This window comes from Mastacembelus armatus, chromosome 17 (genome assembly GCF_900324485.2).
Source record: "Mastacembelus armatus chromosome 17, fMasArm1.2, whole genome shotgun sequence".
NCBI classification, from domain to species: domain Eukaryota; kingdom Metazoa; phylum Chordata; class Actinopteri; order Synbranchiformes; family Mastacembelidae; genus Mastacembelus; species Mastacembelus armatus.
The window spans coordinates 17,283,212-17,393,602 of record NC_046649.1 but is presented as its reverse complement, the minus strand read 5'-3'; the positions used below and the strand labels follow the sequence as shown (position 1 = coordinate 17,393,602).

At 39.3% G+C, this 110,391-nt stretch overlaps 10 protein-coding genes and 1 non-coding gene across 15 annotated transcripts; 5 read left to right on the top strand and 6 right to left on the bottom strand.

Annotated features, from left to right (window-relative positions):
- Positions 1-2,429: 2,429 nt before the first annotated feature.
- On the bottom strand, positions 2,430-20,290 carry myom1a (myomesin 1a (skelemin)). Of its 2 annotated transcripts, XM_026313089.1 has the most exons (37): positions 20,136-20,290; positions 18,865-19,079; positions 16,232-16,372; positions 15,906-16,092; positions 15,628-15,785; positions 15,336-15,428; positions 15,082-15,170; positions 14,760-14,804; positions 14,153-14,314; positions 13,831-13,992; positions 13,207-13,348; positions 12,762-12,961; positions 12,623-12,679; positions 12,227-12,351; positions 11,290-11,473; positions 10,893-11,067; positions 10,399-10,520; positions 9,434-9,630; positions 9,111-9,237; positions 8,602-8,786; positions 8,338-8,452; positions 7,950-8,103; positions 7,739-7,845; positions 7,352-7,396; positions 6,997-7,133; positions 6,706-6,850; positions 6,338-6,397; positions 6,192-6,259; positions 5,959-6,084; positions 4,868-4,955; positions 4,717-4,755; positions 4,395-4,500; positions 3,803-3,966; positions 3,672-3,708; positions 3,397-3,419; positions 2,909-2,964; positions 2,430-2,814 (listed from the first exon to the last, which is right to left on the bottom strand). In XM_026313089.1, exons 2-37 carry the CDS (start codon positions 19,023-19,025, stop codon positions 2,545-2,547), a joined length of 4,452 nt encoding a protein of 1,483 aa, XP_026168874.1. In that variant the 5' UTR covers positions 19,026-19,079; positions 20,136-20,290; the 3' UTR covers positions 2,430-2,544. The 2 variants fall into 2 exon arrangements, with proteins under 2 accessions (XP_026168874.1, XP_026168875.1); XM_026313090.2 differs by lacking the exon at positions 18,865-19,079.
- A 430-nt stretch (positions 20,291-20,720) lies between these two features.
- Positions 20,721-22,961, top strand: myl12.2 (myosin, light chain 12, genome duplicate 2). The gene is made up of 4 exons (XM_026313095.2): positions 20,721-21,038; positions 21,642-21,850; positions 22,085-22,246; positions 22,443-22,961. The coding sequence occupies exons 2-4, from the start codon at positions 21,667-21,669 to the stop codon at positions 22,613-22,615; spliced, it is 519 nt and encodes a 172-aa protein (XP_026168880.1). The 5' UTR covers positions 20,721-21,038; positions 21,642-21,666; the 3' UTR covers positions 22,616-22,961.
- Positions 22,088-25,719, bottom strand: bag1 (BCL2 associated athanogene 1). 3 transcript variants are annotated; one of them, XM_026313094.1, is made up of 8 exons: positions 25,599-25,719; positions 24,707-24,835; positions 24,539-24,621; positions 24,348-24,461; positions 24,146-24,253; positions 23,975-24,037; positions 22,463-22,535; positions 22,088-22,226 (listed from the first exon to the last, which is right to left on the bottom strand). In XM_026313094.1, the coding sequence occupies exons 1-7, from the start codon at positions 25,633-25,635 to the stop codon at positions 22,497-22,499; spliced, it is 573 nt and encodes a 190-aa protein (XP_026168879.1). In that variant the 5' UTR covers positions 25,636-25,719; the 3' UTR covers positions 22,088-22,226; positions 22,463-22,496. The 3 variants fall into 3 exon arrangements, with proteins under 3 accessions (XP_026168879.1, XP_026168877.1, XP_026168878.1); XM_026313092.1 differs by lacking the exons at positions 22,088-22,226; positions 22,463-22,535 and adding an exon at positions 22,969-23,885; XM_026313093.1 differs by lacking the exons at positions 22,088-22,226; positions 22,463-22,535 and adding an exon at positions 22,969-23,885 and having other exon boundaries at positions 24,713-24,835.
- Positions 25,720-26,036: 317 nt separating this feature from the next.
- Positions 26,037-26,128, top strand: trnar-ucu (transfer RNA arginine (anticodon UCU)). The gene is given in 2 exon segments: positions 26,037-26,073; positions 26,093-26,128. It is a non-coding gene; the product is annotated as a tRNA-Arg (tRNA).
- Positions 26,129-26,776: 648 nt separating this feature from the next.
- chmp5a (charged multivesicular body protein 5a) lies at positions 26,777-30,509 on the bottom strand. The gene is made up of 8 exons (XM_026313471.2): positions 30,316-30,509; positions 29,913-30,017; positions 29,777-29,823; positions 29,266-29,359; positions 28,703-28,774; positions 28,031-28,139; positions 27,775-27,890; positions 26,777-27,216 (listed from the first exon to the last, which is right to left on the bottom strand). Exons 1-8 carry the CDS (start codon positions 30,382-30,384, stop codon positions 27,166-27,168), a joined length of 663 nt encoding a protein of 220 aa, XP_026169256.1. The 5' UTR covers positions 30,385-30,509; the 3' UTR covers positions 26,777-27,165.
- Positions 30,510-35,689: 5,180 nt separating this feature from the next.
- On the bottom strand, positions 35,690-38,368 carry oprk1 (opioid receptor, kappa 1). Its single transcript, XM_026313520.1, has 3 exons — positions 38,124-38,368; positions 36,985-37,337; positions 35,690-36,228 (listed from the first exon to the last, which is right to left on the bottom strand). Exons 1-3 carry the CDS (start codon positions 38,366-38,368, stop codon positions 35,690-35,692), a joined length of 1,137 nt encoding a protein of 378 aa, XP_026169305.1.
- A 9,013-nt stretch (positions 38,369-47,381) lies between these two features.
- atp6v1h (ATPase H+ transporting V1 subunit H) lies at positions 47,382-67,379 on the bottom strand. Its single transcript, XM_026313553.1, has 14 exons — positions 67,325-67,379; positions 66,252-66,401; positions 65,693-65,792; positions 64,584-64,673; positions 64,373-64,486; positions 63,268-63,372; positions 62,089-62,148; positions 60,842-60,939; positions 59,168-59,360; positions 56,152-56,330; positions 55,693-55,818; positions 54,556-54,657; positions 53,229-53,342; positions 47,382-47,734 (listed from the first exon to the last, which is right to left on the bottom strand). Exons 2-14 carry the CDS (start codon positions 66,353-66,355, stop codon positions 47,665-47,667), a joined length of 1,455 nt encoding a protein of 484 aa, XP_026169338.1. The 5' UTR covers positions 66,356-66,401; positions 67,325-67,379; the 3' UTR covers positions 47,382-47,664.
- A 6,040-nt stretch (positions 67,380-73,419) lies between these two features.
- On the top strand, positions 73,420-78,272 carry rgs20 (regulator of G protein signaling 20). Its single transcript, XM_026314417.1, has 5 exons — positions 73,420-73,626; positions 75,163-75,329; positions 75,997-76,071; positions 76,167-76,401; positions 76,984-78,272. The coding sequence occupies exons 2-5, from the start codon at positions 75,166-75,168 to the stop codon at positions 77,170-77,172; spliced, it is 663 nt and encodes a 220-aa protein (XP_026170202.1). The 5' UTR covers positions 73,420-73,626; positions 75,163-75,165; the 3' UTR covers positions 77,173-78,272.
- A 1,914-nt stretch (positions 78,273-80,186) lies between these two features.
- tcea1 (transcription elongation factor A (SII), 1) lies at positions 80,187-86,973 on the bottom strand. Of its 2 annotated transcripts, none has more exons than XM_026314416.1 (10): positions 86,748-86,973; positions 85,713-85,775; positions 85,530-85,635; positions 82,720-82,819; positions 82,442-82,587; positions 82,244-82,300; positions 81,781-81,935; positions 81,444-81,590; positions 81,157-81,228; positions 80,187-80,583 (listed from the first exon to the last, which is right to left on the bottom strand). In XM_026314416.1, the coding sequence occupies exons 1-10, from the start codon at positions 86,820-86,822 to the stop codon at positions 80,575-80,577; spliced, it is 930 nt and encodes a 309-aa protein (XP_026170201.1). In that variant the 5' UTR covers positions 86,823-86,973; the 3' UTR covers positions 80,187-80,574. The 2 variants fall into 2 exon arrangements, with proteins under 2 accessions (XP_026170201.1, XP_026170200.1); XM_026314415.1 differs by having other exon boundaries at positions 82,442-82,590; positions 86,748-86,971.
- A 2,658-nt stretch (positions 86,974-89,631) lies between these two features.
- LOC113134783 (oxygen-regulated protein 1) lies at positions 89,632-98,008 on the top strand. Its single transcript, XM_026314304.1, has 5 exons — positions 89,632-90,294; positions 91,033-91,192; positions 92,136-93,970; positions 95,120-95,143; positions 95,693-98,008. Exons 1-5 carry the CDS (start codon positions 89,632-89,634, stop codon positions 98,006-98,008), a joined length of 4,998 nt encoding a protein of 1,665 aa, XP_026170089.1.
- A 5,896-nt stretch (positions 98,009-103,904) lies between these two features.
- On the top strand, positions 103,905-109,647 carry LOC113134064 (vimentin A2). The gene is made up of 9 exons (XM_026313272.1): positions 103,905-104,527; positions 104,816-104,876; positions 106,556-106,651; positions 106,955-107,116; positions 107,720-107,845; positions 108,042-108,262; positions 108,415-108,458; positions 108,559-108,644; positions 108,759-109,647. The coding sequence occupies exons 1-9, from the start codon at positions 103,995-103,997 to the stop codon at positions 108,798-108,800; spliced, it is 1,371 nt and encodes a 456-aa protein (XP_026169057.1). The 5' UTR covers positions 103,905-103,994; the 3' UTR covers positions 108,801-109,647.
- The last annotated feature ends 744 nt before the right edge of the window (positions 109,648-110,391 follow it).

The window sequence follows — 110,391 nt, the reverse complement described above, 5'->3', positions numbered from 1 at the left end:
TTCTTTTCATGGGCCAATTTGATGATGTATAGAGCAGAAAGAGTGAAATCACTACACTAATTTAGTAATGTGGGTTTGAGGCCAAACTCAAAGAAAACATGGACCTCAGGGCAAAATGCTTTTCATGTCTTTCATTGAGATTTCATTAAGACTCTTTGTAAATCGAGATGCACTGAGCTATAACAGCCCTGCAATAAATCTGTGTTTGTAGTGTTGAATCAGCCTTGAGGTATTTGAGTAAACTGTTATTTATGATGCAACTACAGTGTAATATTATATCTGATAAGTTTCTTACACAATGCCACTAAATCCTACAATACAAAGCGACTTAACACCTCTAATAAAACATTTAGTAACTACTGAACCCCTATGAAAACTGGATAAACCATCTGAATACAAATAAAGCAGGTGTTTTAATGTTAAAGTCAAGTTTTACAAGGTTACCTGACACAGCAGGTCAGAGACAGACTGTGGGATGAGAGCCACGTTAACTAACTACACGTTCAAATAAAATAAAACCATGAGTTAAAGCGAGACATAAGTTAGTTAGCTAGTTAGTTAGAACATAACTCTGAAGTTAGCCTTAGCTCTTCTGGCTAAAACTGCTCATGTCAGAGGTTAAAGTTGACATGATGGCAACAGTAACGTTACACAAAGGACTTAACATTACATGAAAGGAAACTGCGGAAATAAACATAGAACCGAAAGCTGCCACTGCATTTTAAAGTCCGCACAGGCAGAGATAGAAACCATAAACCGAGCAGCAGAAAACAGTAGTAAATAAATGAATGGAGACCGGACACCGCTAGCCGTATGCCAGTTAGTTAACCCTTAGCTTCATGTTGTCGTTGCCCGTTACCGTTAATAACAAACGGTGAACCGGTAACAGGCTCGAGTCTCTGCTAACACGAGGTCTCCGGTTTCAATTAAAGTCGGATACGTTCATTTGTTGTGTCATGAACTAATTTCCGTGGACATGTCTGCGGTTGATTATCCGCTGTAGCTAGACGACGTTAGCCAGCTCCAGGCTAGCTAACGTTAGCCGACGGTAGGGTCAGAAAAATGCGTTATCACCGACGGCCTCTGTGACTGAAATCATCCTGTCGGTGAGCATTTACCTGTCGGTTACTTCAGCTGGAGGCTGTCGGTGAAAATCGGTATGGTGTCTTCAGTTGATCTCCATGTCTTCGTCCGCGTAGCTTCTCAAAAGCCTCCTGACGTGGTGACTGTGGCTCCAAACAGCTGAAGTTAATGGGACAAGGAGCCGCACGGTGGCAGCGCAGTCACTCACAGTCACAGCTGCTGTGACAGACCTAAATTAGTTAGGGTCAATTACACTGCTGCTTCTTACACTATATAGCACCTTCACTGTTAAGACTTTGATCTGGGCACTTATCTCAGAGGCCATTGACACAAAATAATTAAAGTATGTCTCTGCAAAAAGTAACTTTATTGATGGAAGAAATGTTTTAGTACGCATTCAGACTCTTGGCACCTTTGGCCCCGCCTTGACGACCCTTTTTTGGGTCCAGAACCTCACTTTGGGAACTTCTGATTAAGTGAAAGCCAACAGGAATCAGAGGGCACTATTAAAAATGCTGTTTTCTAACAAACCATCATTAATGCTTCAGCTTTACTACTGGGAGATTGTGTAAAGAAAAGGGAAAAACCTTTGTAAAGTGGATGCAGCTTTATTACAATGTGTGCCTTAAAGAGAAAACAGACTAGAGCTGCAGACAAAACAGCCGACTGCATGGCTGTTTTTCTGTATGCTTTCTTTCTATTATGCCTATATTTATTTCCACCTTTAACACAATTTTCTGCTAAGTTTTTAAGACTTCTACAGAAATACCTCTTAAAGTTTGCCAGCTGTGCCTGTACTACTTTGCACCCGGCTGTGTGGGACACCTTGAATGAACCAGTTTGGACTTGTGTGTGTGTTGTCACATTCACACTGATCCACCTCTCCTAAAAACAGTTGCACTGGCTGATTCTCATAGCTCGCAAAAAAACATAAGCAACATACATGCACACAGTACAAATACATATAACAGCAGTTTAGAAACAGACACCAGGAGCTCTTATCAGTGGAGCCTGTGACATGCCCACTCACACTTTTTCCAATGTCTCTTAACAAAAAGCAAAAATTTGGTGAGATGTTCATGACATAATTCTTTCAATTTTTTACAGTACATAATTCTCAGACCGATGTGGTTTACGAGGTCAAGGGTTAACCACATCTAATACTGTAATATGAGAAAACTGTTTTGTTTCTACTGGTATTGTAAAAATGAACCCCCTCTCAAACATTATATTAACCTCTAATAGTGGCCAGAAGTGAGAGAAGACGTCATGACTACAAGCACACATTTATACACAACCAGCAATGCCCAAAGCTCTTAATCCCAGCACATGAAAGACGCAGGGGGTAGGAGCTGTATTCATTATTTATTTAAACTGCTTTGGTACACCTGCATGTGTCAGGGTAAAACGCTTTGCCCATTTGCTCCTTTCTGCTTTTTTTCCACCACACTGCACCATTCTTTAGTCTTTCTTCTCCTCCTTGGCCTCCTCATCATCTGGGTTGTAGACACTGACTGTGAACTCGCCCGCCTCTGTGCCGTACTTGTTCTTGACCAGGAGAGCGTATTTGCCAGAGTCGGTCGTGGTGACAGCGGCAATCGTGATGCTGGCAAACTTCCCTTGCTCGAACTTCAGTTTGTAGCGCTCGTCAGATACCAACAGCTTATCATTCTTTGTCCAGGACACCTCAGGTACAGGGTCACCCCAGACATTGCCAGTCAGGTTCAGGGACTAAAGAGAAGAAGATGATTGCAGGGATTTGTTTGTATAGGAGACAAAGAACTTATCACAGTGTATTAACAGAGCGCAAATCTGATTTATTTACCTTGCCCTCTTGGATTGCAACCACATCTGGCAAGCCTCCAATAACACGAGCACGATCTGAACAAGAAATACAAGAGTGAGCCAAGAAGCAAATGCCAACCATCAGTCAGCCACACTATGCAACATTTGTCTGGTTACAACATAATATTCAGCAGAAACTGATTTTTAAACTGGTAAGTGAGCCATCCGTCACAAAACATATTGCAAGATTTTTACTCCCCACCATGTATGAACGATGTTTTAAATTATTTTTCAATGGAAATTTCCTTTCTTCAATTCTGTCTTTCAGCAGTGTGGACATTTCATCTCCAGAAAAGCCCATTTCCATGAAAAAGATCTTAATATTATGACTAACAGTCTCATGCGTCTTAAATTTCACAGAATCCAAGTTAAGAAATTTTATTCCAACTGAAGTACCCTTCATATCAAGAAAAATGTTTCATATAGCGACATCTCCTGGGAGAAACCAAAGAATAAATAACCACTTACTTCTCTCTGCAATTGCTGCTGCCCTGAAAAGGGAAAAACACATTGTCAGATGAGTCTGAAAACAACATTGGAGGCAGAAGAGTTAACACATTTTTTTAAGCTATACAATGTCAGGAAATGTGTTTTGAGTGCCTCAGGAAGGGTTCACAGAATACATAGGCCTACAGCCTATTTTAATATTGTGGCAACTGTTGATGTTTATTTGTGTAAACATCCTGTTCAGACACAAATGCTGAATTACACAAGAAAAGGATCAGATGAGTTTGGTTACTTACTTGAGCCTTTTGAACTCTTCAAATGCCTCTTCCCATGCTGCACCAGAAAAAATATCAACTTATTGTTCTTCAGCCCCCTAATTATAAAAATTGCCACAATGTCTCCTTTTGACTTTAAAAGTTGTACTCACCCTGCCCAATCAAATCAACGAATCTCTTTACACTGCCCTTGCCATCAAAGATGTCCATGGTGTATCTGCCTTTGTCCTTCTCAGTGGGCTCATTGATCTTAAGCCAAAGTTGCTCTCCTGTGACCCCAGCCTTAACTCTCTCTGAGGCAGCAATCTTAGCTTCTCTGTTGAGGAAATGGATATCATGTAATGCCTTTTGTTTTGTTTTAATTACTAAACGTTTACAGTGAGAGGATGAAACACACTGAAAAGCAAGATTTAAATAGGAGACGGCAATTTCATATCCCTGTGTTATGGCAACATGAGAGACCTGTGTCATCATCATTTAAACAGTATTCTTCTGATGTTGGCTTTAACCTGCCTGGGGAATAAAGATGTTAATAAACCTTTTGGGTAACAACATTTTACTAATAACATCAATATGTTTTCATGTGTGCTATTTATAGTATTGGTCAAATTATTTCACTTAGTAAAATGAATGACACCTTTTATTATCTATCATATGAACGGCACTGGTTTGTTGCACCTGACAAGTGTATGGAATCAGAAAACCATGTAGAATACCATACAGGAGTAGGTTCATTTTACATACTTGTGGAGCCAAGCAACACGCAGGTCCTCATTGTAATATGTGACCGTAGAGTAGAGGATGATGCCGTGTTCAGTACTTATGACTTTGATTTCACTGGATGAGTTGGCTGGGATGAAAAGAACAGAAAGCGGCCATTTAAAAACGTTTCATGGTAACTCTAGCAAATAATAGCACACAATAAAGAAATCAATTGTTCCATTTGTGGCTGCTAATAGTTTATGCTGAAAATTATTAGCATGCTTCTTTCTGTGGTTTTCTGTAAGGGGTGACCTGTGTTTGGTGCTTCATCAATACTTGGTAAGGGTGACATTTAAAGACTCACCAATAACCCTGAATAACTCATTCAACACAGCTTGGTATCCTGTGAAAAAATAAGAGAATAACAATTAATGTCATATTCATTGATGACTTTATTTTTTATTTATTTATAAAATTCATTTCCACTTTTTCATTAACTGAAAATAAGACGTTACCTGCATCTGTCAGATTGAAGGTGCTCTTATCTCTGCCTCTGTCATCCTTTAGGAAGACTTCATAAACACCTGCATCCTTCTTGGAGAGCTAGAGTTTGAAGTAAAAGCATCATTAGTATCCTTGAGGCAACAATAAATTCACTGTTACTGCTAAAAGAAGGAACTACACTATAATCCTTAGGACAGAGAACAGACAGGAGAGCCAGACAGAGACCAATTAAACTGAAAAGGCAAGCTTTTTTGCCTCCCATGAGGCTGCAGGTGTTAAAAGGAAAACATGACAACGGCAAGACGAGGAGGACACAGGAAGAAATTATAGGCATCAACTTATGGCAGCAAAGATTATGTCCAGACTTTGGGTCTTGCAGGCATGGGGATGTTGTCTGTGGGTGGCTTTTTTCCTTCTTTTTCATTCTCTTTCTGCTGCTTAATAACCCACTGTGAATCAGACAGATAAGCCAGTTAATGCAAATGCGAGTAACAGGAGTGGCAATGAACAGGCCGCCTGCTCCTGAGCTGATGCAGTGACACCAGCCCTCTCATTATGAGTAATGCTTGTACAGTTTCAGTGTAAGGGTACTCTAAACGTCAGCAGAGCTTGGAAAGGACAGCTTTCCAAGTATCTGGGTAAGATGGGCAGAGAGTTAAACTGACATTACATTCTGAGAAATGAAGTGAATGAATTAATCACACAGACGAGCTACACGATGCATTTACACTACATGGTCATAAATGCTGAAATGGCCATGAAATTTAATGACCACTAAGTCTATGATATAAAAATATACAATGGCAGAATAAGAATTAAAAGTGAAGCCTTCAAAAGATAGTCGGCCGTGCTAAATATGTCTGTTCTGATTCCCAAGGATGACATGCAGACGTGCTACCTCCAGCAAAACTCCAGCAGGAGGAGGAATATTTTTAAAAGTGTTTAATCATTTATGAATCTGTGTGTCAGAGAGGGATGGTTGGAAGCATAACATCATGTCTAGCTCTACGATGGAAGCACAGCTGCATCACAAGCATGGCTTTTAGCTCTTTCATAAGCTCACAACTTTTTACAAAGTATGGCTGCTGTCTAACGGGCTGACCTTTCCGATATTAAAGGTCAGCTCGTTGTCCTTTTTCCCAATTTTCTTAGCATCCTCATCACCCTCTGCAATCTCGATGCTGTTCTTAGACCAGGTGATCTCCGTCTCTGGTCTGACATTTCCTACCTGTTGGCAGAATGAAGAAAGGTGGAAATAAGATGTGCCACATGAATTGCAACCATTTGTGTTGCCCCTTCTTTACAAAATTTAAAGCGGCACAAATAATTTCTTACTTTGCATTTCAACAGCACATCACATTCCGACGTAACAACAAAGTCAAGGTACTCAACAAAGTGAGGACCTGCAAAAAATCAGGGGAAAACAATTAGAGAAACATATTTGTGTTAAACATTTGTTGTACAATAGTGAGATCTCTTACCTTGTTTCCTGACCCACTCTGCCCTCTCAAACTGTGATTTCTTTTGCAGCTCCATGAATTCTGGAGAACAGCAAAGAAAATGTCAATGTTAAATCCCAGATTCCCTGCATTAAAATCACTTCTATCACTGAAAAGTGCATCAGAAAACCATATACAAGCATAAAGAAGGCACGGCAGTAAAGAAAAGATTGTCTTCTTCTGCCCCTCAGTGGGCATATAATTTAACTGCAGCAAGTACAACACCATTGGCAGAGCACAGCTCGTAGTGGAAAGGTCTGCAGGTGTGTATTCATATTTACCATCAATATTCTGACCAATCTGTGTGTGCAACATTAATCAGGAAGTAAAGATTGAATTTGATGTCTCACCTTCTCCAATGAGGACCAGACTGGTTGTACCCTTAGCTTTGCCATCCACCAGATTAAAGGTATAAGTTCCCTCGTCAGTGACCTCCAGAGAGTCCATAAACATTTCAATGATGCCGGTGTTCTTGTCAAAGTTCATGGTGTATTTCTGGAAGCGATAAGTAAACACACAAACCACAATTCATCAGTTGTAATCCTGTGATTAGGTCATAGAAAATGACCTACATTAAGACTGAGTCTATGGGACATCATGACTAAAACACATGAGTACTGAGATTTCAGTAGGTTTCATACCTGTCCATGAGAAATGATGAGGTCATTAAAGACATACTCCACTTGGCAGGCAGAAGTGCACTTCTCCACCTGAGTCCAGAACCGCACACGACCCTTCTCGAGCAACTCCATGGCCATTTCAGTTTTAAAGGGAATAACTGGAGAAAACCAAATTTTGTTAAACCAACTACATATTTTCTGTGTAGCTAGGTACATGGTGCATGAAGTAAACATGGTTTGGTAACTACTGTATAATAGCCTAAACAAATGCACTATATAAAATATATGCATTAGAAACCAAATAAAAGAGACTATCTTGGTAAAGTACAAAGAGAATGTGGTATTCACAGTATCTATGCTGTGAAGGAATACTCACCAGGGAACTTGTGGTCATGACTGATCTCCAGCAGACGCTTGAGACCTGTCAAACAACAACAGCAACAGTGGCAAAATAATGAACTGTGTGACCTCTGCAAACCCTTTAAGCATGACTCTTCCTAATAACTTTACTGTTTTTTATTTAACAGTATTTTAGAAAAGTCTACCATTAATGGTGTCCAGAATGCTACATATCACGTACAACTCTGACAGAAAAACAGCACTGAACAATTTGAGACAACATATATATACCCCAGGGTGTAACAGAGGTCAGTTGGATGCAACTGTTGAAAAAGGAAGGCGCCCCTCTCACAGGTTTAACACCCAAACAAATAAGAAGCAAATCAGGTTTCAGGCGCAGAGGAGCAGAGAAGCAAAGACTCACCCTCCTCGGTGAGTGTGAAGCTGGACGAGATGCCATCAGTGTTAGTAACCACACAGGAGAAGGTGCCCAGGTCCTCCAGGGAAGGACTGTTGAATATCGCCCTGGACCTGGAGACAAGGACATACAGGGACAACAGGTGAGGAAAGAGGAATCAGATGAGCAGAGTCATTCAGGTCCCTGAAAGTTGTGTGACAACACATGTGATACTTACTTGCCCTGTTCACTGACGATAGTCAGACGAGAGGCGTCGATGGCCTGGTAATTCTTGGACCAAACAAACTCAGAGCCTGGTTTCATCTCAGGGAATTCAAAGATCATAGAGATGACACCGTCATCATCAACATCCACATAAATCTCTTTGGTGCCTGAGGAAGACATAGTAAATGGTTACTGGACATGTTCATCACTGGCATTTCAGCTCTTAAACTTCAGCAGACTTCAGCAGCAAGTAATAAAATATATCACAGTCCATATAAAACATCGAGTCATGTATCAGTAATGAAAAAAAAAAGCAATTTTCCCTACTTTTCCAGATTTTCCAGACCCCCGTTGGAACACTGTGTAACTGAAGTTGTGAGTTACATAACAATTGAACTCACCAGGGAGAGTCTTGGCCAGGACTGGACCTACGAGTTCAGAGGGCTTTCCGACTCCAGCAAGATTTTGAGCACGCACACGAAAGACGTAGGATGTACCACTTTTAAGCCCAGTCACCTGGACGGAAACATAATGAGAGAAAGAGAGATACTTAAAAACACTAAATTCATCATTTATATATATCTTTCCTCATAGATATATGCAGAAGGAACATGTTATCAAAACCAGAATTTATATCCTTAATATACAACAGTCATCACCCTCACCTTCATATATTTCATCTTGTTGACCTTTTCATGGGCAGCCTTCCAGCACTCCTCTCCAGCAGAAGCCTCCTTGAAATCCAAATAGTATCCATTGACAGGGGTGCGGCCATCAAAAGTAGGTGTCTCCCACAGGACCACAACAGAGGTGTCACGAATCTCCAGGACATGAAGACCAACAGGAACACCTTGGGGGGACCAAAGGAAGGAAACATAATCAGTGCTTCAGTGTGCTTCTGAAAATTTGTGGGATACTTCAAAAAACATTGAATTTAAGATTCTCAAATATTAAATACATTTGACATACATAGTATTTACTGTATTTAATATTTATTTTTCAAATACTATTGTAAACCATCATCATTTTTTACTGTTTTTCGTTCAGGCTGTCAGTACTTCAGTTGGCTTCATTGTCTTTTGTAAGATGTGTTGTGACACTTTCATTAAATAACCCACTTGAAATTAATCTTACCATGACTTGACCTGTGAGTCTGTCTAAAGTTGTCCTATACCTGGCACAGTGAGGGTCCACTCCTTGCACTCCAGAGACGCACTGGGCAGAGAAGCTTTGCTCACACCTGCCATATTCATGGCCCGCACCTGGAACTCGTAGAAGACGTTCTCCTTCAGGTTCTCAGCCTAAAGAAAGACAAATACACATGATGAGAAACAATTAACAAATTGTTTTGGGCTGGCAAACAAAAAAATCATGTAACTTTGAAGAACAGTTTTCAATGACAATACATATTTAGTAGCTAAATGAATTTGTGCTTTGTCATTTGTAAACAAAATTACATTTCATGGAAAAACTAAAGTTGCTTATGAAGGAACTTACTTTATAGGAGGTTGTAGTCAATGCCTTGTGGTTCAATTCATGCCATTTTCCAACAGCGTTTCCCTTCACAGTCCTATAGTCCAGAAAGTATCCCCTGATATCAGCGCCTCCATTGTTAGCAGGCGGGCTCCAGCCCAGCACCATGTAGTCCTTGACGGCCTCCAGCAAGGTCACGCCAGTGGACTTCCCAGGGACAGCTATGAAAAGAGTAGATAAGCTGGTCAGCATTTAGTGAAAGAGAATTGGAGGAGATTGGAAGAGAAACTGAAAAAAGTCCATTTCTCTTAATGAAACATTCAGTCCAATATATCACATCATACACATGGCCTGAAATTGCCCAAATATTAGTGGTCATTAGTGTTAAGATTTCACAGCAATTAAATAAGTGCACGCAAGCAATACATATTTTAAGGGTCACTACACTGGGTACTTACACTCAGTGCCAGAAGCAGGGCAGCCTTGAAGCTATGAAAATCTCAGATGCTCGCTGAGATTCTCATTAGGCTCAAAATCAAATGTTGGTGATGAGAATGTCATGCAGGTGCATCCACAAGCCGTCACATATAAAAATACAGTAGGATTTATCTACCAAAGAGGAGATATTTGAGAAGCCTTCTCTATTATGACAAAATCATAGACAAATACAAACAAAGCTTTAAATAATTACATATTTTGGTTAGGAAGAGGAAAAGTAGTGTGGAAAGTTAATGAGGTTCATTAACAAAGATGAGTTAAGAGGCTCCCACAGCTCACTGGCAAAGAACAAAGGGTGGAAGGTCTTGTGTGAATGTGCAGAACTATATGAATTTCTTAAAGGTCTTTTTGGAAAAAAAAGTGCATTCAATCATTCCCAGGATAAATAAATGTTTTAAAATAGTTCAGAGGTTGGAGGAGAGGGAGGGAGAATGGCTTGCACACTAGAAGCAAAGTGAATAATGGAGATGAGTTATGATGAAGACACTCACATATGGCAGGTAGTACAACAAGTGCATCCGAATTAGGGGAGCTCTGGCTGTATCCAGCAGGGTTGACTGCCTTCACTCTAAACACGTAGTTTGCCCCAGTGGTCAGGCCATGGCATACAAACCTGAATATAGTTAATACAAACAGAAGATGGAAGTTACAAAAACATTTCTGCCAGTTTGCTGGACCAAATTTATTACCATTATACTATGTTTTACCATTTTTTATTATCATTATATTATTATTATTATTATTACTTTCATTATTTAGCAAAGGTCTCAAAGACTTGTTTTTAACTTTGGTACAGCTAATCATATAGGCTAATGGATAATGACAATAAAACTAAGAAAAATCAAAGTAATTCACATGTATTTATTGGACCAGCATTGTGTACAGTGTTTGCATGCTTTTTGCTATTATCCAATCTAAAAAAACACATTTCAACCCCTTAAGCAGCAGCAAGACAAGCATTTTAATTGGCTGTAACTGTGCCTACCTGGTCTGCTTGACAGGTTTGTTGTTGCAAGGCATCCAGACATCAGTGCCCACCACACTACATTCAATATAATAACCGACCAGATGTTTGACATCCTTACAGGCCTTCCAGAACACTACCACTGATGTGGCAGTGTTCCTTGTGGCCACTGGGATGCTTGGAACAGAGGGCAAGTCTGTTAAGAAAGAAGGATGCAAGAAAATAAGAAAGTAGCAGAGAGGGGATACAATCAGTTGGGATGAGGCAGAACATGGTGTGATGCAGAAAGGTGCAGCAGTGTTTAATGAAAGAATAGGGCTGTGCAATAAACAAATTATATCATGATTTCAGCTGATGTAGTCCAGAGTCTCTGTATGTAGCGCCTGGCTTGATATAAGCGTAGGCCCTGATGGCTCACCCAGTTTATCTCCGACTGTGATTTCTCCTGTGGATACAGAGGGCTCGCTGACACCAGCAGAGTTGCAGCAGCGCACACGGAAGCTGTAGGATTTACCCTCTGCCAGGTCAAACAGGGCAAAGCGGGGAGACTTGACTGGTGCACTAGTGTTCACCCTCTGCCAGGTGTCTGTTCCTGAAATACACTGAGGTTGACAGAGGACCAGTGACATGTGAAGACACAGAAAATAACATGACAGCAATTAATGATATCTGACAACTGGAATTTATAACATGTCCATATAAACAGTGATGTTTGTCATGGCTTAAAGCAACGTGTACTTTCATAGGTTGAATTCAAATGTCTGAAAAATTAAAAAAAATAAAAAATTTGGAGCAGCAAATTTTCTCTGTTCTCCTTCCTTGGTAAAAATCCTGAACTCTAGACTAAGAATTGCTGACTTGACCGGAATTATTTATTAGGGTATATGCAGCAATGCAAAACAACATTGTTTTATTGTAGTGTATTGTATGAAGAATGAAAGCCATTACTGTTAACAATAAATTAAACCAGATAACAAATAACACATGATGATTCATTCTTTCCTAAAGTAAACAGGCATTAAATATAGTTGATAAAACAAAAATAGTGGTGCATAAGTAATTTAACAGTGCCTTCAGAATCAAGCCTTATATGTATGTAATGCTACTTACAAGAGATTGACTATTGATTATTGTCATTATTAGTTATTATTTCTCTATTAATGGCTTGATTGATTCATAAAACACAAAAAAGCCCATGTTTAAGTAACATACTTAAATTGGTTGTTTTGTATGGTCAACATTCAAAAACCCAAACATTTTTATTTTAATGTCACAGAAAAAAATCAAATATTCCTGTTTGAGAATCAACCAGTTGATTGACTGTTTCCACATCAGACAGTTTGTTTTCTCCTCACCTTCTCAATGTAATACATGACTCCCTCGTGACCTCTCTGGACCGGAGGCTTCCAGGCGAGCACCACGTAGCTCTTGGTTGCCTCGGTAACCACAACATCAGTTGGTTCTCCAGGGACCACGCCCACTGGGAAGACAAGAGGATGCTCACATTATTTGGAGGATGTCACCAGGTGACTTTGGAGGAAAACAAAACAACTTCTACTTTTAACAGACACTGTATACCAATCTTATCCATCCTGCTTTTCATGTCATCACATCACAAGAGGCCAGTTTAAAATGCCACGTCACTATCAACTGCTGACCCATTTGGAAGTTCAGTGTCTAACATGATGATTCATGAATGTACAGTATTTCATTTCTTCTATTGTTGAAGTAACAGTTTGATGCTGTCATACCAGTGGGATCCTCCTCTGTGAACTTAATCATTCCAGTCCAGGGAGCTAAAGGTCCAGCTGTTGGGAAAAAAGTTGAGTAAATACATTATCAGTGTTGGCATGTTTCAGCATGTCAGCAGGAATCTGGTGTGTCTCGTGCCTCTGAGACGAGCTCTGTCAGAGGGATCCATGGCAACCACGGCCTCGGAGACACGGGATGGACGGCTGATTCCTGCTTTGTTCACAGCCCGCACCCTAAAGATGTACGAACGCCCCTCCACCAGCCCTGTGACAGGGAAACGGGCGTACTTCACTGGGACATCATTACACAAAGCCCAGTGGTGGCAGCCCACCTCACACCTAACAACACAAAACACATCAATTAGATGTACAAATAACACTGTAACATGAATTATCTGGTACAAATCTTTCCACTGCACCATCTTAAATGCTGGTTTGAGGAATTTACCATCCTACCTGCCCACAGAGTTACAGACAGGTATGAATGATATACTAATAGACAAAGTAAGCAATTTAAACTGAATCATAATTTCATATAATACACTGACAAACCTGAAAAACCATGAAAGGCTGAGCTGACCAACCTGTCGATGTAATATCCCTGGATGGAGCTGCTGCCCTCCACTGCTGGCTGCTTCCAGGTCACCACCACATAGTCTTTGTTGACGTCATGACAGCGAACATCCAGGGGGGCTACAGGAACCCCCTCCACCTCTACATCAGCATCTGACAAAGCAAGACACACACACACACACACTTGTGAGTAGTGCTGTTTCTAAATCAGGCCGATCTCCACTGCATATTCAGTTTCCATTTTCTGACCTACTTACACTTTTACAGTACAGTATATGTGGCAGCACTGTAGCTGGCTATGCTATCTAGTCATCTATTGTCTATATCGTGATAATACTAAACAGGAATTCTGGGGATGTTTAGTTTAAACAGAGCACACACTTTTCTGACTTGCAGACAGATACAAGAAACAGTCAAACACCACAGACTGCACTTAACGACACAGCAGAACTGCACAGCTCCCCACTGGGTGGTCTTTTACTTTACCTTGCACATAACACTGTTGTTGAAATCTATGCAATTTAAAGCACTTGATAATCAGAGGATTCAAAAACTAACTCAAACTCAAAAGTTAAATTTCCTCTATTTGTAAAGAAATTACCAGCTGCAGCTGAAATATCCATCAGGCACTTTACCTTGGACAAACACGTAGGCTGAGTAGGTGTCAAAGCCAGATTTGGTGTTGACACGCAGGGTGTACAAGCCCTCATCTTCCTTGTTGAGGTGGATTAGAGTGAGTGTGGCACGTTCCCCAGACCAGTGGGTGTGTACCCATTTAGAGGGCTTCAAGGGCACAGCTGATTGGACAAATGAACAACCGAACAGGTGTGATTGGCTGCGTATAATAGATTTATAATGGTAGAATGAACCATTTATTTAAGAAGATCCATCCACACATATATCTATTAGCTATAGCACTTATCCTGTGTGTAACTTCCATTTTATGTGTCTACTTACAGTTTCTGTACCACACGACTTCAGGCTGGTATTTCTTCACAGTTGGATAAACAATGACAGTACAGCCCAGACTCAGTGTCTCGCCCTCACGGCCAAAGGCCACTTCAAATTTGTCAATGATGGTGGTCTCAAAGGTGACACCATGCTCATGGCAGAAACCATCTGAGGAAACAAAAGCACAGAATTAAAAATATTCCCATTAAAGCAAATAGGACCTTATGAAATCAGGACAACAGAGTCCCTGCCCAGCTTTCACAGAAGGCTAAAAACCTTCTTTGCCGACTACAACTCAAACCTTTGCATCATGTTAAAAAAATGAAGCACTTGTATCGCAGCACTGTACAGGCTTTCAGTCGTTTGTTTGAAAGGGACACACTCCCAGTTTTCGATTATATCTATCTCTTGTACTTATTGTAAGTCACTTTAGACAAAAGCATCAGCCAAATAACTCAATGTAAAGAAAGTTAATATGATATACAGCTGTCAATTTAAACAGTCCCACTTTAATTTTAAGCCTTTTAAATTTTCCTGAGAAATAACATTTGGTACAAAAATAACATCTCCTTAATTTAGATAAACACTAAATTAAATTTTTAAAGTGACTTACGTGGTTTAGGATCAAGTGGGCCTGGCTCCTCTCCTGTTTGGAAGCCTGGAGGGAAATATATTAGTGAGTAACTTTGTTTTACTCATAACAGGAGTGTGACAGTAGTAATACATAATACAGCGTGGGCACAACAACAGTCTTTCATTTACAGTAAGTACCTCCTTTAGGACTTCCCTGCACTCTATTAGATACAACTGGACTGCTTTGTCTTTACAATAGAACTATTTTAAAGCACTTCTAAAAACTTTGACTTCTAACTCAAGAAACAAGAGCAGTTTGAGAGAGAAGAAACAATAATCTGAAAGAGAACGGAGTTACTTACGTTTGACAACAACAGTAGCCACACTAGAAGCTTCTCCTTTCACATTGAGGGCAGAGATGTAATACTGAGCAGTATCAAAGAAATCACAGCTGAAAAATAAAAGGTGCAGACATGATGAATCACTGGCACCTCATCATTTAACACTCTGCAGAATATTTTCTACATTAAGCACTGGGTTTGGAGTAATGTGCTTTTTAGGTAGATCTCATTATTTCTAGCCGAGGCCATGCAGTATGAGCTGAATGATTACCTACTTCTTGATCTCCAGGGAGTGCATGTTGTAATTGCTCTCGACTGTGTACTTCTCAGGGTGGGCCTTGACATCAATGAGCACATTGTTTTTGTACCTTGGGGACAGCAGAAAAACAGCTAGTTTATTTTTACCATTGTCTTCAGAGCCTGTTTGCAGAGGAATGTGTGTGTGCGGCAAATAGATTTGACTGATGTTGAGAGCTTTGAATAAAAACTTCTCTAAGATTGCCTGCTTCAATTTTTTGCTTGTGAGTCAAAGAAGGTGGGAACCAGTGAACTTAAAACATATCTCACCAGGCAACTTTGGGCCTGGGCCACCCGGCCACAGTACAGTGCAGCTTGACAGTCTTGCCCTCCCAGACAGTCTGCCCGCGGGGCTTGACAGTAAACTCGGGAGGGTGTGTCAGGTTGTCAGGGTTCATTTTCCTACGGAACTGTGTCCACTCATCCAGCTACACAGCATAATAATGAAGCCAGTATGTGAGTTATAGGATTTAGATGAGAAATTAGCTCATTTCAAATGGACATGATCATGTCACTGCAAATCCACAAAGTCCTAAAAAGAATTTTACCGTCCTGCTCAGTTCCATGCGTTCAACAGACTCTTTGATTTGTGTTGATCTGGTTTTCTTCACCACTTTAACATCCAGAGCCTCCCTGGCCTCCCTGACAAACAGGTTTCTCATTGCGACATAGTTAATCCCCTCCTCTGTAGCTTCCTCCTTCTGGGCATCCATCAGTTCTCGCACTGTATCATGACTGGGACACACACAAAAAAAGCCAACATGTGGAAATGCCAGCAGGAAAATACACTTCAAAACTTGTTCTTTAATAAAAATGTTCATAATCAATGCATACCATTAATAATATAAATAGATATTGCATCTTCTTCCCTCACCTGGCTCTAAATACAGGAATAACGTAGCCGATAACTTCTTTGTCTGTGTCCATCGCCAGGTAGGTGCGTTTGGCTCTCTTGGGTAGCGTGCTCAGTTTAACCACCTCCTGCCCCTTCTCTGTCTTCACAGAGGTTTTTAGGCTTAGACAGAACAGACAACAGTCACATCACTTGCACTAAAATTGTCCACAGAGTTCAACAGGACATTTCTAATTGACATGATATAAAAACACACTGCAACTCACATACACAAGACAAGGTGAGAGATAATTCACGTTTTTTCATTTGGTCAACAAGTCAATAAAAAGATCAGTCATATGAACTGTAGCATCATTTTGAAGGCTGTAGTTTGTGGGTCTGATAATCTAAACCATATTTTGTCTACCTATTAATATCACTCAGGGTGAAAGGAAACTCTGTACACTGTAGGAAGCATAATTCTTAGCAATGAGAGAATAATCAAATAAAAGTTATCTGAAAGACAGAACAAAAATTTTATCTAAAAATAATGAAAACAAAACCCTTTGGTTACAAAAGCCACATTCATCGTACACCATCAGCCTGGTACTTAGAAAGGAAAGATATATTTCTGTCCATCGTTTAAGAGCCTGACCTACATTACACTGACTCATTTACTCATCAGCCTCTCAGGACTCTTTATTGTTAGCTGGGTTTATATGGAGTTGGAGCTGGTGGATAAGCAGCATGATGGAAAGGTTCATTTTAAAGCACTGCTTTCACTTATAATCTCTGCCAAGTCTGCCCTAGTCTAACCATTTGGCCCAGAGGAGTGCAGCATAGCACAGCTTTGATAAAGTCTATTCTATACTGGCAAGGCAGGATCAAGTCGACGACAGGACTTGAGACTAAAGATTTCTGCAGTGCAAAGAAGTTGTTTCTCCTGCTGACTCACCAAGTGTGTTGAAAGGACGTCTTTGGTTCAGAAAGTCAAAACTATAAAAAGTTTTAGTTGCTGATAAAAACATTTTATTCATTCCAGTCTGAGAAGCTTCAGTATGTATCAAGATATACATAAAAAACATACCGATTGGAAGCTTGTTATGTAATCAGTCCTTGCTAGAAGAAACAAGGTGTGAGAGTAGTTACAGACCTACTAGGAGACCTGTATTAGCTCATCTGACTGGGAAATGGGGACACTGAACCAAGGTCATTAACTATTTAATGCTAGTAAAAGCCAGTGTGCAACTGTTTACAATTTCATGACTTCCATACAGTGTCTTTACAGTTGGCCCAATGGCAACGTCTCTTGTCACATCTACAGAAATAGCTTTGCTGTCCAAGAATAAATCTGGCAGTCATTGACTACAGCTGAAATTCCTTCCCTGACCGCTTTTAGAAAGCAGTGGTTCCAACATGTACACTGGACCCTGCAGCTTGAAGGACACAAATCTGTGACCATATTATATGTTGACCAGTGTTAGTGACACAATGGAACATATATACATATTCAATCTGGCTTTTGCTATCATGATAGAGCCTTAGCATAGTTTGAGGAAGCCTTGGATTTCACATACAAATGAATTTTTAAAAAATCAGCATAGAAATCAGGTAGGATGAACAATACACCCGCATGTTTAATTAGAAATCACAAGTTTTGGATTTTGCAACACTGATCCCTGCAGCATATGTGTTGGAACTTATAGATATTCTCACTATTTATGTCGTTTTCTTCCATCAAATGACAGTAAAAATGTGTTTTACTGTTTGCTAGAAGGCAAGGTGAAGTCTTATATTTGCTTATTTTCAATGATCAACTGTCCAAAAGTTCAACAAAAAAATAACAAAAACAAAAACCAGTAAATCTTCACACAGAAACTTAAACCATGCTTTAGCATATCTAATTAAAGTTTTTCTGGTCATCAACTAATCAGGTATTTGAGTTAACTGTTTCACCTTTGTCTGATTTTGTAATTATCTTTGTACTATTGTATTAACTGGGCTTTGACAGTATTGTAATGATTTAATAGTTTTAGAAACTAATTACTCCTTTCTATCATACATATGCACAATATCTTGTATATGTAATTACAAACAGCACAGGACTTAAGAATTGGATTAGATTCAGGTCAACGTATCAAAATTTAAGACTTGAGGTGAGATTAACAACCTGACTGGACCTGAGATTTGAAAGAAAAAGATTTGGGGTCTTGGTTTGCGACCTAGTAAAAATGTGGACCAGTAAGGTTTTGATTAACCTGACAGCTTGAATATCCAGTTCTAGGTCTATGTAATGAAAGAACCCACTTTCAGCTTTGTAAAAGAAACAACACATATATGAAAGGAACATATTCAAATGCTGGTGCTGGTCGCCACGTGTTTTTATAAAAATACAAAATCCTGACATCATAAATGTTGAGCGTCTATAGGTGGGTGCCAACTAGCAGAGAGGCAGCATCTCCTCTCTCTGAAAACTCTTTGAACTGCAGGCTTTTTCTCTCCTACTGATGAACACACCTCACACCAGACACAAAGTACAGTGCTGAACATCTGAAAGATGTCTGCTTGAATCAAGCAGTTAAAGAAGTGGCAGGTTACATCAAGAGACCCTCATTTTTATTTGACAGTTTTTCAAATATCAACCATCAGCATCTCCATCACTCCCACCCTCTTACCGATGGCTGGTGGTCTTGTGAGTCGAGAACGACTGCTTGCTAACAGATGACTTGGCGCTCAGGTAATAGCTGCTCTCATAGTGATGCTGATGCTTCTCTTGCTGTTGACGCTGATGCTGCTGATGCTGCTGCTTCAGCTCCACTTGTAATGATTTTGACATGCTGAGGGCCACTCCTCCAATTTATAATGACAACTGTCCGCTACTTTACCAGCTCTGTAATTCAATCTCACTGTTATTATTAATGACTGGTTTCTGAACTCGGGGTTAGTTTTGGGTAGGAGGTGGTAATTGGGTAGCAGGAACGGCAACCAGCAAAAGTTAAAAATATGTTTAAGAAAAGTTAAGATGGCTTTAGAGATTTCATTTTTGTGTGAGCAGGTAAAGCATTAGCTCTGGTTAAAATCTAATTCTACTGTGTTAAATAGAGAAGCAGCAGGTAGTAAGTCAACTATGGCAGCATCTATCTCAGTAATCTACATCCTCATATTGATTAATATACATTTTTAATATATAATGACTTGGGAAGATCCAGTGGAACAACGGAGAAATGTTATAACTTTTTAATTTATTTGTAGGCTCTGGTTGAATTAAGGTTAGTAGTATAAAGTACGGTACAAGTAGGTACCAAGACTGCAACAAAAGATCATTGCTAATGCTCATTATTGATTAACTTGTTGATTATTTTCTTGATTATTCATTAAACGTACATAAAAAAAGCTATAAACTGTGAAAATTTCTCATCATAGTTTCCAAAGGACAGTGCTGACCTATTCAAAATGCTTGTTTTGTCCAAATGACAGTCCAAATCCCAAAGTAACAGACATCCTACACATCCAAACTACTGAATCTTTGGCATTTTTGCTTATAAAAGACAAACAATTAAAAGGTAATCAAGATTATTTTGTTTTTGCTTGTTTTTCTTTACATTCAGTAATCGATTGATCAACAAACAACTTCTTTCTAATAGGTAGGGTTCAGGTTAGAGACCTACATTGCTTTAAAACACAAACAGTCCAGTGTCCATAGGCCAATAGGCTCATAGATATTTCACTACAATGACACATGCGGTCTAATTTATAAGGGCATAGCAACTAAAGTGAACAAAACCTTGTTATGGGGCAAGAAAAATACATAAATTAAAACATGTTAGGAAAAAAAATCAATGCAATGTTTCAAAGTATGTTTCAAAGTCCAATACCAGTTCCACAATATTAGAGACAGACCTAATAAGAATAATAAAGAATGAATTAAAATGTGTACACCACTCACCACAAGTAAAAATCCACCAATCCACAACAGCTGAAAATAAGAAGAAGAGTCTATTATTCCAAAAGTATCTAAAGCAAGTCCGGAACCAGGCAAAGAAGCAGGGTGAGGGCCAGTGGACAGGAGGGCAGTCCACAGAACAAAAATAATGCTGCCACTCCGCAGAATGCACAAGACGCCGTCAGGACCTTTTAAGGCTGGGGCCGTTTTAAATTTAGACCATGAAACCATGAGAAGGGCCCGGCGAGCTGAGGAGCCTCTTTGCGCCCAGCTGTGTACACTACTTAAGGGGGAAAGGTAGAGTCATAGCTCTGCTGAATTAGTGGAAGTAGAGGAGCTGCAGTAAACCTCACGGGATGACATGATTTTCTCCACAGCAAAACATTTGTATTCTCCAATCATGGGACCAGCCCACAATGTGACCCCCAAAGCGCTTTTCTCTAAAAACTTCCCCCCAGTTAATTATTAGTGGCCGATCTACTGTAGTTCTGTTGTACAAAATCATGCAAAAGTTGACCTGCACCACTGAAACACAATCCACCCACAGTCTCACTTTGTTTGTCGAGTAATTGCTGCCCCCTGGTGGTGAAGAAAATAAGGTCAATCACAGCGTTTGTGGTCTGGACCACAAATGGTCAGAAGAACAGCTGTAACCTTATACTTGCGTTAGTGCAGAAAATAAAGGAGCATCAGCCAGTGCTCTAAACAATCATTACACCCAATGTAAACAACAACAAAACCAACATCCCGAAGAAAAAAACATGGATCATCCCAGAAAGTTGGTTCCGTCCAGCTCGGCTGTGATTGGTCAGTTTTGGGAAGGCGGAACTAAAGGCTCTCCCTGTGGTCGTGTCCCTGGTAGCGGTACGCTAAGCTTTTCAGCAACAACTCCTGTATTTCCCTGAGGTGCGTGGTTTGTTATTTATCCGCTGCTCATCAAGGCCTCATCATTTAACGACACAGATTTCTCCTATGAGCTGATCTCGGCTATCTCGTTAGCATAGCCGCTTAGTTATTTAGGTCAACACTGGGCTAACTGGCTAATGAATGAACGTTATTTGGGGGTTGATGTTCGTGTTATAGCAGAGATGTTACAGTACAAATACAGATCAATGCTATTTTATCACATCAGTTGTTTCATTATTTATTAGCTAATGTGTAGCAAGATAACGTTGGCATAGTTTAGTGTAATACTAATAAGTTTTCTCGTGATGCTGAAATTAGATTCCAGTGAAAAGGTTTCACAGGGGGTCTGGTGGTTGATCAGATCCAGGTTTAGCCAGTGTAAGTGTGTATTTTTTTTAAATCTAGACTCGATCTAAGAAATAAGGAGATGTTTTTTTTTCTAAATACACTTCTTCATGCTGTGGTTAAGCCTGACAAACCAGCATGAGAATAGAGATGTGGTAAAATAATAACTTATTGTGACAGATCCTATTATGAAGAGAAAATTCTTTTTTTTTCATAATATTGTCAGTCTCCTAAGCTTTTATTTATTTTGTCCTGCAGGAGGGGAGACCTACCAGCTGCCAACATGTCGAGCAAAAGGGCCAAGGGGAAGAACACTAAGAAGCGTCCTCAGCGCGCCACCTCCAATGTGTTTGCTATGTTCGATCAGTCCCAAATCCAGGAGTTCAAAGAGGCTTTCAACATGATTGATCAAAACAGGGATGGTTTTATTGACAAAGAGGATCTTCATGACATGTTGGCATCATTAGGTAGTCTAAACAATATAATTACTTATACACATTTACACAGTGATGTAAAGAAAAAGATGCCAATAAGAGTAAAAACTCTTGCCCTGAAATGAAATGGTACTGAAAATGTGTTGCGCTGCTTAGATTAATAGAGCAGCTAATTGTAAAAAGTTGAAATAAACACTCTCTTAAAAAGTAACAGCAGGTAGGAACCAGTACATTCAGCTTGTATTACTCTGACCTTTTTTTCCCCAGGTAAAAACCCCACAGATGAGTACTTGGAGGCCATGATGAATGAAGCACCAGGTCCAATCAACTTCACTATGTTCCTGACCATGTTTGGGGAGAAGCTGAATGGCACAGATCCCGAAGATGTGATCCGTAATGCTTTTGCCTGCTTTGATGAGGAAGGCACAGGTGAGGTTCAGTGCAAAGTTATAGAGGACTAAATTTCTCTCTACATTTCGAATGTGCACTGTTCTAGGCAAGCCCATATTCATGTTCTTTAAACCGTTGGCAACTATATTTTTGTTGAATAAAAGAAGAATCAACAAATTAAGCACTGTGCGTGATGATCCAGGTCTGCTAGAGTTAAAAATATCTCCCCTCACAGGTATGATCCAGGAGGAGTACCTGCGGGAGCTGCTCACTACGATGGGTGACAGATTCACAGATGAAGAAGTGGACGAACTCTTCCGTGAGGCTCCTATTGATAAGAAAGGCAACTTCAACTATGTAGCATTCACACGTATTTTAAAACACGGTGCAAAGGACAAAGATGATTAGCGACAGAAGCAGCGTTGGGCAAGGTTTTCTCTTTACCTCCTGTGTATTGTTAATAGGTTTCCACTCAAATTAGAGAAGCTACATGAAAAAGCTTTACTGTGGCAAAACCTTAGACCATTTGTTTAAGCTTCTTGTTGGACATACATCTGGATCGCCCTCCACTTCTCGTCCTGACTCTTAAAGCTCACTACTGAAGGTCTCAGCTAGTAAATATGTGCAGTATGTAAAGACTCCATGGATAAAGCTGGAAATAAACTAAAACAAGGTGTGTATTGTTTTACTGAATCATTTGTATTTTGTAGGAAATTAAAGTGTTATTAAATTGTGTTCTGAGATGAACCACCAATGCTCTATTTGTTTTTTCAAAATATTTTTATTTTTGAAACAAAGCAAAATAGATAAGATGCATCACTTTTCATGATGGTTTAAAGCAATTACAGTAAAGTTTACACAAAATTTTAAAGATACATACTGGATCAGTCACTGGCTTTGACAAAAGGTGCTGGTTTGGTGCACCCTCTTAATGTTAATTGAATAATATATACATATGCTGTATAACCAAAACTATCTGGACAGTTAAAGTTTTTTCCCTATTTTGTGTGGAAGAATTTGGCCAGTCCAGCATCAGTGCTTGACCTCACAAACACATCTGTAACTGAATGGCAGCAAATCCTTGTGGCCAAATTCAAAAACTGTGTGGAAAGTCTTCCTTAGAAGACTGGAGGCTATTAGCATAGCATATTAAGGGTCATTTGGATTTGAAAAAATTCACATGGTATATTGTGTTGTCCACATATTGTATTTTGACCATGCATGTACAGATTGACATATGAACACTGGTAATGGTAATGCTAGTTCTATTGATTAAAAGTTTTGGATGCTTTAAAGGGTTGTACTTAATTTGCCATAATTCAATACCTGTCTGATCCTTTCAGAGTCTGTGGTTACAATATATCAGAAAGCACCTCATACGTGTCTTAAAACCAGCAAACGTATGCCATATGTATATCCATGTGGTCAACTGGCCTCCACCTGGTCACAGGATTCTCTAATGAGGGATCTCTCATACATATCATGCCAACAATAAATAGACAAGGACCTGCTCCACACCTGAAGCTTTCCGTACACTTTGCACTTGCTCACAGAGCAATGTATAGGACATGATATCTGACATGGAGCTCTAATCCGCCAAGGCAAGATTTTTTGACTGGATCTTTGATAGGTGGTCTGATATGCAAGCCTCAATCTTGTCACACTTAGCCAGGAAATCCTATTCACAAAAAAAGATTACACTTAAAATTATGGAGTATTCTCAGTGATTTTCAATCAAATATGTTGGTAATACAAAATAGGGCTTACTTGCACCATCTTTACCAGTCCTCTTTTCTTCATTCTGCAGTCACTGAAACCTTCTGGGACACTCTGTTAGAAGAGGAGCAACTTAGGGTTTGCTATATGTGACATCTGGAAAAAAAACATGCACTCAAAAAAAAAAAAAAAAAAAAAAAATCTTTGACCAAAATAGACTACCATAGAATCTATCTGCTCCAGAAGCTTCATGAACTGCTCAGCTGCTATTTTCACTCTGTGGTCTAGTTTACTTAATGCCTCTGCCTGGAGGTTCTTGGCCAGGAAGCCCTGAAAAATTGCAACAGATGTGTGTCAATCACATTCTTTAAAACAAAACAATTAAGAAAAATATATGGCATATAAACTACCAATGAATGCTTACATTCTTAAGTCCAGTCAACTCCCCATCTACTTTTTCTAGCTTTTTAGCCATCTGTTCCACAGATTTCTCAATGTCTTTCAGCTTCTTCAGTTCGGCTTCTTCCTCAGGACTGTTCTGTTGGAAGATTACTGTCAGTATTTGATTATATATGCAGTCATAAATCAGGGCCAACATACATATAAATGCCTTACCCGCTTTCCAATCATCATGAGCTTGCAGCCTTCTTTTATTCCATATGTGGATAGACTCTCCTCCATTTCCTTCAGCGATTTCCCTGCCAGGATGAACAAGGCAAGGTCAGAGTTGGTTGAGTAAGATAATATTCAAATCTACTTGGCTGTGAAAAGGAAGGGGCCTGCCTTTACAGATGAGTTTCTGTGAGGCTGATGGAACTCCTGTGGCTTTAGTAAGAGCATTTGACAGGTCTTTGACAGTCAGAGCCGTGCCGTCATCATGACCCGTTAAAGTGATGCTGTGCTTAGTAGATCCTGAAATAAGTGGAAAAAAATTTACCTCAAACTGCAAACAATTGATGCTGTTATGAGTCATCTCTTCATTCTTAGTCTATAAATGTTAAAAATCATCACCATCATAATTTCAACCAATCGGTTAATCAGCTAATGATTTTAAAACATAAAGCCACGAATAAAGCTTTGTCCAAAAGTTAAGGCAACTCTGATTTTTCATCCATCACTCAGTACTATTATGGAGACATCTGACTGGTCCCCAGTTTGTTCTACAGCATGACAAATACCCCAACCGTTCAACCATGGTCATAAAGACCTGTCTGCACGGATAGTAAAAACAAGACGTCTTAAATGACATGGTTTAGCCTCCATGCAGCCCTGACCTCATGCATCATTGGAAGGTGGTCTGGGATAACATGAAACAGCCTAAATACGCAGGAACTGTGGCAAGTTTTTGGTGCGAGAAAAAATATCTAAAAAGATTTATCAAAAGGGTGATTTGGTTTATTTGAACTTGTATAGGAATATTAAAGAACTGAAGTTTAGAGTAATGTAGTCGCTGCAGCCATTCCAATATTTTAAAGTGTATTTAATAATACAATTTAATGTTATTTTCACCGGAACTGGGCTAAATGCAACTCGACGCAACTAACTAGCTAATGTTAACGTTACTTTAGCTAACCTTCTCCAAGCAACTCGAGATTGTCGACAGCTAGTCGACTTAATTTTCATTTCTGCTCACCCTCTGATAATTATCGTGTAATATCATGCCAAATATTATTACCGTAAGTTACTGTCACTGTTATGGTTTGTCCCGACATTTTCGTTTTTAGCGTCCTTTATTCACATCAACATGCTAACCGCTAACTGTTGCTGATTGCTAACTACTTCCGTTGAGACACAGGAAGTGATTCGTCTAGTGCTTGTATTTATTTATTTATTTATTATTTTTATTTATTGTTGTTGTTGTTGTTTTGATTCCAGAATATTGCATTAAAGACATGTGTACTCCCGATTGGTTATAACGGAGATAAAAAGAAATAATCAGAAATATTTTGTATAATACACAACCTTCTTGTTTTTAGCCCTTAGCTATGATGTTATATTCAGTAACTGTCTGACGAGCTATCGGCAAAAGTATCCAAAGATAGATACAGAAACAAGCATTTTAACGTAGGACAATAAGATCGTTCGTGAATCCGTGAAATACATATTTGTACCTGGCTCTGTGGCGCAATGGATAGCGCATTGGACTTCTAGTCAAGCACTTGAGAGGTGATTCAAAGGTTGTGGGTTCGAGTCCCACCAGAGTCGGACTTTTAAGGCTACAATGTCTTCAGGAAACTGCACATAAAACGTTGGCGTTTGTATACATATATACAAAGTGATTCTTACTGAACTTTGTCATATTTGAAGGGTTCATTGGAATATGTTGCAAAACCTTTAAGTATTTGTGAAAAAAGTGATTTTCTGAATATTTTTGGAAAAATAAAGGGAGGATTTTAACTTTAAAAGTGGATCTTACTTTTAAAAAGATGAAGAGCTACTGGTCTACAGCCATGATCTGTGAGCTGTAGCAGATTTCATTCATTCAGCTTTTCATTCTATAGTTCACCAGTCAATGTAGGTTATAGTTGCCTGGCACTTTTCCTTTAGCAGCCCTACAGGAAATGACTGAGCAGTAAGTGATAGGGTTAATCTTGGATAGGAAAATATTACAGTGTATGAATATGTCTTGATTTGTGGGACTCTGGGGGAATGTGTATGGGTGATTGGCTCTGTATGTATACTATATATGCCTCAGGACCTCTTAGCCAGTTAATCTGGTCCAAATAATTAACCACAAAATGATGATATTAATCCACTACACATTGCTCCAATTGTTTTACATAAAGAACAAATAATCAAATCAAGACAAAGAAATAAAAAACTCAGAATAATAAATGAATTGATAATTAAAAGTTAAATTAAAATGCCATTTATTTTGCATGTTTAACATAACCTGCAGACATTTTGAACGGACTGAGTGGGAGTCATCTGAGCGGGAGTCATTTCCACTTTTGCAAACTCAAACAACACTTCCTAAAGATCACACAAACATATTAAATAACAATAAAGTAAACCTGGTGATGAACAAGACAGAATCATTAGTCAGAATGATGATGCGGAGAAAGGGGGAGTAACGTTTTCAAAAAGGTTCAGTATGTTACAAGGCCTCATGCTAGCACAGTAGTAGTAACAATACACAAACCTACACCAGCACAGCTCAAATGGTTTTTGCATGTATAAATGTTACTCTACATATAAAAGTGTTTTCAGTTGCAGTGCAGTTGTTTCAATCTGTTCCTTGTTTATGTGGCAGGGATCTGTGGGAGGCCAAACTCATCCACCAAAACACCATCCTGAAAACAAAAGAGGAAAACGTAAGCAACTGCAAACAGATAAAAAATAGACCTCTAAATAGACAATTATTTTTCAAGTGTTATTATTCTTCTGACTTTAATATTCATGGTGCTGACATTGAGTCAGAACATAGCAAAGCTGCTTGTAAACAGAGCAAACCAATAGTTTTACCTATTTAAGGACATCTACAGCAGCCACATACTCTACATTGATGGATATATAAGGTCAGTGGTCAAAAAAGTTTAGAATTGGTAGGGGAACACAGTTTTACTTACTGTTACATTAAAATGCAACTAAAAGAGCAGGTTAGAAACAGATTAATTCAAAAGGTTTTCTGTCATGGACTGATGTTGATAAGCTAAGTTGATAATCCTGAAATATGCCATGTGAATCAGCTGTATTGACTTGCTATATATTAGAGGTAAAACCACTGAGCATATAGAACCATTAAAAAGGGAATGAGTTTGGTAATTAAATTTAAGATGCTGTTGCTTTGGGTTTAATTTCTGATTTTACTTCAATAACCCAAGCCTCAAGTCAGTCCTGCAGACTGTCACCTTGTTTGTTTTGCTGTCACTGGGGATTCCCTCTGGAATAGATGGAGCAGCTGAGGCTTCATCCAGGTAAGAGCTGTCGTCATCCAGCAGCAGCTCATCACCCAGTGCGTCCAGCTCTGAAACCACATTTCCACTGTCATTGTAGCATCATGGACACTTTTCCACTTTAATACTCATCACTACTACTGTTGTTTTATATTTTGTGTCATTGTTCTTGCTACACTGCTGAACAAAGGTCAGAGACAGCCAGGAATACCTGCTTCAAGATCATCCTCATCTATCTCTGGAGTGCCATAGTTGCGACTCAGGGCCTCTTGTACCTCACTGGCTTCTTCCATCATGTCTTCCAGTTGGTCCTGTAAATCCTGGGAGTCCAAATACATATGATCACTTTAAGTATCTGATATCTCACAATTGGAATACAAATTTTTGCTTCGAATCAACATTACATTGTCGTTTAAGATGTTGGCTTGTTTTTAATTATTCCACATTAGAAGACTTTGACATTTGGTACCCACCATTATGAAAAAAAATGGAAATTACCAGTGGAGGACAGCATATGAAAAAACACTGGTCATTTTGCTCATGAGGACACATTTAAAACGTACATGTAAAAATCTGTTATGTAGTTGACATCAGACTACATTTAACTATTTCAATTAGCTGTTACACACTAGAAAATAGTAATAGTTTTAGAAATTCTAGAAAATGAAAAGTATTCATTACATCCAAAATATTTAGTGGCGGCTGGACATTGTGGCAAAGTTAAAAGTAAGTCAGTGCTCATACGTATAGAGAAAAAAATGACATGGTGGTTTGCCAGTACTACTGATGGCTGGTGTAGCTGTGAACCATCAATATGTCATTTCTGACTGATATCAGAAACAGTGTAATGGAAACTCTCCTGATAACGACATAACAAACATACATCAATCTGATCAAGTTTGACATCCTTGTAAGCCTTTTTCATTTCCTTTGCACCAATCTTCATGGCCTCCACCTGGAAACAGAAATAACAACAGTATATTTATTTACTCTGCAATGGAAATCTGACTTTTGACTTTACTGCTCTTTTCAGTTTTTGAATGTTGACTAAGTTTCAGACACGTATCAATTTCATTAACTGATATGACCACAATACAAACATTAGTTTACAAAATTACTTCTTATCTAGGAAGGTGGCTTGAAGTTGTTTCCAGTATATGAATGTTTTCTATCAGTTACTAATATGACTTACCTATATCGAGAAATATTAAGTAGTTAAAACAACATTCCCATCATTTTCTGAGAGCAGTTTTTGTTTTCAATGTATAAGCATTTTCAATTGCAGCATAGCGGTTCGCACTGTTGCCTCACAGCAACAACAGAACATGTCAACGCCTCACAGGAAGGCAAACTGGATTTGAACCCAAACAGTATTATTCTAAGGTAATGTGAACCTGACCCTAATCCAAACTACACAGTGTCCATACCAAGTTGTGTGATTCTTACCGTTGTTTTTGTGTCCTTTAGTGTCTGGATTGTGTAGTTCGCCTGCTCCATGTTAAAAGACTGCTGAGCCAGCTGCTCCCTTTGACCTTCATACCTGCATAAACACAATTTCACAATAATACATACTCTTATTTATTGGAACCTGACTGATACTGGACCTCTGATGATGATACCAGTAACAGGTAACTATTTTGATAATTAAATAAACATTTAAGTAATTCTTCATGTGAATGATAAATGGTCACTGGTTCCAGCCTCTCAAATTGTAAAACCTGCAGCTTTTTCTTCACTTCTTCAATGTTTTAATGACATCACTTTGGGGTTTGGAAATTGACAATAATTTTTCAGTATTCAGATGTTTAATAGTAAAATCAGTCAGTGGTCTCTGATTAACAATAACATCTGTAATTGTGGTTCTGCAGCATCTTAATACTTTTTGATTAATATTGTATATCTGCTGTGTTTACTGGTCAAACACACATTACATATAACTGCACAATGTAGGACTCACATTCTCTTCTGCTTCAGGACTCTCATCGCCTTCTGTTTCACCATGTTCTGCATTGAAAACATAATACATACAGATATTATTGCTAACATAATACCATGACCTTTAACATTTCTGGGGTTGAAGGGATGTGTCCCACCTTTGATGGCCCATCTCGCATCTTTTTCAGCTGATCCTTGTACTTCAGAAGTTCAGCATCTAGTCGTCCAATCTTCTTTTCTATGGACTCTGCCCTGGCATCCACCTGCAAGAGGAAATTAAGGAAGATCAATTAAGAGTTGCAATGATTTCCAGCATCCTGGCAGACCAAACCCAGAGCTAAAGTGCCCTGCCTATGCGTAACCTTACTGAAAGGGAGACAGAGCAGTAACAGCCTATGGAGAGTCGCTGTTTGTGCTGCACTCCTGGGGAAAATGCTTAAGTGTAGTTTGTAATCAGTCTAGCAGGGTGTTGTGGCCTTTGGTAAGCATGCTAGCTGAGCCACGGTGCCGCTGGGTCACATAATCCAGACATAAACAACAATACAGCCTGACAGGACTCACGTTGCCGATGCAGTCCGACAGATTCGGGGGGGGCGCCTTGGGCTTTCCGCGTCCGAATATCCTGTTCATTGTTTTTACACCTTTTGAAATAACACGCAGCTTCCAGCTTTTCTCACAATGTACAAAAAGCAGAAACTGCAAAAGGGATTTCTCCACTGAGGACACCCGGAAATAACGGTTCAGGCGTAAAAGCCTCCCATTGGTTGGCGTGAACAGCTGTGACCAATGGGCGCACGTCAGCCCCCGTGTGGCGAACAGAGGAACTGCAGCTTGAGTTAAAATCTGAAACCCTATTGTCCCCATGGTCCCTGCATCACCGGCCTTTGTTACAGCCCCTCTGCTGATATAATGGCATTGAATAATCATGGTGGACCCTAGATGAGAACACATTCTTGTTGCCACTCATGAAAAGGCACTAAACTAATGCAACTCATGGCTTAGTAGTTAATAAATCAAGCTTTACAGATCAGGTATCAGGTATAAAGTAGAACAATGTGAACATATTGTTTTATAAGTTTAAATTCAGCATTAAAAATTGCATTTAACCTCCATCCAGTCATCCATTACCCACTTATTCCTAACCAGGGTCACAGGGACCTGCTGGAGCCTATCGCAGCTCTCTTTGGGTGAAAGGCAGGGGTCCACCCTGGACAGGTCACCAGTCCATCACAGGGCCACATAGAGACAAACAACCTCACACACTCACACTCACTCCTATGGGCAATTTAGAGTCACCAATCAACCTGACATACATGTTTTTGGACTGTGGGAGGAAGAAACCTGGAGAAAACCAACACAAACACAGGGAGAACATGCAAACTCCACACAGAAAGGCCCCTGATGGGTCACAAACCTGGGACTTCTTGCTGTGAGTCAACGGAGCTAACCACTCATCCACCGGCACACTTAACCTAAATATCAAAATAAAAAGCACATGTCCTGCTGGTAAACTGCTGCTTTGACTCATGTATTATTACATATACCAGTATTATATTGTTACTAATATGTGTGTAGCAGTTTACTCTTGAAGCCCATCCAAGTGGGACTACTATATTTATACTTAGAGCTATAAAACCTTTGTTTTGTTAGACCAAAAATCTGAGATATTAATATTTGTTAGTTTACTTAAAAAACAAAATGAGTAATGTCAAATAGATGCAAAATGACTCTGTCCCAGATTGAAATGAAACCATCTGAGAGGCAGTCTGTTTCAGTGAAGCAGCTAAGGGACTCAAACTGGACACGGCTGTTTTATGGAGTGCTCAATTGGCTGGTTTAATCGTTAACAATTTATTGGGTTATCACATGATGTTTATGTCTTTTCTCAATCTGAAACGTAACTGGCAAATACACCTATTAAATAAATACTGAAGAAAGAAACGTACCATTTGCCTCTGCCTATTTGTGGAGTAGAGGTAGGATTAAATGAAAATACACACATTAATAATACAAGTTCCTCATAGTTGTGCTATAATACCTAAAGGCTTGATCAAAAGTTAATTAGTCAATCACCAATGCTTTACAGATCAGTTCTAAACAGTACCATAAATTCTGCTGCTGCAAATGCTGGTGTTTGTCCTCGTTCAGCATTTGCTTTGTCATTTTACTGCTTTAATTCATCAGGACGACCCCTGCAGTGGTCCATTAGACCTCTTATCTTCTGGGAAACTGTCAGCAGAGCATCTGGACAAAAGCCCATTTGTCAGCCGTTTATTAACATTCACAACTTGATGCCTTACTAGAACATAAGAAACCTGCCAGCTGCAGCCAGAGAGATTTTTACATCCTAGCAACCCCAAATTTGTTTTCATTAATCTTTAACAGAGCTATAAAGCAGTATACATTTATTTATTAACCACAATAATGTTTATTACTGAATAATAGCTAATGACAGTATATAACAGCACAGTCCCATCCCATATTTCCCCACTGTCATCCGTGCTGTGTTTTATGCAGCAAGTGATGAGTGACAGTTTTTCTTTGAACAATGAAGCCTATTAGAGCCTTATTAGAGCCTTATTACACAACAACCTATTACTAAACCTTGCTACAGTGTAGGTAATGACTGACTAACTTTGCCTTGAAAGCCAGTGACAGAGAGCAGAAAAGTGCAGCAATCTTGTTCGTAATGGCTGGCAGCATCATCAATGCTCACAAGGACCAATTAATTTAATTTGCCTCTCAAATCTCAGAGAATTCCGGTTCATTGCGCTTCATTAGCACTGTCAGTAACTGTGAGCTGCATCTTCAAGCCTTTGACAAATGGCATCTATAGGAAAAAACACTGTCATCTGTTTAAAAAGTAAAACACCACTGCACTACTGAGACTAGGATTCAGTTCCTCAAAGTGACACCTCTGTCTCAGCTGAGCATTCACAAACACAGTTGGCATCTGGTTGCATCTGGGAGGTCTGTCAGGGACCACGCTGCTGCCACTGCATCAGTGACTAATACTGCAGTTAACAAGTCCACCCTTAAGAGGTTTTGCTGTGATCCAGTCTTTGTAGAGTTAACATAAACATAGAGGAGCCTTTTAGCTTTTTTTTGTTAAAACAAATGAGACATGTTTCTTGTGAAACAGCCACTTAAACAGGAAATAAATTTGCAGCCATTGCAAATTCCTCATCAGGTCCTCACTGGTAGCACAACAGTCAGTATGCTGACCATGTCAACTTAGTAAACTAGAGTTAATGAGTATTGACAATCAGAATTATTGAAGCAGCAGGTTATAATCTCATGGCTGATTTCTGATGCTACTCCATATTTTTTTTTCTTGAGCTTACATTGATATCAAGGACTGACCTGATATCATGTTTCTTTTAAATCAATCAGTCTCACATTTTCCATCTTTATTGTGACTCTGAACATGTATGAAGCAGGTTTTGACATTTAAGGCTAAAAAACACAGCAAAACATCCAACAGATACAATGTGTTTCCAATGCAACAGCACATTACACACACACGAGGCTCACACCTGGGTCAAATTCAGCTAATCACTTTTATGGATATGCTTAGAATTTAAAGAAATCTTTTCTATTGTACAAGTTACAGTTTTAAACGAATAATTAAGAAGACATACTGTAACCGTACTGACAGTGGTATATCATCTGTAAAGTTGTCATTTTTCTAGATAATGCTACAATAACAATGCAGTAAGCTTATACTGGATTATACCTTCACACCCTTAGGGAAAAGAATGATGTGGCTAATTGCTGAGCTTTCAGAGCAAGCACAAGAGCTTAGGTCAGAGGGCAAAATACTGTAAGGCACACAAAACAAGGCACAAAAAACACATTTTCTGCATCATTGTCAGATTTAGACAAATAAAGATACTGATGGTTAGCTCTGTATTAAGAATTAATTGATTTGCTGAATGCAGGTGACCCAGTGTCTCCTATAACAACAACAATAATTAAGAAAACTAGTAACAGTTAATCAGTCACAATAATTACTGTCTTACATGAAGCGTCGATGTGGTATAGACCCAAAAAATAATGTCAAATTAAATGAAATTCATTTGCAATCTTTTTTACAATCAAAAATATTATTGGATACATTCACTGGTAGCATAATAACAGTGGTTCATTCACTGGAACATGGCAGCTGAAGTTAAACATATAAAACTCAAAAGCCCATGCACTGCTATTGAAAGTAACATGTTTTCATAACTTTTTTCTTCTGAAGTAATACCTAATTATATAAAGATAAACTCACAAATAAATGGTGATATTTACAGTATAAACATTAAATCGCACTAAATACTGAAAGCCGTGTTGTATAGATACAGTATGTTATTGTCAGCTGTTGCCGTGGGGGCATCTATTTTTTACATGTAGTCTCAGACGAGGTGAGAACATGCCCGGCTGAAAACACTATGTACAATCTTTGACATCTCCCTGATGAAACGCAACATCAGTTAAAAATGTGAGGAGCAGTTTCAGATTTAATAATACAGCACAAAGTTTGAGGTTAAAGAACAGTGGACATTGAAACCTCATCAAAGTCATCTTGTCAAGAAGAATATACTTTCATTGATTTATTTCGTGAATTCTTGAGTTGGGGGCTACAGGAATGATCCCTGAGAGGTTATTAAATGTTCTACACGCTGAAGTGAGACTTTTCAAATCCATAGGCTATTCACAGCTTTACAACACAACAAGGAACCAAACTACAATTCACAAAAACCACTCAGTCTGAAACTATGCTCATAAGGAAGGTTGTTCCTAAAATAAGCAGGTACAATTGCTTCTGTTCACTCTGTGCAGGAAACAGTTGATCTTTAATGCTTGTGAAAACTACAGGATATTATTCACTGCAATCTGAAAGCTTTTAGGGAAATTTAAATCAGGTGAAGAAAATACAAAGAGCTACACAACTAAATACTTTTGTTTAGTTAGCTTTCATATTCACCATGTTACTCACTTTTGACTTCACCATGCCTCACAGCAAGAAGGTTCTGGGTTTGAAGTCAGTTCCACCCTTGGGCCTTTCAGTCTGGGGTTTCCAGGTGCTCTGGCTTCTTCCACGGTCCAGAGACATGCAGGTTAGGTTGACCAGAAAATCTAAATTGCCCGTAGGTGATAATGTGTTTGTCTTCGTCTATGTGTTAACCTTGCCAGTGACTGGCCATCGGTCTTAAATAGGCTGGGATTGACTCCAGCCTATCTGCAACCCATGACAGGATAAGTGTTACACAGATCATACTCTTTTCATTGTTGATATCAATCATGTGAAAACTAACTTAAAGCATCATTTTAAGCAGATTTCATAATACATCAAGTTTCAAAATGGATGTCATAAATGATTAAGCACTACTCAATTTCTGGGGGTTCTAACTGGGCTGTGATGCCAGAGGGCATCTTTGAACTCCCATCATCACTGTCCCATAACCTTTTAATCTAAACGTCACTGTAAAGGATGAGCCTGGTGTTACTGTATAGTTTTTATTGTCAGCAAATCCTATGGAAAGCCCAAAACCAATACTGTATGTTGTTTTTATTCTCCCACACCTGAGCCCACTGGATCCTACTGAAGATTTAAATCATTAAAAACGGGCAATAGACAATGTAGGTAGGACGACAGTGTCCATGTTCATGGAAATGAAGCTCACTGATATATTGTTTTTGCTCGACTATAATGCTTTCTAGTAGAATCAGTTTGTTGTTGGTTTAGGTTCTTTTCATAGGATTTGTTGACATTAAGAAAATTGTGGACTATACAAGATTGTCATTTAAGTGTTTTTGGACTATCTGACCAATGTGCTAAATAAATAGAACTAGCCCTCTGTCAGATGGTAGTACTGATTTGAGTCAAGCCCAGGTCATTTGAGTCCTCCCAGCCTTGACAGGAAATGGAGGACATGTCCATGGCTAGTCATACTGCCCTAGCCTGCTTCATATCACCCCGGGCTTCTGTGGGGCACGAATGGTCCCGCAGTGTGCTCCTCACCCGGCTCACCCCCTGGCAGTCCCTTTGTCCTTTGGTGCCTGGGCAGCAAAAGTCCCTGAAGCACCTCTTGAAGTTCTCATCTAGGAAGGCATATAGGATAGGGTTGAGGCTGCTGTTGGTGTAGCCCAGTGCCACGCAGAAGAAGTAGGCGGCCATGACAGCTGTAGTCTCTGGTACATTGGCAGACAGCGCCTTCACCAGGATGAAGATGTGAATGGGCGTCCAGCACACCACAAAGACCGCAACCACCACCAGCACCAAGCGCGTGATCCGGCGGAGGTTGCGGTCCTTCTCTCGTGAGCCCGACAGCAGGCGCACACTTTTCAGCCGCATGACCATCAGTGTGTAGCAGACGGTGATGATGATGACGGGAGCCACAAAGGCGAAGATGAAGACACAGATCTTCATCAGGGTGTCCCAATAGATGTAGGGCTCTGGGAACTGTAGGGCACATTCTGTAGTCCCTGTTATGTGTAGAAGACAGAGTCAGAGAAACAGATTTAACCAACCAAAGTCTCAAACCACATTAGCAGCTTACTGAGGCTGTACTTAGGCGCTTTAAGCTAAATGCTAATTGCAGATCTATATTCAGCAGCTCAAACTCAGATTAATCATTTGGGAACCATGAATATTTAACTCATGAATATAAATTTCACTGCAATGTGTCAAATAGTTGTTGAGATATTTCAGTTTGAAGTCTGAGACCTACTGATGAAGAGTGCCATTCAGGAAGCCACATTACCCACATGGCTAAAAGCTGAGATTGTGATGTTTGTCACTACAGAACGGTAAAGGCCAGAATCTGATTCATCAGCCAGTTTAATAGCCCAGGGTAAAGTGCACTGTGCTTTATTGAATGGAGGCTCATTGTGAACATGGACAATTTATTAGACTGTCACTGAAAGAAAAAAAATCTTTCATGATCTATTTTCAGACAAGGAACATGGCTTCATCTTGTCAAGTAGCAGACACATGGACTCTCATCAAACCAATGAGACATTCATCATAAGAAATTTGATTAATTCTGGCCCAGGATGTTGGAATGCAGACGGGCTTCAAGTTCGAAATTACTGATAAAAGGTACTTGGTCTCTAAAGCAGACACAGAGATGAAAATAAATCAGTGAACTATGATCAGAAAGACTTGTGAGCTCCTGTTAAACATTAAAGGTAAAGTCATTCCAGCCTGTATCTGTGTGTATGCTTGCAAGGCCAAGTTACCGTTATTGGTCTTAGTGCTGCCAAGTACCATGGCAGGGATCCCGGCAGCAGACGACAGTACCCAGATGATCACATTGATGATCTTGGCCTTGACGGGCGTGCGGAAATCCAGGGCCTTAACAGGGTGGCACACAGCCACATAGCGGTCCACGCTCATCATGGTCAAGGTGAAGATGCTGGTGAACATGTTGTAGTAGTCGATGGAGATGAAGACCTTGCACGCCACCTCGCCAAATGGCCAGGAGCTGAGCAGGTAGTCGGTGCTCTGGAAGGGCATGGTTGTAGTGACCAGAGCATCTGCCACAGCCAAGTTAAAGATGTAGATATTGGTGGCTGTTTTCATTTTAGTGTATCTGTAGTGGGAAGAACAAGAAAACCTAAAGAGCTTCAGTGGAATGTAATTGTTAATGAAATCACATTTAGAGATGAGGATTAGTTGTCAGGGTGCTCTGCTGTTTTCCTGAATAGACACATTCATTTCATCATCCAAAAATACATAACAAACACAAACACATGGAGAAAAACAGTTCCTCCCTTTTCTGCTTCTGTCATCTCTCACCAAATTCAAGATGTAAATTCAGATGCAATATATCAAGGCTGATTTTATATTGGACAGTTAAAATGAAAAGACCTTTACGAGGCTTTTCTCAGAAACTGACATACAATTGAAGAGATAAGCTTTAAGGGGAAATATTGACATTACAATTAGTACACCTTCGAATCTGTAAAGCACCATGATCACTGCTGAAGAAAAAATAACTCCGGATGGAGCTGACCAATAAAAAAACACGTTTGAACAAAGCCACATGCAAACATCATGTGGGGAAACCTCAGAAACACACAGGTAAATAAATTCAATTACTTCTATTCAAGACTTTAATTATGGATTTCCATTTATATCCCAAAGGGACTTGGATGCACGTGGTTCCGAACTCAATACCTTCATGACAGCAGATGAACTATAGCAATGTCACAATTATTAACCGAGGTGGTTCAAGATAAAGCCAGTGCGCACTGATTTTCCTGTTGCTTTGAGCCGTATTCGTGCGTGTTGCACCGCTGTTACACACTTTGTAATATGAGTGGCAATGATTTGACATAATATAAAGAGCTTAAACATACCAAAGCTGAAAACTCACCTAATGATGACATACATCACCAAACAATTGCCCACCAAGCCCACCACAAACACCACGGAGTACACCGCGACTATGATGGGGATGATGGGCGACATGGGCTCGGGCTCAGGGTCCCAGGTGCCGTTGGATGTGTAGTTGAACATGTCCGATAAACCGGGTTGCCACGTGAAGTTTGGGATGCACTGCTCCGGCTGGCCCGAGGGACACCTGTCCTCTTTGTAAATGTGCACCACGCTGCTCTCCATGGCGCTTAACTCTCCCCGCACCGGCCGGACTGTTACTGGGCGTAAACTGATCGCTCAACTTACGCAGATCTCGGCCAAGACACCTGAATTTCCGGCGATCGCTACAGAAAACAAAGCAACAGTTTCTACAGTGATACAGATTATGGCTTCAGTAAATAAGAACGCAACAGCCCGCGCTCAAGGACATCATAACAAGTGTAACACCACCTTACCTGTTTTTCTGCCTACAAAAAGTTCATTCAAATAAATCAGGACAGCTGAAGAGTCTTTTACAGGATGCCCAGCCACAGGCGGAAACCCGGATTCTGGAAATTATGGCAGAAACAGAAGGTTTCTGGCTTCTTGTGTGGACGAGCGGGTAAATTCACTGCTGTGCCACCTCTGCGTCCCCGATGGTGCGCACTGGAAACCCGCACTGCTCATTCAATGACATCAGAGGCAGAGCCAACAAAGATTACAGTATCCATCCAGGAGAAAGTCTGTAGCCACATGCATCACAGTCGGGTGAAGATATAGGCTCTTTAATACATATATTTAAGGCTCTATTTATTGGTTTATGTGAGTTTGATTGTTTTGGCTTTTTTTCTGGAGAAATGCGTCACAAATGATCAGTCTCACTTGTAAAAATGTGATCATGCAAACATCTGATTGCTCATCCAGTCACAATAACATTATGAAAACCTTATTTTTTATACTTGAATTAGTTTACAAGATGCCCAGAGGAAAGGGAAAGGAAAGGAAACTGTGATAAAATATCATGCACACATGACTTATATATAAATATTGAAATTTTCATCAATGGTGCCATAAGATGTTCCCTAGCAACTCCAGTGAGAACTAATGCAAACACGTCAGAGTTCTATCAGATTCTAAAGAAGAACATATTCACCTTGAGATTCACCTTGATATAAACGCATCTTTACACATCAACTTATGAGGGGAACTCAGAAGTTTTCTATGTTGGGCTTCAAATAAGAACCACTCAACACCTTTTCCCTCCATTTTGGTCAGAATTAGTTTTGCTGAAAGAAAAGAAGAGTGTCATTTTCATTATTTCCTCTCAGCTCTGTTTTTCATGTGCATTTTCTCTTTTTATCAACTCACAATTTTCCCACTACCTTTCAGCACTAATCTACTAATCATCCCCACAGCACAAAACGTAGCAGCACCGAGGGCGCAAAATGAAACCGAAATGTAGCTCTAAATAAATAAAACGCCACTGTCGACACAAATAACAGGCTATTCCCGTGTAACCAGACTCCTCCAACAGATAGGAGACAGATTTCCACCAGTACGTAATTAAGCCTGTGCTGTTTCCTTTCTCTTGTTTCACGCGGTAACACTTGTTGCTTAGAGACCCATCATGGCCAGGTGTTGCTTGAGTGACAGAGTCTTTTTGTGGGCTTCTGTTGTTAAGGACCACGAAACCTTGACTTGTGAGAGGACCTGTGTTTGCCTCTACAATCAACTGATGGAACCTTACTGGGGCCCTTACTGGAGCCTTGAATTGGTGCAATAAGGAGAAATCAAATGAAAGTGGAGTTAAGCATCAAGCTTATTTTTTTTTAGTTTTAGTTTGTTGGTGATTAGACTTCATGGATGAGAACAGTGGGGTCATATGAAGCTAAAAGACAGGACCAGATCTCCTGGGAGTCTAGAGGCTGCTGGTGGTGGTCGAGTAGAAACAGCAGGTGATTAACAGAGGCCTTGAAAAATAGGTGTACTTGGACAAAGAGGTTATGCAGGTGACAGGGAAGAGGCTAGTTGTGCAATAGCAGGTCTGCAATAATTATACATTTGTATAACAACAGTTATCTGGAAGCTATTCCCCTGCAGAGTAATTGTATTTATATTTATATTTTAAATTCATTTCTTTTTTAAATGAAATTTGTATTGACTATAAAGGACATTGACAGCTGCTGTGCCACGGTCACATTCCTTGTATGTCCAATATACATGCCCATTAAAGCGGATTCTGATTCTGAAATACAAATGGGAACAATTGCATTTACATTGCATTAAAAGAACTGCAGACAGTGATTGATTGGCTGTAGGGAAGTAGGCATTACTGGTCAGATGTGGTGATGCCAAGATGGCAGGTGGAGGGAGATTTGACAGCGTGGGAAAGCAGAAGTGATGAAGAGAAAAAGATCAGGAGCCTACAATAACCAAAGAAAGAACAAGCACAGCGTGAGGAAAGAGATCTTCCTTACTGAACCTAAGCTTCCTTCAGAGGCTGAATCACACGAGAGCCGCAGTGGAGACAACAGACACTTACAATATTTACCCTTAATCTTACTAATGCGGTGCCAAAGGTCTGTTTGCACAGATACACTGGCACTTGAAACAGGTCATTTTATTGGGGTTCCAGAGGAGGAGAGGAAATGTTTGTTAAATAACCTGCTATAGATGACATTGAGAATAGATTCGTTTATACCTCCCTTTTAATAAAGTGCTTCAATTAATAGTTTCACGAAGAACACAGGTATTCAACAGTACGTAATACTAGAGCTTGCACATTTCATATTTCAAGGAAAAATGCGTTACCCTGAGAAAACAAGTCAGCTTTTTGTTGCACTTTTCCCAAAAGATTAAGCAAAAACCAAACAATTATACAGCTGTGCTTCACCGGCCAATTAATGTCTCATTTTGCTATGTTTAATTGAGCCTTCTCAATTGGAAAATTGTCACGGTCCTCGACATATATTATTTCCTGTGAAATCCACTGAACATTCATTGTAATACTGCATTAACGAGAAGTGCCACTTCAATTTCCAAGCAGCTTTGGTGGATAAAAATTCTCTCCTGCTGTAGCTAAATGTGGATTTCAACAAAAACCAAAACCCTTTCCCATCCAATGCAATACTCTTTGATTGTGCTATACTACTGATTAAACTTATAAAAATATAAGCATGTATTATAATTTATACTTATAACATCTGCCTTCCCTCCCTCTCTGCCAGACCTGTTTAACAAGGAGCACTTCTAAGCCTTAAGATCATTACATTGTTCGTGAAAGTCATTACAGAGAAGCTAATATTATAATATTATAGTGTGTCCATCCATATTTTTCACAATATAATATAGTAATGTCTATTTATGGCTGATGTTTGTCTAAATTCACATTTTGACTCACTAAATGATTTGTACCACCTGATTCTAGTCTGCCTTTGTAACACCAGTGATCCCCATTCACCAGTGAAAACTCAGTAATTCTGTCTTTTTACCAACAAAACCTTTGCCTGGTAAACCACCCGAGACAAGGCAGCCCCTTCACACCCTGTGCCTAGAGAATCTGAACTGAGGAGACTGACAGTGTGCAGGGGCTGATTTAAGTGGATTCTTTTCATTACTGAAGAAGTTGTTTCTAAACTTTTCAAGTTTAAAGCCTATCCCAATTTTTGTGTTTATTGATGGGATACTTCATAGGTCATTTATTCAACATAAAGCAGTATTTTTTTTTAGGCCTATACTGTTCCTTTCTGTTCCTTACACTGATGTTCAGGTTTAGAAATCTATTCCTATTGATGAGATGTGCTGTAATTTCTTCAGCAGATTACTCCCATCATGGTCAAGCCTGTAATAACGTCTCATTACCTCATGATTTGTACTAATCACAGCGCTTTGTTTGAAATCTCCTAAAAAGGTGAAAATGGAAGGAGGGTGAAATAGCTTTTGTTCAGCACTGTCCACTGAATACCACCTTTCTTCAAAATGTCAAGATTTCACGGGTTAAAAAAATCTTCTTTTAAGCTTTGTGACAAAGGATTTGTGAGATTATCCACTGTGGTTTTAAAAGTTTTATTTGCCTGAGAATTGGGAGAATCCATCAGAAATTATTTTCCAACATAATAACATGGAGGCACAAATATTTTTACAAAATCAGAAACTAGATATGATATTGTCCAGTGAATCCCTTGCCAACAAGAGACATTTTCTCACATACATTACCCAGAAAATTATAATATTCATGTTCAAACCCCTGTAAAACAAGTGGGTCATGGTGACACGCACAGTTTTCCCTCAAAAAGATCATCACCTTTATATGCAGGTATCGAGATGTGATCTCTGCAAGTTTGATTCTGGCCTGGATTATAGTGGTTTGTGAAAATGTGATGGGCATGTATTGTGTTAGTCTTCAAGAGTATTCAGCTGCAGTTTGGTACAGGTGTTGTATTTCTACTCTATGGACAACAATTTGGAACAAAATGTTCTTTGCTTTGGTAGTACTTGTCCAGATGTTAAAAACATTTGTTCTTAGTAGCATTACAGATATTTGAGACTGAACTGTTGAAATAGCAGTACACACTTGTGAGATACTCTTGTATGCCTTTTGACAACACCCAACTACTTGATGGAAAGTACTAAATTCATGGTAAACATGTTTTTCCTTTCACTACTTTTCTTAGTGTTTGAAAAATGTTTATCATTTATCTGCACCTGTCTTCATGTTTCTAAGTTTTCCAAGCACAAATAAGAGTAGAATTGTTAAAGGGGCAGAATAATTCCATATCATGTGTCTGTAACTATCTCTTGATACCAATGTAATTGCAGCAATTTTCAAATTTACCAGTCAGGTAGATTATTTGGATTACTGGTGAGGGAGGGGGGCGGAACTTCAAAGAAAGCATGTTGCATATATTTAGTGTGGCTGTTGCCTTATGAAGGTGACCATTTACACATCCAGCACCCACAGAGCAACATTATCATTCATTTGAAATTATGTTTCTGTCCACTGGATCAAATTTAAATCCAATGTTCACTCTCCTTTTAACTTTGTTTTGGTCTCTGCTGCTACAGAATATACTACACAAACTTCACCAGCTAGTCACAAACATCTTCTGCTGTCAGGTCTGCAAAACAGATATTTAAAACTACATTATATTAGATATTAAGGAATGAAATAGTGATCTGTTTTTTGATAAATAATGAATTTCAGGAATAGAACTCAGACTTTTTGGACCCCACTGTACATTACCACTTCTATTCAACTCCATTTCATTTACACAGCACCAAATCACAATAAAAATCACTTGGTGCCAATGGAGAGGAAAAACTCCCTTTAACAGTTTAATACCTCCAGCAGAATCAGCCATCTGCCTCAACCAGCTGGGGTGAGTGGGTAGAGAGGAGAGAAAAAAACAGCAACAACAATTAACAACAAATAAACACTGCATGATGGTGGGGCCACTAACTGCACATCAGCAATATCCAGCTCCAGGACCAGGGACACCTGCAGAAGGTACAGAGAGAGAGAGAGGACAGAGAGGGAGAAGGTACACACTACGGGAGAGAGGAGGAACAAAGTTAGTGACATTCAATGGTGGCATATACATGTGAGGGGGGAGGGGAGGAGAGAGAGGAGAGGAGAGGAGAGCGAGAGGAGAGGTGAGGGGAGAGAGAGTAAAGGAGAGAGGAGAGTTGAGGTGAGGTGAGGGGAGATAGAGTGGAGAGGAGAGGAGAGGAGAGGAGAGGAGAGGAGAGGAGAGGAGAGGAGAGGAGAGGAGAGGAGAGGAGAGGAGAGGAGAGGAGAGGAGAGGAGAGAGAATTTTGCAGGGAGCCAATGAAGAGAAGCTGTTAAAGGAGAAATATTAGCTGCATAAACCTTGTCAGTACTATTTCATCTCATGGGTGTAAGAATGTGTCCTATTTTATGACACCCTGACACACAAAGAAGATATACCCTAAGGCAGATTTTATTGATTGACTTTAAAATGGCAGGCCATTTAGGAGCAAATTAATTTACAAGGTTTGTTCAGTACAGCCTGAAAGGCCAAATTAGTGGGGCTGCACACAGCCCAACAGGAAAGTTATTACTGTGCATCTGCACTCGGTTATAAACGATGTAAAGTCGAGCTCTGAAAGCCTTTAGAATTGATGTAATTCCAGTGTCTATATACCACAGTTGTTTCACAGCATGACTTAACAGGTACGTAGCCCTACAGCTTAATGCTACAAACAGAATTTTATTTGTCAGGCTGAAGAGTGAGATGTAAACACTGTGGTATTGGTGATTCTCCTTAGATGCAGCCTTAAACCGAGCTTCATGCTGCGTGCCTCTCAGCAGAGCCATGTTTTGATTGTCACTATGGGAACGGACAGTCTCCGACCCATGGTTACAAGAACAGAGGGATTTGATCGATGAAGCAAGGCAACAGTGCTATTTTCTCAGTGAGCTCATATAACAGTCCACCAAACTGGGCAGATGAAGACATCAAACACAAAACAATTTGGAACCAGAAGCCAGAAACTTGGCTTTATTTGCTCTTTATATGTTAAATGAGCTGATATTCATGAAATTACCACACAAACACTGTTCTGAAAGAGAGGGAACAAAAGTGATGGGAAAAGTTAAGAGACAGGGTAAGAAATCCATTGCCTCGAGGTAGTCTAATCTATGAGCCAAGCCCCAGAGGCTGACTGTGCACACAAACACAATTCACCCTCTGCCTTGACCCTTAACAACCGTGGGTAGCATAATAAAAAAAAGGCAGTGGCGGAAGGAAAAACCATCTGGTTCAGGGTCCAGAGTTCAGTCAGATGTTGCAGGTGAACTTGCACAGGGACTATGGAGTGCCAGCCATGGTAAATAGGAATAGCCTCTACATAAATATTGACGCTTTGTACGTTGCAGCTCCCCAGGTCTTTTAGATGTCAAAGCTTGAAGGATGAGTGCATCAGAGTTTGCAAAGACAGAAACCTGATTTGAATGCTTCTCATGTTTAAAGCAAGTTACTTTTGCAAGTGACCGTAGCTATTAATGCTGCATAGGCCCTTCTTATCAGTCAAGGTTAAAAACTAATATTTGAAGAATATCAAGGCCCCTGTTAGAAAGTCTAAGCAGACTTGTGTTTAGTTTGGACATTTTCAGTCTGAGTGATTTCCACAGAGAGTTGAAAAACACATCTATTTTCCTCATGGAGTTTAACTTCAGCACTGAAGGCATCTGGAAGCAGATTACCCATGCGTATGCCTCTGCCATCCTGGGCCTTCTAGCTGCCTCGCATGTGTGCAACTGTGAGTAGAGCAGACAGCAGCTGTTGTAAATCCTAACGTCTCCAAATTAAATGTCTATTTAGCGCAGATCTGCGAACAGGAATGTGGTACATTTACGCTATTGTGGCACAACCAGTGTAGTAAATAAAAATATATGATGTTGAAATGCCATGGGTTATTTTTTTCATTACCAATATAATACTGTACTGCTTCATCATGAAGAAGTGCAAGATTCTCCTCTGATCTACAAGAAGGAAGATCTCTCTGTCACCTTATATCAACTTTTATATCTGTGGAGAACAATAGCAGTTCATCATAACAAAGTAAATCTGAAGGAAAAGAACTTGTAATATTCCCATTACAGTAACTTCTGACCTCTTCACTTTCAAGCATGAGAAGATCTGCTAGGGAGAATGTAATAAACTGTCCAAATCCAGGCGCATAAAGCTTACAGAGACTTGAGGATAACTCAAAGCTGTAATTGCTGCCAAAGGAGTTTTTTGAAAGTACAAACTGAAGGGTTTGAATGCCTCTCCAAGTTAGAAATTCCCATTTTGCAGTTTGATCCATTTATAATTACATCTGTGCTAGTATTCTTGAGCCCCAAGCAGTACACCACTGCCTATTAAACAGACTTTAATCTGTAAAATTTGTGGTGTTCTCCTTTAATACAGTTAAAAAATAGAAAGAATATAAAGTAGATGGTCAAAAGAAATACAGCAATTGAACTTGGCACAAAAAATAGGTTTTGGTGCTCATTCCATCATCCACCTCGTATCATAAAAGTGAAAATATGTTCAAATAAATGTCTCTTTCCTGTATGGTAACTCTGCCACTGTGTGAAGTCTAATGCTGATTGCTGCTGTCACCGAGTGTGTTGAATGAGCTGAAATACTGAAGGACAAGCTGTGAAAAACATGTCACAATATAAAACCAAAGTCAGACAAAAATAGGTCAAACACCTCAGCAAATTAAATTCTGATTAGAAAGCACCACAGTGGATCCACTAACTCATATTCACACCAGAAACCTGATTGTGTAATATAGTTACAAAATGGATTTCTTTAAAGACACACGCACATCCATTATGTTATCAACATGAAAAAACTCTTCATGTTTGTCAGTTTTGGATGAATATTCATTGTTTTACTGTCAATATCACAGGTGTACAATGCGTATTCTGTCAAAACAAGACTATAAGGTGATATCTGCTTTGCAGCAATTGGACCATAATGGCTAATTAGTCTCAGGATGTGAAACAAGCCTGGAGGGCATTGTATTCAGGACTGGATGACAGAGTTAGGACAAGCTACTGAATACTAAAGCTCTTTCAAGATATGTTTTAGGACTGAGGTCATATCTGGTGTTGTTGGACTGGACTCCAGTATATTCAGGATTTTCCACCATATATTTTACCATCACCAGTAAGTGAAGTTTATAAACTGAGTAGAAATAGATTTTATGGCAGAGCTGATTTTTGTTTAGATTATACAAGTTTAGCTAATATACTGACCACTATTTACGTCTTTTGTAAAAGTGAAAGAATGAATTACTGAGTTTACTCACACTTTCGCCTCCACATTTTGTTTCTGTGAAAGCCTATGGACTCCTCTTATGTTTAAAAAGGGAAATGGCAAAGCATGAAAAAATAAACAGCATTAACTTCACTTTTGCAGCCTTGAAATTATTATGCCTAAATTTGTTAACTGTAGTTTCACAAGCTTTTTTTGAGTCATATTACAAGAACAGTTTGAAGGATAAAGAGATTTTTTTTCTGAAGGTTACCTGCAATGTCAGCCTGAAGGCAGATGAGATCAAACGTGACCGGGAAAAAAAAACTATGTTCCTAAGCCTCTCTTGACATGTGCTGCTGTCGCTACTTAGGAGACAATCAAATATGTTGTGATAAGGAAACTCAATAATCTTATCAATCTCAGTAAATCTCCTTGTTCTTCAGCCCTCGTTATCCTCAGCAACGACCAAATCCTGGGCAGGAAATGCAGACATGACACAGGAACACCATAGATAAGCCTCTTTATTGGAATGCATACGATTTTTACAGGTAAGACTTAAATAACTTGCACAAAACTTACGCATCACTGCTGAAAGGGCACAACACAAAGCACAACAATCAACTCAAGAAACAGAGAGGGGTGTTGATGGAGGACGAAACCACACCGTTTGATTTTCTAGTCATTGCACAAAATCAACAGTTGATTGTTAAAATGGCAAAGACCATTGTACATATACACCACATTCATCCACACAGTAATGCACAATCTCACATGCACTGGAACAGTTTAGCTTCGAGCTGCCACAGCTGGTGCTTGCTGCTGATCACTGGACTGCAGTTGTCTTCCTAGGTACTCCCTGTGAAGGAAAGCAACAGATTACAATTTATAGTCCCAACATTCACAAAATGACCTTTAAGTTACAATATATAATATTTAGAGTGATTTATTATCAGAAATTGAATACAGCCCTCAGTTATATGCTGTCATTAGTGTGTAATCACCAGAAATGATCAATTGCATTACTTTAATCCTAGAATGGGCCTTTTAAATCTTCATAGCAAGCAGCCCAGAATGGGCAATGATTTTCTAGCAACTTACCCATGTCAACAAGACAAAGCACGCCTAGCTGTTTCTCCATTTCCAGTCCATATGCTAAGCTAAGCTCCTGCTGCCCAAGTTTAGCTTCATATTTACCATAAGACATCAAGTGCTGTCATCTCATCCAACTCTTTGCAAGAAATCCAATAAGTGCAATTCCAACTGGTGCAACTGGGTTTTCCACCATATTATAATATCAGGGTGAATTTTTAGTGAGTTTCTCATCTTCAAAATAATTGTCCTGGTTACTTTGACCCAGACAAGCATTGAAGCACAATATGCCATTATTTTTCAAAGGTCACACCTCTTCAGGATTTGTTCTTTCAGTAATATTTTCAGATGTTATCATGGCATTCAGCCTATTGCTGCAAGAAATATCAAATGGCTCTCCAAAACCTAAAAATGGAAGATGTTGGCAAATGGTGGTGGAAATGAAGAAAAACTGAACTCAGATGACTAAGGACTGACACACGTGAGGCATCAGGTACTTTTCTACCGATGAGCAAAAAAAAAATACAGGAGTGAAAAAAGGAAGCAAAATATCTGTGATTCATAGGAACTTTCTCTCCCCCCCTTAAAACACCACACATTGCTCCTCTCCAATTAAAGCATTTATGCCTGCACTATATTACTATATTATTATTACTCATCTTTTTGCTAACTCCTTTCACTATTTAGATGAAGTCAAGTATTTCCCTGAAATATGTGTTTCAGTGTACAAACGTCTGATCACCATACTGTTAAATAAAAACAGATTCAAGTTTTTATTTTCTGGTAGAAAACAAAACCGATCCCCTGAGAAAAAAGATCCTTTTATAGCAGCTCTAGGTTAATTTAAACACAGTATCAAACAAGTGGTTTTAAGCCTCTGATCTTTAGATCACGGTCCCCTTTTTCTGTCAAGTACTTACAGTGTTGTGGAAAATTTCAGCTTTTAACATCCTTCAACATCAGAAATCTCCACATGCAGTGATAACCTTTATCTGCTCTGCAAATAGAAGCTATATGTTGATTCAGAGTACTGCCAGAGTTAATAAAAGCAGATGGCAATAATTGGACACGTGAGCCAGAGTCAGGAAGTTAGTGTCCTGAAGTGAAGGTGCTTTGTGATGTACATATCTGCAGCTACTGTATAAAATGAATAGCTACACAACAAAAGTGAGTCCTGGAGGTGCATGCAGATTGGTATTAGTAACACTTCAGTCAGGTTAAAGAAAGGAAGTAACTAAGCATTTTACTGAATGAAAAATGTTCAAACTTTCAGTGCAGAATCATACCTACACACCAACAGTCTAGTTTCCAATACATCTAATATTTTTCTTCGTCATTTCAGAAGAAAACATTATTTTAAAAAAAGTGCAATTTTTATCTATCACATCACTGAAAGCAATACAACACATAGGAAGTGCAGTCTGTTAAAATGCAGCTCGCACAGTCCATTTTCTTGTTTTTGTCTGCAATAACATTAAATTATATCACATTCATCTGGCAGATGATTTGGTTCAAAGTGAAATACAAATACAAGCAAAGGTTCAGCCAATAACAATGAGTCCTATAACACATTGCAACCACTACATGGCAAAGTAAATCATGACCATTATATTGTTTACGTCTGGCAGCAGTTGGTGCCTTTTGATAAAAAAGAATCCACAATCAGTTACTGGCACATTCAAACCATTCTGGAGTAAACTCATGTCTTTATTTTTAGATGATTACACAACCACAAAAGCACACAGGTGCCAATATCAGTGCACACATAGCCTACAGTAGTTTGATTCCTTACATTTAAAAATCTCAAACAGATGTTTGTTTGCCACAGCCTCTGCCTGTGTGGATTTGATGACTGCAGACCAGAGCCTTCTGAAATCTGCATCCTGCGGATGTTTTTAATCACTTCTAATGTGGCAATTGTCACATTTGTTTGATGTTGTTACAGTGGTGGCCTTAATATTAAAACTGATTATTTCTCAGTGGGAATTTGGCTCCTGACCAAATGTTATATCCTTAATCAACTCTGCTGACATTCTCTGGATATTCAGCCTTTTCTTTCACATGAACTTAGTTTCTTTGGTATTTGTCTACTTAAGTGAGCATTAGATAGAATAAGATGAAACAACTGGACCAGCAAATTCATTAGGATTTAGGATTTCACAAAGTGAAAAGAACAGCTTTTTTATTGGACTAAGTAGATTAGATATTATTGCCTTAAAAAGACCTGAACAGTATTGCATTATAATTACATAGCTTTTTGTAATCAACATCGATCAACAGCAATCAATTGTACTGTCGGTTTTAGTAAAATGTGGACTGGAGAGAGGAATGAATTAAAGATCATTTGGTCACTTCAAATTCTTACCAAGGTCAACTTCCCACTCTCTTTTTTCCACTGCCTCCCTCTAGGTTTTTAAAAGGGTTCATATTCTTGCTCTTGGAAGGACATTTGGGGATTTTGCTGCCCCTAAAAGCCAGGCTAGTGTATGAAATGCAATCTAATAACATATCATAAAAACTACAGACTTCAGTAGAGAGGACTATGGTTCAGTCCAGACTCTGAGGCCAGCACAGCACAAGGGTAGAATGTCAATCAATAAGTTATGGGCTTAAACAGCAATCAATCAATATTGGGCTGGGTGACAAATACTACATTCATTCACAACTTATTCAAGATCTGGAATGACATTAAAGAAAATGACTTTTCAAAGAAGACCAAAGGGCACAAGGATAAATAACAGCAGTTTCTGAGTTCACACATTCATCTATGCCGTTGTCATGACAGCAACAGCCTTCAGTAAGTTGAATGAGAAGATCGTCTCATGGGAAAAAAACAAAGCAACCCACTCAAGGTGACAGTAGGTGTGGTGAGTAAATGAGACTGCTGCGAAACTTCTCCAAAAATACACAAATAAATAAATAAATAAATAGCACCAAGCTCAGTATTTTCCATTCTGCAGTAGCATTCACACATTTCTCTTTAAATGAAAGTGGTGGTGGTAGGCAGCATATAAATCAGTGTGTTGAAACAATCTCAAGCCTTAAATCTCCTTACTGGTCCTCTCAAAGTAAGCAAACTAGTGGAAAAGACTGAGAACTGATGAGAACAGCTGTGCTCAAATATGTTCTTCATTGCCTTTCAAACTGTCTATATTCTTTCAACACAGTAACAAATGAATTGCTGTGCTGCTGCAGCTTAAGTACAGCATGTGGTTAGCTGAGAAGTTCATTACAGGAGAAGGTGTGAGTGAGGAAGACTGTTCAGCAGCAGAAGGAAAAAAAAAGAATAGATGAATGTCTTCAGAAGGGATCTGGGTGCAAGGCTTTAAAAAAAAAATCTAGCTATGTGAGATGAAATATCTATTCTATATCTATATAAATATCTATTCCCATTCCCTTTCAAATTTGTCTTAAATATGAAGATGTGCTCAATTTTGTTTCCAACAGAATTTATGAAAGTTTAATCCCTTATTTTCTTTTAGTTTGTGGTGAGATCTTCGTATGCAACCCTCATGTTTGTCTCATCTTACCTACATACTTTTATTTTAGTATAATTTATTATCTTAATTTTAATTTATTGCCATTTTTAAATAACACTACTGTTCTTTATCATCTTTTCACCACAGAAAATGAACAATATAACATCCAATTTCTTGGTTTTAATCTATGTGCAAATACTACATACATTTTCTAAGTGGGTACCTAAATCACAAAGTATCTCTGGGTTTTAACAACCTTCTCAAAATGTATAAATCCTATAACTAAACTGACAAGATGTTCTTAAAGATGAAAAAAAGATCTGCTTTAAATCTCATAGGTACAGTATTCAGGTTGAGTGGGATATCTGTTAATGAGAATGTGTTTCTTTGTTTCCCTTGTTAGACAAATAAGACTAAAAACCCTTTGTGCTACAGTGAATAAATAAACTTCTGCCCACACTTCAGTGAACATACAGTTTACATGGAACATTAAGATCACTTAGATGGGAAAACAGCACTACACTGATATTAAACACAATACCTCCATCCAGAGTCACTCAGGGAGCCGAGTGTGTTTTAGATAGCAGCAGCAAAACAAATACATTTTCACTTGTTGCTTGTTGATTTTTAGTGTTTCCAAGCAATCCAGTACACAAAAATCACACACAAGAGATGATGTGTGAGTTGAGTGTTTGGATCAAGAGAAAACCAGGAGTGGTGCTTCGGCAAAATAGAGCATATATAGCGAGAGCTCTAAACATAGGGTTTTCAAGGCAGATACCAAGACCAAGGCAAGTATCCCAGTTGATATTTGAAGTTGAAGAAATGAACAACACACAGACACAGTTTCTAAATGACCACAAACACATCTTTAGCTTGTTGGATATTTGCATTGCTTCACGGACATTTCCAGTTACTCTAGTTATTTGCTGATTGTTACCCTGATACCAGTATGCCAGCCTTGAGTTGTTATGGGATGATAATTGTTGACTAATAAAAGATACGTGCAAGTTGATGCCCAAATCTATAAATCTGAAAACACTTTTGGTGTTTTGAAAATTTAAACATTTAAAAGTAAAAGAGAAAAATATTTTAAAAAGATCAATCAGAAAAAAATACTCAATTACTATTGTAGATAACAAATTAGCATCCATTCACTTACCTGCCATTTCACAAGTGCATAAGGGCACAATCTTTAAACTGTGGCCACACTGACAAAACAACTGAACAAGATAAACAATCATAAAAATATACCAGTAAGCAACAACAGCCTGCCTTCTACATTTTTCTGCATTTTTACATTTGGAAAATCATTAAATGCAGCTTCAAATACATTAACTTTTGAACACTAATGTAATAGACCTATATTTAAGTATTTCAGATCAACTTTAAAGGCCTTGCCATGGTCCACCCACAGGCGATTCCACTTATTTTGGCTGATTAGACCTTGTTACAATGAGCAGAGAATGCATTTAATTCACGTCACAGTGAATCTCCTGCTAGCTCTGTCACGCCATTATTATTCTTACCAGAACATCAAGCCCACAGACCTCACGCATTTCCCAGCATGTCACCACCCAACTTCAACCTAAACAGACCTCTAATCAGCAAAAAATAAATGACAATATGTGTGGGTGTAAAGACCCTTTAATCGTCAGTATTTAAATGTAGGGGATTGTTATTTCCATTTCAGAAAGTCTGGCTCCACTGAAAATTTAAGGGCTAGTTCCTGTGGGTGATGAGATGTTTATGAACAAAAAACATTAATAAATGTGTTCCTACCAGTTGTGGACCATGAGCTTCTGCACAGCCAAAAGGGCGTTGTAACGGACGAGCTGGTCCTCATGGTGCATATGATTCATCACCAGCTGTTTTCCACCCAGCTGCTCAATCACCCTGAAATGGAAGGAATGAAAAGGATTAATGGAAGGCAGCCTTTATCCACAAAGAAAAAAAAAAAGTACTATTTTCATTTTTGGGGTTATTCAGTGGTCCTGGTGAAATCCAGTCATTGGCATTTAAAAAAAGGAGTAATGGTTTGAAAAGGAAAAGAAACCTGTATAATGAATATGATACTATAGTAAGTTATATGACCAGAGAAAAGAAACGTAGGAAAAAATGCAGGAACTCTGCATTGGTATTGTTATGTATTGACACTGGGTAAACCAATTTTAGTGGGAATTAATTACCAGCTTAAGGCTAGAAATGGGGCACATCAACCCTGAAACTGTGACTACTGGATAACAGCATTGATTTAGGAGACAAGAAAATCCATTAGGAGAGTGCCAGTAACACAGTGTCCTTAGGGTAACCAAAGCTTAGGGTGGTTTAAACAATATATGGAGAGGATAAGGAGGTCTCCAGATAACAACGGGCAGCCTCAGAGGAATGGGGAAACATTGGTCAGTCATTGGTCAAAAGATTAATTCAGGTCTAGATCAAAAGACTCGAGTTTGCCTATTTGTTCGTTTCACATGATTTAATTTTCTGGTAGAAAATCTAATTATTGCTGATCAAATAGCTACAATATATAAAAAAAACAAAACAAAACAGCTAGCTGCACACTAAGGCTCAACACTAAACCAACCTAAAGGAATAGTTCCAGATTTTTCAAGTTTGTTGCGAATCACTATTGAGGTTGGTTTTTGTACATGAGAATAGGTCTTTGTCATTGTCACTTCTGTTCCCCATGCTGACCCTGAATGTTTCCACTTAGAACATCATTGTGCTGTAAAAATGAGGGAAATACTGCCCAACTTTCCTTCTGGGAAAAAACTCACCTTCTGAAAAGCTTCTGTTATCCAATCAAGCTATTGCGGGTCAGTACCTTCTTTGGTTGTGGTGTATTTAAGACACGCTGTACCTTTTTGTTCCCTGGGAATTACTTTCTTATCAACTGTTTCCGGGGAACAAAAAGGGACAAATCGTGCACCCTTACTGAAACAAGCTGTAGGGGAACTGCAAATATGAACTTAAAATCCCTATGTGTGTTTTGAGGAGTATTTCTAATAAAAAAAACAAAACAAAACAAAACAAGAAATCAAATGAAATGAAATTTGGTGCAGACAGTATATTCCATCTATTCATCTAAAAGGTAAAAATGTCTCACCTTTTGCCACGTGGATAGTGCCGCACGTACTCTCCGATGTCATGAGCTGCCACTGCTATAACTTGAGGATCATCAGACACCTCCAACAGCCTCGTCAAGATCCTGTTGAAGAAAGGCAGACAAAAGGAGATTCAAACAGTGACGTCTGTCTGCATCACGAGGTCCCATAATACCTTATTCACTCAGCTCAAATGTTTCTCAAATGTTTCTAGGCAAAGACTTTTCTGAGAAATGTTCATGTTCATAAAAAAATAGATCAACTGAGATAATTGTTTTCCCTAAAGAAGTGGTGCATGTAGAAACAAAGTTTCTCTCTCAGAAAGCCAAGGTTATCAGTTTATACAAAATGAAAGAAAAACCAAGGACATAAGGCATGCCCTGAAAAAAGTGAAACCTTGAGGTTCAACATTTGTCTGACGTTGAACCTCTAACTTTGGGTATGGTTAGGCAAAAGTAAAAAATAAAAAAGGAGAATAATTTAACCTGAGATGATGTCCGAGCTGATTACAGAGGGAGGACAGTAATTAGACAATGAGATGGGGAGATTGGGTAGATTTTTACTGAATACCAACAGGCCTAACAGTGTGTGACTGGAATACTAAAGAATGACATATTGGCCATACATATTGATGTTTTTATCTCTTGTGATCTCAGTCCTTAAATTGGACACACAGAAACACAAGGAAAAAAAAACAATGTTGAGAGTTTTTAAGTCTTGGAATAAGTCCTACCTTCTTGATAGTGTTCTGCTTTTCTGATAAAATGGCAAATGAAGACATGACACTGAAATTTATTAGAAATTTGAATGTAAATTTAGGAAAGAGTTTTGCTGTACTAGCACCTCTGTAAGGCCACAGTTGGATATATAGACAAGTGTTTAGAGCTGAAAGCTAATACCAGCATGCTAACATGTTCCCCATCTTAATTTAAAGCATAAGCATGCTAATATTAGCCTGAAGGCAAAGCACATCTGAGACTGATTGAAATGTCATCACAACACAACAAAGAAAACAATTTTGACCCAATGCTGACTAAAAACGTAAACTGACTGTGACTGAATGTCAAGGTAAGAAAAAAAAAAGTTTTCAGTGGCCATGGTGAAAATAAAATGTCTAACTACAGTATGTTTCTTCTTACTTGAGGAGCTCATAGTTCTTCTCATTCAGGCGGACAGCATTCTCACGCCAGAACTTCTCAGACTTGTGCACAGGACTCCATTCAAGACGGCCCGATTTGAGTTCAGAACTGTACTCATCAAATGAGCTGTAAAAAAAATTGTGAAATGAAAAGGTTCTTTCTACAAAATAAAGAGGACACTGCAAGTACCAGCTATTTGTCCATCTCAAACCATCTGATGGGCACAGCATATAGTCAAGTTAAAAACATCTCAAGTACAGAGAAAATCTAGATCAATCACACATATCTGTGATCAATGCACCAGTCAAAGTTATCAGAAATATGTCTTCAGGGCACAGCACCATAATTTCTCATTCTTTGAAATAGTGCTTCAGGAATTAATTTTTATAAAATATATGTGCTCTTTAGCAGAACTGCTTAGGACAATAAAACTGTTCATGTTTTTCCAGGAATGAATACCTGAGGTCCTGCACACTCTCTCCCAGCCTTTCCAGCAGGAACTTGATGTCCTCAGTAATGTCCTCATCATCGTACTTCTGCTGCTCGAGATTCTCAAGCTGCTTCAGCACCTTGCACTGAATCATGGCCAAAGCGTACTCCTGACGAGTCTCTCGCTCTGCAGACTTCTCCAGAAGATTCTGTCAAAGAGAACAACTGTGTGAAGGACAGATGCTTTATATTAATTACTTCACTGTGTGTGCAACTCATTTGAGAAATGAGAATAATGTGAAAGAACATATCATTTATAACACCAAAACAACTTTTACAGCTGTTTACAACATGTGTAAAGGAAGGATTTGTTTTTTATTATTGTAAATTATAAATCTTGGTGTGGGTTTGGACTCTCGCCCTGACAATCCAAAAAAATATGAAACCATGAGTGAAATTTTCAGGCAATTTATACTCTAACAGCGAATTAATCAAAAGCAATATATGAGAATGGTCTGCATCAAAATACGAAACAATCAAATATTTTGTGATAGAGAGCTTCATTCATTTCACCATCTCCTAAAGTCATGAACTTCCTCCAAGGCAGATGTTCCATTTCATTAAAGCCTACACCTCTTAAACAAGGACGCACTCTCAGGTGCTGTGAGTGTGGTGTGAAGGGGATGAATGCAGAGCTGCACTGCATCAAGAACACAATGTTCAGATCTTGTATAAGCTGTTTTTGAAGCAAGATCTCTAGATAGAGCTTCAAAAACTCTGTGCCAGCCTATAATTGACAGAAAATTCTGGTGGCTAAAATTTAGAGGGCATTAAAGGAAAAATGGCTTCTGTAGCAGGACTGAGCCAGAGGAAACACACTCCCTACTCTTTCTAAGTCAACACTGCAGCTAGATACAAATATCTGATTTTTTTTTTCTAACAAGAAACTGGGATGTGTTTACAACACTAGTTACAAACAGAGCAAATTGGACATGTCACAAAAAAATGTTTAACTACTAGTTGCCATTGAAACCTTAAGCCTAAAAGATTAAAATTTGATGATTTCTGGAGACTAATGGAACATGAAATAATTTTGCAAAAATAGAATTTCTGCTACAAGTATTATTAATTTCTACTTGGAGAAAACAATTCTCTATTTGTTAGTGAGTGACAGACAGTGTTTTTATGTCTCCCCTTACTGCACATCAAACACACACTGTAAGTTAAGTTAAATTACATTAGGGAACACACTTTTAATGTCAAGACATTTCCAGGGTCTTCTCTGACTGCCCACCATTGCTTTTAATCTGGCCAAATAAAAATCAAGCTCCTTTCTTTTATGGGTGCATTCACAAATACTTAATGTGACAGCTCTGCCTGCAGGAGAGGGGGTGATAACAGCTTTGGGAAGGAATTCAAAAGGGAACACATATATAGAGGCAAATGTTATACAACATATTTTCTAAAATTTAGTCTCAAATGAGTTTTTTCAGCAAAATATATGCTAGAAAATAAAGATCACAAATCACAAAATTATTCAAGTTTGAATGACTGAAAGGAAAAGTACAAGAAGCCATAAATGTCTCCCTTAAAGTTGGCTTTGAATATCACCTAACCTTACTCCACTGGTGTATGATCTCATGTTTCAATCATGCAATCAATGACATTTACTACACCATTGTGCTCAGGGTAAGGTTACGGAGTCTGTGCGAATTTGCCGGGTTGGACAAAAAAACAGAATATCAGTGAAGCTTTTGATTGATTCCATATTCAAAAAAAATCCATATTTCTTCTAGGCAACAATTAGGTGACTGAGGATATTTTGGGGATTTAACATAATGTGTGCTCGGGTGGCCAGATAACACAAGATGTTAACTAGACAAATGGATTGTGCAGTAGCAGAGGGTATTATAGAACCTTCTGTAAGTATAACATATATTAATTGAAAGAGCAGTGTTTATGTACATAAAATGCGTATTTATTTGGGACTAAGCAGTAATTTCTACACTCTTCCAAACACAATACACAGAAGACTTGCCAGAAACCTATAAGTCATTACATTGTTTTCAAAGCATTTCCCAGATGTTCCAGACTTCTGTTGGTGCCCTGTTAGACTCCCTAACTTCCCCTAGTTAAACAGCACCTCAGCAATGGGAGATAAATAGGATCATTAATTTAATTTTGTTAGGGCACAGTATGGGGAATTCATTATCTGGCACAAACACAAAACAACAAAGCAACTTTAGAACGCAGCTCTTAGGACAACATTAAATATTCAACAGATCTTTTGAGCAAGCACAACAAGGAGCTGAAAAGGCAGTGTAATCACAAAAGGTATTTATCTTTTATGGTCCTAGTTTTATAGGCTGCCTCATCTGTTGTTTAAGAGTTGTCATTTCAGTTTGCACTTGTTGTGGTAACGTATAGAGCCTAATTAATGTAAATGTTCAGAGTGCAGTGCAAAATTCTAATGAGTTTAGAAGTGCTGGCACTAAATTAGGACATGCAAACTTTTGCAAGCAGTTTTTAAAATATAAGATAACTCTATGCTATGATCCCAAACTTTATCAAATCACAGCACCCATTCATAGTGAGTACCTTTACATGGCACTCTTTCCTGTGCCCTTAATTACACTAGTATGAGATTCGACAAACCACTCTGCATAGAAAAAATTACATACTGTAGCTTTAATTTCTGTGTGACTAGGGGTTGCTCATTGTTTCTCTAGCATTGGGATTTCTATGGGGTCAGGTTGCTTTCCTAATACCCCACCCTCCTCCTTTTTCATCCAGGCTTAGGACCAGCAATTGTGGAGGCATGGAAAAGTTCTGAGTTGAATGGGTATAAAGTATAATTGATGTCACTTTTATTTGTTATGTGGTATAAAGGTTACTAGCAATTTAAAATAAAAATAAGAAAGGAAATAAACCTTTCAGCCCACCTTGGGAACTGCTGTTTTAAACAATATGTGGCAATAAGTGTGGTCAAAATATTTTTAGTGAAAATTCAGAGACACACGTAATGAGTGAGGAATTTTCCACATACCCTGAAGGCAGCAAGAATAATTCGAGTGACCTTCTCCTTGACAGACTCCTGGAGGATGTCGGACAGGGCTGGTACTATGTTGTAGCGTCTCAGCTGCTCACAGAGCTGAGGACTGAAGGCCAGAAGCCAAATACAGAAGATCATCTGATACTGGAGCTGGAAGCCACACTTGTTGCTCAGCACTGCTGTGATGCTTAAACAGAAAAAAATAATATAAATAACAGAAACCCAGAATGTAAAAAGCAAAGTGCTGGGAAGAGGGCCTGCATCTATATCTACTACCTGCTTGCTAATAGAGGAGCTTTCACAACTGTGTGCCCACATGCTGCTAATCCATTATCTCTGATGATGGCTGAGAATGAAATCTTTAGATAATGGTAGAGTTGTTCAAAATACAGAACATAGAACTAATGACTGGCTAGAGAGCGAGTCATACCCTTTCAGAAATAGCTGCAAGAGATGTAAATCTCATAGATGTTCAATAATGATCTGACCCAAATGAAGCAAGAGAAAGGAAGGGGACAAGGTCAAAGACTGTTTTGACCATTATTATTTTTACCACAAACCATTCTGACTACCAAGATCAGGAATTGGGTGGGATAGATTTTAGTCTTGTATATGATTTTTCTTCCCCCCCCCTCAGTGTCTCACACTGCTTCATCTAAAGTAAATTTTCAACATTGAAATGTATTGCCCAGATATACACAGCATGACTATAATCAATTATGTCAATTTTGTTTATTGATCATCAGATAGGAAAAAAAATAACTATGTTTCACATCCACTGGGGTATTTTCTAAATGAATTGTTAGGTCAATTTGATGGTTGATTTTTCTAGCAGTGGCAAAATATTTCCAAGTATACCAAGAATATGTAACATACAGAAACATCTTCATGAAGGTGGCACAAACAGGTGAAAGGTGTATTTTCTTCTATCAGCTTTCGGCTTTTTAAAACGACAGCAGCGACAGATTCAACACAGTGGTTCTCTTCTTACTGGCTTCTTTTTCGCTCTCTGGATGGTTTTAGTGACAAGTGACACTGAAACTATGTACTTGAGTACTTTAATGTGTTTTTGAAAGACTGCTTATACTTCTATTCCACTAAATGTCAAATGCTAAAGTTGCACTTTTTACTACTACTGTACAGTACTACTATACATGCACTATAATTAAGCATGACTTGAAATTTTTAATTGTATTCTTCAGTATACTAATACAACAACAGTGACAGGTATATATCTATCTATATCTATATCTATCTATCTATCTATCTACCTACCTATCTATCTATCTATATATATATATATATATATATATGTATATCTGTACCTTGTACGGTATTTACTAGTCATGATGCTTTTACATCAGTAAAAGACCTGAATACTATTTCTACTACCAAACTTTACCTGTGGCCCTGATGTTATATAAATGATGTGTGAAGTGTCCTATATAAGCATCATTCATTTGTGCTCATATTTATGAATTTTTCAGCCTAACACATTGTAAATACCATTCTTATTTGACACAAGCATGAATAAGGATACAACTCAGATCAAACAATTGTCATCATTGACCTGTTTGAACAACAATTTAGGATGTTTTTATGTTTTTGTTTTTTTTTCAGTCTGCAAGGGTAAAGTAACCATGTTTATATATAGGAGTCTTTACTTACCAGTTGACTCCATCTGCCTCCACCCAGGCAAATCTATATTCATTGACCCTCAGCATCAGCTGAAGGCAGCCAGCCACACACTGGACATATTGAGAGCTCTGCAAAGGACAGAGGCAAACATTTACCCAAACAGAAGCATGGCACTCAGCTGTGTAATCAGGAAAACAAACAAAATGTTAGAAGGTCAAGAATAATTAGTGCAATTCAGGAAAATGGAGTAGTTTACAAGCAGAGACAGCACAGAGAAAAAGACCATTCCAAAACTAGCATTACAGTCACCTATCAAACCTGAGGCATTGCACATGCAGTCTAGCGCGCACGCACGCACGCACGCACGCACGCACGCACGCACACACGCCACGCACACGCACGCACGCACGCACGCACGCACGCACACACACACGCACGCACGCACACACACACACACACACACACACACACACACACACACACACACACACACACACACACACACACACACACACACACACACACACACACACACACACACACACACACACACACACACACACACAGAAAATAGTTCAATACAGGGCAGTAGCAGAGAAAAGTGTCCCATTACACCTGAGCAGAATGATGTAAATTCAGATTAGGGAGAAGGAAGCTGAGAGGAAAAATTGATTGCATTAATCTGTTAAGAAGTCAATCAAAAGCAAAGATGTCCAGCAACAGCCAGCAGTGAAGACAGAAGAGTGGAAGAGTAGAGATTACCTGGCTGAAAATGCAAAGGAAAAGATGATGATCAGTAATTAGACAGCTCTCGTCTCTATATATTTCTGAGCACACTTCTCAAAATAATACTATTATGCCTAAGAAAATATAAGATAATAAATGGTATGATGTTGCTGCTGTGCAGATGCTATTCCTATTTTCTCTAGTTATCCTAATGTAGAAGAAAAGCTTTGTTTGTCATGCATTTTCAGAATTAAGGAGAAGTGGCTTATGTCATGCAATTTTGTCTGGTTTTAACCAATCAGTGATAGCAAACACCATGCTGCCCAAACGACAAATCCACCTAAAATTGCTCTAACAGACTCAGGTCTCCAACAGTCTCGAAGTATTAATGAAATATTGGAGTGCAAGAGCAAAATGGGAGAGTAAAAGAGGGGAAAGAAAAGATGTGAATATCCAGTGACAGCTGACAGACGCCAGCTTGCAAAAAATCCTGCCTTTTTTCTTTTTCAGAAGTGCCAGGGTGACTAAAGATGCACTGCACTCATACTCACTTCACTGGGGGAAATAGTTCCTGCTCCTGAGCCTGTTTCTGGACCTGTACCATATAGATTCTAATGAGAGATAAACAAAAAAAACATGTGCTAAATTGTTCACGGCCCAATTTACAATGAGTTCCAGTGGCAAAGGACCACAGAGTTCAGTATGTGCTGACCACAAATGCATTTAGTAGACGCTCACTGATCATTTGGCTGTTACGGAGAAAAACAGATATCAAATGCAATCTCAAGAAAGAGTTAATAGTTTAAGAACATACTGCAAATTTACAACGTTTAAGACAAAGAGAGAGTAGCAAAATCGAGTAAAGCCTTACTCAAATCTGGCTATATCTGATTTGAAGACAACCCCAGAATATTTCCAAATACTTTAGAAAAACTAATGTATAATATTGAAGCACAAAAGAAACTAGGAATCAGCAGCCCTCTGTTTTATCAGCCCACTCTTTGGTACAAGCATCTGACAAGCCAAAACCAGAACCTACAGTGCAGCTTTCATCGACCCATCTCAAGGTCTGAAAGGCCTGCTCAAACTCAGGTTAAATAAATAATAATTCAGACAAGGATTTTACCGTAAGCCAAAACAACAGAAAACAACGGACTTTAATTAGGGCAAAATAAACAGAGCAAATTTAGATATAACTGTGGTTGATTAGATAATTAGACTTTTTGGATAAAAGGAAACAAATTAAACTCCAAGAAGAATCCAGTGTTTATAGAAGCTAGTGCCCCATTATCTAAGAAATTAAAAACCCTTCACATTATCATAAAAAAAAAAAACAAACAAAAAAAAAAACCAAAAGTTAATTTATTTAAAAAATGCAACTATACAGTCCAATAATACACAAAATTTGATTTGCACATGCATACTGCCAATGGTTCACTCCCAGAAAATAGGACCTTTCATAACCACTACAACAAAGTTTCAGTTGTCAAATAAGTATAAACTTCAGCTTTGTTTATGAATGACTACACTTCTAATACTAATTACTCTGCCTTGCAGTAGCCTGTTAGTCACACCCAAGTAAATAAAAGCACTTGGGCACATTAAATGACAAAACAGATTAGACTGCAGATGTAGTTCTAAACATTCTATACACTTTGACCTTCTTATTTAAATCGAAATTACTTAGAAATCTTTACACATATTTTGCATCAAAATTCTCATTGATATACCTGTGAACTGAGCTGGCTTTTGATCCAGTTGAAGTAGTAGTTGAGATCACTTCCCTCCATCAGATCACGGCCCCAGGCAGCCAGCTTAGCAATGATCCTCGCCGCCTAACAGACAAAGGATATTTCATATATTCATATTGTTGTGCATGTTGTTTCCCACAGTAAAAATTACAGCAATGCCATCATTCCACTGCTCTTTTTGAGGAACACCACAGTAATAGTATTAATAAGCTTAATAGTTTTCCTGTTTTAGCTGACTGTATGATCAGGTTGTCTTTGATGCAATATAAATTCCAGGGGAAAAAAAGGCTGGGGACACAGAAATGGCAATTTACAATAACCCAAACAAAATACTGACTATATAAAAAAAAACATCATCTACAGTGCTATTCTAAGTGCAAAACTGACTGAGGCCACATCAACTATGTCATAAACAACAGCTTGTTCAGTGCCCCCTCTGATGAGACTGGAACAAATTCAGCTCTCCAATTTCCTCCTTGCCAGGAGACAACGTGTAGAAATATGGAGGCTGTAAATTAAAAGCACTAGTCAGCACGACAGTTCAACTGAGTTAAAATGCTGTGTCACAGACTTGGGGTCACGTTATGCCCTCCTGCTGCATGCCATCTGGCTCTGACTCTTAATTAAGCTGTCTGCACCCTATCACAGGACTCGTATTTGTCGTCGGGTGGTCATCCTTTATTTGAAAAAGAGTGGCAGGAAGAAATCATTACATTAATTGCTTGCTTTTGAGGAAAGGGGGGAAGGTTGCTTTGTGAGGAATTATTGATACCTTACTATGATTAGAGACAGAGTCACATTTGTAAAAAATTCATGGCTATGAAAAATTAAATGGTCTTTTTCTGTGAAAATAAGATCAGTGCACAATGATTGTGGTTAATTAGCTACTTAAGAAAAAAAAAAAAAGCACACACACTACTGTACTGCTGAATTCCCTGGTTCCCCTGCATAGCTCACATAGCCCACTCTGCACATATGTTGACCTTTTTTAATCAATAGACTGACAATGTCCCTCATGACAGACATTAAGTAGTTAAAATCCCACATTTGGATTTGTCTATACACTGAAAAAAACTTAACTCACCATGTGGACAGTAAAAAGGTCCTGGCGATTTAGCATGGGAAGGAAGTAGGACCAGGCAGTGTTCTTCGTCTTTTTGGCAAAGTCAAAGAAGATGTTGACTCTCTGATGGTTTTCCTGGGTGATGGTTCAAATTAAATTTTGGATGAGATTTTGAATTGAAAACTTAACATACATATTAAATTTTCTTAAGACAGTGAGACTGCCTGTTTACCTGAAGAGTGTCATCAATCAGAGTCAGGATGTACTGAACTGTCTGCTCCTTGGAGATATGGGCCATCAGGTTCAGAAAGGTCTTAGCACACTGCACAAAGACAAAAGAGAATCACAGGATCTCATACAAAAACATCACCCATGCCTCTTTTAACAAACTTGGGGACCAACACAGGTCAGCAAAATAGTGTGCCTTAAGTACAGTTTTCCAAGAATCAATTTGAGAGTGACCAATGATTTGCAAGCTCTCGGCATGGACGGTGACCTTTTTGAATGTTTGCATATTGTCCACAACAGTTAATGTGTACAGACTCGCACCAACTGTGCTCTCTTCCGTGCGGGAGCTGCCGTCGATCTTCAACATTGCTGACTAAACTATAAGCACAGAGGAAGGCTGCCACTGGAGAAGATAGAAGGAAAACCTGTAGAGTGTCTATATGTCACTGACACTGTGTATAGTTTCCATTTGCTGTCTTGTTCTTCCAGTTTATTTAAATATGGCAGTTGCTTGGTTTCTGGAAGGAGGCAAAAAATGAGTCAGCAGGGAGCTGCACACAGTTAACATGGTGGCAGACCACGACAAATCAATTTTCAACGGGTGCGAGTGCAGGTCCACAACATGGGTGCGCGTGTTTGTTTATGGAGCCTGTTCCATGAAGCATACAATAGGCCTAAGGTGATTTAACACCAACTGTCACACAACTAGGTGGAAGAAAAAAAATATATACGAGAAAGTCCACCATAAAAAACAATAAGGCAACACCTTAAACAGTAGATTCTTTGGAATTCAACTGATGTAGAATTATAATCGTTGTTATAAAAGTAACAAATGTTCTTGTCTGTCCCACTGCATCTAGGCTTAAATGTTGGGATCTGGATGTATGGAGTGAAAATAACATTAAGAATGAGGAAGTGTATGTTTTTAATTCTTATTATTGATGTATAAAGTTCCTGTTTTCATTTAACTGATTATTTGGTTTAGAAAACTGAGAATTAAAAATCAGGCAAAAAAAAAACAAAAACTGTGAAGACATCTAAAGGACAGCTGTCACAGGATTTGATAAATCCATTAGCTTAACACTTTTTAAAACATGTAAAGGACTCCTATACCTGATGTCCTTCATTGGTCAGAATGACCTGTTTCTCTTCAGAGGTAGCAACCTCAAACTTCTTGATGAACTCACAGTCTTCTGCCGAGATCATCTGACTCCTAGAAGAAAATTGACTTGTTACTAGCATCCCAGTTCTAACTGCAAGGGCAGTTTGCACAGTAATGCCACTTAATTTGAAAATACCACATCCACTTAAGACAAAACACATCTGGGACTGTAAAATGAAGATAGACAGATATAGTAAAAACATTTCTTTAGAAATGATCACTTCAGTCAGATCTGCTACATTGTAACATACAGTCTCAAAGAGGAAGTATCACTCCAGACAGTGAATCACAGCACAGGAACCAGAAGTACATTTAGACCAGCATACTACACTCTATAATATAAATGTGACAGGCAAAATCTTACAACTTCCTTACAATATGCTGCAGTCCAGTACAACACTACTACTCTCAGAGTTTCTGACAGTGTCAAAATATTGATATTGGTCAGGTGTAAAGTATGAAGTGTCCAGTGAGTGGATATTAACATACACTACTGTATTTTGTACTTACTGCAAGTAGGACTGCCAGTTGACCAGGTTGGCCCTCACCTCTGCTGCCTTGGCAGCAATGATGTTGGTGGGGACCGCAGCATCCACAGCCCCGCGGATATCCATCCTGTGATTTACCCACTACAGTTTATGTCAGGATAAAAACCCAGCACTGCAAGGATGGAAACACCAGCATTAACATTGGCATAGTTAGAGCCAGGGGCGATTTGAGACGCTCATCTCACTACCCCTAAAAATTATAACAATAATTAATCATTAGACTTATTAACTAGTGTCAGATTTTGCAAACTTGTTTTAAAATCTACCACGTACATAAAAGCAATGTAGAAGACGAAGGTAGCAGTGGATTTAATAGTGGAGATTAAACCACATTTAAATTGAAAAGCAAAAACAGATGCTGCCTGTTCTGACTGTGAACTTTGGGTCATTATTACTGTGACTGATTTTTATTTTATTATTTCAGTGCAAGTGGACATGAAATACCAATAACGTGTTGTATTATAGAACGCTGCAATTATTCATCATGAACAAATGAAAGAAAACTGTATGTTTACAATAGACATGAGACATAACTGTGCTCCACACGGCAAATTAACAAACCACTGCTAAGTTGCTTTTTTATGACGGAATAGCACATATTGGCTAAACAGAACAAGCCTGCAGGCTAACGAACAGCTGAACCGATAACTGTTAGCAGGTCATGCTAATAACGCGCTAACGTTAGCTTATCCCAATGTCACGACATGTCACGATAGGTCTTACTGAGAAGAAAAATAAAGCAACACAGTGCATACATTAAACTGTATTAAGGTTATAGACACAAATAACACACATATATAAAACCGTTAAAATATTTAAATACAAGGTAACACCGTTAGCTACGTGCCTGCTAGCAAAACAGGGAGAGGACGCTAACCTAAGCTAGCTGTGCTAAGACATCTTCTCATCTCTTCTGTCACCATGTGAAAATAATCACCACCCAGGCAACAACACTTAGTCCACCTGGACTCAACAAATACGTGTCTGACAAATTATAACCCATTTTATAAGGAGTAACGGAGGAGAATTGCTCACCTTGCTACTGTCCTGTGCAGCTGACAGGCTACAACACTGTCATGTGACAGTCAGTCACATGCTCTGCTCATGTGACCTCGGCAGAGGTTAAACAGCTCAGAATAATGTAAATGTGAACTAAAATTATAGAAATATGATGCCAGTGGTGTAATGTGACGTAATAGTAACATAGCAGTCACACTCATTTATCCAGCCACTATTATTGTACTTTCACACCACTACATTTATTAAATCCGTTTTAACTCATTACAGACTAGATTATTTAATAAATCAAACACATATTTTGAGAAAATCCATTTTCATATTTCAGATGCCTGTATGTTTTTGTTTGTTCCAACAAAAAGACTCAGGTTTATCAGGTGACCCTGTGGAGGAGACAAACCCCCAGGGAACAAATCACTAGCCCAGATTAGCTGACTATATCAAAAGTAGCTCCATTTCACACAGCTACAACCGTAAAATACTACATACATATTAATGCATCAGCACAAAAAATCCAGTAACATAACATACAATATTATAGTACAAGAATATGAGAATTTTCAGTAATTTAATAGCTGTGGTCCAAACATCAAATAAGTAAATGTGGGAGCTGCTAGAATGAATTTTGAACCTGACACAGCCAAAGATATTGCCTATGCCCCTACTGCCAAAGCACCGACAGGGCTGCAAATGGCCACTAAAAACTAGACAACTCTTGGAAAGAGAAGCAGGAGGGCAGACACAATTCATAGTGTGATTTCCTGTCTTTCAGTGATATTTCTGACTTCCTGATGGGCCAGAAAATGAGAATACTCCACTTGTGACTCTAGCCAATCAATTACAATCAGCTGTGTTACCAGCTGATCTACTTTAACTTTGTGCAGCACTAAAGTCAGTTGATTGCTCACGGTGAAGAGCTTTAATCTGTTTTTTTTCCCTGGCGAGTCTGTAATGAGAGAAGCAACCATACATGTACAACATGTTAGAAGCTCGTCAACAAGACAGTTGTTTTGCCAGGAGTAAAATATATGCCCGTGTTAAACTACAGCGTGTACATATGTTTACAGTCAATTTAGTAGTGTCCTTTCATCTGTTGTGTTACATGAGAATTCATCAGGGAGAATTTACTATTACACATGAATCCATGTCTGTCACTAGTCTTTCTCCCCATCCATCTCACTCAGACACTAAGACCTGCTGGCCTAATCTGGCCTAAGCTGTTGAGATGCAGTAAAGCACAGAGGAGTCAGGATTTCATCCAGTGGGAACACTGTCCTAATCCCCTTCTGCCCTCTCCATTGTAAACAGTCTTGTCTTTCATCAGGGTCACTGATGAGTTTGTTTGCTCCCTTCTTTCTCTCGCCCTATCACAATGTGCTACAGAAGAGACGCCGGGAAAACATAGAGGAAAGGAGCGAGGGTTCTGTGGATTTCTTAAGACCTCAAACAGACTTGATCCACATGTGGTGAGTTAGGCCTCATGGTTGGAGCATGCCATGTGCTAGATCGGTGAGGCAGTGGGAGATCAGGCCCACATCTGCTCTGCGGGGGATCAGGCGCACCAGGGCCCTGATGTGGCAGTGGACCCGGGGACTGGCCCGGGCCTGCCGGCATGGTGTCGGGTGCTCAGTGAACTATAATGACTCAGAACAAGAGGAACAGGAGATGGTGTGCCTTGAGGTATGAACCTGTTATAGTTTAACATTAAACATTATCATTGTTGAAAATAGCAACAATAGCATAAACCTGTCACTGATTTTAATTTGGAGCCCATTTTAATAAAGCAGATACAATCAAAAGTCATCAACCAGTGCATCTGCAGATAGCAGTTTATTTTGTTTTGCTCAGAGCACATATGTTTTTCTGAAACGTTTTGTCGTTGAACATTGAAACATCTTTGACAACCCAACGAACCCACTGAGGTTAGCTAGGTTAGTAGCAATATAGAGTAGTTCCAGAAGTCATGTTTTCACAAGCGGTAAATTTAGCATCAACTTAATGTTACTGCAACCAGATTGCTCTTGTTCGAAAGTCAGCAGCCGTTTTTGCCAAAAACTATTTAGGGAAGTGCTTCCTGTCTGAAGAAGGCTTAAGAAGATTAAAAGAAGATGGTGTTTCTTGAAATAGTGTGATAGCAGTCATTAGAAATCTAAACAAAGTTGTGCAGTAAGTCCCGCAAACAGTCAGTATTACACAAATATCAAAATGCAATATCTAAAGGGAGAAAAAAGGTGTTCTGAGTACACTGAGTTGTTTCCAAAAATAATTGGAATTTACTTGCAGCTTGGCAGCTGAATGAGTCTTGGTAAATGGATAAATAATGATTTCCGTTTGGCTCTCTGTAGGAAGGAGAACTATGTTACTATTCACAGAGTGGAAGGGATTGTAAGAGACACATGAGGACACAGGTGCTCCAGGATGACATAGCAGTCAGTTCAGGTCATTAACATATACATTATACAAAGTTGCTGCTTGGCTGAATACTTTATATCAGAGCTGAACTAGAGCTTGTTGACTTCTAATCAAATTGGAATTACCACTACTTTCATATTTCATATTTCTTATGAAAGTTGTACTGCTTTAACCTACATAAAACCTGATGAAAAATATGTTATATAAAAACATGTTATATAAAAACATACATTTGTAGGCATCAATGTCAGATAAATAAAATTAATCTTCCGTAAAAGGCCCTGCAACCCAGTCAATGTGATTTCACTTATTCTGTCTAATTAGACCTCTGGTTATACTACATTCAAATGTATTATTTAAATGATAATTATGATCAGTCAAGTGGGAGAAACTGTTCTCATGAGCCTTTACGTCTTGTAATTCTAATTTACAAGGAATGGGGAATTCCTGACACCAATGGTACATCCCACTTAATCAAAAGAACTAATGACATCTCAACAAACTGTTAGAAAAATGACTGCAAATGCACCGCTGATGGCCTTCAAAGTAAATTAATGCAGTATTAATTTTGGTTGAAACCGTGTTGGTTGTTACATAAGGTCATCAAACAGTGCAACTTTATAAAAATGTGTTTAATTAATTTTCTTTGTTGGCAGAAAGCCTTTAATTTGAAAGCTGATACTATACAGAGCCAAAAATAATATTATTTTACTGAACTGTTTTACTACATATTTTGCTGTTTTGATTGATGTTTGAGATTTATTCACAGCCATTATCAGACATGAAATGTGAATGCTTATACACTTAGCTTAGACTTTGACCAATTTATCCATCTATTACACCAGGAATTCGTGTATCTGTATTTAATATTTGCAAAGGTTTATGACATTTAGACAATGTAGAGTATTAAGAACAGTTATCTGTGCAATAAATGCCACACATTCACAAGTACCAAATTGAATGTGTAATGATGGAATATTTGCATTAATTATACATTCAGACATAATTAAAGAAATGATAACTATCCTGATATAGAGCATGTCTCATAACCTCATCTTCATGCCCTGGAACATTTTAAGATAAATATGCCCAAGAAATTATTCTTCAGTGCTTCTGGAGAAGGTTAAAGATAAGAGATCATGGGTAACTTAATATAATACAGCCTTTACTTATGTGCTCACCCCTGGAGTATGCATCTATTGGTTCCAGAAATAGAGATGGCATTTTGGTCTCAGCTATTTGCGCTGTTGTAAAACCATCAAATATTCATTGATAGATAGTTGATGTCATCATATGACTGCAAACTTAATCGCTATTAATGGGACAATAAAGAAATAAATATAACTTCAAAATAAAATGACAACCATAGCAATCACTTTCCAACATTTAAAAAAGGCAAATAGACTCTCAGAAATGTACAAAAATTTTTTCAGGTTCTGTAAAAGATCTCAATAGTGTTTACCCCTAAGTGACAGTGGCAATTTGGACAAACTGCATGTTACCTAATGAAATGCAGGTAATGTGATATCAATGTAAAAGTCAAAAGAACAGACGACAACAGATCAACACACCTGGGGGAAACAGAAAGATATTCATTTGAAGAAAAATCATTTCAGTAGGAAAGAAATTGATGTTTCCCATATAATGTTGTTGTATTTGTTGCTGCTATTGGACAACTCATCCTCACCTTCAAAATGTGCACAGATGCAGTGCATAAGCTCTTGAGGTGTTAAGTTGGCAACCAAACATCCTCTCCAGTGCCCATCTGCACATCGAGCTCCAGTGATTGAATCTGTGATTAATTCTATCTTCCACAAAGCTTCACAATGCTTTGAATCCCCTTAATCACATTTTGAAAAGACTTTATTCATCTTGTCACTCAGCTTTTTCATCCCACTTTCTGATGTGACCTTGCCTGCTTAGACTCCCTCCTCCACTTGGCATTGTGTCCTCTGAGGTAAAAATCTGCATGTTCATCAAACCACGACAGTGTAAAATCATTTGTGGCTTGTGTGTGTATGTATCAATTTCAAATGGCTATTTGTCGGTCAATATCTGAGAACATAAACACAAGGGAAGGTGTTAAATGGAGTGCTGTGGAAAATGTCCATATATCTGTGTTGGGGAATAAAAAATGTGTTGATATTTGGGGCACACCCCAGATCAGCAAAATAAAAAAAAAGGTAATCGATCTGGACAGGAAGGAAATGTATTCGTTGAGCTTTGTTTTTAAAAGATAACAGAACAGATGAATGCCTAATCCCCCAGTGTGTTGATTGGCAATGTCATATAATACATCTACCAGGTCTGTTAGACACTAAAAGAACAGTTCTCTGGTGAGTCTTGTATTACAGATGCTCACATTTTGCTGCGCTTCATATGAGAGTGTGGGACTGGTGAGATTGAATTTCATGGTATCAGAGCATCTTGACTGACAACCTGACCCAGGCAGGCAACAGCACAAATGTGTTGGAGTAAAGTAAGATAATTAGATAAAAAATATATACATACTTATATATACATGTGTGTATATATTTATATATTTATATTGTACTGTGCTTTTTCAGAATAGGCAGCTGTTGAGTGCAGAGTGCCACCTGGTGTTTTATATACAGCAAGGCATGATCTGCAACTAAAAGCAAATTATTAATATAAGAGATTGCATTGAAAGATATGTGTGAAAATGTATATCAGATTATATGTAGCCTGATTCTGTATCAAATTTACAGCACGTGAATGCAGTACAAGATGCATACAACCATGTTAAATATTAGGGGTCATGTTAAAAAGATCAAAATCTTGCAAATGTAGCCATGACTTCCAAAAATTGTACATAAGCATTGATTCAGAACAGTTTAATTGGTGTATCCTGTGTATGGAGAACATCATGTCAGTGCTGCAGTTCAGGCTACCTTCAGATGGCAGTGTTGGCTTCCACATCGCTACTGGTTGCAGGCCTGTATTATGGATGACAGGACACACAAGTGTCTGGAAACTATCTGTGAAGGAGTCAAGGCTCAAAGACAATGTTGTAGTGGACCAGATTACAGTGTAATGGGCCAAGATGTATCCTACAATGCCAGCAGGAAGCTGCAAATTAGGATCTGATTTAATAGTTAGATAAATATTGTTAGATGAGGAGAGGTAATGCAAAACAAATAACAAACAGAATTTAGGAGAAGATACTTTGCATTCACAATAGCTTATTTTTTTAACCATATTAAAAGGTTTGAACAAAGGGATACAAAAATTCAGAATAAAATCAATCAAATCAGGGCAGATGAAGAGATGGTTTGGATGTAAATGCATATATGTGACAAGTAGATTTAATAACAGTTTTAATGCCCTTGGTAGATCATCTAAGAATGTAAACGCACTTAACCCTCAGTACAAATGTAAGACGAAACTCCACGAATTATATAACCCTGTCAAAGTCATCCTGCAGCAGGTTTAGTTGAAAGTAGTGCTGCACTCTATGAGCTGTGGGCCATTTCAGCACCACAGACAGCGACTCCATGGAAAAGATTCATGAGCGCAGGTTTTTGACGAGTTTTTTAGTAAGTTTTCTACATATTCTTGAAATATTTGTTGCCATCATGGACTCAGATCCATGTTTCTGCTTTATCTTTAGTTCCTCTTCCTCTTTTTGATCATGAATTGACTCGGAGTCATTCTTGCTCAAATAGTCCGTTTCTAAAGCCTCTCACGGACGAGGTAGGAGCGGACCTGCACAGTAAACCTGTGCCAGACTGTCGGGGTTTACGCTCTTCACTGGGCTACTACGACTTGGAGAGAAGACGCATGCGTACTGATTTGAAGCAGCCGGTCGGGGGGAAAAGCCTTATGTGCCATCGGATGTAATCAAGGCAAAGAATTACCTCTTCTCGCTGTGCATACATGGTGAAATTGTAAGTACTGGTAGCAAACCGACGTATTATAGCACGGACATTTCGGGAACGGGGCGTTTGAGGCCGTTTCCCGGCGTTTTAAATGGCATGTCACTATTTTTCTGTACAAGGGGCTTTTAACAGATCTAGGCAGTGTCTTTTCGGTGGTTGTCCAGGGCGATGAAGCTCTATGGTTCTTCATGGTGGTACTTTCCATTGATGTGATGTGCGAGCTTCCAATGCAATGGTTTCTGCTGTTATATCGCAGCAAATCCCACCTCGTTCGTGTTTGTGCTGCTGTAAGATTGAAGAATCGTGGTGTATTTGGTGTTATCATGATTTATTCTTTGATTGGATACGACAACCCCCACCCCCATTTCACCATCTATAGCTGTTGAGTCAAGCCATAGCGTACTGCAATTGTGTCAGCTTTGAAGTACCCGACACCTAACGCGTAAAATGTGGCATTTGGCAAGACGCACGAAATCTGCAGCTGAAACCACGCGCGGATCCATTTTAGAAATGACCAAATGGTATTGTATTCACTGAAAGGCTGTGATAGAGCGATGCTGCGGTTATAGATTTGCAAGCTGCGCCTTCAACACCCCCCAACCCCCTGCAATGTGTCAAATCTTCTGGCATTTTTTTTTTTTTTTTTTTTTTTTTTTGGAGCGTCGTTTTCTTGTGTCAGGTAGTGGCCGGATGATGCCGTGCGTTGGAAGCGACAGCGTTGTTATATAAATGATCTGAGAGGATTTGGCAGTATCTGACCTGGTGATGACACATTTGTTAAAATCAGACAAGAAGTCATTCTGTGAACATAGCCTGTCTGTACTCTATAGGCTTACAAAGCTCCATGGGAATTCTGTTGAATACGCCAGAGAGCTATAGTCACAATTACAGTAATTTCTCATGAGCATGATAAATATAGCCTCAGGGTGTATGACAGACTGACACTTGACAAGTACAATTACTAAAAAGGCAGATATCTACATGTATTTCATTGAGGCCCAGTGAGGATTCCAACCCTTTTAATCTGCTGCCTTTCCACTTAAAAAAATTTAGTTATGGAAATTGAACCCATGCTGTAAAATGTAGTTAGTTTGAGATTAGAGGGGCTGTTCAATGCTTATGGGATGTAAAACTGGCAGCAGGAAAAACAAAATCAGCATATATTTTTTTCCATACTTTTTCTCTGATTAGAGCAACAGCATTCCTTTACAGTGTGAGCTCTGGGCATGTCAGCACATGCTCTAGACAGCAACCATTGATTCTTGTACATATGTAAACTGATAGGTGTCAGCTAGTGAGTTTACATTAAACCGATTTAACTAGTCTCTATCAATGTGATGCACAGTCAAGACTTCACACTGACATCACCTCTGTTCAGTTCTATAGGAATACACCCGGTGCTGTCCTTCCTCTCCTTGTGGTTGTATCCATCCAATGTATCTTAAGACAAGAGAATTTCTTATTATGAGTATACTTCCATGACAAAATTCCTAATACTATTCCTGATATCAAAACACTAAACATTCCCATCTCCTCTGCCTATAGCCCATGGGATCAGAGCGGATGGAGATGCGAAAGAGGCAGATGTCGGTGCAGCAGGAGTCGGCAGCGGGGGGAACTGCACCGGCCCAGCAGGGCCAGCCGGGCCAGGCCAACCCACGGGGCTCCAATGCATGTTGCTTCTGTTGGTGTTGCTGCTGTAGCTGTTCCTGGTAGGTATTCCCCACCCGTGAAAGTACTCATGGTGTCCCAGCAAGGTCGACATTATTACACACAGGACAGCACAGCCTGAGCTGCTGTGTCTCAACATAGGGCTCCAGCCTGAATTTTCTAGCTGATGATTTTCCAAAGGATCTTAGATGCTTGTCTTATAACCATGTAAAACATGTTTACAGGCAGTTAGTTGTCAACTGTGAATGTGAGAATTGTGAGCTCATGATATACCTGCAGTCTAGTAAGCCCATGGTGGATGAAACTAAACCAGAACAAAATCTGAATTTTGGCCTAGTAATTTGAACTCATTTTAAAAAAAGTTATATAGATATAGTACTACACAAAAGTAACAAATGCTACAACAAATAAATACAAGCAATTTTGAACATATAGCATGTAAAGGGTTGTGGGCAGTTGACATTGGGTGAGAGCTGGGGTACACCCTAGGCAGATTCCGAGTGTATATGACAGTGAAATGATATTATATTACAAAATGTTTATGTTATATTCGAATATGACATGATTAGTATGTATTAATGCTTAACTGTAGGAATTAAGACACATTTTAAAAATGAATCAAAATAACATTTCAGCCATAGTGATTGTGGTTGTTACATCTTTATTTTGCTTTTCTTTGGTTTGTTTACATGTTTCTTTTACCTTTAGGAATGAAGACCGGGATGACAGGAATCGTAAGGCATCTTATGATGTCAAGGAAGGGACCGCAGACTGTGAAGAGTGGTCAGTTAAATTCACTACAGATAAATGCATTTATTTACTTTTTTATTACTAAATGTTGAACACACTCGCTCCCATGTTGCCTGTGCTCTCTGCAGCCCTAAGCCCACACTGGAGGAAGTGCGCTCCTGGGGCCAGTCGTTCGACAAGCTGATGTGTTGCCCAGCAGGAAGAAACTCCTTCCGACAGTTTCTTCGCACTGAGTTCAGTGAGGAGAACATGCTCTTCTGGCTAGCCTGTGAGGAGTTCAGCAAAGAGACCAATAAGAGTGTGATAGAAGAGAAGGCTCGGGTCATCTATGAGGACTACATTTCCATTCTCTCGCCTAAAGAGGTCTGACAGCTCACTTTCCCTGTGTTATAAAATATGTCTTGAAAACTACAAGATGTCTGACACATATTCGCGTCAATGTCCCTAACTTCAAAAGAATATTTTGGGGACGTATGCAAATTTATTTAGTGAGAGTTAGTTGAAATGATGAATACCTCTCTCACATCTGTATAGTAAATATGAAACTACACTCAGATGAAGATTAGCTTAATAAATGTATTACATCCTGTTTGTATAATGCATTATACATTCACTGTGTAAAAATGACAAGTTGCCTGTTAACTCCATGTTAACTCCCAGCCAAAGAACAGGAAATTGTCATTTTTAGACTTTAAACAAATAAAATTTAACATGTTAGGCAGTGAACTTTATTTTGTAATTTTTAAATAGAGTAGGTTGTTTGCCCTGTTTCCAGACTTTTTGCTAAGCTAAGCTAATCACCTGCTTTATTTACATTACAGGCACAAGATCATGTTGTCTTAACTCTCAGTGAGAAAGCAAAATTGTAAAGTATTCTTTTAAGATAAAGTTTGTCACAGAGTGTGCATGCTGTTCTTTCTAATGTTTTATTCTGTTAACTGTCAGGTGAGCCTTGATTCCCGCGTGCGTGAGGCGATCAACAGGAACATGCTGGAACCCACCTCACACACGTTTGACGATGCCCAGCTGCAGATCTACACACTAATGCAAAGAGACTCGTATCCCCGCTATATGAACTCCCCAGCCTACAAAAACCTGCTCAACACTCTGTCAGAGCAGTCCCCTGAATCTTAGGGTGGTGATGACCTGTGATCTTTTAACTCTCTTTATGCCCCGTCCCCCCAGACCTTACCCCCTTTTTAAAAATGTTCTTTTTATGTTCAGTGTAGGATTACATGAACCGGGCCTTGGGCCTGGCCCCTCCCAGGGATCTCAGCGCTATTATGATCTGCACCTGACCGAAGACACTCAGGTCTCAAAATCTCCCGAGGGCTCGACATCACAAGTACTGCTACAGATCAACATAGCAAAACACTCCAAAGGAATATGAATACATTTTTTTCTTTTCTGAGTTCTGTTCCTTTCTTTTGATAGAAATACTCTATTTTATTTGTGTTCAGAGTTTTTTATGGTCTGTTGTTTTTTTTTTTTTGTATGATTGTTTGGGGGGGAAATGATTCCTACTGTAGACTATATATTTATGAGTTTGTAAATAGTAGAAATGGAATTGTGGATATTTTATGTGGAAACGCCTGGTTCTATTTAATGCGTATGAAAATCAAAGCTCAAGTCAAAGGCTACATGTTAGCTCTACTTGCAGGCAGCTTTGTGGGGTACTGTATGATTTTACCTTGGTTTCACCCTGTTTTGTTACCTAACCTCACACTTTGGTTCCTGTGACAGTGACTTGGCAACTCCAGTTCACGTAGAAACTGTGCATGATTGAAGTGTGGCTATAGAGGAAGTTACAGAAAGTGACAACAGCTTGTCATAGTGTGCAATTTGATTCCTTAAGAAACTCAAATCAGTGTTGGAAGGGTGTTTTAACTGTTTTTAGTCAATTTAACCATAGAGGTTTAGCTTATTCTAGTTTATTTTAATTCAAGTTTTCATTGCACGCCACATAAGTTTAATATAATTTTACCAATGTGATATAAGAAGTAATTCTATTTATCAGATAAAGTATTTTTTCTATTTTATTGATATCTATTGCCAATACAGAAAAACCAACAAGTACAAATTCTATTTAGGCCATATGCTAAAGTAAACTCTACTGTTGAGTCACTGTCAGAAGCTGTAGAAATATGGGCAACACTTTATTTTATGGGTCCATAATTTCCTAATAACTTTCTAGGAGGTTTCCTGAAAAGAGCTATTTAATTTGGTACTAAATACAGAGGACATAAGAAACATTTTGAATGAAAATGCAGGTGATTTTTTTTTTTTTTTTTTAATTATTAAAAACCAAAAGTTTAGATGAGAAGATTGACACTAATCAGATGAGTTTGGCACTGTAGATGCAAAATCACAGCCAGCAGCTGGTTAACAAACAACAAAACCTGTTGGCCTGTTGACATGTTTACCTGCTGCCAAGTGACTAAAATGCAGTAGGTAATGATAGCAACTGACTGGAATTAAGTCATAGAAGTGTAATAATTGAACGGTCTGTTTTAGCAATAACTACTACTAAATTACATAGTTCTTTCCAGACAATTTACTGCAGATTACTAAGGAAATTACCGTGACCTTGAAAATAAAATAAATAATATGAATAACCCATCGGTTATATGAAATTGACCATCAATTGACCTTGAGACCTGGGTCAGGCCAGGTTAGCAGCAACACCAAAGCTACCATATAAACTGTGTTTGTTTATGGAGAGTGTTTCCATTGACTAAAATTGGAGTTGCCAAGTGTTAAATACTTCAGTGTATTCTGATAGTTTTAGTTGAATTATTTTGTTGCCTCACAAACATGTCACTCAAAGACAAGATCCTCACATGGGGAAGTGCCTTGACATTCAATTTTATGACATCTTTCTCATGGGCAGTGGTTGTTTTCAGACTCTTGCCATGAGAGCGGTTTCTGGAGCATGACACCAGTTTACTGGAAATTGTCCCTCTCATTGGCCAAATTATCGCATGTGTTTAGTCTTGATCTTAGTCGTGACTACGTTGGTTCTGTTTGGTAGTGCGGAGGGCGATGACAACACATGCTTATTTGCGGAGGACAAAGATCAGTGGATAGGGCTGGTTGATCTAAACTTCTTGCCAACCTGTGTACTTCACAGTGGCACTCCTACTTGTCTTAGAGTTAACTTTAACTTACTATGTGCAATTTGAGTTGATGGATACACCGTGTAGATCAACCTCAAAACACAATCTAAGCCAACGGTTTGGAGCGATGCCTATAAATGTTGTTTCTTCTCCTGTTTACTATATGAAATGTGTTATTTTGCGCTGAGTTTACTGAAGAATACATTTTTAAAAAACAAATAATGTGAATGTTTACAGTATATGGTTTCATTTTTTTTTCTGCTATTCTCCAAGAAAAATAATGACTTGTGGGCATTTTGATTAAGATAAAATAAAGCACAATAATTTTAATGACTGGAATTGTTTGGTCACTAAACCACTCTCACACCCAAACTGAAAACCTTCAGAAAGTTATTGTGTACTATCCGCATGACACCCTACTCAAAGTTTTTGACTAAAGTTCCAGACTTCCCATCTGTTTTAGTGATTAGTGATCAGTGACAAGCAAATGTGACCCTGAACCATCCGCTAGTTTTGCTGCTACAGGCCTAAACTGCTGAGGTGCAGTGAAGCACTTGATGCTGAGAACATAATTGTAAACATGTTTCTCACTCAATCTCCATATTCTTAGTAGTTACTAAATAACACTGCCTATGTAGCCTTCCTACAATTCAATCATTAAACCAACTTTGCTCTTCTGTCACTGGTCTGGGTTCAGTTTGTGTTGAGATAAGGCAGCACAGCAGCTCACCACAGAGTGGTTGCACCTGGCAATTAAAAAAAAAAAAAAAAAACTCGAGGAAAGGGAAACAATTGTGAGTCTCCCCCGGTTCAGCCAATGACATTATCCTGTCCCCAGACAGATTAATATGCATACATCAGCATTCACTTTGAACTGATGAATATTCCACCAATGACAAATGTATACACCACAGCACAGACACACACACGTCCCTCAGATCCTTGATTGCATTAGTATAATTTTAAAGATTCACATAAACCAGAAGGGACTAAAGGTGCGTCACACCATAAGAGACCACTAATGAAAAGCACTTCTTTTTAATCAAATGGATTACACTTTATTGGGAAATTAAATAAAAGAATGCAATGTTGTGAGGGGAAAGCAAAACAACATTGTCCAAAGTGTTAAAACTACATATAAAAAAATGCAGATAAAAGAGAATGATAAAAGGTTGATCGTATATATCTGACAGTGAGAAACAACTAATTTTGAGATTTGGGGATAGGGCACAGGGGATCAGACAATGAGCTCAATCTATGAACAGGATATTTATTCAAACAGTAACCGCAGTGGCATCTTTCAATGGCTTGCTGTGTACCATGTACCACAATATACAAAGCTCCAATCTGTTGCAGATAGACAGAACCTGGTCCAGGAATTTTGCTACTTGTTGAAGTGCCGTGGATGATGTCTGCAGATTCAGCAGAACTAGGACACAAACACCAAATTAATACCTACACATACACTGGAAGTTTTACTTTAAAACACTGATGATTAAATCATAAACAGATAAAAAAGAAACAAATCAACAAAGACTAACTGTGCTCTGTGAAGAGTTATTTTCTCCCCTCTTCCACTCTGACAAAAACAATTTGATAATTATTACTAAGGCTTTCTATTGTAACTGCACTGGGTAGATTTTTGGTATAAACACACACAACAGCTTTTACCCTTGAGGAATCTGTCAGTTTGAGCACTCTAGTGAAATTACGTATAATACACAGCATATCAGGCTGTCAAACTTATCAATTCATTGACAAATGTGTATGCAATAATTCAACTAAAATCTTTTCAGTAATTCAATGAATAAATTCTACAAAATATCAAAATATAACAGAGGCAGCCATGTTGAGCCACCATGTTTCTACAGTAGCCAAGAAAGGACAAACCAAACACTAGCTCTAAATCTTTCACCTTTTACACACTGCACCTTCAATCAATTAAATGATAAATCGATTAACTGTTTCAGCATTGTGCACAATACTGACAAAACCAACGTACCTTCCATCTATTTCCACACTGATTGCAGAAGACAAACGTGGTCATTGGCTCATCAGCACTGCGAGTTTGAACCTGGTAATGATTCAAAAAAGCACAAATCCTTCACTACAGTGTCATAGTGACAACAGGGCTGCATACAAATGACAGAAAACTCACAGTATCAAAAAATACAGGCACCAACTTGAACACTAATTTACGAGCAGAAATGCTTATTTTATGACACTATATTATTTAACAAAGGCATTTTGTTATGTACATGAAGGTATCAACAAGGACATGGAATCTACCTGTGTGTAGGTGCAGCTCTTCCCCTTGCACTTGCCACAGGTGAACAGATCAGTCTGTGTGCCTCCGGTGGTGGCCATCTGGTGGTCCCTGACAGCCTCTTTGGTCAAATTCTTCCTCATTTCCTTTAGTTCATCACTGGCCATTTCCTACAGAAACAAATTAGACAGTGCTGCTCTTATATAAACTAAACCTTTCCATTTGATTCTGTTATAACAAAATATAAACAGGTTATAACAACGTAAAACAGCACAGAAGTAAATGTTAGAAAAATTGTGCCAACACAGCCATTCAGAGCACTGCTCGAATATGTACATTAAGCCATCAACAGAAACACACCTCTGCAGTCATCTTAGCCATGCGCTCAGGAGTTACACTCCCACACAGCACAGTCCTCCTCAGATTTGGGTTTTTCATATCCTTCAGATTTGAGATTCGGCTCCGCACACGGTTCTTGTATTTCATGTCTGTGTTCTTAAACTCTTGGAAGATACGTGATAACAGGTCAAGGAATTCACTTTCAGTTTCACACAACTGACCAGACAGAACAACTCAGAACTCTAAGAAACTGAAGACAGTGCTTGATGTTTCACCAGTGTTGACATTTTATAGACTATTAATTGATAAATTGGAAAACATAACAGATGGATGAATAATTGGAAATCAACATCTGGCGCAGCTATAATGTGTTTACTGACATCGTATCATTTTAAAGAAAATATTAGATGTCACTGAAAACATGGCAGCAATATCCAGAATCTGAATTAACACAAATACATTTTCCATTCACAAAAAAGGATATATTCCTCAATCTGTGCTCCAAGTTCCTCACAATCAGCACCAATAGCAATATAATCATCTAGAAAAAAACAAAGATGTCAGAGGGTGGGCAAACTAAATAGAACATATTCTGTAAATTAATTAGAATATGTCAAGTCAACTACAAAAACAGATATGATATGCTGATAATTTAGTGTGCATATCAAAATATCAGGATTACCTCCAGTTTGTAGAGCATTGGCCAGCATCTCTCGGCATTTGAGTCTGATAGAGTCAGAGGTGCTGGGGGCCCGAGGAAAGGTGTTGATTAATGTGTTAGACGCAACTTCTGCAGACTCACTCTTGCTGCTGGAATTACTGCTTGAGCTGCTATGAGAGAAAATGAAGTATAAGTTACTAAAGAAGTTAGCAAGGCAAAATACAGAAAAAGAAAAAAAAAGAACATATATACATATTAAAGTGTAGTATTCACAAATGTTTCAAGAAACATATAGTTACCTTTCTTCTTTTGCCTCTGGGCTTCCCTGTGAGGGAGAAACAGGTGTTGTTTGCTCTTTCCTTTTCTCGTCTGAAGGTTTGTCTCCACCTCCAGGCTCATCTGCAATACAAGTGATAGCAACCGTGTTAGAAAATCATACAAGTCAGAGTGATACAAGCAAAGGCCAACATTAAAGTTAGTAAAATCAATACTTTTATATGTCTGACTATCACACGGCTGACATACAGAAAGACAACCACCATGCCCATATTCACACATGTTGGCAATTTAGAGTCACATGTAACCTAACATACGTGTTTAGACTGAGATAAAACTGAAGTACCTGGAGGAAAACCACACAGAACCGGGGAGAACATGCAAACACCTCAGTATGCAGGTTCAAGCACAGAACCTTGTTGCCGTGAGGCAACAGCGCACCCCCTGCCCTCATGCTGCCCACACAGTTTGCAACACTACCAGTGTTGATGTCTTCACTGAAACTGAAGACTGCTGATTATTTGTTTGTGCTGCTGCACAGCTCAGTTACTCACAACACCAGAAGTTAAAGAGCAACTGTACATCATTTACAAACATGCTGAAGGAAATTTTCAACAGCTAGTGTACCCAGTTGGTAGTGTATCACAACAAGCAAAGGATCAATATTGGCTTGGGCTTCATACAGCTGTATCCAATCATTTATTTAAAAATATACCATGATTGGTGCAAAAACAATTACACAATATACAGTGGGTACGGAAAGTATTCAGACCCCTTTAAATTTTTCACTCTTTGTGTCATTGCAGCCATTTGCCAAAATCAAAAAAGTTCATTTTATTTCTCATTAATGTACACTCAGCACCCCATCTAGACAGAAAAAACCAGAAATGTAGAAATTTTTGCAAATTTATTAAAAAAGAAAAACTGAAATATCACATGGTCATAAGTATTCAGACCCTTTGCAGTGACACTCATATTTAACTCACATGCTGTCCATTTCTTCTGATCCTCCTTGAGATGGTTCTGCTCCTTCATTGGAGTCCAGCTGTGTTTAATTAAACTGATTGGACTTGATTAGGAAAGGCACACACCTGTCTATATAAGACCTTACAGCTCACAGTGCATGTCAAAGCAAATGAGAATCATGGGGTCGAAGGAACTGCCCAAGGAGCTCAGAGACAGAATTGTGGCAAGGCACAGATCTGGCCAAGGTTACAAAAGAATTTCTGCAGCACTCAAGGTTCCTAAGAGCACAGTGGCCTCCATAATCCTCAAATGGAAAAAGTTTGGGACGACCAGAACTCTTCCTAGACCTGGCCGTCCAGCCAAACTGAGCAATCATGGGAGAAGAGCCTTGGTGAGAGAGGTAAAGAAGAATCCAAAGATCACTGTGGCTGAGCTCCAGAGATGCAGTAGGGAGATGGGAGAAAGTTCCACAAAGTCAACTATCACTGCAGCCCTCCACCAGTCAGGGCTTTATGGCAAAGTGGCCCGACAGAAGCCTCTCCTCAGTGCAAGACACATGAAAGCCCATATAGACTTTGCCAAAAACCACATGAAGGACTCCCAGACTATGAGAAATAAGATTCTCTGGTCTGATGAGACCAAGACTGAACTTTTTGGCGTTAATTCTAAGCAGTATGTGTGAAGAAAACCAGGCACTGCTCATCACCTGCCCAATACAATCCCTACAGTGAAACATGGTGGTGGGAGCATCATGTTGTGGGGGTGTTTTTCAGCTGCAGGGACAGGACGACTGGTTGCAATTGAAGGAAAGATGAATGCGGCCAAATACAGAGATATCCTGGAAGAAAACCTCTTCCAGAGTGCTCAGGACCTCAGACTGGGCCGAAGGTTCACCTTTCAACAAGACAATGACCCTAAGCACACAGCTAAAATAACAAAGGAGTGGCTTCGGAACAACTCTGTGACCGTTCTTGACTGGCCCAGCCAGAGCCCTGACCTAAACCCAATTGAGCATCTCTGGAGAGACCTGAAAATGGCTGTCCACCAACGTTCACCATCCAACCTGACAGAACTGGAGAGGATCTGCAAGGAAGAATGGCAGAGGATCCCCAAATCCAGGTGTGAAAAACTTGTTGCATCATTCCCAAGAAGACTCATGGCTGTACTAGCTCAAAAGGGTGCTTCTACTCAATACTGAGCACAGGGTCTGAATACTTATGACCATGTGATATTTCAGTTTTTCTTTTTTAATAAATTTGCAAAAATTTCTACATTTCTGTTTTTTTCTGTCAAGATGGGGTGCTGAGTGTACATTAATGAGAAATAAAATGAACTTTTTTGATTTTGGCAAATGGCTGCAATGACACAAAGAGTGAAAAATTTAAAGGGGTCTGAATACTTTCCGTACCCACTGTACATGAAGTATATCCATCCATTCATCCATTATCTATATCTGCTTATTCCTATTTAGGGTCACAGAGATCTGCTGGAGCCTATCCCAGCTCTCTTTGGGTGAAAGGCAGGTCACCAGTCCATCACAGGGCCACATAGAGACAAACAACCACACACACTCACCCTCACTCCTATGGGCGATTTAGAGTCACCAATCAACCTGACATACATGTGTTTGGACTGTGGGAGGAAACTGGAGTACCTGGAGAAAACCCAAGCAAACACAGGGAGAACATGCAAACTCCACACAGAAACCCCTACTGAGTTTTGAACCAGGAACCTTTTTGCTGTGCGGCAACACTGCGAAACACTCATCCACTGTTCTGCCCATCAAGTATATCCTTTTCTCAAAAGAAAAAAAAAAAATCTAATTTACACACATTTAAGTAGAAGTAGGCCAGAAAGGAATACTTACCCAAAAGTTTCTTCCATGATTTGATCAAGGACTTGGCTAAGGATGTCACCTCCTCATCTGTGCTCTGCTTGCGTATGGCGTTAACAGACATCCCAATCCTGGTAGACTGTGGAAACATTAGGCATTAGGTCATGGTTTGAGCACTTCATGTGTGAGTGATGAGACGAAAACAAGCAAAGATACCTGAAGCAGCTCCAGGGTCATGGGGATATTGCGTAGCTCCTTTAATAGATCCAGAGCCCCAGCCTGCAGAGGACAGTGGAGGGATGGGGAGAAGGGAAGGGAGCTTGGTTACATTTTCACCCATTTCACACAACACACTTTACAGACATGGGTTAACATTCACTACTGCATCATTACCAGCTCACACAAAAACCTATTTTCTTATAATTTTTCACGCATATTGGCCAATTTTTGCAGACGTCCCTTTTGTTCATTAATAATTTCTCAAGTCTAAGTAAGTTAGAGAATATGAGTTAAATAGTTATTATTATACTGACAACATGATTAAAGTGAATTTTAAAGCAAAGCAAAGAGAACATATATTGCACTAATAATTAAACTCCACTGTTTGCTTATACTCATTGTGACAATGAGTTATACAATAGTAAACAAGGTTTTGAACTGTTATATTGTAATAGACATTTCATTGTGTCCGGACAGTTTAGGCACCAAATTATTCGTGGACACAGTAAAAGATTATTAATATATTCGTTGGCTGCAGTCCTTTATTACGATAGTTCAGCTTCACTGACATTAGCTAGGCAGTTAGCAGCTAAACGACCAAAACAGTTAGCCGACGTACGAGCTACTTCGTATGTCCTGCTTAGGAAAACAGCTTTATTGTTTATTTTAGCTGACACTAGCTGTTTCACTACAGTTGTTATAAAAAACTGTATGACCCAACATGTTATTACTCTGCGAGGTACAAAGCTAACAAGTACTATTGTGCTGCTATCTGGCTAACTGCTAGCAGCCCGTTAACATAGACAGACTTCCAAGTTAGCTAGTTAGCTGTTTGCAGCTAACCAGTTAGGTGGTCAAAACTACGGGTATTTCAAAAGTGGAGCTTATTGTTGGGAGTGAGGGTGAAGGTAAAGAGATGGGAAAATACTGTAGTGAAGTGTTGGCAATCACCGAACTGGCTAGATGCCACTTAGCGCCAATGGCAGCTACACATCAACACAGGTAAGCATTCATTCTTATCAGACGTCTCACCCCGTTTTTCTTCTGCGCCATTTTATCAATCTTCTTTGCAATCCTGATTATCTCCTCTTCCTCCTTTTTGCCCATGTTGACCCACTGATGGGATAAAAAAAATCAGACGCGAAATGGGAAAGAAAATTCGCGACAAAGACCACACCACCGAGGCGAAAGCGGCGGCGGCGTCTGCCAGACGGACCGGGACCGCACAGCAGCCTCCGTGTAACAGACCCGAATAGCTGATGCAAGATCAGTTCAAGGTGAGTTAATCGATCCGGAACCCATGATTCCTGTCAGCGAAGCCAGTGTACATTAATCAGTGCATTCATAATTTTTTATGTTTTCTTTGTATTTTGGCATTTTCTCCTCTCAAATAGCGCCAGACTGCTAGCTACCTGCCTGTTTACCTGGGTCAACAATAATAATGGACGGTGGCTGTTGAATGAAAAACATCTGGGTCATGTGACGTCACATAAATGTCACCATCTCTGTTTTTATAGGCTACCAATCAAGAAGATAATTAGCAGGTCAGGGTGATACAGTGATATGTGTATTTTCTCTTGTTGATTTGTTGCATTTGAATAATTAAGTTGTTTCTCATTTTGGGTTAGTTGATCTGACATTTTGTAAGTGAATAAAAATTGTAACATTCAGCATAATTAAGAGTCACTGAAGGTTGTTTTGTCTTGCTCAGGGAGCCTTTGGTTGAAATGGCTTTTAATGGCTGCTGTGCAGATCAAACCTGTGACCTTTGAGGAACAGGATATAGGCCATGATGGTGCCACTGTTGATCTTACTGCATTTATGTGACACTGATTGACTCACTAATTTGGATCTTGCTAATCCAAACAGACCAGCATGGGATATTACTACCTAGTGACTGAAGCTTGGCTGCAAATTATTTGAATTATTTAACTGTGCAAAAATGTTATCATAGTTAAATATACAGTATACAGTTCAGAAAGGTCAAATTATATGCCAACACCCATGTTTTTCACCTCTTTTTCAAAACTAGTGGCAAAGCATCAAGCTTTTATTTCATGCTTATTCACACTGAAATTAAATAGTATAAATAATGTAATAATGTTTCCCTTACAGTGGGCCCTGTGTGACCTACCCAGACCTTTCCTACAGTCCCCCCCCCCCCAACACCCAGTCATCATCTTCCCACACACTGCACGTGGTAAGGGGAGATTTTAGTAGCGTTTCACTCAGCCAAAGGCAGTTGGCAATCGGCACATGTCCCAGTCATTGCAGTGACACAGCTCTCACACCTGATGCAATTAAATCATTAGCCACTGTTAACAGATAAATATTCAAGTGAAAACGTACTACAAAATACCAGCTTTTTTTAACATACTGTATCAACTTTTGAAGTTTGAATACAATCCTGCAGAATTCCCAGTATCATTTTTATATTTCTAACTAATTATATGTAGCAGTAACCTCAACAAGTGCAAATACTGATGCACTGTGTGTTCCCAAGTATGCAGGTGGATTTCTAGTACCTGCTGTGTGGTAAAAGTGCTCTCTGAAGACCTTATTTTGCCTCATGCTGTCAACAAGTGCACAAAATCTTTAACCTAATCCCTATTAGGCAAAGACTTCTTAAATCTGATTATGCAGGGCTGCTTGCAAATTAGAAATAGTCCGAGCCACCTGTGATATCTATCTGAAGTGGTAAAGGTTTGCTAATATTGTTTGACTCGCAGAGTTCATTTGAATTTCACTACCACTTTCGTTATTTACTTACTTACACTGTTACTCACCAAACCTGTTAGATACTGATTCACTTATATCCATTAAACAAATAAAACTGTAGTGCCAATCCTTCAGGAAAACAAAATGTGAACAATTTTTTTGACCCTTATACTAATAGAAATAAACATTTTCAGTTTTCTGTGGTTTCTCTGAATTTCCTTTGTTTGTTACCTAATCTTGATATACTGATTAAGTGTGAGCAAAGATTAAGCAAATTGGCCATGATGATGCATGTCCTAAAATAGCCCTCAAACACTGCTGAGAGGCTTTCACCAGTGCTCTGAGGAATACTGACTGCACACTTTCTGTTATTTTAGCCGTCATAATTAAGGGGAAATGTGAGGTCTACGGTAAGCCATGCTCATTAAATTTCCACCGTGAAGTTTGTTTGCCAGTCAGTCATTTTGGCAGGGTATAATTTATCTGATTAGTTGATACGTTGCAGGTGTGCATGGCCTTTGTCTGTATCTACATCTAGCTAGACAGTAAAGGTAGGTTGTTCAAGGGTTATTATTGTTGCCATAATGAATTAGTTCATTCTGACATTGTTCTTCAGAATGACTAGATTTACTGTGTGGGCTATTATACAACTTATGAAACCTCTTGCACATGATAGATAACAGACACACTAAGCTTTAACACCATGTTTTATCTCTTAATGTACAACTCATACTGTTTTCTACTGTTCTGCATTTAAGCTTATTGATGTTATGCAACATTAATGTCACCTGTATTATCTATGAAAGCATTAATGTAAATATAAACAAGATATTAATATATACTCATTTGCCAGTGTTTTAAGTGCAACCGACTGAAATACTATTTAATACAGCAGCCTTCCCTTCATGAAGGCGATAACATGTAATTTTTATTAAAACTGTTTAAGTGAGGTATGATTATTTTGGAGGATGTTGTTTGCAGTGCTTTTGGACCATCGTGTGTTACTGATTTTATTTTGACAGGCACTATCCTGGTTTTTTGTAGATAGACATGCAACAATGTGGAGAAATGGATTGCACTCAGAAGGAGTAGCTTAGCAAGTTTTCACTTTTTTAGTATCACTTCTACAGCAGAATTTATATTGAACTACAATAATAACTGTTACTTATTACTTTCTTTCTAGTCTCCTCCACACAATATGAGTAACACAACCATCCAAGAGCCGCCTCTTCAGGCATTGTCCTCTGGCAGTGGGCAGACGTTACCCACCCGACCCTTACAGCCCAACTCTGATCCCACAGCTTCAAAAAGAGTATGTTTCTACAAAAGTGGTGACTATCAATTCAGTGGGCATCGCATGGTCATCAATGCTCGCACCTTCAAGACATTTGATGCTCTGCTGGATGCTCTTTCCAAGAAAGTGCCTCTGCCATTTGGTGTGAGAACCATCACCACACCACGTGGGACCCACCTTGTTAGGGGTTTAGACGACTTACAGGATGGTGGATGTTATGTGTGTTCTGATCAAAAACGGGTGAAGCCGTTAAACCTGGATGAAGTGAACCGGCGTCAGGTACCATGGAATACCACCAGACTCCTCAGTGCAGGAGGGCAACGGAGGCGCCAAGGACTCCAGTTTGGCAGAAGGAATGAAGTTTCCAGCAGGCCGGCAAAGGTTACTGAGAGGGTGGCAGTAAGGACGCCAAAGAGGCTTGTGGTCATCAAAAACAAGGATCCCACTGTTAAACGCACAATTGTTTTACAGAGGAGAACAGCACCAACATTTGATGCTTTGCTGGATTACCTTTCCCAAATCCTTCAGTTTCCAGTGCTGAAACTCTATTCTACAGATGGCAGAAGAGTAAGTGTTAACTAAATTAATAATGGGAATAATCACTGGGTGAAAACATCAGCTTTATCAGGGCTAAATAAAGTCTTGGAATAGTTTGACATGTAACTGTTAGAGAGTTAGAAGTGGAGCTTGATGTCATATCTGCCCATCCAACATAAAGTTGTTTTTTAGCTAAAAAAATATCAAAATTACTATGATGTAAATTACTTCGTGGTTGTATAGGACTTCTGCTGTCATGCACAATTTAGATTAAGTTTAGATTTTTTTTCTTTAGACAGTCTTTGTTTGGTACAGATGATATATCCTATAATTGCAGAGCTAACATAGATAAATATGTTGGGTTTATTTTCATTGTAAGTAAATATTTCTGGGATTAAGAATCAGGACCTTTACACTGTTTCCTTATATGCTGTATTCCAAGAAGTGCTAAGAGGTGTTCTACCCCCCAGTGAGTTATCACTCGGTAATCCTACATGTCCTTAAACAACAACAACAAGCTTCCTGCTAAAGGTCATGGATCTTGAGAACCTTTGAATGCACCATAAAGAAATTCATGCAACTTGGAAATGATGTTACAACCTGAAATGTTCTCGGAGTGCATAGAGGAATGTTCAACAGCAGTTGCATATACATAATGAGGTCTGCTCAGATTAAGTGCTGCAGTGTTTCATTATGCATCAATTAAATAAATTTGTTTCCATTGACTTTGACACTAACCTTTCAAACTTGTTTCTCCTCTTCTTTCAGGTTGATGGCCTTGCTGCACTTATCTTATGCTCTGGAGTCATTGTCGCAGCGGGCAACGAGCCATTCAGATTAGGAAACTACAGTTTTCACAGAACAGGCCAGATGGCACAGTCCATGTACATTGAAACTGTGGAGCCATCTACGTTGCAGCCCAATGCTCGTACGTGCTAATAAATTCTATGGGTAAATGGTAAAGTATGGCCCATGCCAATTTTCATAAACAGGTCCATCTGGTATTCTTAGGACAGCATAGTCAGCAATGATAAATGCTAGAATCTGTCATAGGACATAATTAAAACCTGATGGATAGATGGAAAATGAACCTGTTTAGGCTAGTTATTCCCCCTTGTTTAAAGAAATTAAATCAGCTGCTGGCTGAGGCATAATTTTTAGTATAAAAATAGGACAACGGTGTCCATATCTCATCTATAACAAATAAGGGTGTTTCGTAAATCTTCTATACCCGCTTATTCCTTAACCAGGGTCATGGGGATCTGCTGGAGCCTATCCCAGCTCTCTTTGGGTGAAAGGCAGGGGTACACCCTGGACAGGTCACCAGTCCACCACAGGACCACATAGAGACAAACAACCTCACACACTCATACTCACTCCTATGGGCAATTTAGAGTCACCAATCAACCTGACATACATGTTTTTGGACTGTGGGAGGAAACCAGAGCACCTGGAGAAAACCCACGCAAACACAGGGAGAACATGAAAACTCAACATAGAAACCCCTACTGAGTTTCGAACCAGGAACCTTTTTGCTGTGCGACAGCACTGCGAAACACTCTTCCACTGTGCTGCCCATCAAGTATATCATTTTCTCAAAAAAGAAAGAAAAAGAAAAATCGAATTTGCACACATTTAAGTAGAAGTAGGCCAGAAAGGAATAATTACCCAAAAGTTTCTTCCATGATTTGATCAAGGACTTGGCTAAGGATGTCACCTCCTCATCTGTGCTCTATAATATTAAATTCAATATTTCTAGCAAACTAATATGAAAATCATATGATGCTTTTTATGTCCTAACATATTTTTTCTCTCTCTGTTTCCCCTGTTTTTCACAAACACGTGTGTTTTCATCACACTTCTCCAACCAGAGAACAACAAATCTTTCTCAAGTGGAAGAGGTTCAAGAAACTTCTCTTTATCATCAGAGCGATATATTGTCAACCAGATAAACAAATCTCGAAATGGAAGCATCCATGCCCACCAGCATCAGCACAATGGATCCTTTGAAAAAGAAGTCAACCAGCATTACACATCCATGGAAACATGCGGTGAGGTAGATAATGAGCATCACACTTGCATTGTACCTCAGGACGATGACATTGAAAAGTCTTTCCGTGTAAATCAAGATGGCAGCATGACTGTAGAAATGAAAGTGCGTCTGACCATTAAAGAAGAGGAGTTGCTCCACTGGACTACCACACTCAGCCGCTCCAGCTTTAGCAAGAGGACAGCTCGTGCCTCGATTTCTGAGTCGGGCAATAGCTCACCCAACTTAAACAATGCCATTTCCCAAGAGTCCTCTAGCATCAGTGATGATGAAACTAAAGAGGAAAACCATCCATCTGGAAAAGGTGTTGGCTTTAACAGTGGAACAGTATTTGAGAGCTACACTTCCACGGCATTGGGAAAAACAACTTTTAAACGCACTCCTACGCCAGGTCCACGGTATGTTAAAAAGACAGCATCTGTTGAGAGTGTGAAAAAAGTGACAGAATCAGGTGTTCAGGAAAACATCTTGGGACATTATTCCTACATGGACAGGACTGTGGATGGTGAGTCATCTGAGGGATACTGCATTGTCAGCCACAACAGGAGCAGCAACCGGCCAATCCCAAAGCCTCGGAAAACGGCATCTGCAGGAGCGTCCAACAAAGACTCCCACTCCTCCATGAAATCATCAGGAGTAGCTGAGGTCCTTCAAATACAGAATAATGGGATGGAGATTACAGAAACTGTGATGCATATTTATGAGAGTCAAGGGTGCTATGACAACTATTTTGCAAATGAGGAATATAGTGCAGATGGCTTACTTTTGCATGATTCTACGGCACAAGACAGCAAACCCTCCACCGAGTCACGGTCACATTCATCCAGTAATGATTGTGATATAGATTGTAGCTGGCAGCCACCTGCTGCTAACTCACTAGAAAGACAGGAAGAGGAGATGTTATCATTGTCATCAGAGCCAGTATCCGCAACACATAAGATTACAAACAATCTATCTTTAGTAACTGATAGTGAGACTCAAACAGCAACAAATTCCCAAATTGATCTGACAGTAAACAAGGAGAAAAGTCCTAAAGGTAAAAAGAATAAAAAGATGACTTCTAAGAATAACAAGAGTTCAACGTCAACAAGCAGTTCAGATAAAAAACAAAAACAAAAGGAAAGCGTAGTGAGCCTTTCACAAAACAGCAAACAGTCATCGCCTGACAAACTCAGCAGCAGTGTCAGTTTGGGAAAAAAGAGTTTGAGCTCATCGGAAAGTGCTAAAAATGGTCAAAAGGATAAAGGACCAGAAAAGAAAGAGGAAAAGCACCAATCTAAAAAATTAAATGAATTTGAAAAAGCACCCAAAAAGGACTCAGCCTTATCAGTTAATGATGAAAATCTGAAAAACACCCCACCTAAGAGACAAGGCACAAATAAAGCAACACCTAGAGACAATGGTCATAATGTAAATACCCCAACTGTAAGGCCTCAAATGAAAAAGAACATGTCAGAAATTTTACAACCTAAAAAATCCCTTTTATCAAGCAAAAAGACAGTTAGCAAACCTAAATCCATGACTGAAAACATAATCTCATCACCGAAAAAAACATTAGAGCTAAGTGAGAGTGTCTCAATGCCTTCTCTCAACCCTACGCCCTCAGATATCCACCAGTACGTTGAGAACTGGTTGGAAAATGTCAGTCCAGATCAGGTACCCTACACAGACGAGTCAATGCAAGATGAATCAGTACCTCAGACAAAGGTTGTGTTTCAGATAGGTGGTGACTCTGAAATTGATGAAAAGGATGAATGTCACACTAATGTAGATGAATACTGTCTACCTCCTGGAGATGCTGTCAAGAAATCAGCTTCTTGTCTATCAGTACCTCTTTACCATGAAGGGCCAATGCCATATATGCTGCACACTGACCAGAAAACAAGAGGTTTATGTGTTTCAATGCCAAGTGTCAGAGTGGATCCTGTACCTCAAGAGAGCAGACTGAGGGCACATAAATCTGCAGAGGCCATTGGTCCAGCAGACAGTGAATCACCCTCACCCAACATTTTGAGCCCCAAGGCAAAGATGAAACCTGTCCTGCGACAACTTTGTTCATCGATTCAGTGCATCAGAAGGGCTTCTGATACCACCACAAAATCCAATCTTGAGAAATCCAGCAGCCTTCCTGATTTCTCAACACATGTAGCTTTAGTGTTTGGCTCATCATGTAAAGCCTTCTTGTCATTCTTGTCAGTGATGACTCTGAGAGATAGTATAACAAGCTCTGCCCGAGGAGACAGTAACCAATCTAGAAGCCCCTCAGAGGCAATGCTAATGATGGAATCCCTGCAGAAGATTTCTGCCATTGAGGATGAAGAAGAGCAGAGGGCAAGTCTGACAGATTTGCAAAGCCGAGCGTCTTCTGAATTTAGAGAACGCTGGAAGGATTTCCAGACTTTGAGGGAAAGGCTTGAAAGTGAACCATTTTCTCCTAAAGTTTCAGAAACAGAGTTTGCTCTGGATGTTGTCTCTGAAGGCGGCGACATATTTGAGGATCAGCATATGGATATCAATGAGTTGATGGAGGAGCTGAATATGCCACAAGATCTTAGAGAAGAGATTTCTTCAACAATCCAACAGGCCAAAAGTTTTTACCCTGTGGAGGAGAGCACTTTTGTAGAAACTGAAAGAAACCAGTCTGATTCAGAGGAAGATGTAGAACATTTTGTTGCTGATGAAACAAAACAATCCCCAGAGCTTGATAGCACTTGCATGGCTGATGAGAAAAAACAGGCTAGTGATGATGGAGAGATGGATGACTTAAATAAAATGCAATCTGTATATTCTGAACAGGCAAAGGAGATGACAGAGTATGAACCTGATGGAGTTCAGGAAGCGGGATGGGATGTGAAAGATTCAGAAGTATCACAGATAGAAAGAGATTTGCCTTTAAGCGACAAGGAAAATGAGACAGAAGCAAAGGAAGGCCAGGTAGAGGTAGAGGGGGATATGAAGGACAAGAACGTTGGAGGGGATGGATATATGAAAGAGATAAATGTCGATGATGGTGAGAATCTTGAAAATATAGAAAAGGAAATAGAGGAAGAAAGAGGAAAGGAGGCAGCAGGGGAAGATGATGAGGAACAGGATAAATGGGAAGCAGAGAATGCAAGTGGTGAGGAATCTGTCGAGAAAGTAGAGGAAAGTACAGAAGAAGAGATGACACTAGATGAGGAGGAGGAAACAGAAGAAGGAAAGAAAGAAGTGGTCACAGAGACAGAGGAGGGACTAACAGATGAGGAAGTCCAAGAAACAAGACAGAGCGACAGTGCTGAAGAGACAGATGAGAGAGAGGTTGTTGAGGAAACAGAGGAGGAAGCGAGGGGCATGGAATATGTTAATGAGGAAGATGAGGAGATTGAAGAAGAAGCAGAGGAGTTTTCTGAGGAAAGCCATGAAGCAGAGGATATAGAAAATATTGAGGAGCAGATTGAAAAAAAGGGGGAGGAAGAAGAAGAATCAGAAGTGGTTACTGAGAATGATGTAGAAGGATATGTTATTGAGGAGACAGATGAAGGAGAGGAAGTAGAAAATATTGTTGAAGAGCAGGAGGAAGAAGAGAAGGAAGAGGATGAGGAAGAGGAAGAAGAAGCAGGGGTGGTTACTGAGAACAATCCAGAGGAAAAAGTGGTAGAGGGTATAAAGGAGACAGAAGAGGAAGAGGAGGTACAAAATGCCATTGAAGAGGGGCAAGATGAAGAAGAAGGAGAAGTGGATGTGGTTACAGAGGGAGGTGTAGAAGAAGAAGAAGCAATGACAGCCAGTGAGGGCACAAATGAGGAAAAGGAAGTAGAAAATACAATTGAGGAGGTAGATGAGAAAGAAGGAGAAGAAGAAATTGATGTGGTTACTGAGGAAATGGATGAGGAAGAGGTCAAATCTGAGGTGGGTAGTGAGGAAATCAATGAGGAGGAGGAAGAGGAGGAGGAAGAAGATGAGGAGGAAGAGGAGAAGGAGGAAGAAGGAGAACAGGAAGAGGAACATTATGGTGAGGATGGGATTGAAAATACAACAGAAAAGAGAACTATGGTGGTCACAGATGAGGAGGAGGAGGAAGAAGAACCTGACAACGAAATAGATGAGGAAGAAATTAATGATGAGGTTGACGAGAGCAGGAAAGCTATTGAGAATATCAAAGATAGTCTAGAAGAATCAGTAGAAGAGAGTGATGTTGAAGAGGAGATGGAGACTCAGGAGAATATAAAAGAAAAGAGGGAAGATGATGAAGAAAAGGCATTAAATGAGGAATTAGTGCAGGAGGAAAAGCAAGAGGAAAAGCAGGACTTGAGCAACAAGGTAGAAGAGGTACATGTTACCAAAGATGTAGGGGGCTGGAAAAATGTATTAGAGGAGGCATCTTACTGGCAGCAGCAGAGTAGTAGCTATGAAGCAAATACAGAACAAAACACTGAATCACCAACCAAATATTCCTTGAATGGCCAGTGTGAGGATGACAAAGATGATGGGACGGAGGCTTTTAATGGACTTGACACAGACGAGGGAGAGGGGCATCATGAGGACAGAGGCAGCAACCTCTCACATCCTGTGGAAGTATCACAGGAGTTACTTGACTTTATTAATTCTGCCCTACAGTCTTCTTCGCTTATTTTCACATATGACGCACGGGGGAACATTAAGATAGAGCCAGATTATGCTCAAGTTGCACAAACTCTGCAAACTGTTGTTCCAAAAAATAGAAAAGATAGTTTGTATGGCCTAAACTGTCTCCCAAGCCCAAGCACCTCTGATTTGTCTGATTACAGACCAGAAACTACGGAAAGTGGTGGATACAATACACAGGACTCTTTAGATATTGTCACAGAAAGCAGTGAAGAAGCTTCAGACAGACCTTTTCCAGTCTACAGACATAAGACTCATATGCTTAATGGGAGAGCAGATGTGACGCAAGCTAAGTCCAAACTCTCTGTTGCAAGTAATTCAGAAATCTCACAAAGTTCAAGATTAAAAAGTGCAGAAACTTTCTCTTCCCACGATTCAGGAGCTAAAACCTCGAGGGAGGATCTGTCGTATTTTAGTGCTGAGAGCTCATTAAAGGCAGATGCTGAAGCTGCACCGGAGGCCACACAGTGTGTTTTTTTCACCTCGGGAAAGGACTCAACTGATGGAGTTTTGATTGATCAAGGAAGGTGGCTGCTGAAGGAGAACCACCTCATAAGAAAATCTCCTCCACTCTCTCTGGGAATGTATGGTCATTTGGATAGCACCTCCATTGACACATGCCAGGAAAACTCTAGCGAGGATACCCCACCTCATTATAAAACCATGCACAACCCTCTTGCCGCCATATCCTCATCAGAGCTCGAGGAAATGGCAAAGCCTCCAACTCCAAAGTGCACCTACTATAACATGCCACATGGAAGTGATTCTGACCCATTTTTGGACAACTGCAGTGTCAAAAGTGGTAAAAAAGACAGTAGTGTCAAAGGCAGAGGCTTCAGGGTGTCTCCTACTATTGATACTTCCAAAACTTGTGCAAATAAAAATGGCAGTCTGTCTTCATTTGCCTCAGTTGAGCTTAAAATGCCAGACAGGAAAGTTCATCCTGAGGGAGAGTCCTCAGCTGTGACACAGGCAAGAAGGACATCTAGTGGAGGAGGGCATGCACTGCAAGCACAAGACTCACTGGACACTATGCGTACGAGGTGTGGCCAATACTGTCCCATTCTATAAAAGCAGGACATTTCAGAAAAGTATTGACACATGTTGGTCCTGGGTGTTTAGTGATTCATTACATTTTTACAAAAACTTTCTTTATCTTCACAAATATGTCAGTTGTGCCTCTTATTTATCTTTGACTATAACAGAAAAATAGATTTGACTTTATGGTGGTGATTGGTGAGATATATCACAGAGGTAAAATAAGTGCAAAATCAAAAATGGAATAATGTAAAAAAAACAAAAATCTTTTTTCTACTGATACATTGCTTCTCACTGTACATAACTGATTTATCTGCGATTAAAATTACAAGTCAACTTCTTATTAAATATAATGCAATACATCTGAGAAATGACTATCAAAGGAAGCAGACTTTACTGCTTGTTTCAGTTGCTCCAGTATGTATTTGTATAGTAATTGCTATTTCCTAAGACAGCTGTAGATAGTATAATACCCACTTTGTTGCTTTTCACCTCCTCTCAGAGTTTTAACTAGACTATGTCACTTGAAAACCTATTATAAGAAGCCAGGAACTGTTAACTCCCTGTGTTAATTAAAGGGCAGCTTCTTACATTTTACTTATCTGTAAGAATATTTAATAAATCCGGTTTCATTTTTTATTTGACAATGTCTTATTAATAGATGGCATATTCAATCAACTAATTAACATACATCAGTGATTTAGTATTGCACTTAGCTGAGGGACTAAAGATTGTTTAAAAATACTTAACACTGTTCTGAGTCTTAACTATGTGCCTACATTCACCAGCCATGCTGGGTGTGTAGCTTGAGATTGCTGTTTACACAGCTGAAACTTCTATATGTGTGTGTGTGTGTTAAAGTCTATGGTTCATGGATAATTTGACTGCTGAAGTCGACAACTCAGTCTCTCAATTAGTTAGTGAGTCTGTCAGTTTAATTATGACACTGCAGAAAAAGAGCTAGGTCCCAAACTTGTTTGTGAGACTGCATTGTTTACTTGAATGGTACATTTATTAGTGAAGCCCATTTATAGGCAGGCACATGAGCTGTTAATGAGTCTTAGACTCCCAATACTTAGTTTGTTCTGTTGCAGTGTAAATTTCTGCCAAAAACCTGACTCAGAAAAGGTTTCTATTGTTTTAAAAACTTCATTTACTGAGTTGTTTTTCTGGTTTTTCAAACAAAGGCCTTATGAACAGGGAGAATAGGTGGTAATGGTAGAAAGGCAACAGTAGCTGTAAATAGCATTTTTGTTTGTTTTTCACACTTTTTTTGTCTCACTCAAGTCCACTTATCTTCACCCAAGAGAGAAGAGTGTCATCTGCAGCTGCCGGTCGATCTGGTTGATGCCTCCTGTTGCAGTCAGACATATGCAAGTGACACTTGTGATGTGATGGTCTCTGACAGACTGGCTTGTGTGATACATGAGACCAGAGGCTATTATCCTTAAAATAAATTTGAGCAAATGACAGTGGGTGTTGATTTAGATGAGGGGAATCCATTTGAGAAATTGATGCTGAATATTATCCACATTAACAATGAGGATGTTATTCTGGGGGCAGCATGGTGGCTGAGTGGTTAGCACTGTTGCCTCACAGCAAGAAGGTCGTGAGTTCGCATCCCGGCCTTTCTGTGTGGAGTTTGCATGTTCTCCCGGGTACTCCGGTTTCCTCCCACAGTCCAAAAACATGCATGTCAGGTTGATTGGTGACTCTAAAATTGCCCGTAGGAGTGAGTGTGAGTGTGTGAGGTTGTCTGTCTTTGTGTGTCTATATGTGGCCCTGCGACAGACTGGTGACCTGTCCAGGGTGTACCCCTGCCTTCCACCCGAGAGAGAGCTGGGATAGGCTCCAGCAGATCCCCGTGACCCTGAACAAAGAAAAAGCGGGTATAGAAGATGGATGGATGGATGGATGGATGTTATTCTGGGGAAAATGCTGGAAAGAAATTTAGAGTGTGTGGGGTGTTTCCCCTGACCCAGTCACTGCCTGCACACACACACACACACACACAGAGAAACAAAGAAAGAGGGAGACAAAGACAAAAAGAATGAGACATAGAGGGGTCTTTACCAAGGGATCATTTTGGATACTTTCCAAGGGTTTTGTCAGTCACTATGGAAAATAGCCCCATGCAGTTTAATTCCTCTGTTGTTACTATGGCAGAAAGGTATCCAGTGGAAGCTCTATTCCCAAAATGAACGCCTGTTTTTGCTTGGCTCATTTCACAGACCACTGACAGAAAAGCTGACTCCAGAATACTTGTCTGATTAGTAAAGTAAAAACAGGACAGGACATGGTGTTTCTGTGCTATATGACCCCCCCCCCCGTCAGATCTCACCAAAGGTTCATAAAATAAACCCAAGGGGTCCTGAGATAAGTGGTTGGACAGGAAAAAAAAAGTTCTTATACATACATGATTCTTTAGGCTTTATTGTTATTAAATATTTTGAGAGCCTTATCTCATCGAGCTTTGAAAGGATTAGTTAAGACATCAGAAATTTTTTCAAGGGGGAAATTCCCTTTAGTGAAGCTTCAAACATCCTCGTCTGAATATTGAATATATATATATATCATATTGAATATGATTACTAAATATTGTTTTCTGTACTGTTTCTCATGTCAAAGGATTGGGAGCCACTTGTTTATCATAAGGTAGCTAATAACTCCAGATGACAGATAAATGTAGTCGACTAAGAAATACAGTATTTCCCTCTGAAATCCAGTGGAGGAAAAGTTAAAGTAGCAGTACCAGTAAAGCGTTTGGACACACTCTCATTCAGTTGTTTTTCTTTGTTTCTATTATTTTAAGTAGGTTACTGGCCACACAGTACCTGGCAGGTATTTACAGCTTTTCTTTAGAATTTCTGTAGTCTGGTGTCCATGGACTCACTGGGGTGCAACAAACACAATGTGCAACAGCACTCCCTCCACTAAATCTGCCACATCAGATCCCACAAAGAAGCCAAACAATTTATCAGGTCAAAAGCTTGAAAGAGGAAAGCAAATAAAACTAACTTGATGTACAATAGAGACATATAACAATCTGGACAATACCAATGCTAATTTTTGCAACTTGAATAAAGTACAGCACTAATTTTTGTGTTCATCTCTATGAAACAGGGTAGCCCCTGAATCTGTCTCTATCTGGGTTTCAGCTCAAACACACAATGTTCAAGAAGATTGCCATGGCTACTGGGCATGCAGATCAGTGATTCACTATCATGGGTGGTGAAACAAAGCATGCCTTTTTGCTGCCTAGTGCCTGTGTTTTTAGAGTGATGGCACCAAGATATATGATTTAACTTATCCATTGCCTGGCTTCTGACTAATGTTGAACCTTATTTGATTCTTCTTCTTGTCCCATTGTACAATCTTTTTAATTAGCTCCCCTGCTGTGCCGTTGCTTTGGAGAAAACAGGCACCTTGGAAACAGAAAATAAAAGGATGAAATAATAAATTCCAAACATTGTCAAGAGTGGGAACTATTTGGCCCAAACTGTGGCACTGGCAAACACCAGGCTACAAACAATAATTACGGCCTACTGTCTGCATTCTGTTGCTGCAGTTAGGTGACAGATCAGCAGTACACAATCCCTGCTCTGTCTGTGACAATCCCAGCCTCTTCTGTCTGTGTCTGTGGCCAGCACTGGCAGAGGGGGCTCATAATGGCCCCAGGAGCAGGAATTTCTATGACACCCACCTCTGCCTATAACTAAGCACTGATCATGTGAATCTCTGTTGCTGGTTTTAGTAATAGGATTCCACTGTTAATTTACTGCAACTTCTGTGTGGGTACTGTACTTTTTACTCTATACTACATTATTTTCTTAGGTGTATAAAAAACATCTACATAGCTGTTGTAGATTGATAGTGCATTGTTGTAGATCACACTACCCAGCACTGATGAAATATATGCTTAGATTTGGTTTCAACACAGAGCCATGCAGAAAATCAGTTATTTGAAAGAAAGTTTTTGATGAAATTCTGTGTATACACAGTTTAACTTTTCACTATCACTATCACATTGAGTAATCTGGTAATAATGGTCTACTGACCTTATTCTTCTTCTTCTGATCATTGTTCTACTCCAAACTGGTCTCTAACACAGTAGATTTATATCCAAAATAACTTCAGAGCTGACACTACAATGCCATGTTTTTACACATTTCTGACTCTTTGCTGGGTTTCTTAATGTGACTAGGTAAAAAAAAAATAGTGCCCAGCACCCTCTTTACTTGCAGGCATTTTGCAGAATTATATCATACAGATATTTATGCTAGTACAATAATTACAATTTTGAGATACTTGTTTGTTCATTAACTATTTTCCATTTTATGCTATTTTATACTTACTGTACTTTTTAACTCTTGTTTTGCTTTTCTACATTCTGCATATTTGTAATGGGGTATGACAATTCTACTTTTATTCACGTGATCTTAACATGTTTTCCACCATTGCATATAAGAAAAAATTACTGAATGATATGTGGGTTAGAAAAATAATCTTTTTTTGATGTGAAAAATAGCTCACATAAGTTAAATTGATATCTACTATAGATAAGGACAGAAAAATACAGCCAAAAGCTTTAATTTGTCCTCCAGTTTGCTCAGACAAAGCCACATTTTTTGATATTTTAACACACACTCACACACACTGGCCCAGTTTACCCAGCTGAGTAGCTGGATTTATCTCTGCACAGTCACATCTCTGGGGCAACATGCCAACTTCAAATCACTGCAGCCACCAACGGCCGCAAGGCAACAATGTGAAAATCCTTGTGAAAGAAAGATTTATACATTCAGGCTATTACCAAGTCAACAAACACCTTTAAACTAAATCAGCTCTTTGTTACTGAGTTTTTTTTAAAATATGTTTTCTAAAGAGCACAACATACAGCAGCAGCACTGGTGCGGCATGTTTGAGAGGTGTAGAGTGTCACTGGCTCAGCGCTACTTCAGAATCACTGAATCTCAGCAAATCAGCAGCACTGCAGCACCGAAAGCAATGTCTGCATAGCAGAGAAGAAAAAACACTAAGACAGAACGTTAAAAAAAAAGATGTTTGGTCATTAAGGTTAACCTCTGCTGACATATGTGTGTTTATTATCTGCTGCAGGTCAATCTGAAGAAGGGTGACTAATGATAAAGTGCAAAAATAAGCACTAAGGCTGTAGTAAACCAGTCAGCACTGAATGACCTTGATATATACCCTACTCTAACATCTCAGTGTTGGTGTGTGATCATTGACTAAGTGCGTAATAGATTAGTGGGTATCCTAGATAGGTTTGCATATTCTCCCTCTTGGATGATGTTCTTTCACACAGAAAATTAACTGAAAACTTTGAAAAGCACAAACCCAGTCAGTGTAAATATTCATGTGGAGTGTGCATGCATTAGAGCAACTAAGATGAAAGAAATAAGTGTATTGAAGAACTGATCAAATATCAAGAAACAACTTCATTATGGCAAATCTGAATAGTGAGAATAAGATTTTGTTCTAAAGAAAGAAACGTCCCACTGAGTTTCCTCTTAGCCCCTACTGATGACTGATTTAACAAATATCAAGAGGAATTCTTTAAAGCACTGTCTAATAGCCCAGTGTAGATCTCCTGACACTCACATGCTTTTCTGCTTTTAGGAAACCAGTGCAATTACCCAATTACATGGCACAATAAGGTCTACTGGTGCAGGATCAGGATCAGGAATAGCAGCGTTGATGTGACAGAACACGCCAGGCTTCACTTGTCCTTACTTTATTTTGAGCAATAAGAGTTTGGCCTAAATATTGATCCTGGACCTGTTTTTATTGACTGAAAGCGACTCTGCGTGTCCCGATGGGTGATTGGATTTCCACTGTGTCAGTCAAGTCGCTGCTGGGTCATTTGCATAAGGGGACACTATAAATGAGTATTAGTTTAGGAAACGCCTTCTCAGGCTCACTGCTGATGCACAAGCGCACCACCAAGTCGGCGAAATTGCTCTTGTACAGCTGATAGTCTGAGAAAGACAGAAGCAAGATGTCTTACAGCTCCAGATCAGCTCCACATTCTTCTTATAAGAAATTATTCGGTGGGGACAGAGTCGCGGTCAGGACCAGCTACTCCAGCCGCCAGTACTCCAACCCAGTGCGGTCGTCCCGGGTGTCCTTCGGTCTCTCCTCCGCCCCGACCATCTACGCAGCAAAGACCCAAAGGCTCAGGAGCAGCGCGACCATGCCCCGACTGGCCTCCGAAAACTTGGACTTCTCGCTGTCCGATGCCATAAACAGCGAGTTCATCACGAACCGCACCAACGAGAAAGCGCAGATGCAGTCGCTCAACGACCGTTTCGCCAACTACATCGAGAAGGTCCGTTTCTTGGAGCAGCAGAACAAGATCCTGCTGGCGGAGCTGGAGCAGCTGCGGGGCAAAGGCACGTCCCGGGTCGGGGATCTGTACGAGGACGAGATGCGGGAGCTGAGGCGCCAGGTGGACCAGCTCACCAACGAGAAGGCCCGGGTGGAAGTTCACCGGGATAACCTGGCAGACGACATCGACAGGCTGAGAGAGAAGTAGGAGGCGTGGCCCTTCTCTATTGTCTATGATGTTAAACTCCATGTAACTTTAAATCAGATGAGTTATCATAAGTTATTACGAAAATTATTTAAAATGTCGATAAAACTGTCGTAAAACACTAGACGTAATAGAGTTTGTAGTCATAAATGTTTGCCCAGCACTGCGCAAAATCCCAAGTGCTGCTGCAGTGAAGTTTGCTGGCAGAAAGGGTTATTGCATTTTAAGGTGTAAAAGTGATCAGTGGCTTTTAAAATGAAATTCCTGCTTTTTGTCTGTCTTTGCAGGTTGCAGGATGAGATATCCCAACGGGAGGAGGCTGAAGCAAACATGCAGAGCTTCAGACAGGTACACCAGGATCCACTTTTTGGAATAAAAATGTTTTCAAAAACAGAAAAATCTGCATTTGGTTGTAGTAATAGCCAGACCTTCATGAAAAGAGAGACAATAGGAACAACCAGGAGAAGATGCATGACTCCTGAGCTCCTTCACTGCCCTTCCCCTGCTATTCCCTGGAAAATAAGGGTTTAAACGTAATTTAAAATTGATGACAGGTGACGCCAAAGAGATAAGATAAACCCTGATTATCTCTGTGTTTCTCACTTGTAAGAGTTGTGTGGTATAACTGTCCCTTTTCTCACCTATCTAATTATTTCTGATGAGCTGCAGGAAGAGGAATGTGCTCTTCTGGTGGCAAAACAGGGGATTCTAGCCATGATCTGAAAGTAGCTGTGGAGCAGAACAGACCCTGGCCTCGTACAAAAGGCTAAATTGTGGCTGTTGAGTTTAATCAGGCTTGGAGTGAGATGAGATCTTTTTAAATCTGACTGGTCACACTGAATGAGCTGGGCACAAGTACCACAGTGTTGACCCAATGTGGTTATCAGAGCGGGAAGACAAGCCACCGTGTGATCCGGCTGTCTCGTTCTGGGAGACCATCAGCTCGTAAAAATATCACTTGTTATGGTCTTGTTAGACATAGCTCCACTGGGTTTCATGGTGAAAAACAAATAGTCGTGCCGATAGTTGCAAATTGGTGTCATGGTAGAAAAAAAAAATTTAAAAACTGTGAAAATCTGTTTTTAGAGTAGGTTTTATGCTTATAACAAAGAGCAAAATCACATTTTCCAGTTGTTACGTGCTTATCAAGGCATTTATCAATATATTGCATGATCGTGAATGGCAGGAAGGAGGTCCCTGTGGCTTGCCATGGTGGCACACAGACAACAATGCAGGGCCTGCAGTCGGCTCTCTATCAGTCAGGCAGACAGTCACTCCTTCAGCCTCGGGCCTGTTTGGGAAACCCTGCTGAATAGCCCACTTTGTTTGTGGCATTAGAGCAGGAGCAAAGCTGCTTCATTTGCTGATACCTCAATTACCAGCCTGCCAACGCCCTGACAAAGCACAGATGGGATTAAGGAGCATTTGAACAATACTCTGTGGTTTTAGGTGTTATTGACTCAAATGAATGAGAAAAATAACTTGCCTAATTTTGCACAGCCTTTCTCCCAGACATAAGCACAGACAGGCAGCTAGTTACAGTGGCCTCAGACTCCATTTATATGTCACTGGGTAGTTTAATAGTAATGCTTCTTGTATGTCGTACAGTATATTTGAAATCCTATTCTCAAAAGTTAAAGAAATGCAATGCTGTGTAAGTACAATATTTTAGTGGAGCAGAAGCATAAGTAGTATGCAATTAAAATACTTCATTATTAGTATAGAATTAAAATAATTAAAAAGTGCAGTACTTGGATAAATGCACCTAGTTACTTTCCACCATCAATCTGCCTGCGATGTAGTATGTGTTGTATACAGAACATGAAACCTGCATGTTGCCATCATCTGTAGTGGCACTTGTCACATGCCTACAAGCTGATTTTTATTGGACGCATGTGTTTGTGACCTTGTCTTAATACACAGTGCAGCAGAATAAAGAGCATTTCTTTCTGTGTCAGCAAGCATATAATCCATAATTCATGTCACCTTAACAAGTCACCTTATTAAGAGTCAGTGTCATGGCCCAGGATGTGGACAATGCTGCCCTCGCCAGACTGGACCTGGAGCGGAAGGTAGAGTCACTCCAGGAGGAAATCAACTTCCTCAAGAGGCTGCATGATGAGGTAAGCTTCCTTTTTTGTGGCTAGAGCTAATTGCATTCAGTGCAGAAACACTGTCCATGTATGGCCAAATGCTGCAAGCTAAAAGCACCCTTAAAAACAGGTCAAATCATGTGAAGTATTTGTTAATCTGCTCTGATTACCCAAACCAGAAAAGTCATAAAAAGCATACAAAATCACAATGAAACAAGCCTCCTACATTCAGCTAATGTCCTTAATATAAAACTAAATGTGTGTATGTCTGAATAGGCAAAAAAAAAACAAAACAATTATTCCAACATATCGGCTTTATTGATTATTTTGTAGGAAATACTGGAAATGCAGAACCAGATCCAGCAGCAGCATGTGCAGGTTGACATGGACATTGCTAAACCTGACCTGACAGCTGCTCTAAGGGACGTCCGTCTGCAGTATGAGAATCTGGCCTCCAAAAACATCCAGGAGTCTGAGGAATGGTACAAGTCCAAGGTAAAGATTCCCCACAGAGATGAAGACTGTTGGTGACTAACTAGTGAACAGTGTGGCACACTAATTGGATGAAAACAAAACAGCACTAAAAGGAGAGTAAATGTTCAACATACATTTGTCAACAGACCACAAAAAAATATTCCACATTAATAATAATTTCCTGTAATCTGCCAGATATGTCAATAGGTCACTCAAGACAAAAAATTAAATATTTCAAATTAGAAAGTGATATTTATATAACTTGTCTTTTGTGCCATGTGGTCATAAATCAATTAATAAAGGTTTAGGGTTAGGGTTAACCCAACATATAAGTTTTAAATTAACTGTTATTTTCGAATCATCTGGTCATCTGACAGAATTCAAGAGTGCAGTGAAGTAAAATCTCTCTTTGTGTGTAACCTTTGAACATTGGCAGGATTACAGTGAGCTTCACTGTTGCTTTAAAACGGCCATAGCCCCCTAACTCCAGCCAATTTCCTGTGTGGTTGCAACTTTCTTAATTTACATGTCACACTGTTTGCTCTCCATCATCCTCTGACTCATTATGTGAACAGCTGATATCTCAGCTCCTCCTCCGTCTTTCTGTTTTTGTGACATTGACAGTTTGCTGACCTCACTGAAGCTGCAGCCAGGAATAATGATGCTTTGAAGGTGGCCAAGCAAGAGGCCAATGACTACAGACGCCAAGTTCAGGCACTTACTTGTGAGGTTGATGCACTCAAAGGAACTGTGAGTATGCAACTTTGGGTTTTCATTGCAGTGTACAGAAAATGATAAGAAATCTATATAGCCTATAGCTGGAAAGAACCAAACTGGACACAAGATGTTCAGAAGTATTCTGCATGCATTTGAACTATGACAAAGCAAAGAGAAAAATACCCATTTTCCCTGAGTAAGTTTTGTGCCCTCTTGGCTGCCATCCCAGAATGAGTCCTTGGAGCGCCAGATGAGAGAGATGGAGGAGAACTTCTCTCTGGAGACAAGCAGTTACCAGGACACCATCGGCCGTCTGGAGGAGGACATTCACAACATGAAGGACGAGATGGCCCGTCACCTCCGGGAATACCAGGACCTCCTAAATGTGAAGATGGCGCTGGACATTGAGATTGCCACCTACAGGAAGCTGCTGGAAGGAGAGGAAAGCAGGTGATGGATGAACTCCTTGTATCTTCAAAACATTATATATATATATAACATCATATACTGTCTGGCTGATGGATATACTTACATGGATACATTCACTTTATGCAACAAATGCACAAATTTTTATTAGTACACTGTACTTTCTCCATTTTCAGAATCTCCACCCCGCTGCCAAACTTCTCATCTCTAAACCTGAGAGGTACAATCACTTTCTGCACGTTGACTTTACAGTAGGAATGCCTGTATTAGGTGAGATATTGCCTGCTGATAATGTAGCACACACCTTTTTTCTTTCTTAGAAACAATGATTGATTCCAAACCTCATATTGAAACCACAACAACCAAGAAGGTTCTCATCAAAACCATTGAGACCAGGGATGGGCAGGTAGAATCCACTGAAAATGATTTTCAATCAACAAAGTAATTTTCTGTAGGTCATTTGAGCTCAACGACAACCCTTCCTCATCACCTTTTCTGTGCCCTCTACATCCTTTTTTAGGTGATCAATGAATCAACCCAGAACCATGATGACATGGAGTAATAATGTCTTTGTCCTTGCCAAACAACCAACAAAAGCAATATGAAGAAACACAGTTCACTGGGGCTACAAGCAAACAAACAAACCAACAACACAAAAAAGCAAACAGCTGCAAAAAGTGCCTTTATATGTGATGATTCAATAAGCCTGTAGTTGACACATTGTATTTTGCCTTCTTCTCTGCTGAGCGTGTTATCTTTTGTTACATTTGTTTAGACATAACGAAATCAGCACAGCACAGAAATCCTCACTGAGATCTACAAGACTAATTTTTTCTTATTTTTGATCAGTACAGCATGCACACCCAAGAAAATCTGTATGCTAACGATGTCACAATTGCCTGTATGCAGCAATAAACCCTTAAGACTGAAGCTCAATACTCTGCATAATCGTTTGCGAAACACCATGGTTACAAAGTAACATAAGATAAAACACTTCCTCATATGAAAAAAAGGAAATAGTTGCCTATTTAAGTAATTCATGAATTGCAAAAATATCCACGTTTGCCAGCAATAAGTTGTGCAGACCTAAAATGACCTGACAGCTGCTCAGAAGGATGATGGTCTCCAGAATGAGAACCCGGCCTCTGAAAACATCCAGGAGTCTGAGTACAGGTTCAGTCCAAGATTATGGTTTAACATGAAGTTGGAGAGTATTTAACTGCTGCAATTTAAATAAAATGTTCAATACACGTGAAGGAAATAGACTATAGCATGAATGTGATTACTAATTGACCAACTGACTCTGCCGTTCTGCTCAGCTCTATGGAGCACTTTGGTCTCTTTCAGTAATTTGTGTTGCATTTCAATATTAGCAGTTCTCTCAATAAAGTACAAATATTCAAGCATCAGTTGTTTTACAGCGGAAAATGTTAACATAATTGCGGTGTTTGTTCTGGAAGTAGAAATGAAACACCACATACAAGATTAAAAATGCATTTAATTGTAAACGAATGGATTGAGTAGGATTGAGGTAAAATGAAAACTGACATAAGATGGCTCACATTAAGTCAGGCATGTAATATTGATTGGATACTTACACTAGGATACTTACTTATTACATCAAACTGAAACTAATGTGGTCTAACACAACAGTGCTGCAATAAATCCTCCCTTCAGAAAGCTAATAATGTTTTGTTGAAACTCTTCAAGGTGTGGCTTCAACATTTTGGATCCTGTTTGCGTTACTGCTGAATACAGAGATGTGTTTTGGTTATTTAGTGTAACATCATTATACAAGTCAGTATAATAAAAGTGACAGGGAAAGTGAAAGTGACTTTTTGTGGCCAAGTATGGTGACCCATACTCATGAATTTGTGCTCTGCATTTTACCCATCCCAAAGTGCACACACATAGCAGTGAGCGCACACACACACACACACACACACACACCGTGAACACACACCCGGAGCAGTGGGCAGCCATTGCTGCAGCGCCTGGGGAGCAGTTGGGGGTCCGGTACCTTGCTCAAGGGTCTCACCTCAGTCGTGGTATTGAAGGTGGACAAGGCAATAATAAATAATAATGCAATATGGTTCAACAGCAGTATAATTATATCATCCAAAATAGTCATAAGAGTTGAATCACCACAATAT

Excerpts from the sequence above, each read along its gene's own strand:
- oprk1 (XM_026313520.1), bottom strand. The coding sequence starts at position 38,368 with ATGGAGAGCAGCGTGGTGCACATTTACAAAGAGGACAGGTGTCCCTCG. Across the intron at positions 37,338-38,123 it reads GTGATGTATGTCATCATTAG|ATACACTAAAATGAAAACAG; the intron begins GTGAGTTTTCAG and ends TTCCCACTACAG. Across the intron at positions 36,229-36,984 it reads CAGCACTAAGACCAATAACG|GGACTACAGAATGTGCCCTA; the intron begins GTAACTTGGCCT and ends TACACATAACAG.
- atp6v1h (XM_026313553.1), bottom strand. The coding sequence starts at position 66,355 with ATGGATATCCGCGGGGCTGTGGATGCTGCGGTCCCCACCAACATCATT. Across the intron at positions 54,658-55,692 it reads AAGAACTATGAGCTCCTCAA|GATCTTGACGAGGCTGTTGG; the intron begins GTAAGAAGAAAC and ends TTTCTTCAACAG. Across the intron at positions 53,343-54,555 it reads CACTATCCACGTGGCAAAAG|GGTGATTGAGCAGCTGGGTG; the intron begins GTGAGACATTTT and ends CTTCCATTTCAG.
- LOC113134783 (XM_026314304.1), top strand. The coding sequence starts at position 89,632 with ATGAGTAACACAACCATCCAAGAGCCGCCTCTTCAGGCATTGTCCTCT. Across the intron at positions 90,295-91,032 it reads ATTCTACAGATGGCAGAAGA|GTTGATGGCCTTGCTGCACT; the intron begins GTAAGTGTTAAC and ends CTCTTCTTTCAG. Across the intron at positions 91,193-92,135 it reads TACGTTGCAGCCCAATGCTC|AGAACAACAAATCTTTCTCA; the intron begins GTACGTGCTAAT and ends TTCTCCAACCAG.
- bag1 (XM_026313092.1), bottom strand. The coding sequence starts at position 25,635 with ATGTCGGGACAAACCATAACAGTGACAGTAACTTACG. Across the intron at positions 24,836-25,598 it reads AACAGTGACAGTAACTTACG|GATCTACTAAGCACAGCATC; the intron begins GTAATAATATTT and ends CACTTATTTCAG. Across the intron at positions 23,886-23,974 it reads GACTGGTAAAGATGGTGCAA|GATTTCCTGGCTAAGTGTGA; the intron begins GTAAGCCCTATT and ends TTTTGTGAATAG.
- rgs20 (XM_026314417.1), top strand. The coding sequence starts at position 75,166 with ATGGGATCAGAGCGGATGGAGATGCGAAAGAGGCAGATGTCGGTGCAG. Across the intron at positions 75,330-75,996 it reads TGCTGCTGTAGCTGTTCCTG|GAATGAAGACCGGGATGACA; the intron begins GTAGGTATTCCC and ends TTTTACCTTTAG. Across the intron at positions 76,072-76,166 it reads ACCGCAGACTGTGAAGAGTG|CCCTAAGCCCACACTGGAGG; the intron begins GTCAGTTAAATT and ends TGCTCTCTGCAG.
- tcea1 (XM_026314415.1), bottom strand. The coding sequence starts at position 86,822 with ATGGGCAAAAAGGAGGAAGAGGAGATAATCAGGATTGCAAAGAAGATT. Across the intron at positions 85,776-86,747 it reads TGGCGCAGAAGAAAAACGGG|GCTGGGGCTCTGGATCTATT; the intron begins GTGAGACGTCTG and ends TGTCCTCTGCAG. Across the intron at positions 81,936-82,243 it reads TGGAGCACAGATTGAGGAAT|GTATCTTCCAAGAGTTTAAG; the intron begins ATATCCTTTTTT and ends ACCTGTTATCAC.
- LOC113134064 (XM_026313272.1), top strand. The coding sequence starts at position 103,995 with ATGTCTTACAGCTCCAGATCAGCTCCACATTCTTCTTATAAGAAATTA. Across the intron at positions 106,652-106,954 it reads TCAAGAGGCTGCATGATGAG|GAAATACTGGAAATGCAGAA; the intron begins GTAAGCTTCCTT and ends ATTATTTTGTAG. Across the intron at positions 107,117-107,719 it reads AGGAATGGTACAAGTCCAAG|TTTGCTGACCTCACTGAAGC; the intron begins GTAAAGATTCCC and ends TGACATTGACAG.
- myom1a (XM_026313089.1), bottom strand. The coding sequence starts at position 19,025 with ATGTCAAAATCATTACAAGTGGAGCTGAAGCAGCAGCATCAGCAGCAT. Across the intron at positions 13,993-14,152 it reads AGTCGTGTGGTACAGAAACT|CTGTGCCCTTGAAGCCCTCT; the intron begins GTAAGTAGACAC and ends TTGTCCAATCAG. Across the intron at positions 3,967-4,394 it reads CGTGTTGCTTGGCTCCACAA|AGAAGCTAAGATTGCTGCCT; the intron begins GTATGTAAAATG and ends TTTCCTCAACAG.
- myl12.2 (XM_026313095.2), top strand. The coding sequence starts at position 21,667 with ATGTCGAGCAAAAGGGCCAAGGGGAAGAACACTAAGAAGCGTCCTCAG. Across the intron at positions 21,851-22,084 it reads TGACATGTTGGCATCATTAG|GTAAAAACCCCACAGATGAG; the intron begins GTAGTCTAAACA and ends TTTTTTCCCCAG. Across the intron at positions 22,247-22,442 it reads CTTTGATGAGGAAGGCACAG|GTATGATCCAGGAGGAGTAC; the intron begins GTGAGGTTCAGT and ends CTCCCCTCACAG.
- chmp5a (XM_026313471.2), bottom strand. The coding sequence starts at position 30,384 with ATGAACAGGATATTCGGACGCGGAAAGCCCAAGGCGCCCCCCCCGAAT. Across the intron at positions 29,824-29,912 it reads TGCGAGATGGGCCATCAAAG|AACATGGTGAAACAGAAGGC; the intron begins GTGGGACACATC and ends TTTTCAATGCAG. Across the intron at positions 28,140-28,702 it reads TCAAACTTGATCAGATTGAT|GATTTACAGGACCAACTGGA; the intron begins GTATGTTTGTTA and ends TTGGACTCCCAG.